The sequence below is a fragment of the Scyliorhinus canicula genome, chromosome 19 (genome assembly GCF_902713615.1).
Source record: "Scyliorhinus canicula chromosome 19, sScyCan1.1, whole genome shotgun sequence".
Classification (NCBI taxonomy): Eukaryota; Metazoa; Chordata; class Chondrichthyes; order Carcharhiniformes; family Scyliorhinidae; genus Scyliorhinus; species Scyliorhinus canicula.
In genome coordinates, this window is record NC_052164.1 from 29,785,476 (window position 1) to 29,901,547 (window position 116,072).

General features: G+C 44.4%; 2 protein-coding genes across 2 annotated transcripts; one reads left to right on the plus strand and one right to left on the minus strand.

Annotated features, from left to right (window-relative positions):
- Nucleotides 1–1,597: 1,597 nt before the first annotated feature.
- Nucleotides 1,598–45,850, plus strand: psmc5 (proteasome 26S subunit, ATPase 5). Its single transcript, XM_038778996.1, has 13 exons — nucleotides 1,598–1,747; nucleotides 19,274–19,358; nucleotides 20,708–20,779; nucleotides 21,784–21,853; nucleotides 23,235–23,332; nucleotides 33,258–33,314; nucleotides 35,333–35,563; nucleotides 40,331–40,457; nucleotides 42,233–42,423; nucleotides 42,850–42,948; nucleotides 43,660–43,770; nucleotides 44,284–44,370; nucleotides 45,689–45,850. The coding sequence occupies exons 2-13, from the start codon at nucleotides 19,353–19,355 to the stop codon at nucleotides 45,740–45,742; spliced, it is 1,203 nt and encodes a 400-aa protein (XP_038634924.1). The 5' UTR covers nucleotides 1,598–1,747; nucleotides 19,274–19,352; the 3' UTR covers nucleotides 45,743–45,850.
- Nucleotides 45,851–46,731: 881 nt separating this feature from the next.
- Nucleotides 46,732–98,590, minus strand: LOC119954531 (SWI/SNF-related matrix-associated actin-dependent regulator of chromatin subfamily D member 2-like). Its single transcript, XM_038779833.1, has 13 exons — nucleotides 97,886–98,590; nucleotides 91,612–91,796; nucleotides 88,516–88,558; nucleotides 84,676–84,798; nucleotides 82,395–82,514; nucleotides 79,821–79,916; nucleotides 78,098–78,199; nucleotides 76,744–76,905; nucleotides 73,316–73,413; nucleotides 72,229–72,364; nucleotides 57,295–57,417; nucleotides 53,930–54,031; nucleotides 46,732–52,363 (listed from the first exon to the last, which is right to left on the minus strand). The coding sequence occupies exons 1-13, from the start codon at nucleotides 98,054–98,056 to the stop codon at nucleotides 52,310–52,312; spliced, it is 1,515 nt and encodes a 504-aa protein (XP_038635761.1). The 5' UTR covers nucleotides 98,057–98,590; the 3' UTR covers nucleotides 46,732–52,309.
- Nucleotides 98,591–116,072: the final 17,482 nt, after the last annotated feature.

The window sequence follows — 116,072 nt, forward strand, 5'->3', positions numbered from 1 at the left end:
AGAATTGAAGTTTTTTTGGCGGATCCTGGGAAGCAAGGGAATTACCTATCGGGCATTCACAGTTCGCAGGCAGTTCCCCGGGCTCAGTATGTCGGGACTTCTGCACGGTCCCAAAGTGCATCCTTGGGGTAAGTCCGATCTCCATAGATTAGAAGAATTGGAGCAAATTTCAAGACCCTTCAGCCACTGCTGTTTCAAAAACAGCTTCTTCCCCGCTGTTGGCAGACTCCTAAAAAACTCTCTTATGGACTGACCTGATTAATACTATACTCCTGCATGCTTCACCCGATGCCGGTGTCTATGTATTTATTGTGTTGCCCTGTTATGTATTTTCTTTTTCTTTTCATGTACTAAATCGATTTGAGCTGCTTGCTGAAAAATACTTTTCACTGTACTGCTGTACACGTGACAATGCACATGTGACAATAAACAAATCCATTGCAATCCAATGGAATTCTGTGAACTTAGGGCCTTAGTCAATAAGTGTGTTCAAGGCTGAGAATTGGGGGTGATGGGGATGAGGTAGGAAAGGGGCTCTCAGTGAATGGCAGAGCAGATGCAATGGACTGAAGGCCTACTTCTGCTCTGATGTCATTTTGCTTCCAACCATCATGTCCCTACTTTTTGTAAAGTTAAACAGCTTCATTATATTGCCTTGTATTCGCAACTGGTGCAGTTGCCACTCATGTTTTCCAAGCACTACCTTTTAACTACTCCCAAACTAGGTAAGCCCCTGTTGTTGTTTGGGTGTACCCAGCAGCATATCACACTGAGTGGAAGTACTGGAGGTGCTCAGAGGATTTTTATGGAATGTAGGCACTCTGTCATTCACCCCATCAAGCCTAGGCTGACATTAAATTAATTTATAGCTGATCTGCAGTTTAACTCTATGTACCTGTCTTAGTTTCATAAACCTTTCCTAACAAAGGTCTATTAAAAAATCACAGTTTTAACTGGTGATGCAGACTTGCGTTAAGATGCATGCCATGGGAGAAGGTCTTGCTTTAACTCATACAGCTGGGCGACGGCCTCATTTTAAGACACAGGGCCGGAGGGACTACCTCGCTTTCAGATACAGGGATGGTCTCGCTTTAAGACCTTGGTCCTTAGGGATGACCTCACTTTAAGATGCAGTGCTGGAGCGACGACCTCGGTTTCAGATGCAGGGCTGTAGGGACGACCTGGCTTTAACACGCACGGCCCCTGAGACGGCCTCGCTTTAAGACGCATGGCCAGTGGGACGGCCTCGCTTTAAGACGCACGACCAGTAGGACGGCCTCGCTTTAAGACGCATGGCCCGGGAGATGGACTCGCTTTAAGACGCACGGCCAGTGGGACGGCCTCGCTTTAAGTCGCACGGCCAGTAGGATGGCCTCGCTTTAAGACGCACGACCAGTGGGACGGCCTCGCTTTAAGAGGCACGGCCAGTGGGACGGCCTCGCTTTAAGAGGCACGGCAAGTGGGACGGCCTCGCTTTAAGACGCACGGCCAGTGGGACAGCCTCGCTTTAAGACGCACGGCCAGTGGGACGGCCTCGCTTTAAGACGCATGGCCAGTGGGACGGCCTCGCTTTAAGACGCACGGCCAGTAGGACGGCCTCGCTTTAAGACGCACGGCCAGTGGGACGGCCTCGCTTTAAGACGCACGGCCCGGGAGACGGCCTCGCTTTAAGACGCACGGCCGGTGGGAGGGTCTCGCTTTAAGACGCACGGCCCGGGAACGGAGTTGGTGCCGGTACCGGGTTTGGGTGAGTTGTGTTTGATTCGGGCCCCAGGTCCTCCCGGGGAATAGGCTGCGATTGTTGGAGCGGCTCTGGGCCCAGCTGGCGATGGGAGACGGCCACCGGCTGGGCCTATGTCGTGGCCATGACTGGCACTCGGTGCCCGAGGCCTGAGGCCTGGCCTGGATTTGGCGACTCTCGGGTTTGTCTGCGGGGCTTGCGGGGAGCGGCTTTTCCTCTGGGTCGGGAGGCCTGAGGCATTGGTCACTCCGCCCGTCCATCCAGCCTCACATCAGGGAGACACGGGCCCACAGGTTGCCCGCTAAACACAGCTCAACACTTTCTATATTAAAACCACCGCTTGTTTTCAGGCCCACTTCCTAAGAAACCTGCAGGATTTGTATAAAGTGTTTCTCCTGTGCTCGCACATTACACATAGGAGAATGGGGATGAGAAACATATCAGCCGTGATTCAATGGAGGAGCAGACTCGATGGGCCGAATGGCCAACTTCTGCTTCTATATCTTATCGTCTAATAATAGTTCAACTTGTGGGACATCTCTTGCGAAATGTGTTTTCCAGAATCCCAGCCCTTCCTCTCTACCAGGAACTGGTTTAGCACAGGGCTAAATCGTTGGCTTTGAAAGCAGACCATTTAATTTTTCATTTACCAACCAGGACTGATTGCAGCCCTTGTCATCACTGTTCCCATTGTTGGTGAAAGCAAATTATTGTGGACACTGGAATCTGAAACAAAAACGGAACTTGCTGGGCAATCACAACTGGTCGGGCAGCATCTGTGGAGAGAGAAAGGAGCTAACGTTTCGAATGTGGATGACTCTGTCAAAGCCCCCATGTCCCCGTTGTTGACACTGGCGCAAGACCCCTGTGGGTCATTCATCAGTGGAAGAAAAAAGGTCCACGGATGGTGAATGATATTGTTCTGTTACCACATGTTGAGTTGAGGACCATTTTCAGGCTACAGTGAATAGTAATCCTGCATGTGTAGCCTGGGGGTCGATGATATTGTTCTGTTACCACATGTTGAGTTGAGGACTATTTTCAGACTAGTGAACAGTAATCCTGCACGTGTAGCCTGGGGGTCGGTCAGCCACCTCAGCTGAGGTTATTCATGAAGGCCCTGCCTTCTCAACCTTGCCTCACGCCTGAGGAGTAGTGATCCTCGGATTAAATCATAACCAGTCAACACTCCCTCTCTCAAAAAGGGGGAAAGCAGCCGATGGTCCTCTGGGACTGTGGTGACTTTCAGCATCATGTAACGTTTCAGTGCTCTGGTATAACTAGAAAAGTACTGCCTGCTCTTTTTGTTTATTCATGGGATGCAGTCAAGATCACCTTCATCCATTAAGCAGTTGCCAAAGTCCCAGATGACCATGGGATGCATTTACCTCTGAGGGGGAGAGCTGACAGGTGGTGATTTAACCTGAGGATCACCACACCTCAGGCGAGGAGCAAGGTTGAGAAGGTGGGCCTTCATGAATGACCTCAGCTGGTACAGGAATTGAACCGCGCTGTTGGCCTCACTTTGCACCGCGAATCAGCTGTCCATCCAACTAAGCTAAACCGCCCCCAAAGAAGTTGCATTGGCTGGAAATTGAACTTGGGCCTCCTGTGTGGCAGGCAAGAATTCTACCATTGAATCATCAATGCATCCATAACCACTAAGCTACTGTATGTACCTCTATGGTCACATGCAATCTTACTAATGTTGTACCTTCTAAACCACAGTGTGTATTTAACCCTTATAGGATGGAAAAATGACCACACAAGTTGCTTAATATAATACTTTATTATATACACAAAAGTTAATATTAGTCAATCACACACACATAAGCTGAACTCTAAACTAATACACTAGAAAGACCTTAAGTTAACTTCCAGGTGACTGGCAAGTACAGAGCAGATATGGCCTTATCTGTAATCCTGTAGTCTGGCAATGCTGGATATCTGTTGCTGGTCGTCTGTGCCTCTGCTCTGTTCCCTCTGTGGATGACCTGGATGGTCTTCTTCTTAGCTGGTGAAGTGTTCACCGCTGTTGGCTGTCGAAGCTGCAGCCGAGTGAGTGGTGGGCTGCGCAGCACCTTTTATTCTTTGCATCTTCGCGCGCGTTTGGACGGTCCCAGGTGAAGGTCCAATGGATCGATCAGGTCTTGATCACCCTGATCAATCTGAACCAATTGGGGCTGAGCACCTTGATGGCTGGGCGGGTCCTGTTTGGCCGTTAGTATCCGAGGCACGTAAGGAGAACAAGCGCAACTGAGTCTGCCACTTATTGCCAGTTTCTGCCTGGAGCCCATGGGATGACCTTTTAACGACCTTTTTCCTGTGTCAGTTTCTACATAAGTCTGAGCTGCAATTTTTTTTATATTTGCAGGCTGTAGCCTGTCTGTGCTCAGGCTTTCGCCAAATTTCCCATTGATCCCTGCGAGCGGCCATTTTAGGTGGCCACAAGAGCATGCTACTGAAGCTATATAATATAGATACTGGAAATCCTAAAATAAAAGCATTTAATTCCACAACTATTCAGCATTTTTGGAGAGAAGAGCGAAATTCAATACATTTTATTGTCCTTGTAGAAATCTGTTATGGGTACAATTGCTTAAGCATAATCAACGAAAAAGAAACAAGAATTACGTGGCAATATGAATGGCCTGACACTGGGAAGTTCCAAGAAACAAAGGCACCTTGGTGTGTTTGTCTATAGATCTCTGAAAGCAGAAGGGCAGGTTAATAGTATGGTGAAAAAGACATAGGACATGTTGCCTTTGTCTATCGAGGCCTAAATTACAAAAGCAGGGAGGTCATGTTGGAGTTGTATAGAAGTTTGGTGAGTCTGCAGCTGGAGTACTGTGGGCAATTCTGGTCGTCACATTATAGGAAGGGTGTGATTACACGGGAGGGGGTGCAGAGGCAATTCACCACAAGGTTGCCTGGGGTGGAACATTTAAATTATGACGATAGGTTGGATAGGCTTGGGTTGTTTTTGCTGGAGCAGAGAAGACTTGAGGGGCGACCAGATCGAGGTGTGCAAGATTATGAGGGGCATGGACAGGCTGGATAGGGAGCAACTGTTCCCCTTAGTTGAAGAGTCAGTTACGAGGGGGCTCAAGTTCAAGGTCAGGGATAGGAGGTTTGGGGGGATTTGAGGAAAAACCTTTTTACCTGGAGGGTGGTGATGGTCTGGAATGTACTGCCTGGGAGGGTGGTAAGGCAGGTTGCCTCGCATTCTTTATTGGATGAGCACTTGGCACGTCAGAACATGGGCTAAGTGCTGGCAAATGGGATTAGATAAGCAGGTCAGGTGTTTTTCCTGAGATAGCGCATACTCAATGGGCCGAAGGGCCTCTTTGCTGTATTATTCTGTGCTTCTGAATATAGCAATCCGTGTAACTACAGTGCAACACCGACATCACAGCCAAAGACAATAAAAAAGATGAAGATAGAAAAAGAGAGCCGTAGGTCTTCATGTTCTCTCCAGCACAGGTATATCTGAAAACTGATGATATGACTTTGTCCTCTAGACAGTCATCTGGGCCAGACATCTATGATATATTGAGGGGAATGGAGATGAAGCAAATATGGAGTTTTAGGAAGTTCTCCAATCCTGGATAGTCATAGTTCATCAGCAAATACTCAGCCACTCTTTTCTTTTTCATTTTTCAATATCCTGCTCTCTCTCCGTACCAAAACAAAACTCCAGACCAAGAAGATCACTTGCTTTTTGCTGGCCCGATCCGTCTCTGTACAGTGGTATTCCTGCCCAAATGCCCTCTTCTGAGTGACAATGGCTCCAACCCTATGATTTTCCTCTTGGGTTGCACACTCTCAGGTTTAGTACTCGCTGAAGAGTCGCTCAGGGAAAAGGATTATCAGGGAGATGAAATGAAATGAAAATCGCTTATTGTCACGAGTAGGCTTCAATGAAGTTACTGTGAAAAGCCCCTAGTCGCCACATTCCGGCGCCTGTCCGGGGAGGCTGGTACGAGATGGCTGATATATCCAACACCCCCGAGTTGTAGTTCATGCACCTAAGCCAAAGCGATCACTCCAACATGACTGACCATTGCCGGGCCATTATCCATTCGTACAGAACCTTCTTTCAAATTGCTCAAGTTCTTTGGTGTCTAAGCCATTAGATAATGACTCAGCATATAGCTGGGCAGGATGTAGCAACAGATGTTTTGTCATCTCACAGTTCACCCTTGTGAGTGTTTTATTGGTAACCGTTAATTTTCCAGAAGCAATAATTATTTTGGATGTTGTGGCACTAAATAGAGGCAGTGCTCCACTGCTTAATGTGAGATGGTCACTCGAGTGGGGAGATGAGTTTTGCATCCAACCAAATCTAAATCTATTCCAGTTAATTCCCAAATTATTGAAAATTTGATGGCTGGTTGATCGTGATCTCCCTTTTCACCGTTAGATTCCTGGTTCAGTTCTTACAGGCTAATAGAACTGGAAAAGCAAAATGGAAAATGTTTGTGGTGATCTCTGTCATCTTGTTCTCCAATTTTATGTTGCAACTTTTTCAATTCTTTGTGATATGCTTGTGGTAGCAATGCCAAGGAATCATGTATTGCCATCCAGTTTCAAACAAGCTATTGGGAAAGTTGGGCCCTTGTGATTTTCCAATTAAGTCCATAAAATAATTTACCAACTGCTTGAATCTACTTTGTATAAGTGAGGTTTTTGTTTTGCGTGGTAACTCAGACATTCTTAATGGCATGCGTTATTGTCGTGAGCGCCCTCCAAGCCTGTACCAGTCATAATACCAACCGTGGCCAAAACCCTCAGCACTTCCTTGTGCCGTATCCCTCTAAACCCATCCTATCCATGTATTTATCAAATTGCTTTTGAATTCCGTTAATGTATCTCCTTCCACAACCTCCCTTGGCAACTCGCCACCCTCTGCATAAAAAAACCTGCCTCGCACATCTCTTCTAAACTTTGCCCCACGGACCTTAAACCTAAGTCCCCTGGTGACTGACCCCTCCATCCTGGGAAAGAGTGCCTGCCCATCCACTGTATCCATGCCCCTCATAATCCTGTAGACTGTTAATCAGTTTTTACCTGTCACAGGAAAAAAAAGAGGGAAGTGAATATTCATCAATTCCCCTTCTCTTAAAAAACAATGGTGATTTGACTGGATTATTGCTAGTGGATTCGTGCTCCAGGCACTTTTCTCACAAGTAACGGTATTGATGGTCAAATTGCTCCAAAAAATAGTCGCAGTGCTTCCAAATTTGTCAGTGTTCACTTAGCTTTATTCTATTTAGTAATTCAGGAGATGTATTATCTATTTTTCATTTATTCTTATGGCTTTGTGGGGGAGCCCTCTGGCTTGGTCAACGGTCGTCCCTGGGTACCCTCCTGGTGTTTCCTTGGGTCTCTCCCCTACCCCCCCTCCCCCTGGCTCTGGTGGCTCCTATTGGTCCCCTCCCCTCCCCTCATTCCTTCCTTTCCGTTATTGGCTTCAAACAGGTCTTGGAATAGGCTGATGAATTGCCCGCACACTTTGTTGAAGCCATCGTGTGATCTTCTGACGGTGTATTTGATCTTCTCCAGATGGAGAAATTTTGGCAGGTTTGCCAGTCACTCTGCAGCTGTGGGTGATGCTGCTGATCGTCAGCAGAGCAGGATTCTCCGGCAGGCGATTAAAGAAGCAAATTTAGGGGCATCGGCCCTCTTCCCCATTTGAAGTTCTGGCTGGTCCAATACCCGAAGACTGCCACTCTCGGGCACGGCTCCACCCTCACCACCGCGACTGTGAAAATCGCCTCGAAGAAGTCTGTCCAGAATCCGACAAGCCCGGGGCCTCCCCAGAACATGTGGGTGTGGTTGGCCGGGCCTCCCTGGCACCGTTCACACTTGTCCTCCACCTCCAGGAAGAACCTGCTCATTCAGGTTCTGGTTAGGTGTGCTTTCTGTACCACTTTAAACTGCATGAGACTGATCCTTGCACAGGCAGATGTAGACTTGATCCTACCTAGTGCTTTGTTCCAGAGTCCCAATCCTACTTCCATCCCCAGTTCATCCTCCCACTTCTGTCTTGCTCCATCCAGTGGTGCACTCGCCCTTTCTAAAAGTTGGCAATATATGTCCCTGCAGTTCCCTTTTGCCACACTGTCTGCGTCCAGTAGCTCCTCCAACATTGTGTCTCTCGGGGCTCTGGGGTACCTCGTCGTCTCCTTGCTGAGAAAGGTTTTGTAAATGTTGGCGTTCCTGTTCGTTCGGTGGTTGCAGTCTCTCTGTCAGCTCTTCTAATGTTGCAAATCTGTCCCCTATGTAGTAGTCTCTAATTGCTCGTATCCCCCATCCTGTCTCCACCTCTTAAAGATGACTTCTAGCATGGCTGGTGGAAACCTATGGTTGCCATAGATGGGGGCCATGGTGGACACTTCTGATAAGCCGAAGTGTTGTCTCATCTGGTTCCAGGTTCTCAGTGTTGCTGCCACCATTGGGCTAATGTGTGTTTTGCTGGTGGGGGTGAGAGCGCTGTCGTGTCGAATGCTCGGACGGTCTGCACTCCTCCAACCTCTTATTTCGAAAAAGGTCTGGGGGTGAAGATCGGTACGGATCTAAACAGGAAGAGGAACCTTGGCAGTACGTTCATCGTGATTGTCTGCACCCTCTCTGCCAGGGAGAGCGAGAGTGTATCCCATCTCTGTAGGTCCTTTTAAACTTCCTCTGTTAGACTGGTCAGATTCCACTTGTGGATACGTGTCCAATCGTGGGCTATCTGGATCCCCAGGTAATGGAGTTTTTTTTGGGCTATTTTAAATGGTAGACCTTTCCAGCTCTGTCCCTCCCCCGTTCGGGTTCACCGGGAAAACCTCACTTGCCCAGATTGAGTTTGTAGCCCGAGAAGGCCCAAAACTCTTCCAGAAGCTTATTGATTTCCTTCAAGCCATTCTGCAGGTCCGAGATGTAGAGGAGCAGATTGTCCACATAGAGTGAAACTCTGTACTCTCTGCTTCCTCTTTGGATACCCTCCTACCTCCCGCGTCTCGCAGGGCGATAGCCAAGGGTTCAATTGCCAGGGTGAACAGGAACGGGGACCCCTGCCTGGTGCCTCTGTGCAACTGAAAATATTCAGGATTGGTTGTATTGGTCCGAACGCTCACCATGGGGGCATTGTACAGGAGTTTCATCCACGGGGTGAACCATGTCTCCAGCCCAAACCGCTCCAGTACATCTATGAGGTACTTCCATTCGGCTCTGATCGAAGGCCTTTTCTGCATCCAGACAGACGATCACCTCTGGTGCTCTCTCTCCGGATGGGGTCAGTATCACATTCAGCAGTCGTCTGATGTTTGCAGTTAGTTGTCTACCCCTGACAAAGCCTGTCTGGTCCTCTGCAACCACTTCCAGTATGCAGTTCGGCAATCTCTTGGCCAGGACTTTCATGAGTATTTTCGCATCTATGTTCAGTAGCGAAATGGGCCTATATGATCCGCATTCCGTTAGGTCTTTGTCTTTTTTGGCTATCAACGATATGGTGGCCTGTGTTAGCATTGGAGGCAGGGTGCCCCTTGCGAGTGAGTCTGCGATCGTCTCCCATTGGTGTGGGGCAAGAGCTGGTGCGAATTTCTCTATTAAGTCCACCGAAAACCCATCCGGTCCTGGCACCTTCCCCGCCTGCATGGAGTTGATACTCTCCATGACCTCACCCAGTTCTGTTGGTGCTTCCAGCTCCCTCCGTCTATCGTTCCACACGACTGGCGTGTCCAGTCCATCGAGGCACTGTTTCATCCCCAAGTCCCCGTTGGAGGGCTTAGAGGTGCACAGTCCCTGGTAGAAGGCCTCAAATGCTTGGGTGACCTTTTTTGGTTTGGCTACCAGTCTGCCTCTGCTATCCTTTCCCTTGTGGCTGCCTGCCTTCTCAGCTGGTGAGCCAACAGGTGGCTGGCTTTCTCTCCGTGTTCATAAAAGGTCCCCTATGTCTGACAAAGTTGGTGCACTGCCTACCTGCTGGATAGCAGGTTAAAAGTCCATTTGTAGCTTTTTCCACTCTGCCAGAAGCTCTGTGGTCGGGGCCTCGGAGTATCTTCTGTCGGCCTCCAGGATGGAGTTGATCAGTTGCTGCCTAGCTGCCCTTCCTTCCCTGTCTTTATGAGTCTTGTAAGCTCTCCTTTGATCACCGCCTTCAGTGCCTCCCAGAATGTGGAAGGTGAAACTTCCCCATTCTGGGTTGTTAGTATTGTACTCGCCCTGGCCTGCGATGTTTCCTGGCAACACCTTGTCGGGCAGGAGGTCCGCATCCAACCTCCATGTGGGGTGTTGGGCACGGTCCATCTCCAACCTCACATCCATGTATTGTGGAGTATGGTTGGAGACGGCTATCACAGTGGCGTGCAGAGGTCTGGTGATGCCCAGGGCAAATCTTGATTGTATGCCCCAAAGACTCCAGTATAAGGCCTAATGTACTGAGAAACATTATGAGAAAGGAAAACATTTTGAATATATAAACACAGATGAAACATGAAATAAACGCTTTATTCGATTTTAATATAAATCAATCAAATTTATTAAGTTCTTTTCCCCAAATGATACCTCCTTTCACAAAACACCTGAACTACTTCACTTTTTACATCAGCTGTGAGAAATTCTTTTTCAATGCTTATTAAAGCCAGGTTGGTCAGTCGCTCCTGTGACATAGAAGACCTCAGATATGTTTTTATTAATTTCAGTTTTGAAAATGACCTTTCACAGCTTGCGACTGGAAATGCGATTGTAAGCAGTAATCTGTATGAAACACACAGCGTCGGAAAGACATCCCTCCCATACTGCAGTAAAGACTCCAGAGCATCTTTAGGATCAGGGGGAACTCTATTCCCTCCAGCTCGAAGGAGCATCACAAAATCAATAATTTCGTCATATAACTGAATTGCAACCACATCATTGTCATAATAATTTGCAAAGTCTGAACATTCCTTTTTTAATTTCTCTCTTTCTTGTTCATCTTCAATCACTACTGAATTCAAGTTCAGAAGAAAAGAAAATCGGTCACTGAGTCTTTGAAGACGGACACTACGGTCTTCAATCTCAGTTTTTAATCTGTTCACAATCTCTACCATTACTCTATTCATTTCTTCTTGTGCCGTCAGTCCACTATCTCTTGCTGACTCTCCAGGCATTATTCTTCTTCTCCTTGTTCGTGCAATTGGTATTCCCCAATTTTCACAATATTCATTGGCTAAATCTATTGCATTGTGGATAATTTCGTCATTCTTCAAATTCAAGATATGAATAAGTCCTCTCAGATCACAAGAAGCTTCATGGAACCCCATTTTCGGATCCTGCAAACGTTTTGAGACTTTCTCCACTGATGATAAAACTGAGTACCAAAAATTTAATAAAGCTAGAAACCGGAACTGTTGAATAGAGTTCAGTAGATATCCTGCATCAGATTTAGTTTCCCTTGAAAATTCTCCTTCCAGCAGGTGTTGAAGGCTTGCAATAACGTTGTCACACTCTTCGTGGATTACTTGCACAGCATCATGGCTGGAACTCCATCTTGTGTCACACTGTCTTTTCACAGTCCGAGTGACAAATGATTTTAACACTTCCCAACGAGAAGTAGATGAAGAAAAAAAAGTAAAGAGTTTTTCTAGAATGCCAAAAAATGTAACAACAACAGATTGCACCTCACTTGCATGGACACAGGCCAAATTGAGGCTCTGGTTCTCGCAGTTCACAAACACAGCTTTTGGGTTAACTTCAAAAATTTTTTGTTGAACACCTCCTCTCACTCCAGCCATAACTGCTGCGTTATCCAATTTTTCCTGAATTTTATTTACCAGGCTGACTGCATCTTTCTTGTTGACTTGAAAAAATCCCAGAAATGTCTCCTTTATTTCTACTTTTCTGTTTTCATCAATATGAACGTAACGCAGAATTTCAGAAACCTGATCTTCATGGGCAATATCTGGAGTTGAATCCAGCATTATGCTAAAATATTTTGCGTCCTTAATTTCGGAAATTATATTTTTCTTGACAGTTTCACCAAGAAGATTATTTCGTTTTGAATTCTGTTGGACAAGTAGGTGACACTTTTTGGTTTCTCTTTCTCTCTCTGCAAGTGTTTTGCTAAGATGTCATCATATTTGGCCAAAAGTCTGATTGTGGCTAGAAAGTTTCCTGTATTTTCACTGACTGTCTCCCCTGGCTCTGATAACCCAGATATTCCTTCTCCTCGATGTCCACGATAGGCCAGATTCTGTTTTGCCAGAAAGGATATAACCTCGACAATCCGTTCAGTTATAGCTTTCCATCTTTTCTTTTCAGCAGACATTTGCTGTTGAAGTTCAGCATCTATCGTAGTTGAATGATGGAGTTGAACTACGAGGTTCAGGTATTCCCTCATGTGAGCTCTATGAGAAGGGCTTTTCTCATGGTCAGGTATTCTTGGATTTAATTTTCTCCAAGTGGAGAAACCGTCTTCCTTTCCAAAGTTTGACACAGACGACAAATGCTCCTTTGAAAACAAAAAGCAAACAAAACAGTAGCATGCTTTCCGATATGGAGAGTATAACAACCATTTTCTCTCCACAATTTCTCCGTTTGTGGAAACTTTATCAAACCACTGTTTGGAAAATGATCTCCCATCCTTCTCAGCAAATGGACCACTTTTATTCTGATATCTTTCAGGGCCATGTTGTAATATTGTCATCTTCAAATGATCTGGAATCGGTTTCTTCAAACAGCCAAAATCGTTTCTTTGCAAAAATATGCTAAAATCTTTATTTTCTTCACATGGATCATCATCCTGACAACGAGACTGAGGAGAGAGGGGGGCCCCTCTATGGGGGCCTCACGGTAGCATGGTGGTTAGCCCCTCTATGGGGGCCTCACGGTAGCATGGTGGTTAGCATCAATGCTTCACAGCTCCAGGGTCCCAGGTTCGATTCCCGGCTGGGTCACTGTCTGTGTGGAGTCTGCACGTCCTCCCCGTGTGCGCGTGGGTTTCCTCCGGGTGCTCCGGTTTCCTCCCACAGTCCAAAGATGTGCGGGTTAGGTGGATTGGTCATGCTAAATTGCCCGTAGTGTAAGGTTAATGGGGGGATTGTTGGGTTACGGGTATACGGGTTACGTGGGTTTAAGTGGGGTGATCATTGTTCGGCACAACATCGAGGGCCGAAGGGCCTGTTCTGTGCTGTACTGTTCTATGTTCTATGTTCTAGAGAGTATTATGTTCTGACCGAGCTGAATCCGTATCAGAAAAATCCTCTGCACCCACATCATCTTTTACTTCTCCAGGTTCTCCTACTTCTTCTTTACTTTTTATCCATGCATCTAATGCCCCTCTTTGATGGGACTCTTCTTCGACATTTTTTTTTCCTGTTCTGTGCTCCACTCGGTTGTACACGAAATACTCGTAACATTTCATTTTCTATCTCAAAAACCGTAAGACGCATGAGAAAATGGGAAGAAAATGGTAAACAATCGGTCAGTTGCAGACGGATAAAACATATTTAATTTCTTTGTTCCTTCGTATCAAATTATTTCACACTGATTCTCCACTGATAATTTTGTGCAATTTATATCATAGACTTGCAAATTAGTGGTATCTGTATTCGAATATTAGCTTTTTAAGGAATAAATGTCTCCTATTCCGAGATTAAATGCCATAGCAGTCCTCTGATCATCCAGGCTTCACTCTTACTACATCCCACGTAAATATTTCATTAAATATCACCAAAAAACCTATAAAAAACATAGTTGCACCCGTTCTAGAGCTATTCACTGACCTCTTTATCTTTGTCATCTCTAAGGTATAGGACGGCTGCCTGGTCCAGTTGACAGCTATAGAGAGGGTGCAGAGAAGAGTTTTAAAATGGATCAAAAGATAAAGAATATCAGTTCTGTGGATGGACTGGAGAAAAAGGGAATGTTGCCCCGGGAGAAGATTGAGAGATTTAATGGAGATGTGTTAAAACTTGTGAAGGGTCTGGACAGATTAGATAAGATGGGGCTATTCCCATTGGCAGAAGAGCCAAGAACCAAAGAACACAGGTTTCAATTGATCGGCAAGAGAAGCAATGGCAACATTCAGAAAAAAAGTGTTTGTGCAGCGAGTGGTTTGGATGTGGAATGCAGTGCCTGAGAGTGTGAAGGACGTAGGTTCAACTAAAGCTTTGAAAAGGGAGTTGGAGAAGTGCCTGAAGGGAATGAATTTTCCGTGTGGTGGGCAAGGTAGGAGTGAGGCAAAGTGAAGCGTTCTTCCAGGCTGCCAACATGGACATGGTGAGCAGCCTCACTGGGTGCAGCAGCCATTCTATAACACGATGTGGAGATGCCGGCGTTGGACTGAACACACTAAGAAGTCTTACAGCACCAGGTTATTCACCTGAGGAAGGAGCAGTGCTCCGAAAGCTAGTGTTTGAAACAAACCTGTTGGACTTTAACCTGGAGTTGTAAGATTCTTACTGTTCTATAACACAGAGTTGGGCAAGGCCAGGCCATTCGGGCCGTCAGCCCTGCACAGGCTCCTTCCACCTTCGCCTCATTCCCCCTTCTACTTGCTTCCGAATAACCTCCGCCAATTCCCCACGAGCTGGGCCTTGAGCCCAAAGCTGTGGGGCGGAAATCATAGCTTTTCAAGTATTATTTCGCAAAAAGCACTCGTTCGTTAAAAACGCACCCAGGGTGGCATTGCCGTTGATTCGGGAGAATTCGCGCCCTTTCTGTTCCCGCTCCAGCCGGCGAGTGGAAAGCCGCCTCTTCACCAGCGGCGACCGCGGTGCGCAGGCGCGATCCATTCTCTGATTGAATGCCCCCATCCAATGGATGCCCGGGGCCAACGCACCGTCGGCCCCTACCTCTGCACGCCACTGGGCTATCATGGTGTAGTCCGCTCTAATTATTTATTCTGGAGGCATCGATATCCCCACTGCAAAGAAGTCAATACAGGTATATAACTTGCGTACTGGTGAGAAGAACAAGAATTCATTCTCACCCGGGTGCAGGAACCGCCATGGGTCCACTGCCCCCATCTGCTCCATGATAATTCCAAGTTCCCTCGCCATGTCTGTCTTTTTCCCCGTTCTGGGGTTTGATCAGTCCGTCAATGGGCCCTGTACACAGTTATAATCCCGCTCTATGATCATTTGGTGTGTGTTGATGTCGGGGATTTCAATCATGGTCTTTATAAAATCCGTGTTGTTCCAACTAATGCATACACGTTTACCAGGACTACTGGTTCCCCATCCAGGACACCCCTGACCATGACGTCCCGTCCTCCTTCGTCTGTAACCGTCTTTGTCGCCGTCAACACTGTCTTCTTGCTGATAAAAATAGCTACCACCCTAGCTTTCGTCCCATAGCAGGAATGGTATGTGTGTCCTAATCCTTACCCACAGTCGGTCATTCTCCCTCAGGTGAGTCTCTTGATGGACGACTATGTTGGCTTTCAAACTTCTCAAATGGGTGAAGACTCTGGATCTTTTCACTGGGCCGGTAAGTCCCCTGACGTTCCAGGTGATGAGCCTGGTGGGGGGCTTTTGTTCCTCCCTTCCTGTGGAATCGGCCACACTTTCCTGGTGGACACCCCCCTGCCTCTTCTTGCTTGTGGCTGAGGTAAGTCTGTGTTTTCAGGCTAAATTCGTCTAAAGGTGCCTATTTAATTGTATTCTGGAAGAGAGCCACCTGATGTGAAACTGCTCAGCACATCCACGTCACCGGAAGTCTCGTCCCATTAGTTTTATCAGAACTGAAATTATTTTGCGCTGTATAAATGTTTGCAGCACCCCAAGCTCTATTGTATTTCTTTCATAATTTAAGAAGGCTCATTTGTTCCCTGTGATGCAAAGACTTGAGGCAAACCAATGACTGAACTCTAGATGGCAAATTGGTGGCTCAGTACATCTCCAACCTGCTACCTTGCCTGAGGGAAGAAGCTCAGTGTGCAGGGTAATAAACATTTCACCTGTCCTACTGCCGTTTTCTATTAATCAGGTTCTAATTGACAAAATGGAATCGTAATGGAGTGTAGAAGGAGGTCATTCGGAGTATGGAGATCTGTGTTGGCTCTTTCAAATAATTAATTCTAGTGGATTTTTCTATTTCAGATATTTATCCAATTATTCCCTGTTGAAGGCTACGATTGAATCTGTATCCATCACCCGATCAGGCAGTGCATTCCAAATTCTAACCAATTGTGTTTTTGAAAAAAAAAGTCACAATTCTATTTCTGGTTCTTACACAAGGTGTGATATCCTATGTGGAGGAATACCACCAAATATTGTGATCTAGATGTAACTGCAGTAAACAATGCCTTTGACTGATAAGACTTCACACCAGGTGTTATAGTAACAACTGGTGGTCTTCTCACTTTGCCCAAATTTGCTCTGCTTTAAATGCCCTGATGACATTTAGGGGACGTGGAAAGAAGAAACAATTTACTTGGCAGGTTCATCACGCATTGCTGTATCCATCTGGAGGCCTTTAGATGATAAATGATGGAGGGGCTAGTATTGACAAACTGGCCACTTTCATTTTAGCTTCAGGTCAATAGCAGGCGATGTCATGACATATATCCTGAAGCTTCATACAACATGAAGAGTTAATGATGTGCTGCGCTGCCTACCTGTGATATCACAAGTTATCTTTCAGTATGTGCTCAGATTATTTTCCCAGAATCCATCGAGCTGGGCTACACCACCGCGGTGGTGAGGTGACCATATCATTCAAAGAATAGAAACACTTATCAAGTAGTCAATGTATCCTTCAGGCTACCAGTTCTTCCCCCATCCACCAAGTGACTGAGGCAGATCTGTACAAACCATTGGAGTTGGTGGAATTGCTATCATAATTGGACTTGTGTTTTCTGGACCTCTGATGAGAGCAGTTGGCCAGATTACATTCTAGCACTGGGTGGAATTTTCCATTCTGCACAGAATGCTGGCTGAGGCTTTTCTTACCAGCTAATGCAGTACATTCTGCAGAGAAAAATCTGCAGGCGGGCCAATAGTGTCACGCTGGTGGGGAGGGGTCAGAGAAAGCTGGGAAAGGGTGCTTGATCTCCGATAGTAAACACAGGAATCTTCCCCACATGCACAAGGTGAAGCCCCCCCAAAGGGGAGTCACCTCCCCTCAATGGAGCCCCCCAGTGAGGCCCCCTGGCATTGCCAGATGGAACAGTGTCAGAGTGCTGCTCGGGCATATCCCTCTCTCTTGGGGACTCTACTTGTGCCTGGTTCTGTTTTAAAAAAAAAGCATTTGTAAACCTGGGGGTTCATTCCTAATGTTGGGGCGAGGGGGGGCTGCTATACAGCGGGGAAGCCCACAAATTATATGTAAATGTATTGAAATAAGGTTGCCGACCTTCCTGGGCTGGAACATCATTGTGTCGCAAGGTCAATCGGATTACGATATCTCGGCGGTAACATTCTCGTTTTCCGAGTCTTACAATATTTTGCGCCCATGTCACAGTTTGCGCTCGTGATGAATGTGGTCCCAAAATCACGGCAGTTTCCGTAAAAATAATGAAGGTGTAAAGCAGTGGAAATTGTTGTCATCTAGAGTTTGTCAGCATTAAAAAGTAGTCCTAGAACGTGTGCAGACACAGAATTGAGGAGGTTCCCTTGTGTTCTGGGGAGACTTGGTCAGTAACTAGAGCTTCCAGTAGGGGTCAGTAGTCTGCAGCTTCCTTGTTCCACAATAAGCATAGTTTAGTCTCTGCCAATGCCTAAACCTTCACATTTTTCAGAGTGAACTAAACTCAGTTCATTATAAACTACTTTTAATTATTAAGCAGCTGACCTGTTTTACTTTTCTTGAATGTAAAATGCGGCAGCAATCCTAAAATGTAAACACATTGTTAAGGGAGCCACTGGATCAGTAAATCCAACCATTCTGTACTAAACTGCTTTCCTGCAATTGGTAAATGTTCAGAGACATTCCCTTGATATCAAAGACTGTTTGAAGCTTGCTTTTTGGAAGGTAGTTGAAAGGAAACTTAACATTTCAAGTGCAATTTAAAGTAATTAACTTGACTTTTTTTCTGAACGTTTTGTTCACAGATCCTGATTTTTGTTGCAGGTTTGTAGGGGTTCTGAATGTGGTGGAACCGCACCAACAGCGAGAGACAGTTCAAGTGATATCAGTGTTCATGACTATATCTCTGCTGTTGAAATCCTCCCACTCTGAGTTGTATCTTTGTTTTTATTGTCCAGCCATTTGCATCATTTTATAATAGCAAAATGCAAAAGGTATCATTCTTCCTTTATCCAATGATGGTAGTATCCAAAACCGTGTTCAGTATTCCCCGTGTGGGTGCCCTTAATATTGCAGTGTTTCCAGCCAGAGCATCCAAAACAGTTTGGTTTATTGGGATAGGTAAACGACTCAACAAACAAAGCACGATTACCCCCATCCCCACCGCAATCCATTGGGCTGATAACCAACTGTGGCCCTCTTTGCAGTGATGTCTCACAATACATAGTTGATGAATGTTACTGAACAGCACGCAATAGTGTATGTGCGATTTTAATTTTTGCCAATTTTCTTTCCGCCTTTCCTGAAGATCCTCACTTTTACTGTAGTGTTTTATACAACAGGTGTTGGAAACCCTCCTATAGTGTGTGCAAATGACCAGTTTTCACACTTGAGAATAAATTGTGAGCATTGTCAGGCTGTTTAACTGTGGACTTATTACAACGAAGCCCAGCCATGTAATCCAGTGTTGACACATGTGTACTCGGCAGCGAGAGACATTAGATAATAGTGTGTTGTAGCTTGGCCTTTCTTTGCTGACCCTTTAGGTCAGATGTGCAGAGGCTACTCTCTCTGAAATTGCCTGACTCAACAGCTTTAGAATTGAATCTGTGACCTACTAGCCTATAGAAACTAGTTATTGCCTGGATGGTGCGATTGTTTACTGAATCATTGGGAGAATTCTGTGACAAATGTTACTTGGGAACAATATTAAATTCTGATTGATATAGTATTAGACTACGGAATGCAATACCTGGATTATTCTGGCTAGTTGCTAATCTTTCGCTTAACTGAACGTTTACTGATTTGAGGAATCTGAGACAAATATATTTATCGCTAGGTAGTGGTAACTGCCATGGTTGTTGCTCATATCTTCTACAACCCACGCTCTAAACTGGTGGGCTGCAGGATTACAACTGCAGTTTTAAAGGTGTTCTTCAGTGACCTGAACAGGGTTTCAGATGATTGAATTTGAAATTTGTAGGTTTATTTTTGCCCTTGATCAAATTATAATTATTGGGTGTCTATATCAAGTGTGATGTTGATTCAAGATATCTTGATGCCGATGTTTAATTTGGTGGACGCTGTATCTGTCTTTAGGTGGAATGAGCTAGTAGAGGGGGGGGGGGGAAATCCCATTCCTCCCATGACACACTTCGGTTTCCCTCTACATTCTTTTCTCTACAGATAAACAACATTTGCACAGTACCCACATATGAAGTTCTGTCTACAAATTAAAAACTGACCATGGATTTCAGGTTCTAAACTTGTGCCCAAACCATGATATCTGGTATCGTTTTCCTTTATAATCTGCAGGCATTCTCACTGGTTTTGACGGCTCTGCAGTTGCCCAGAACATTGTTTTACGGAATATCAAATATCAATTTCCAGCACCATGCGGGTAAGTTTGAGTGTCATAGTTTTTGTTTCATCAAATCCATCGCAGATGTAAATGCAGACTCTTGTGAACAGGTGTGGGGGTGGGTTCTTTCCTTTAAAATTGAGCTATTTTCACTGTTAGCCTGAACTGGTTTATATTTTTAAGATGAGATTTTTTTGCCTGGTTCTCCATTTCCCGCAATATGCTTTACAAAATGCTGGATTGGAATGAGTGGTGGAATAGTCATATACTTGAATATGCTGCAGTTGATTTTTTTTAGCCCAATTTCCTTTTAGTTATGCTGTTTTAATATTAACTTGGAAAATTAAGGGTGGCAGCAATTTTAACCTAGTTTGCTGAGTGGGAAACCTGCAGGATCAAGTGCAATGCCGTTTTTTTTTTTGTTTTATGTACCCTTCCCAATATTACTTGTTGATGTCAATGGAGAGTAAAATCGGTTGGTGTGTAAAACTGACATTGCACCCAATTCTGTTTCTTTCCTGACTGGACTCGGTAAAGATTGGTCCTTAGGACAGGGTGTAAAATCAGCACAACACCTGGCAAGCGAGGCTACAATTGCCCTTGAGGTGACAGTTACATTTTGTGGCCCTTACAAATTACTGCACAAGACTGAATTTGAAAGCATTCTGTAGTGAATTAAATGTTAGATTGTCAGAGATTTCTAACTATATGTATACCATATTGCAATTGATAGTGGGCAGGAATTGTAAGCTTTTTGTTTAATTGGAGGTACGTGTTCATAATTACCCCTGTACAAAGTTTTTAAATGTTGCAAGTGTGCAGATAAAATACCAAGTGTCGAACCCTGCTCTTTCCTATCCAGAACTGTTCAGAGTCTGGTTAAGCCCAGATTTGAAATTTGGAATAAGGTGCTTAACAATTGGGAGGAAAGTAGACACTAAAGTAGAAGGGCAAGGTCAGACGAGCCTGTCGATGCAATTCGAGGAATTGCCACTGGCCCGGATTTTCTGCCTGTGTTTGCAAGCAAAACTGAGGTTCTCTTTCTTTTCTGAATTTATGCTCTGTTAGTGCATTCTGGATAAATGTTTCCAATATTCATAAAACAACCGTGCAAGTGCATTGTACCATATCACATCTGCAGGAAGTCCCAAATGCTTTACAATTAGTGGGCTATCTTTTGAAGTACATCACTTGTACAGTGTTGTCCTGTAGGGTTGCTTTGTTTCAATTCTGTTAGCAAGTCATAAGCATGTAGTTTCTCTCAGTTGTAATGCATGGGTAGGTCAATTGGCCCCTCAGCACCACAGTCAGTAAGTTTTGGAACCTTCCTTTGTGTTGCCTTGTAATCACAGCAACTTTGACTAATTGTATGTGTGTTCTGATTTCAGATGGACATGGAAGAGGGAAAGGGAGGGACAGGCCTCCGCCAGTATTACCTGTCAAAAATTGAAGAACTGCAGGTGATATGCCATAGCAGAGTCAAACTTCTGGGAAGTTTTATGGAAGAAACAATTTTTTTAATTAATCGCTTATATGAAAGCAGTTAATCTGGATTTGTCACAACTAACTTTTTGTTTGAAATATTAAAGTGATAATTGTGCAATGGTTGAATCCATTACAATAATTTCATCTGTTTCCCGACGATGATCAGTAATTTATGATAAAACAGATGTCCTAACTCCAGGGATTGGGGTGGGGAGGAATGGTGTCTAGCAAAAAATAACTTGCATCAGTTAGTAAAATAAATGTTTATTTGACTGTACAATCATACAATCTGTAACATAGAAGTCCAGTATCGGTTGCCAGCCAGATTATTAAATCACTTTCCAAAATTTACCAACTAACTCACTATTACATAGAACATTACAGTGCAGAAGGAGGCCATTCGGTCCATCGAGTCTGCACCGACCCAATAACCCCATCTAACCTTTTTGGTCACTAAAGGCAATTTATCATGGCCAATCCACCTAACCTGCACGTCTTTGGACTGTGTGAGGAAACCGGAGCACCCGGAGGAAACCCACATAGACACGGGGAGAACGTGCAGACTCCTCCCAGACAGTGCCCCAGCAGGAAATCGAATCTGGGACCCTGGCGCTGTGAAGACACAGTGCTATCCACTTGTGTTGCCCTTCATACATTCCTACCGTTTACCTTTCAACACTGGTGTCTGTTTTATTGGTGCGGAGAATTGGTGAATAATAATAATAACCATTTATTGTCACAAGTGTGAAGTTACTGTGAAAAATAATTTCTGTAATAATAAAAACTTTGTCTAGATTTAACAATGTTCTTTTAATAGCCGTATAATTGAACTCTAAAATTCACAAGCAACCAAGTATTCCCTCTGTGTTCTCATCTGAATTGTTTATTAGCATCTAGTCTTTGAAATTGATACCATTCTGAACTAGTAATACTGTGCTTGAATGCCATCAGTTCTAATTAGTTTATTTCTTCCTGAAAGCTTATTGTTAATGATAAGAGTCAGAATCTCCGACGTCTGCAGGCTCAAAGAAATGAACTCAATGCCAAAGGTAATTAAAAATGTTACAGGACTGTATTCTTATGGTGTTGCTGTATTCCTCGTTTTGAGTTATCTGTGAATTGTAAACTACTGATTATTTGACTGTTAGAACTGCAAAGGGATTGGAAATGAATGCCCAGCATATGATAAAGGCCTGTCCATTATTGACCATTAACTGTGGTTCTAGTAGCCATTGTAACTGTAGAAATCGCACCTAGTGTCGGTAAAAAGTGAATGTGGATGTAATCCGTATGGCATCATTCATCGATTTGGCCTCTGTCCAATGAATTTGATGCCCTACCCCATCCACCCACCAGTTCCCTTCTACAATTTACGCCGGTAGTGGGCAACATGTGGCCCGCGAGCTGCATGCATCCGTCAGGGTTCTGAATGCAAGATGACGTTGCCCACTCGCAGGGTTGCCAGATTCTGCTGTTTCCATCTGTGCAGTTCTTTTCCGACTGGTATTATGAAAGTGATACGCACATAAAGCAAGGGTACGCAAAGTGAGGTGTGTGCAGATTTCACACAATATTGACTGAGAATTGGCAGGCCCTGCAAATTCCAAGCACTCCAGCACAGTGAGCAAAATGATCATACCTCAGGAGACCGTCTTGGTTGCGATACCGGATGGAAACCTCAGTGCTGCATTGCAAAGTCCTAATCCCTGGGTCCTAATCTAAGGAAGCTTGTGGGGGACAGATTGATATGGTATCGTAAGGTAAGCGTAAATATTTATTTTGTTTGAAACCATTTGAAGTTGATGACAGTTCTATTAATATATAAACTTTTAAGCATTTTCTGTAACTCATTATGAAATATTCGCATATACTAAATGTATTTAATCTTATTCATGGGGTCATGGCTAGTGCACAAGACTGATTTCAATCTTGTGGCCTACTGAGATGGAGAGCCATTCATGCTGCCCTCTTACTAGCTTAGGTTGCCCATCATTGATGTGCAGAGTCCTGTTGCACGAAAGTAATGCTCGTTGGGTTAGGCGTTTAGATACAACTGGTTAATTTACCTTGGATTTAGTTTCAGTTCAATAATTTCTATTTTAGCTGGAATACACTACACTCTGTGGTGAATAACCAACAAGGTCAATAGCGGAGTCTGTTATCTATTCAGCAAAGCTTTAATAGAAATTTAGCCTAAAGATTGAACTCCATTTATTTGGAAATGGTCCTGAAAATTATTTTCTCAGTGGCTCAGTTGGTGAGAAATTATGTGAGCTAATTGTGACCTCATGATGAGATTTATTTTATCTGTTTTTATTCTGTGAAAAGTATTTTTTGGTTGATCTGTGAGATGATTTCAGTCTCAGACATAATCTTGTATAATACCTAAACTCAAACTTGCATGAATGTAATTGTCAATGTTTCTTACAGTGCGCATGCTGCGGGAAGAACTACAGCTATTACAGGAACAGGGGTCTTACGTAGGAGAGGTGGTTAGAGCGATGGACAAGAAGAAAGTGCTTGTCAAGGTAATTTTGCAGTGTCTTATACTGGTGAAGGATTCACGCCTATGGAGTACTGAATGCAGAACTTAGTGTGAACTACAAAGATCTGGTGACTTGAAAGCTCAAAAGATTAATTTTTTTTCACTAAAGAAATAAATTGTGTAGTGTTTCTGGTGAATATTCTATTTCCGAAAAACTGATTTCTATAATTATATTTGATACAAAGGCCTGGTGATTAACTTGAAAACTCCCAGTTCTTGTTAGTCTAGCATGTGATGTTTCTAATGTTCAAAATAAAGGTTTAAGCTAAAAATTCAAAGATAAATGTGTCACAACATTACTAAATATATGCATTGCATTGTCTTGATACGCGATGCTCTCATTAAAGTTATTATTTCAAGGTCTCAGCTGCTCCTAAAGGCACAGGCGTGGACTTAATATGTTTGTCCTCAGCCAAGCCTGAGTGTAGTTTAGATTGTACAATTTGCACATGTGCGGTCTCCTCGGGAATATTATTCAGTATGCTCCACTGATGGAATATTCTTCTTTAGCTCCTGTCTAACTAGCTTTAGAAAAGCAAATGGGACTAATATCAAAGTTTTATTTGGATAAAATTTATATTTCCATTTTAAAAACAACAGGCTGTGTTTGTATGAGAATTAAATAGCAGTACATTGAAGCACGCCTGTTGTAACTTTCGTGTTTGTTAAACTGCAAAAAATGTATTGAACCGAGCAGCAAGATGAGGAGCTGAGAGAAAGCAGGATCCTTAGTATTCATTTCCTCCTAGAAAACAGCAATTGAATTTTGAAACCTCATTCATTGACAACATTTACGTGCGAGTGGGAAATTGTAATCTGTAACACCAATGTGTGAACTTGCATTTGTTGTATGATTTTAATACCTGACTTTGACTTTGTATAACATCTGTGTAGGTTAATTTGGGTGGTAATTTCCTATTTAGTGTTGCATTCTCTCGGACCCCAGAATTAAAACCTGTATAATTTCAGGGCTAGCTAGCATGAATTTATATGGTGCAATAGTGGCCAATGATGACTGCTCAAGGTTGCTTGTAGTTTCTATGACTAAGGCTTTGAACTATATGAATGGGTTTTGTTGAACAGCTTTCTTATTCAGATTGCTCACATCCATATTTGTCAGTGCCCTATCCTTGCTGACCACAGCGATTACTTTTTCTACAGCAATGTCTGATGGAAGCGAGTCATCATATGATTTTTCGTACAGATCAGCTTCCTGTAGTCTGTATTTTCTTTTTCACTGCACCTTGTGGTGGGGCTTGTGTGTGCTGGTTAGTGGAACATAATGTTCTTGGCACTGATGCAGAAGATGAGATTCCACATTTAACTGATCCTTCAGGCAGTTAGGATTATGGTAGTGGATTACAGGGCTGGTTTTTAATCAAATATTTAAGGTTTCAAAAAACAGGAATCTGGTAGAAGTTAATTGTGGGAATTTCTTTCTGTGCTGATTTAAAGTCTGCTTGCCCACCCTGCCTCAACTAATGTGAAATGTACAATCTTCCAGCCGTTCTTGAACTTGTTTTTTTTTAGCAGCTGCTTGCAGTATGTAGGGCATGCAATTGAGTGGGAATTATTAAAGGTTGATTTCCATATTAATAATTGATAGGTGTTTTAAATGGTATGCCTGCTCTAAGTGAATAAGTTTGTTGGAGCTGTAATGTGCTGCTTCATGGAGTGTGAGGTTGCTGGCTTGCAGTTGAGATGACCCCCCCCCCCCAGAGTGGTTCATTTATTTCATCCCACTGTCCAATAACAACTTGCCAGAAGCAGAGGTGAAACAGGCCATTAAGGATGGAGTGAGGGTAATGATCCAAATCTTGGTTAAAAAGGTACGTTTGTCTGCAGCCTTTTGAAGTTTTGGAAAGGATAGGAAAATATCCAGAATGGAGCTGTGTGAGACAGGTTGTGCGGACTGAACAAAATGGAGGGTAGGTAAGCAAAGGCCTTATTTTATTTTATTTGTATTTTTATTGTCACATATACTGAAGAACAGTGAAAAGTATTTTCTGCGGCCAAGGAAACGTACAAAATACGTACACAGTAGACATAGAATAGTAGATAGTTACAGTGAATGCGAAAAAGTACACCGTACATTGACAAATAAGTAATTGGTTACAGCACAGCATGGAACAAGGGCCAAACAAAGCAAATACGACATGAGCAAGAGCAGCATAGGGCGTCGTGAATAGTGCTTTATAGGGAACAGATCAGTCTGAGGGAGAGTCATTGAGTCGAGTAGCTGTGGGGAAGAAGCTGTTCCTAAGTCTGGATGTACGGGTCTTTAGACTTCTCTACTGCCTGATGGAAGGGCCTGGAAGAGGGCAAAGCCTGGGTGCGAGGGATCTCTGACAATGCTGTCTGCCGTCCTGAGGCAGCGGGAGGTGTAGACAGAATCCATGGAAAGTGGCAAGCTTGTGTGATGCATTGGGCTGGGTTCAACACACTCTGCAGTTTCTTGCGATCTTGGGCCGAGCAGTTGCCATACCAAGTTGTGATGCAGCTGGATAGGATACTCTCTATGGCACATCTGTAAATATTTGTGAGAGTCGATGCAAACAAATTTCTTGAGCTTCCGTTGGAAGTAGAGACGTTGTTGGGCTTTCTTGACTGTTGCATCAATATGAGAGAACGAGGACAGTCTGTTGGTGATGGTGACCCCCAGGAACTTAAAGCTATCGACTATCTCCACTTCGGAGCCATTGATGTAGACGGCGGCGTGTGTCATACTATGCTTCCTGAAGCCGATGATCAGTTCCTTGATTTTGCTGACATTTAGAGAGAGGTTGTTTTCGGTACACCATGCAACCAAATGATCTATCTCCCTTCTGTAGTGTGACTTGTCGTTGTTTGAGATACGACTCATCACAGTTGTATCATCCGTAAACATACAGATAGGGCTGGATTCTCCCCTACCCGGCGTGACGGAGGGTGCCGGCGTAGGGGAGTGGCGCCAACCACTCAGGGGTCGCGCCTCCCCAAAGGTGGGGAATTCTCCCCACCTTTGGGGGCCAGCCCCGCGCCGGAGCAGTTTGCACCAGAAGACTGGCGCAAACACCCGGCGCAGTCGGAAGCGGGGCTGGCCGAAAGGCTTTCGGCGGTCGGCGCATGCGCCGGCAGTGACGTCAGCGGCGCTGGCCGCTGACGTCACTGCCGGCGCATGCGCGATGCGGGGTTCTCCTCCGCGTCCGCCATGGCGGAGGCCGTGGCGGCGCGGAAGGAGAAAGAGTGCCCCCACGGCACTGCCCCGCGGAGTGAGCGGGGGGCCCCGATCGCGGGCCAGGCCTCCGTGGGGGCACCCCCCCGGGTCCGATCGCCCCCCGCCCCCCCAGGACCCCGGGGGCCTGCTCGCGCCGCTGAGCCCGCCGTTCCAGAGGTGGTTTAAACCTCGGCGGCGGGAGAAGGCCTCCCAGTGGCGGGACTTCGGCCCATCCGGGCCGGAGATTTGAGGTAAGTTTAAAAAAAATGAAATCCCGCCGGCGCCAGCTGTTTTCACAGGCTGCCGGCGGGATTTGCACAACGCCGGTTTATGACCGGCGGGAGAATTCAAAAACCTGCGGGAGCGGAAATAACGCCGCTTCCCGCCAATTCTCCGACCCTGCGTGGGGTCGGAGAATTTCGCCCATAGAATTGTAGTTAATCTTGCCACACAGTCGTGTGTGTGTAGAGAGTACAGTAGAGGACTGAGCACACCTCCTTGCGGGGCCCCGGTGTTGGACAGATTGCGGGTGAGGAAGTCAAGGATCTGTTGGTGAGGAAGTCAACGATCCAGCTGCACAGGAAGGGGTCAAGTCCAAGATTGCAGAGTTTGATTATTAGTTTTGTCGGGATAATCGTAGTGAAGGCGGAACTTTAGTCGATGGACAAGCAGTCTGATGTAAGTTTCTTTGTTGTCGAGATGTTCGAGTGTTAACTGTAGGGCCAAGCCGATAGCTTCTGCTGTGGACCGGTTGCGGCGATGGGTGAACTGCAATGGGTTGAGAACGTCTGGGAGGCCGACGATCCGTCTTATGACTAGCCGCTCGAAGCATTTTATGATAACCGATGTCAGGGCCACCGGTTGGTCGTCGTTGAGGCACGCTACCTTGTCTTCTTTGGTACTGGCATCATGGTGGTCTTCTTGAAGGAGGTGGGAACCTTGGAGCGGAGAAGTGAGGTGTTGAAGATGTCTGTGAATACACTCGCCAGCTAAGACTCTGATTTAGACGAGTAGGAGGCATTTACTTGCATGAAGGGCTGGAAGAATTTGTAGAAGTCTAGAGATTGGGGGGGAAGGGAAAGTCAGGGAATCAAGAGGTGAAGGAATCAGTGGGAAGCGTAGCTGCTTAGGATTACAAAAAATCACGAAAAGACAGAGCTCAGGAGAGGTTACGATAGTCCCCATCTCACAAAATATGACACAGTGTATGGAAAGGCTCAGTAAACCAAGGTCCACCACACTAAGAAAACAAAAAGGGACAGTCAATAGGGAATTAAAGGTGCTATATTTAAATGCCCGCAGTGTACGGAACAAGGTAGATGAGCTTGTGGCCCAGATTGTGACTGGCAGGTATGATGTGGTAGGCATCGCAGAGACGTGGTTGCAGGGGGTTCAGGACTGGCAGTTAAACATCCAGGGATTTACAACCTATCGAAAAGACAGAGAGGTGGGTAGAGGGGGCGGGGTTGCCTTGTTAATTAGAAATGAAATTAAATCAATACCACTAAACGACATAGGGTCAGACGATGTGGAGTCTGTGTGGGTAGAGTTGAGGAACCACAAAGGCAAAAAAACCATAATGGGAGTTATGTACAGGCCTCCTGACAGTGGTCAGGACCAGGGGCACAAAATGCACCACGAAATAGAAAGGGCATGTCAGAAAGGCAAGGTCACAGTGATCATGGGGGACTTCAATATGCAGGTTGACTGGGTAAATAATGTTGCCAGTGGACCCAAAGAAAGGGAATTAATTGAATGTTTACAGGATGGCTTTTTGGAACAGCTTGTGATGGAGCCCACGAGGGAACAGGCTATTCTGGACTTAGTGTTATGTAATGAGCCAGAATTGATAAAAGATCTTAAAGTAAGGGAACACTTGGGAAGCAGTGATCATAATATGGTAGAATTCAGTCTGCAATTTGAAAGAAGGAAGGTAGAATCAGATGTAAAGGTTTTACAGTTAAATAAAGGTAATTACAGGCGCATGAGGGAGGAACTGACGAAAATCGACTGGAAGCAGAGCCTAGTGGGAAAGACAGTAGAACAGCAATGGCAGGAGTTTCTGGGAGTAATTGAGGACACAGTGCAGAGGTTCATCCCAAAGAAAAGAAAGGTTATCAGAGGGAGGATTAGGCAGCCATGGCTGACAAAGGAAGTCAGGGAATGCATCAAGGCAAAAGAGAGAGCCTATAATGTGGCAAAGAGTAGTGGGAAGTCAGAAGATTGGGAAGGCTACAAAAACAAACAGAGGACAACAAAGAGAGAAATAAGGAAGGAGAGGATCAAATATGAAGGTAGGCTAGCCAGTAACATTAGGAATGATAGTAAAAGTTTCTTTAAATACATTAAAAACAAACGGGAGGCAAAAGTAGACATTGGGCCGCTCCAAAATGGCGCTGGTAATTTAGTGATGGGAGACAAGGAAATAGCTGAGGAACTTAATAAGTACTTTGCGTCAGTCTTCACAGTAGAAGACATGAGTAATATCCCAACAATTCAGGAAAGTCAGGGGGCAGAGTTGAATATGGTTGCCATCACAAAGGAGAAAGTGCTAGAGAAACTAAAAGGTCTGAAAATTGATAAATCTCCGGGCCCAGATGGGCTACATCCTAGAGTTCTAAAGGAGATAGCTGAAGAAATAGTGGAGGCGTTAGTTATGATCTTTCAAAAGTCACTGGAATCAGGGAAAGTCCCAGAGGATTGGAAAATCGCTGTTGTAACCCCCCTGTTCAAGAAGGGAACAAGAAAAAAGATGGAAAATTATAGGCCAATTAGCCTAACCTCGGTTGTTGGCAAAATTCTAGAATCCATCGTTAAGGATGAGATTTCTAAATTCTTGGAAGTGCAGGGTCGGATTAGGACAAGTCAGCATGGATTTAGTAAGGGGAGGTCGTGCCTGACAAACCTGTTAGAGTTCTTTGAAGAGATAACAAATAGGTTAGACCAAGGAGAGCCAATGGATGTTATCTATCTTGACTTCCAAAAGGCCTTTGACAAGGTGCCTCACGGGAGACTGCTGAGTAAAATAAGGGCCCATGGTATTCGAGGCAAGGTACTAACATGGATTGACGATTGGCTGTCAGACAGAAGGCAGAAAGTTGGGATAAAAGGTTCTTTTTCGGAATGGCAACCGGTGACAAGTGGTGTCCCGCAGGGTTCAGTGTTGGGGCCACAGCTGTTCTCTTTATATATTAACGATCTAGATGACGGGACTGGGGGCATTCTGGCCAAGTTTGCTGATGATACAAAGATAGGTGGAGGGGCAGGTAGTATTGAGGAGGTGGGGAGGCTGCAGAAAGATTTAGACAGTTTAGGAGAATGGTCCAAGAAGTGGCTGATGAAATTCAACGTGGGCAAGTGCGAGGTCTTGCACTTTGGGGAAAAAAGAATAGAGGCATGGACTATTTTCTAAACGGTGACAAAATTCATAATGCTAAAGTGCAAAGGGACTTGGGAGTCCTAGTCCAGGATTCTCTAAAGGTAAACTTGCAGGTTGAGTCCGTAATTAAGAAAGCAAATGTAATGTTGTCATTTATCTCAAGAGGCTTGGAATATAAAAGCAGGGATGTACTTCTGAGGCTTTATAAAGCACTAGTTAGGCCCCATTTAGAATACTGTGAGCAATTTTGGGCCCCACACCTCAGGAAGGACATACTGGCACTGGAGCGGGTCCAGCGGAGATTCACACGGATGATCCCAGGAATGGTAGGCCTAACATACGATGAACGTCTGAGGATCGTGGGATTATATTCATTGGAGTTTAGGAGGTTGAGGGGAGATCTAATAGAAACTTACAAGATAATGAATGGCTTGGATAGGATGGACGTAGGGAAGTTGTTTCCATTAGCAGGGGAGACTAGGACGTGGGGGCACAGCCTTAGATTAAAAGGGAGTCACTTTAGAACAAAGATGAGGAGAAATTTCTTCAGCCAGAGAGTGGTAGGTCTGTGGAATTCATTGCCACAGAGGGCGGTGGAGGCCGGGACGTTGAGTGTCTTTAAGACAGAAATTGATAAATTCTTGATTTCTCGAGGAATTAAGGGCTATGGGGAGAGAGCGGGTAAATGGAGTTGAAATCAACCATGATTGAATGGTGGAGTGGACTCGATGGGCCGAATGGCCTTACTTCCGCTCCTATGTCTTATGGTCTTAAGTAGGAAGGGCAAGAACATGGAAAGCATTGTATTCAAATTTATTGACTTTGCTGGACAGGGGAATGGAGAGTATGTAGCAGTTAACCAGGTCAAGTGTGAATGAAAGCAGGACTCAAAAAGGATAGAGCTGTCATAGTTCTGAAGAAGAGTCATACAGATTTGAAACTTTAACTCTGTTTCTCTCCTCACAGGTACCACCAGACCTGCTGAGTTTCTTCAGCATTTTCTGTTTTTATTACTGTTTTGGCCATGCCATATTTTACTTGAGTTGGAATTTAGGAGACTGTCAACTGGAACATTTAAGTTGAGAAGTGCAAAGAAATCCAATTGAACAGAATTGGGACAATGAGGAGAAAGCCAGTTGCTTAATTTGGTATACAGTTGAATAGTCATTGATTAGCATACCAGTATTGATGAACAGTGCAGTGCCATGATATGAATGGTCCTCTCTCCCCTCCAACCTGCTGAGTAACGTTTAGCTGAGCCACTATGAAGAGGGTGTAGGAGATTTGCCTCCGGGCCACTCTCTAGGTGAAGGAGATTTGCCTCTGGGCCACACTCTGGGTGAACGGGAGTTGCCCCCGGATCACTATCTGGGTTAAGGAGATTTGTCCCTGGATCTCTCTCTGGGTGAAGGAGATTTGCCTCTGGATCACTCTCTGGGTGAAGGAGATTTGCCTCTGGGTGAACGGGAGTTGCCCCCGGATCACTATCTGGGTTAAGGAGATTTGTCCCTGGATCTCTCTCTGGGTGAAGGAGATTTGCCTCTGGGCCACTCTCTGGGTGAAGGAGATTTGCCTCTGGATCACTCTCTGGGTGAAGGAGATTTGCCTCTGGATCACTCTCTGGGTGAAGGAGATTTGCCTCTGGATCACTCACTGGGTGAAGGATATTTGCCTCTGGGCCACTCTGGGTGAAGGAGATTTGCCTCTGGATCACTCTGGGTGTAGGAGATTTGCCTCTGGATCACTCTCTGGGTGAAGGAGATATGCCTTTGGTTCACTCTCTGGGTGAAGGAGATTTGCCTTTGGATCGCTCTCTGGGTGAAGGAGATATGCCTTTGGTTCAATCTCTGGGTGAAGGAGATTTGACTCTGGATCACTCTCTGGGTGAAGCAGATTTGCCTCTGGATCACTCTGGGTGAAGGAGATTTGCCTCTGGGCCACTCTCTGGGTGAAGGAGATATGCTTTTGGTTCAATCTCTGGGTGAAGGAGATTTGCCTCTGGATCACTCTCTGGGTGAAGGAGATTTGCCTCTGGATCTCTCTGGGTGAAGGAGATTTGCCTCTGGATCTCTCTGGATGAAGGAGATTTGCCACTGGATCTCTCTCTGGGTGAAGGAGATTTGCCACTGGATCACTCTCTGAGTGAAGGAGATTTGCCTCTGGGTGAAGCAGATTTGCCTCTGGATCACTGGGTGAAGGATATTTGCCTCTGGGCCACTCTCTGGGTGAAGGAGATATGCCTTTGGGTCAATCTCTGGGTGAAGGAGATTTGCCTCTGGATCACTCTCTGGGTGAAGGAGATTTGCCTCTGGATCTCTCTCTGGGTGAAGGAGATTTGTCCCTGGATCTCTCTCTGGGTGAAGATTTGCCACTGGATCTCTCTCTGGGTGAAGGAGATTTGCCACTGGATCTCTCTCTGGGTGAAGGAGATTTGCCTCTGGGTCACTCACTGGGTGAAGGAGATTTGCCTCTGGGCCACTCTCTGGGTGAAGCAGATTTACCTCTGGATCACTCACTGGGTGAAGGAGATTTGCCTCTGGATTGCTCTGGGTGAAGCAGATTTGTCCCTGGATCTCTCTCTGGGTGAAGATTTGCCACTGGATCTCTCTCTGGGTGAAGGAGATTTGCCACTGGATCTCTCTCTGGGTGAAGGAGATTTGTCTCTGGGTCACTCACTGGGTGAAGGAGATTTGCCTCTGGGCCACTCTCTGGGTGAAGCAGATTTACCTCTGGATCACTCACTGGGTGAAGGAGATGTGCCTCTGGATTGCTCTGGGTGAAGCAGATTTGCCTCTGGATCACTCACTGGGTGAAGGATATTTGCCTCTGGGCGACTCTGGGTGAAGGAGATTTCCCTTTGGATCACTCTCTGGGTGAAGGAGATTTGTCCCTGGATATCTCTCTGGTTGAAGGAGATTTGTCCCTGGATCTTTCTCTGGTTGAAGGAGATTTGCTTCTGGATCACTCTCTGGGTGAAGGAGATTTGCCTCTGGATCACTCTTTGGGTGAAGGTGATTTGCCTCTAGATCTCTCTCTGGGTGAAGGAGATTTGCCCCTGGATCTCTCTCTGGGTGAAGGAGATTTGCCCCTGGATCTCTCTCTCTCTGGGTGAAGGAGATTTGCCTCTCGATCACTGTACATGAGATAGTTTGTGGTGGGATTGATAAATTTCTGAGAGTTTGGAGAAACGCATGAAAATATTTGAGTTTACTTAGATTAAAAATAGTTATTAATTCTTTGCAAATCTTAATTTGCATTAAAATGATAGGGTTGTTAACTATTATTCTTCATAAAAATATACAGACCGTAATCTTGTATGTTTTCGTTTTGTAGGTTCATCCAGAGGGAAAATTTGTTGTGGATGTAGACAAGAACATTGACATTAATGATGTGAGTATGGTATTGCAACTACTGAATTTGAGTATATATATCCTACTGTTTAGTACTCGGCAGTTGTCATATTAAAAACCAACAATGTGGTATCATTGATTTAAAATATTCATTCTGTATTGACAACGGAGACTAACAAGTCCCATAAGATTAAAGTGCTATGTGTTAAAATCAAGTTATTTTTAATTCTACATAACTTTTAAGAAGTCATATTTAGAATTTTTTAGGTACCCTGCTGTCTGTAGCGGGTTCAAAGACCAGAAGCTCTGGATTGTCAGGACTTAACATCTTTAAATTTATTGAGGAAAGGAATGAGGAACACAATTTGGCTTTTAAATAATGCTGAGAGAAATGAATAATGTAGGTTAAGGCAGATTATTCTATTTTTATTTATTTGTTCCTGGGATGTGGGTATCGCTGGCCAGCTCTAATTGCCCTTGAGAAGGTGATGTTGAGCTGCCTCAGTGCTGTCAGGAAGGGAGTTTAACAGTAAGTTGACCAGAGACCATGAGTTTTAAATTAGCATGCTTTGAATGAGGCTACAAATCCAATTACCATCAAATAGGATATCAACAAAAAGGTAAATAACACTTTATTCAACTGAACAAATATCTGTTCTAAGAACTCAATTCAGGGTGAGCTTACCATGCCGCGGCTGTATTGTATCCCTGTGTGCTTCCACAAATTCCTCCTGTACAAATCATGCAACGATACCAATATGTAAACCAGTGAGTTAATGTTTTTGAAAAAAAATTGGACTCATTTCTTAGCTTCTGCTTTAGTCTCAGTGTTTGCTTAGTAGAGAGCTTTCCATTGAATGCATTTGTCATGAGTTGAATCTTGCGAATTGTGTGTTTAGTTAGGAGTTGGAGGTGCTGTTGTAGAGCATGTTTTTGATTGAATGTTTTAAGGTAGAGTTACATCCAAAATGCAGGAGAATACATCTGATCTGTGGAGAAGAGTGCTCTTTGGGTTTTGTTTTTTATTAAGCTCTTAGTCTTATCAAGTCCTTAAACTGGATTTAAGTCTGTTTTGAAAGTCTGGCATTCATTGGGCGGGAGGACCTTGTCCAAACTCGAAATGTTGCTAAAATCATACAGTTATATATTTTTATTGAAATGTCATTTTTATTGTAATGTTTCTGGTCATCAGTGTGAATGTTAGCCATTCTGCAGTATAACCAAACCTCTATGCAGCTCAACTTGAATGAATCCCTACCATATCACAATTTTCCATTTCTACTCAATATCACCTTCCCAACTTGTGACCTCTACTACATTGGAGGACAAAGGCACCAGATTCCTAAGACTGTCACCACCTGCAGGTTCCAGTCGAAGCCACTCGAGTACTATATTGCTGTGTGCTCACCGTTGTGGGCCAGCACTCTGGCATTCTCTCCCTTGCAGCACTGGGTGTACCACATGGACTACAGCAGTTCAAAAGTGTGTCTCACTACTACCTTCTCAAGGACAATTAGGGATGAGCAATAAATACTGACCCTGCCAATAATGGCCATATACTATGAAGCCGTATATAAAAATGCCTTGGCAAGGGCAGCACGGTGGCACAATGGTTTGCCTGCTGCCTCACAGCGCCGAGGTCCCAGGTTTGATCCCGGCTCTGGGTCACTGTCCGTGTGGAGTTTGCACATTCTCCCCGTGATTGCATGGGTTTTGCCCCCACAACCCAAAGATGTGCAGGGTAGGTGGATTGGTCACGTTAAATTGCCCCTTAATTCAAAAAAAAATGAATTGGGTATTCTAAATTTTTAAAAAAAGAAAATGTCTTTGTTGTTCTCGTCAATTGGCTGGATTATTTTCTTTAGTAATAGATTATACATGAGGGAGATTCAAGTTTGAGGCCAGCTGTCTTAATTAGTTTTCTGTAACCGTTTATTGTAAGCAGATTGGTTAACTGATATTTCCCCTCAGAGATTTTCCCCATCTCTTGATTTTTGAGGATCAGCTGTGTTTCGCTTTAGCTGTTGCCAATAACGCGGGTATTTTATGTGTTTAAAGGTGACTCCTAATTGCCGTGTAGCTTTGAGAAATGACAGCTACACGCTACATAAAATCCTGCCCAACAAAGTGGACCCTCTGGTGTCTCTAATGATGGTCGAGAAGGTTCCAGACTCTACTTATGAAATGATTGGTGGCTTGGACAAACAGATCAAAGAGATTAAGGAGGTTATTGAACTGCCTGTGAAGCATCCTGAACTGTTTGAAGCTCTCGGCATTGCACAACCAAAGGCAAGCGCATCTTTCTCTTTTTGCCTCCCCCTCTTTGCTTCCTGTTCCGAATTGAAATTAACCTTCAATCTGCTGATCGTTCTTTAACGTGTTTTTAAGATTTAGTACAGAATTTGTGCATGAAAATCAAAGATGACCTCATCCTGATGATCTGTGTGTATTTACGGTGGACAAATCTTAATCTTTGTAGCCCCAAATTAGTTTTTAATTTGTTACGGCCTTGACATTTTAACCTTCCAAGTGGCTAAAGATTAACCTGCAGTTAACAATTTACGAACTTGCCAGCACCTCAGCAATAGGCATCCAACTAATAACTGTGTCCTAATTTTCATATGTACAAATTTATTTAATTTGTCCCTCACTTCAGTTGAACCATAGATTGAGATTCTTTCTTTCTTCAGCATTAGAAGTGTCTTGGTGGGATTCAAGGAAAGAAACTGAGTCAATGTGGTCTCATTGTAGAGTGCATAGCAATAAATAGGATACTGCAAACCCAGAATATCACTTCAAAATAAGACATGAAAAGGTTTGAATTAGTGAGAATTTATTTTATAATTAAGAATCCTTAGAATTCCTACACTGCAGAAGGAGAGCATTCAGTCCATCGAGTCGGCACAAACACTCCGAAAGAGCACCCTACCTCGGCCCACTCCCCCGCCCTATCCAAGTATTGGTCGTGCATTGGTCATGACGAAACCGGAGCACCCGGAGGAAACCCATACAGATATGGGGAGAATGTGTAAACTCCACACAGTCACCCAAGGCTGGAATCGAACCTGGTCCCTGGCCCTGTGAGGCAGCAGTGCTAACCACTGTGCCGCCTATCACTTTACTCAGAATTATCACTTTACTTAGAATGGTAAATATTTGAAACATTCTGCTAAGTTGCACAGTAGAGGCAAAGGTTTACATTCAAAATTAAGTTAGATGTTTGAATACAAGTTAAAATGGAGTTAAAAAGTTAAAAATCCGTGCTGCCCCCCGAAACAAGTTTTGGGGGCAGCATGGTGGTTAGCATAAATGCTTCACAGCTCCAAGGTCCCAGGTTCGATTCCCGGCTGGGTCACTGTCTGTGTGGAGTCTGCACGTCCTCCCCGTGTGTGCGTGGGTTTCCTCCGGGTGCTCCGGTTTCCTCCCACAGTCCAAACATGTGCGGGTTAGGTGGATTGGCCATGATAAGTTCCCCGTAGTGTCCTAAAAAGTAAGGTTAAGGGGGGGGGGGGGGTGGTTGTTGGGTTACGGGTATAGGGTGGATACGTGGGTTTGAGTAGGGTGATCATTGCTCGGCACAACATCGAGGGCCGAAGGACCTGTTCTGTGCTGTACTGTTCTAATAGTAGAGGAGTGAGGCTCACTGGACTAAGACCTTTTCTTGTTCTTGACTTTTCTTGCATTCCTTGTATTATATACCTGTTCACTCTTCCCAAAAAACCCATACTGGTTTGATAAAAATTTAGTGAACACTGTAAAATTTTAAAATAAACATTAAATGCACTTAATTGTGTTAAAGTAGGGCCACTTTTAAGGTTTCATTAAAAAAAATTGAATATAACATCTATTTTAACATCTGGTAACCTGTTATAATGAACCTCTGTTCCATGTTGCTGTTCCAAAATCTTCCAGTTATATTAATGTAATAGATTTGGAATTGATAAGCTAGTGGTTAAATGTTCCCTCCTTTTATTTTCCTTTTCCCCTTGCCGCTATTGCTGTGTTGTTTGGATTTGCTTCTAATGCAAGTTAACGCTGAAGTGCCTGGCTCAGATGGGGTTTGCTCATGGATTCTGTCTTGATAGAAAGGCAGAGTGTGACGTCAATAGCTGCCAGCTGTAATCCTCAAAGAACATATTGAACAAAAACGTGTGTTTCAGCCAGGCAGCAGGGAATTTAAATGCTACACGATGAAGTCTTAACACCTATGCGCAATTGTAAAAACATTGTCAAAAATTGTACTAGTTCGGAGGATACCTCCAGCTGTAGATTCCAGGTTTCCAGCTGTAAAGGAGTTTGAATTCGGTAGTACCATTCTTATAATAGTAGATTATTTAAATGCGTTTTTTCAAATGTCCAACTAATCGCACTGCTCCAGTGCTGTGCGAATCAGACTGAATAGAATTCTATTGACAGTGCAATAAGCTATCTACTCGGGAGATTGCATGATTTAATTTCTGATTTTATTTTTGAAATTGGTATCCAATTAAGTTTTTAAAACAAATCTCTTGTATTGTGACTTCTGGATTTCCAGCACAGTGCAGCAGTGTTTGTTTACTGCCTTTGAGTGAAGAGTGTTATTATCTGCTCGACTTTCAACAAGCAGTAATCCTTTCCAGAAGGAGAAACTGTGGTGTCGAAAAAATTGCAGTACTTAGAAATTAACATTTTCCTCGTTTCATGTTTAAAACCTTTCAGAAGTAATTTCTGTCAGAAAGGTTTCTCTCTGCAGTTCAGACATTTTGATAAATTATAAAATGATGTTTATCAATTTTCTGGTTAAAAATCAGTATCTTGAAAGGTTAATGGCTGTAAATTTATTGACGAATTGAATATCTAAAATGAAATACCTTTTAACCTTTCACTTCCTCTCGTTGAGGTACATTTTTGAGTAATGAATTTTAGGGTCTTGAAACAGAAAATATTCACTCAAAATGTTCAGTCCTCTGCCCATCTCCATTTTCATCTCTGCCCCCCCCCCCCCACCTTTCGCAAATTATAGAATTCCAATTTTTAAATGTTATTTGCTTTTCCTGATTTCTATTTAGTTACTTGGTATAGGAAGGAGTTTAGATTGTAATTTCAGGGAAAAAGAACAGCTGGTGTAAAAGGTGCTGGCTGGCAACTGACCTGTGGTATATTCAAGTACTTGGTGTGCCTGATGTTTATTGAAATGTTCAGTTCTTGCGGCAGTCATGTCTAGCTTTTCACCTATTTCATTTCAAAAGATTTGAAAAGCTTTACTGGTGTGAATCTCCAGTATAGAGCATATTGAAAATCTTACATTCTAACAAGCTATCCTTTGGCTACACTCATCAAACTTCTCTTATGTACACATTTTGCAATGTATCATGTTTATTAGAGCTGAATAAATTGCTTTGAATGGGGACAGGGAGCCAAAAGCTACTTGCGTTTGAAAGTTGTCTCCAGAAGCAACACTCCTCTGCTAAAAATGTGCTACAAAATAGGCTATTGCCAAGCCAGAGATTGTGTTTTCAAGGCTAAATTACAGGCTTCTTTCTGGAATGCTATAGTAAGGAAAGTCTTGAAACTCTTGTGTTTTGCACATTTCTTCTATTCAAATATAAGTGATTTGGCTTCTTGGTCTGTTACTGTTTGTTTTTCTGGCACATTGCAGTGCATAATCACTTCCTGTCCATAAGGTTCATTTACAGGGCTTTAACAATACGTTGTTAACTTTGTAATAGATTTATCCTGAATCTCCTAGAATTTTGCGCAACTTTGGATCTAATTTCTCTCGCAAGTGAATGCATGTTAATCATAGAATTTACAGTGCAGAAGGAGGCCATTCGGCCCATCGAGTCTGCACCGGCTCTTGGAAAGAGCACCCTACCCAAGCCCACACCATCCTATCCCCATAACCCAGTAACCCTGCTCAACCAATGCTAAGGGCAATTTTGGACACTAAGGGCAATTTAGCACGGCCAATCCACCTAACCTGCACATCTTTGGACTGTGGGAGGAAACCGGAGCACCCAGAGGAAACCCACGCACACACGGGGAGAACGTGCAGACTCCGCACAGACAGTGACTCAGCTGGGAATCGAACCTGGGACCCCATGAGCTGTGAAGCAATTGTGCTAACCACTATGCTACCGTGCTGCCCTTGTTCTGTGAGCGATCTGCAGAAGGATGAGAACATCAAATGTTTTCTGCTTTTTGAATCAGCCATGAGAAATAATTCTGTTTATTTCAAAAAACTCTTGCTGTGGGGAAATCGTGGCTTCTTGGTGTTGAGGAGGAGGTTGACAGCGCAGAGGAGTTGAGAAGTTTTGATGTGGAGGATTCTTGGCTTATTACTCAATGCTCTGCAATGGAGCTCTTTTAATCTTGATAGTTGCAACAGATCAGCAATAAGTTGCATTTCTAATCCATTCTCAAGCAGTAAATCACCCTAAACGCCTTGAGATATTTTACTACATTAAAGGCAGTATATGAACACAAGTTGTTATTGCTGGTCAAAAAGGATCTACATTTTGGGCATCTTGGTAAATTATTAATTGACACGTTTGCTAGTTTTCTGATTTAAAAAAAAAACAGCAATAACTGAAAGGGTAACTGAAAAAATAATTGCACATCAGGCAAAATTAATATGCTTTAATCTTTCACTTTATGTGCATGAAAAGTGCTGGTTAACATTTAATCTTTTGGTACTTTCAAAGTGCTGGCAAGCTTTGTTCTATCTTGCACACTGTGCTCCAGGTGAACGGTATTGGTGGCCATGGCAATAAGCTTGTACTTCGTTCTGCTTTGATAGTTTGTTGGTGTAGGGTTACTTTTGGTTGGCCATGCACCTTTTTTTAAAAAAAAGGTGTAATTTAGTTTCTCGGTTACAAAAGGTTCTAGAAATTTGTATGTAGTGAAAATGTTCTTGTCTCTCCTTTTCAGACAGGCCACATCCTCTGTGTAACTGAGTTAACTGTTGTAGATTCTTTGGCTTCAACTGTAATTGGCAATGAATCTGTTGTAAAGTTTGTTCCCACAGGGTTTTACTGGTAGACATTCAATCTCATCTGTAAATTTGATACATTTTAGGGTGTGCTGCTGTATGGACCTCCAGGCACTGGGAAGACACTCCTAGCAAGAGCTGTGGCCCACCACACTGACTGCACCTTTATCCGTGTGTCTGGCTCTGAGCTTGTACAGAAATTCATTGGCGAAGGTATGTTTTTGGGAACTCTGTTTAATGTTTCTTCTGAAGGATGGCACCTTGTTGACAATGTAAGCACATTGCCAGCCTAGATTAAATGCACAAGTTGGATTGAATCTAGAACTTTATGACTTATGAATGTTTTGAACCTGGGCTAAGCAAATAAAATAATGTATTCACTATTTTTTTTTTTTTTATAAATTTAGATTAGCCAATTATTTTTTCCAATTAAGGGGCAATTTAGCGTGTCCAATCCACCTACTCTGCACATCTTTGGGTTGTGGGGGCGAAACCCACGCAGACACGGATGTATTCACTATTAACGTTTCTTGGGCAGCACAGTAGCATAGTGGTTAGCACAATTGCTTCACAGCTCCAGAGTCCCGGTTCGATTCCTGGCTTGGGTCACTGTCTGTGCGGAGTCTGCACCTTAGAAATTATAGAACAGTACAGCACAGAACAGGCCCTTCGGCCCTCGATGTTGTGCCGAGCAATGATCACCCTACTTAAACCCACGTAACCCGTATACCCGTAACCCAACAATCCCCCCATTAACCTTACACTACGGGCAATTTAGCATGGCCAATCCACCTAACCCGCACATCTTTGGACTGTGGGAGGAAACCGGAGCACCCGGAGGAAACCCACGCACACACGGGGAGGACGTGCAGACTCCACACAGACAGTGACCCAGCCGGGAATCGAACCTGGGACCCTGGAGCTGTGAAGCATTGATGCTAACCACCATGCTACCGTGAGGCCTTCTCCCCATGTGTGCGTGCGTTTCCTCCAGGTGCTCCAGTTTCCTCCCACAGTCCAAAGATGTGCAGGTTAGGTGGATTGACAGACTCAATGGGCCGAATAGTCTCCTTCTGCACTGTGAATTCTATGATTCCCACTTTCGCCCACCCCTGCAATCCTTCAGCCGATTGTCTTTTCCCGTAACAGCCTCCCCGAACAGGCGCCGGAATGTGGCGACTAGGGGCTTTTCACAGTAACTTCATTTAAAGCCTACTCGTGACAACAAGCGATTTTCATTTCATTTTCATTATATTGAGTTGATTATTTGTGCCTGTGTATTGTTCCAAGTGCATTGGCAGTCCTCTAGATTCTCATTCAATTGCTTGTTTTTCATGTGAGTCTTGACAGTGTCTTACCCTGACCTCATATTCAACAGTCACCTAATTGTATTCCAGCAGCAGGGACGTTGGATAAAAATCCAGGCTGCCTTGTAAACCACCACACTATGCAACCCCCCCCCCCCCCCCAATTTTAGGCCAGAGCATCGCGGCTTCTGTATCTTCTGAAAGCCTGGTTGAGATCTGGGGTTTTAGAACTGTTGGATAGTCTTTTGAGCTATTTTGGTTAAAATTTGGTACTGTGCTGTTCTGACATCCCAGTTCACTGCATTGTTGCAGTTACTTACTGAACCATAGTCATCTGATCAAAAAGATCAGTTGACAGACATCTGAGCCTTGACATAAGATCACGACTTTGAAGCACATTTTCGTTTAGAATAGTTGTGGATTGGGTGGGATGGCTTGATTTATTCTCCTCTTTCCCACATCCTGGAAATTGTGAAACATAACCTGTGCAGTTAACAGAAAACAACATCACTGAACAGTTAACAATTTTTATGTAACTAGCAATTTAGCAAACAATCTGTAGACTTGAGTATGCACGCATTTTTATAAACATTTGCCACCTTCACGAATACAAAAGTTTGTAATTCAGATTGATACACTGCAGAAATCTGCCTTTTTGTAAAACCCACCCTACTTTTGTAGGTGCTCGTATGGTGCGGGAGCTGTTTGTGATGGCCAGAGAGCATGCTCCGTCCATTATCTTCATGGATGAAATTGACTCGATTGGTTCTTCGCGATTGGAGGGTGGTTCTGGTGGTGACAGTGAAGTGCAGCGCACCATGTTGGAACTTCTCAACCAGCTTGATGGGTTTGAGGCCACTAAGAATATTAAGGTACAGTTTATATACACGAGCTAGCTATGTGCACTAAAACATGGTCATTCAATTGCTGGAAGGGAAGACACTGTTGGGAACCTTTTCTTGTAGGTGAACTTCTCTCCCCATGTCCCATTAAGGCTGGGAGAAAAATAATTAAATGTGAGAGTTTTGTTCATTGGAAGCTTTCATCTGCACATCAGGCCATGGTTGCTTATGTGGTGAAGTATGTCCCTTTGTGCATGCACTGGAGCCCGTGCCGCACTTGCATTTGCCTTAAAAATAGGCACAATCTCTGATTGATTGAACAGAGAGCCAAAGGAACAAATATGTGGTTGCTCTGAGGCCAGGGAGAAATGAAAATAATCTGTTCGTCCTGAACAAAATTTAAATTATATTGGCTCTGCACACCATTGACTCCTGCTATTTCCATGTTTGGCATAGGTGATTATGGCAACTAACAGAATTGATATCCTCGATCCTGCTTTGCTGCGACCAGGACGAATTGACAGGAAAATTGAATTCCCTCCTCCAAATGAAGAGGTGAGTTTGGAGTGGTATCATGCAAGTGGATGTCCACAACGGAGTTATTTTAAAAATAAAATGTTCTTCCTTGATGAAATTTAAACTTGCCTTGTACCATTCCCGTTTTAGACAAAAATAAACATTCTTTGAGAAGATATGTTTTTTACGTTTGCCAATAATTTAACATTCGTTTGTAGATGAAACACTGCATCTGTTTGGGCCTGCTCTATTAATTAATTGCAGATGATATCCTGGGACTACTTTTTTTCTGATTTGCATTGAGAAGGGTGGCAAAGTGAACACCATTAAGGTAAAATAGTGAATTCCCTGGCTATCTTTAGGAACCATAATTGATGTTAGGAATTTGGAATTATTTAAGAAAGTCTGATGTTGTTTCTTTATTGCTTCAACCATTTAAGTAACGGATGCTGCTCTTAAATATGGTTTTTCAAAGCGTTTTTTTTTAATGCTGCTACAAGATGAGTTATTAGCTGGCCCATGGCACTTTGACACAATGACTTGAAAAATTCCATGCGGCCTGTTTTGCTTAAAAGCCAAGTGTTCCCAGACTTAGCTTTGAGTGATTCAAATCCAACATAATAGACTGCTTCTCATAAAAGCCAATCCACTTCATCATGAACACATTTTAATAGTATCGACAAACTTGAACTGTTTTGCTTAGTGAGATTGTTGTTTTTGCTTCCTCGCCGACCCCTTCCCTTTTCTCAGGCTCGCCTTGACATTCTGAAGATTCATTCTCGCAAAATGAACTTAACACGTGGTATCAATCTGCGAAAGATTGCTGAGCTGATGCCAGGGGCATCGGGTGCAGAGGTTAAGGTGAGAGAGTGACCCAGGCATAAATCTGCTGTGTGCGTGATTGGAAAATGCACTACTGCAAAGCCCCTGACTTTTTTTCCTCTAAAATGTGGCTGTGTTGATGAAATCTTGTACACCATACACAGTAAAAGTCTTTCCTAACATTTGGATCTACTCCAACAAAGTAATAAAGTGGAAAAATATTGGAAATTTAGATACTTGCACTAGCATATTGAGCCAAATTGTTCAAAACAAAGTTGCAATTCCTTTTTTAATTGTAAATTTTTTCAGTAAGTTAGATTTGTTTTATTCTGAAAAAATAATTGCCCTAGGCAACTTGCTTCCTACTTGTTATTTTACCACTTGGTACACCTGACTGGACGGTAGATCAGCAATGCCTCTGTTAGAACTATGCTGTAGCTCATTAAACTTCCAGTGCAATATAAGGAGTACATGCATCATATTGACATTGGTGTGATTTACTGTCTGCAATATTAGTTGGGTCAGATTTTGAGATGTACCTTTATTTTGCAGGGAGTATGCACAGAAGCCGGCATGTACGCCTTAAGAGAAAGAAGAGTTCATGTCACACAAGAAGACTTTGAAATGGCAGTGGCTAAGGTGAGATACTGTAGACGTTGTACAAATCCTACCTGACTGAAAGTCATTTTACTTGATTAAAAGCAATAATGTTGCAAATTATTTCCCCAGATGAAATCTATAAACTTTTTATCACAAAACTATTTAATTTGAAACTGCTTCTTATGGCAAAGTACTGTGTACAGCAGAACCACTCCTTGCAGTACAATTTCTCCTATCCTCTCCTCATTTAAATAATGCTCTCATGTCTCTTCACTGTGCACTTCAAGGTCCTTAAGATTGTCGTGCATGAGTGTATCATAAAGGGACTGCTGCTTGTGTGTAGTGTTCGTTTCCTGCATAGCGCATTTTCAATTGGTGTGTTTTGTTGCATTCAAGTGACTATTTAAAATTGATAATCCTGTCACCAGTGATTCCCAAACAGAATAGTCCTACTTTATAAAAACCATATATTATGATTATTAGATCATCTTAACCTTTCCAGTTGAAAAATAATCCTAATAACGAGTCTGACCGCATAACTACTGTCATCCTGGTGTATCTATACTGCATGACTTTATATGTTTATCATGGTACATCTAAAACTACTTAACCAAAGTTAAACCAGTGCTTCGTACAAATGCTTTTTTGACTTTATTCTTGTACTCAACCCTATTTATAAACCCCTATGACTATATTTGCCTACATTATCAGGGAATTTGAACTTCTAGTCTCTTTCATCCATTACTACCGTTATCTTTCCATTGTATTAATTTCATCTCCTATTTTCCTACGTTTACATTGCAGCTTCTACTTGTCTGTCTTCCTTAAGTTCTTTACAGTCATTCTCTCTCTCTCTCACAAACAGAGGCTTATTTTCAGCCCTTCAGTCTGAGCCAAAACTCTCCACTTTCTGGCATTCAAGCAAATTTCTCTCCATGTGTTGTATTTTTAGGGAATAAGGACGGAGTGTTTACCTTTTTTTCATTCTAATTTCTACTGTGCAAGTGCCAGAAACAAAAGGTGTCCAGTATGATTCTATGCCTGGTGCTTTGCTGAAATACAGTAGCATTATATGTATGATCTTGTGGGTAGGACAGGAGGACTTTGATTGGTGATCTGTAACAGACTTTCCCATGCCTTGGTGAATACTACACGATTAATGAAATTGGCCCATGACCACAGTCATCATGTATTTTGTTTTCCAATAATAAAGTAATTGTTTAAGTCTGTTTTTAGAATCCATTAGTATCTGTGAGGACTAATTTGATAAAGGTTGCTTCGTTGATCACTTAAGTTAGGCCTGCTATTCATGGTGATTATCAACCCTGTTTACCAGCAAATCTTTCTTTAATTGCAGGTTATGCAGAAGGACAGTGAAAAGAACATGAGCATCAAGAAGCTTTGGAAGTAAATGCATGCAGTGAGGTTGTTGTAAGCAGGCTATTGGCAGATTTTACTGTTTGAAAATATCTAATCATTGTAAACTTTCCTGTTTAATAAATGTTCATGAAACATGAGACTTTAGTTATTAAATGTGTGAATGGTCATTGTCATACATAACGAGTTGCAGCAATCTTTCTTGAGTAGGTTAAATACTTGCCAGGAACTAGTGCATCTGGACTGGACCTGCCATTTTTCGGATTATTTTGGGGTTATAGGCTGGAAGTCAGTTTTTTCTCTTCCATTTTCCAAAATCTGCTGGTTATTGTGATAACTTTAATAAATCATTGAAAAACTGTTTTTCACCCATGAACTTTGCTCAACATTCGTCCAGCAAACTCATATTTTGCGCGTCAAATTATTCTCTCAAAATGGTTTACTTGGGCGAATGGCGGTGTTCATTCTGTCAAATGACTGCAGAACTGCCCAAGCTGAATGGAACAGTAAGGCTCTGGATACTTTGCATCCAATATAATTCTTAGTTGCATTTTTTTGTGCAACTAAGTTTGTTTGTTTTTTTAATTTAGAGTACCCAATTCATTTTTTCCAATTAAGGGGCAATTTAGCGTGGCCAATTCACCTAGCCTGCACATCTTTGGGTTGTGGGGGCGAAACCCACGCAAGCACGGGGAGAATGTGCAAACTCCACACGGACAGTGACCCAGAGCCGGGATCGAACCTGGGACCTCGGCGTTGTGAGGCAGCAGGGCTAACCCACTGCGCCACCGTGCTGCCCTTTGTGCAACTAAGTTAAAAATATTTGCGTAAAGCAGACTCTGCAGGAGTTGGACATCTTCCATCATAAGAAGCACTAGGACTTTTTGCTTGCTTTGGCAGGAGAATCTCTGCAGAAATTACTAATCATCTGTTTCACCCAATTCTGGTTGTCCGTCCCCCCCCCCCCCCACACACACACACACACACACAAAATGAGCAGTTTTGAAATAAATACAGTAGAGATCAGCTTTGTTTTGGTTTATTTTCAATTATTTGTAGCAAAAACCTCTACAAGGGGGCCTTGTACATGATTGTATATTGGCTCTGGTACAAATGTGGTCCCAAATGGAACAGAAGCACCAAATTACAATGTATATAAGAAATAATTTTTTTTTGCACTTGTCAAAGCAATGCCTACAAAATGGATCTGACACTATTCATGTTGAAAATTAATCCTGATGAGCTCCTATAAACTAGCTTTTTAAGCTTGCCGCCCACTAATGGCTTCAGAGTTCCCACGTAGCAAGACAGTGTTATGCTACTGCAGCACTGAAACTGCTGCATCATATAGTTGTAAAATTGAAACACGGCAGCCGTGGGTCATATTTCTGCTTTAGGGAAGCAAGAACCCTTTGGAATGGAAGATGGCTGAACCACCTTCAGTTACAAAGCTGTACAATTTTCCAAACAGTATCAAAATTAACTAAACGTTTGCAGCATAAAATGCAATCCTTGAACCAAATCACACTTCAGTCCAGTACCTAACTAATACAGGCGTTTTCTATAAATATCCACGTGTACCTTGGTCCTGAACACCACTGCATTGAATATAAAAGCATCAGAACATTTTAAAAATCTGTAAATATAAATGTGTGAAAGCATCACTTAATAGCTGTTATGCTATTGGCCGCATGCTATATACAACAGGAAGAATGTCTCTCATTTCAGTCATGTCATTTTCCAATCAGACATGGTCTTATACTTTTAGGAATCTGTGCCCAGGGCACATAGCATGGATCCCAGCATTTCCAAAGGCAATTGCATTTTAATTTTAACTCTGAACGTATTACTGGGAATGGAGCCACATGCTGTTTGTCTTATTGCTTATGATCTATTGGTTAGAAAACTGAACAATGTACGCTTACTTCACCGTCTTCAAATATTTAAATCCTGAACTAACGTACTCAAAAGTCAACTTGCATATGATGTGGAATCTGTGCTCTTATCCGCACTGTAGTATGCTTCCTATTCATTGGTTTAAAAAAAAAGCCTAACCCTGTATTTGTAAAGCTCTATTACCTTAGTAAGTCAATACTTGGGGTCTTTTTTTTTCAAAGGTAGTTTGAGCAAAAGAAAATGGTTTACATTTTCAACAATGGTCCTGCAGTGGCCCAATTCCAGTCAAGATGACATTCGCTAACCTGAATGGGTTTATGCAACTCGGAATGTGTGCCCAGATTCTCCATCCCAATAGAGTCAAACTATTTCCCGTGCTTTAAATGTGCATGTCCACATGTGCAAATGTCCATTTGCAACATTATATGTTGAAATGGGGAAGTTTCACTGATTGACATTTTCAGTGGAGAAGTTAATTGTCTTTGGAAATGCCAAACAGTTTTGCCTCTTGTGAAATAACATTTCCAGTGAGCCTGGCAGGATCACAAGGTAGGATTATCGGATTTGTGGAACCTAGTGTGCATCTAAGTGGAATCCTAAACAAATTTCAGTGTCTAATTCTGTATTTTCATTATCATGGAAGCCGGGCGATAGGGAAACTTGAATATTTTAACCTAATTAACACATTAAATTTTCTATTCTGTTGGCTGTTACGAAACTAAGATTTAATTTCCCATTTGGTCCCTGTTCGGTTATATTTGCTGGAGTTGAACTTGTATACAGAGGACGAGGGTGAGGGAAGGTTTAGAGTGGGGTGGAATGGACTCGGCGGCCGGTTAGGGACGAACACTCACTGCCTTGACTTGTACAAAAATGGTAATTTCGGTTGTCATTGGCTAAGGAAACCAATCCACAGATTGCTATCAGGACAGCAATCAGCAGGGGAGGGAAATTAAATTTTTTTTTTAAAAATCACGTAAGGTGCGATTTCTGGACTTACTCATGATCGAATTGTGCTGACCTGATTTTAATGCAACTACATCAGTAGCTTATTAACTAATAAAAGCAAACAGCATAATTCAGATCATGTACAAAACGAATATTTCCTGAGATGTGTACAATGCACCACAAACTGAAAATCCTACAAATAAAATGCCTCATGATGCACATTTGTATTTTATGGCATTTTGACAAAAAATGACGATGTAAGTCACATTAAGTGCCTGCTGACTAAACTAGATTAACTAGCATCCTGGCTGGACTGTATAATTTTATTATTGGTTTGCCAATAAGGATGTCCTTTCAGAGATGATATAGGACCTGAGACCAGTGAGGTATGATTATGCATTTTAATGACTTTGCTAGTCATTGATGGTACACTAAAATGAGACACATTCCCTCCTGGTGCAGATACTTTGATACTTTTATTGCCCAACCACCTAACTAATAATCACAATCTCACAAGCAATTTCTCGGCAATTCAAAACCCATTCTAAACTATTTCACACTCTCACAGCAATCATCATTGTAAACCATTAAAGCTTTGCAAACTCTAACTCAGATTTAACATTTAAATTTGCATTCAGCAGTTTTAATGAAAAATAACGCAACTTCTACCTGAAATATTCAACAGTCACGTACCTTTTAAAAACTTTATTTTCCTGAACTTTGAAAAGGTTTGTTTTATATTAAAAAAAAAGCGATTGTACAATGCTATAAGCAACTTTCTCTAAATATACTTAAGGAAATCAAATATTAATAAAATATCAAACTTTAAAAACCCCACAACGATGGAATTGGAACCCATCTGTATTTCTATTACGATTCTCTAATTATTTACTTAGATCCAGCTATTTGTGCGAATTTGCATTAATTTGTTTCAGGACCCGGATTTTGGAAAAGGTTTTGTTATTATAGTGAATGTTCCTATTATTGTGCATTAATGCTTTGGCTAGTGTACTTTAATTGCATTACCCACCATATGGCTCTAGATTTAACTGACTTTGATGATTATTCAGAAACATAAAACAGGACATGAATTTGAAATTGAGTTGCACAGTCCTAAAATTGAGTTAAATGTTTATTACAATTGGGTTGCTATAGAGCTTGCACTCCCAGTGACATTGATTGACAACATCAACTTTGTCCTCAAGAGCCTGTTTCAAATTTAAATTTACACTGGTGGATAGCAATATTAAAAATAAGCATTTCATTGGTTCACATTAAATGAAAAATTGAATCCCTATAAAAATAGGTTTGAACCAGCTAAGCACTTTTGAGGATATAGGCTGAGTGCATTTTTCATACCATCCCCCAACTCCACAAGTGCAATTTTGATTTCTAATATTCAATGTGGGTGTGTGTGTTTTGAAAGAAATCTTGCTCGCTTACTTGAAAAAAAAAATGGGATTCTCCCCACAGCAGTTGTCTTCATTCCCCTCACAGCAGTTATCTTCAAGATTGCTGAATGACTTGCCAGAAACATTAGCCAGTTATCTTTATGGTTACCTGACAGTGTATTTTTCATTTAAAGCCTAATCTATCCTCCATCTGGACTTCTCAAAAATGGTCTATCAAACAACAAATTGTTCATTTTGATTCCCACATTTGTCCATAAACAGAAAAGTGACTAAAAGCAACTTTCTTTTCCACGATAGCCATCTTAGCAACCATTTGGCAATCTCAAGAACCAGTGCTCTCTTGGGTTGGATGCAATGGCACAATTTTAGATTTTTACATGCAATATGAATGATGTTTTAACACTGACACAAGAGATCGGTTCACAGGATAAGGCAGATTATACAGATCTCTAGTCACTAATGTACTTTCCTGAAGGTGATGTAATCTGAAGTGTGTCACTGCAAGGGGACAATCTGGATAATGTCCAACTTTATCGTTAATGTGATGGAATACATATTGCTACAGAATTAGATCATTCAAGCAATGCACTAGTTATTTCCTTGGCCTCTTGCTATGATATTCAGTTCCAATTCCAGCTTGATGATCTATCTTTCAAACACTGAACAAATTAAAATTGAAGAACAGGAGAGGATTTGAGTTTTACAAAAGGTTACCAAGGCAGTGACATTGCTTGGCCATGATCAAATGCTCCCACAATAAACAGAAGATACGGAAAATATTTCTTCCACACTTAGCTGCACGCTTCCACGGCAAGATCAAACTTTGCAAGACCTTTGATGGGCAAACATTATCGGATAATTTTTGACAGGCTGGACATACAGTTTGTTTCCCCAGGCTTGAGAATTTAGAACAAGGGGGCACAAGAGGTTGATCATTTAGGACTGAGATTAAGCAAAATCTCATATTTAAGGCTGAGATAGACAGATTTTTGGTCTCAGGGAATCAAGGGAGGAAAGTGGAGTTGGAGCCCAAGATCGGCCATGGTTGTATTGAATGGCAGGGCAGGTTCGACAACCCATATGGTCTACTTCTATGGCTTCTCAAAGAGCCTCAAAATTACAACTTCGCTACTAATTTAAGAGTGCAAAATATGTTCTCCAACGCCAATAGTGCGATCAGCAGGTTCTAGACATAACTTGTTTTGTTTTAAGTGCTTACAAGAATAAAAATGGCTTCTCTCCATGTGAGACTGCAAACTATCTAATAATGGCCGCAATTTAGACACGCGTTGTTTCCGGCACCAACCACGCTGGGTCGATCATGGATCACCGATTCACTCCACCCTTGCGCAATCTAGATTTCGTTCTCACTGGCCGTGGGCACAATCAGCATATTTAAATACCCGATGCCACTTGCACCCGGGAATCGGCGGCTGTGCCTGTGAAATCTTGACCGGGCACCATTCAGCACTGGTTTCCACAAACGTGGACTAGGTGCGACGGTACCTCGGGAGGGTCTCGCAGGCCATGTCGGCGACAGGGCACGGTGGAATCCTGGCACTCCCACTGGCACTGCCTGGGTCTGGGGAAGCCTTGACTATTAGAGGATTAGGGGGGAGCAGAAAGCGAAGGAGTTCAGCTCACCAGTGCAGGAAATCATTAAAGTGTGGCCTCGGCGTGGAGAAACTAATTCCCTGAGGCCCAAAAAACTGGCAAAGTGCCGGTGAATAGCGAGGTGAATCTCGGAGCTGCAGCCGGAGAGAAACACCCCGCCAAACACACCCGAAAGCAAACTTTATGCCCGCTGAATCACGCCAATATTTTATAAGTGTAAGCCTCTGCTGTCCTGGGGGGGGGGGGGGGGGGGGGCATGGCCATTACGATCCTAAGGAAGTGATGAATTAATGACGTTATGAGGGTATTGGGCTAGTCTGTGGGCTTCTGACTTAGTCACTCGGTTGTGCAATCTTTTTCATTTCAACACAAAAAAAAGTGCAAATCTAATGGCAGATTTGGGCCGTGCCAGAGGCCTTTCAATCAAATTAAGTTGATAAGTTACCTAAGATCGCAGAGCAATGGCTTTTAAAAATATGATATGTCAAGACTGTATCTCCGCCTCTACTGCAGCAGGAGGGCAGGATGTTGCTGATAGATTATCAAATTTTATATTGTGTTTTTAAGTTGAGACTTTTATCAAAAATATTGCTAGAATGTCCCCAGCAAAGAATGATTTTCCTGCTTGTGATCTACAATCCCAACCAGGTGTGTTTCTCTGACATCGAAGAAGCAGTGCAAGTAACGTGAATGTCGAGCTCCAGTTCTTCGGAAGGGAGGCACAATTGTGTCTAAGTGATGCGGATTCCCAGTACTTGCTCCAGTTCTTGTCTGCGTTGCTGAACCTGTATGGAAGAATCAGAGATTTCTTCAAGTTCTGAATACTGTGGGCATGGTTTTATGTTGCATTGCATATGCTTTGCGCATTGTTAAAAGAATTGCCTCCGTCCCATCGCTTGCAAAATCAATGCGCTGAAAAAGTGTTAGGGGATCCATAAGTGAACATTTCCTACATTGTCTAAAACTTTCCGTTTGGGTTTTAAAATAACACTTCTCGTGAATACAGTGGAGGGGACCATTACATGAAACATTTTACACAGGAATGTAGCAGTTTTCTTTGTAATCTTCTTGTGCGAACTCACAAATAACCAGTTTGCACAAGCAGAATTAGGGTTCGGTGCTCAATCAGATATGTCCTGAGTTTAAAAACAAAATCCACTGTGATTCCGACACACACACAATATATTGCTAAGCTCCTAAATCTTTCCCCACCCCTTATGGATGTACTGGATTACAGCGAGAGCCTTCTAAACAGAGGCAACTTTCGAGAGAAGATAGTCAAAATTCCAAGCAGCCTTGGAGAACGAGTGAGAAATGAAAAAGGCAAAGTGATTACAGAAGATTGATGAGGGAGAAGGATTAAAGAGATTATGCAATGCAGCGGGTGTAGTTACCTTTCCAAAGTAACTACCTGCAATTGCGATGGAGATTATGGCTGACTGCTGTGATACAGAGGGTTTAGGACAGGGCTTATATTTTCACTTCTGCATGCACAATTCTGGCTCTTGGTTGTGCTGCCAATTAGAATGCTGAGCAAAGACCGGGCATGTCTCCAGAAAGAAACAAAAGGAGAGAAGAAATCTGGCCTTATGTCAACCCCTAGCCACTTGAAAAGCCATGTCTACTGTCAAGCAGCAAAACTAGAGAGAGCAGAAAAATAATTAAAAAGCAGCACATGGAAACAACAGACTATGCCCAGTCTTCTCTGCCCACTTGAAATGAAATGGGTTCTTGAACTGTAGCCTGAGGCTTGGCTACCTGGCCCTATGGAGTCCAAACAACTCATGCCCTATCTGCAGTGATATTTCATCACCAGTTCTGAATAAAGATCATGGGCTGGATTCTCCACCCTTCCGCCGCGCCACATTTCTCTTTCACCCCGCCGGTGGGATGCTCCGTTACGCCAGCCTGTCAATGGGGTTTCCCATTGTGGGATAGCCCCATGCCGTCTGGAAACCCCCGGGCTACCGTCAAAAGGGAGCATCCCGCCGGGGTAGAATCCAGTCCCCGAAATTTGAAAACTTTTAACTCCGTTTCGCTCTTCACGATGCTGCTCGACCTGTTGAGTATTTCTGGTTTTATGCCATTTCAGGTGTACAGCATCTTTCTCCTGTTTATTTCCTATTTTGCTGCAATACCTTATTTAAATTTTGTGCATCTGGAGTTTTGGAAGGTGTTCTGTAGCACTGTTGACTCAATGCTAAAATCGGAACACAACATCAGCAATTTGAGGCAGGCACAAAGTAACAGGAACATGAACTTCACCTCAAATGTTATTCACGAACCTTCACTGCCCAGTCCACAAAGACAAAAAAAAATAGAGACATCACTGTGAAAAATATTCCTCGCACCTTTGAGAAGATGAATCTTCCGACCCCTTCCTGTGTCCATGGCTCGTGGTAAAACTCAGCCCTTCTTTCCTCTTCTGGGTTTCCAATGATATCAGTCATAATCTGGATCCAATTCAAAGCAAAGAACTTCAGCATATCAAGCGTCCAAAGCAAACTATTACAATGTGACGGGGTTGCAGTTATACTCGAGAGAATAAACTTTACACAAGTGATATGTTTTCCAAAAGTAGGAAAGTCTTGCTGCACTCTTCAGGGCATTGATGAGATCGGATCTGGAATACAGTGCACAGTTTTAGCCACCTTACTTAAGGAGGGACATCCTTGCTTTGGAGGAAGTTCAGAGAAGGTTCACTGTCGGCTGATTCCTGGGATGTAGGAGTTATCTTATGAGGAAAGGTTGAGCAGGCTGGGCCTACACTCACTGGACTTTAGAAGATTGAGAAGTAATCTCATCGAAACACAGAAGCTTCTGAGGGGGCTTGGCAGGGTAGATTTCTCTTTGTGGGGGAGTTTAGAACTAGGCAGCATAGTTTAATAATATGGGGTTCTCCCATTTCAGCAGAGATGAGGAATTTGGTGTCTCAATGCACGTTGGTATTTAGAATTCTTTTTTCCAGTGAGCGTGGAGTTTGGGTCATTCAATATATTCAAGGCTGAGCTAAACAGATTCTGACTGATAGGGAGTCAAGGAGCAACGGAGGACAGACAGGAAAGTAGAGTTACAACCACATTAGAACAGCCATGGTCGAACCGACCGATGGAGCAGGCACGAGGGGCTGATTGGCCTACTCTTTCTCCTATTTCTTGCGTTATTCTGTATTTAAAACAGAGTTTCAAATGGAAGATTCCAACAATACAAAGTTCTGGTCCGACACATGGTTCCCCGAGCAGCGACAAAACCACGAACTGTCAGTCTACAGCTAGGGCTGTCTGCCTTTGTAGAATCATTCTAAATTCACTTCTGTGGATAGATTTCCAGAAGTGTTACAGCCATTACGATAATCCCACAGATAGGAATGTGAAACTACATGTTTCTCGATTTCCTCTTAATTTGGGGAAATACTGCATTTTAATACATGTTACAACCTGGTCATCTCAGTGGAAAAGAATTGGTATAAGGGCGAGTTATATCGCATGGAAAACTACGCATAGCTAACATTTGCGGGCTAGTTGGCCTGAAAGTTCCTCACCTGTGTACAGTGGCCCAGTAGTTGCACCTTGGTATATAATATTATAATAATCACTTATTGCAACAAGTAGGCTTCAATTAAGTTACTGTAAAAAGCCCCTAGTCGCCACATTCTGGTGCCTGTTCGGGGAGGCCGGTTCGGGAATTGAACCCACGCTACTGGCCTTGTTGTGCCTTACAAGCCAGCTGTTTAGCCCACTGTGCTAAACCAGCCCCCTATTGACCTATATATTGACCTATATAAAATGCCTAACGTACCATCTGTAATTTCACCCTCCATGATTTTAGCCGTGGTTTTTAAAATGAATGGGTTAATACCCCTGCTAAAACAGTGGCAAGGGAATGTCAGGCCAACATTTGCAGCATTCATATGCCAGGTTCCCTTCACATAATTGCAGAGCAAGTGTCTTTCGAAGTGCTTTCTATAAAAGATAATTAGGGTAATCCTATCCAGTACTTCCTTTCTCTTCTAACACTTTACACACTGAAGGCAGTGTGTAAAAAGCCCAAACAAGATGTCACTTGCGTACAATTGTAAATCAAGATCAGTCTGTGTTGCTGACCTACAAGTCACTGGTAACTATTCTGCGATTTGGGGACTAATTTTCAACTGGAGTGTCTTCTCAACTCCAAGAAACTGATTTCCTGCTCTGCTGATCTGTCAGTTTTAACTAACAGCACTGTGGCTGTACCTACACCATGGTTTAAGAAAGAAGCAATAAATGCTGGCCGAGCCTGTGACACCCACATCCCAGGAATTAATTTAAAAAACTATTTAAGAAGTAGTGCTAATACTGTCTGAATGGGTAAATTAGAAGCAACGCTCAAATTTCCTGACTTATTCCATTGGCAAAATTGATCACATAATCAGGTTAAATCCAATTCACAAACAAACCCTCATCCTAAATGGCATATTTAGTTCCGAAATTTTAGTTCACAACCAAAACGTATAGGAGATACTGTAACAAAGGAATATTTATATTCTTTTCTACTGGTGACTTGTTTATGCATTTTTAACCTGCTCAGGTTAAAGGTATGGGCTGCTGCAATTCTCTCCGGGTACAGTACTGAAGTGAATCAAAGCTCCAGGAACACCTTTGAAGTAGAACACTGGGGAAAGGTTCTGGATGAAAAGACTTTTAATTATACAGGTAAGAGAAAAGGCAGGCTAGTTAAACCAGACAATTTAAATCACAGTAAATTTATAATGGGTAATTATTTTAAATAATCTACGGGACATCTGAGAAGAAGGTGGGTGGCTTGTTCGAGACATTGATGTATTTGGAAAGGCTGAAGTGTTGTTGCTATACTTTGATTGTTCTCATAAGGTCTAACCCCAATATCCTTATCCGGCACTCGCACTTCAGGTGCAGCAAAGTTTAGAAGGACTGTTATGTATTTTGGGTGCGATTTAACAAAAAAGAGTCTCCTTTTGGCCACGAATAGCAGAGTGTTTCTCCGAGCCTGCAGCACCGAGAAAGACCCCGCTATCAAAACGGACTTTGCTTTTTTGGGGGTGCCTCTGCAAGGAATGCCCCGGCAAGGCCTCATTTACATGCAGCTCGTCAGTGCAGGAAGAGATCAGCGTGCCGCCATTTAAAATGGTAGCCCGAACTCTCGCCTCCCCCCACCATGGCGTCCTGACACTGCCAATGCCCCAACTTACTGATTAGTGGGCCTCAAGCCACCCACACCCCACAAGGGCCAAACGCCCCAGAGCCTGATCCCGGGCACATGCAGACTGGCACCTAGGCACTTACAGGGTGCCAGAATACAGTGCCAGTGTGCCTAGGTGGCATCAGGGGGGGGGGGGGGGGTTCCAAGGTACCATTTCACCCAGAGCCTGACCACCCAGGGGTCTCCAATTGCTTCCCCCTCCCCCACCCAAGTGCCATTATGCCTGGTCCACATTTGTGGAAACACGTGCTAAATAGCACCACGGCAAGGTATCCCAGGTGCAGGCGTTCGATCCCGGGCATTGGGATTCTCCGGCAGACATATTCAATAGAGCCTAACTGCACACTTGAATATGCCAATCTAGGTGTACTTTCGGTTACCTGTCTGGGAACCAAACAGCAAATCCTTGTACTTCCATTTAACTCCTGGCCCTACCCTTTGTGTTCAGGAGATCTGAAAAAGACACAACCTGAGGCATTGAATTATTCTTGCATTTTACCTTGTAGTCTCGGCACTGTGACTTCATCCAGTCCTGGATGAACTCCTGAGGGTGGTTGCTGAAGCTCAGCATGAAGTCACGTTGGATCTTCAACTGGTTGATAGATTCAATTGTGTCATGAATCTAGAAAATAATACATCCGCTTATTATTTGCTCAAAACACTTGCAGAACCTTCACAGGCATCATCAGAACATTCGATCAAATGCTAGCAAAACAGAATGTGTGTGTATGTGTTTTTGCGTGCAAGTCTGCATTTCCTTTTTAATTTTAGAGTACCCAATTATTTTTTTTCCCAATCAAGCGGCAATTTTAACGTGGCCAATCCACCTACTGCACATCTTTGGGTTGTGGGGGTGAGACCCATGCAGACATGGGAAGAATGTGCAAACTCCATACAGGCAGTGACCGTGGCCAGGGTTGAACCCGGGTCCTCAGCACAGTAGGTAGCAGTGCTAACCACTGGGCCACTGTGCCACCTCTGCACGTCAGCATTTGAAATATGTTTTTTTTTTCTATAAAGTAAGGAGGAAGGAGTAGAAACATGGAAGGAGAAAAAGCCTTTGTCCAGCAGACAGACAATATACAATCCATAATCCACATTTCAGTCACCTTGGCCAACTGTCTTTCAATGGCGGCATTTCTATGATCCTAACAAGGTATAAAGTAGTGCTCCTTAGAATATCTGATTAACCCGTGTTTACATTTGACCCTTGGATTCCAATCCTTTTTCTGAAGAGTGATTTGTGCAACTCTTTTTTTAAACAATGAATTGTCACAGTGCTAACTGTTGGAAATTTATTCCACATGTTTCAACGAAAATAATTCTTCTGGCGTCACTACATACGAACACAGGAATTAGGAGGAGTAGGCCATTCAGCTCCTTCAACTTGCTCTGCCATTCAATAAAATCATATCTGATCTATCTACATCCATTACCCATAAGGGAGGCAGTGGCGTACTGGTATTGTCACTGGCCTAGTCATCCAGACACCCAGGGTAATGCTCTGGGTACCCTGGTTCGCATCCCGCCACGTTGTTGAAAAAAAACATCTGTTTCATTAATGTCCTTTAGGTGGTCTGGCCTACATGTGACTCAGCTCGAGGGCAATTTGGGATGGGCAACAAATGCTGGCCTTGCCTGCGATGCTCACATCCCATGAAAGAATAAAGAAAAAAAATATTAGATTCCCTTGTTCGTCAAGGATTTAGCTACCTACACTGTAAAAATATTCAATGACCCTGCCTCCATTGCTCTCCAGAGGGAAGAGACACCTGACCCTGGGAGAGAAAGAATTCTCTTCATCCCCCGTCTTAAATGGGAGTACCCCGCTTAGTCGCCCAAGTTCAAGTCTCACAAGGGGGAACATCCTTTCTGCATCCACTCAGTCAAGCCACCTCAGGATCCAATACGCTTCAATAAGATCATCGCTCATTCTTTTAAACTCCAGTAGATAGCGGCACATTCTGTCCAACCTTTCCTCGTGAGATAACCCTTGATCCCAGGAGTCGGTCTTTCTTGGACTAACCACTTTTACCCAGTTTTGAGATTAACTTTAGGCTTTACAGTCTTGCGTTAGGTATAACTGTAAACGGAACCATTCTAAAGTAAATAATCAGAAATAACTCACAATGATAGCCAAGCGATTAAAATAGCGGTCTTGCACCAAACTTTACGACTCATGTTTTGATTTGACTTATGATTGTCACATGTAGTAGTATACAGTGAGAAGTATTGTTCCTTGCATGCTGTACAAACAATGCATACCATACATAGGGAGGGAAGGAGAGACTGCAGAATATAATGTTAAAACAGTTAGAATGAAGTTTCAGAAGCTTAGAATGAGAGTAAAAGATAGAATCAGAGGGTATGCTGGGCACAGCTTGCAAGAAGTTGCCTCGCTCCGGCGCCATCTTGGGTCAGTTTTCAAATTGTAGACTGTACAGCACAACAAATTAGAGATATAAAGAATTTCACAGATGAGAGGCCTTGAGACCCAATGAAGTTCATTACTATGGTATACAAACTCTTATATTATCGGATGTTAAAGGGCTCTGATACTTCTATCTTGATCATGTTGCTGGGTAGATTTTAAACGTTCATCATTCCTGAATTCAAGAATGTCTTCCTGACGTTTGCTTTAATTTATTTTTTTTAATAACCAATTTCCATTTATTTCCTCTGATCTGACTGATCTTGAAATCATATTCTGGGCTTAGCTGATCTACACTGTTTGATATACTTATCATTCTGAGTCCTGTCTTTCAACCCTGTAAAACCTAAGCTCCTCTAATCTTTCCACAAAGCTCATCTGCTTTACACTTGGAATCAGTCACGTTGCTCTTTTCGCAACCATTACAACGTACGTACGCCTTATTTATGGGGAGGCCGTGGTGTAGTGGTATTGTCCAGAAACCGAGGGTAATGATGCTCTGAGGACATGGGTTCGAATCCCACCATGGCAGATGGTGAAATCTGAATTCAATAAATATCTGGACTTAAATGTCTAAATGCCATGAAACGATTGTCGTAAAACCTCACCTGTTTCACTTCTGTCGCCCTTACCTGCTCTGGCCTACATGTGATTCCAGACTCACAGTGATGTGATTGGCTCTTTACTGCCCCCCCTCTGAAATTGCCTAGCTAGTCACTCAGTTCAAGGGCAATTTTGGCCAGCCCTCTGCATCTCTCATGAGGAGGATGGATAATCCCGGCCATTGTTGCAAATTGGATCACTTTACCTCGTCTGGAAGTTTTGAAGTAGATAGGTAGGCCTCATGTTATCTGTTACACCTGAAGAAGCTGTTTTTGGTGGTCACACACAATCTGATTGCTGAATGAGTAGAACACCATCCTGTTGATGAATGCTGCTGGTTGGTCTGAGAGTGCACTGACTGGTGACATGGGTGCAGTTGATCACACTCTGCGCACATGGAAAGCCAGGCATCATCGTGGTCTGCCTCTCCCCCGTTGTCTCGCCTTGGGCTGCGATTCATTTGTGGTGCCTCTGAAGCACCGAGTTCAGCCTTATTGCGCACTCTTTCCATGTGTCAGAGGTTTAACAGGACTGGGTATATGATGCCCCTTTTTACATCCCTCCAAAATGGTGACAGGCCGACCTGGTTGTGTGCTGCCACTTTAAGAAGTACCCCTCTACTCCGCTCGTGGGTGCGGCCACTTTAAGTGCCCTCTGCTTCTCAAATTAGAGCTTCCTCGGAGAGGTCCCTCCCCTCACCCTGTTCGAGACCTCAAGTCAGCCTCTTCCACCTCGATCCTTTTCTGCCTGGATACAAGCTCTGCAATGGAGACCACCATAATGTAGGTCTGTTCCACACGTCCAGCAGGTCTGTCACGTTGCTAAAAGCAAAACGATGAGCTCTCACTGGGCATCTTTCAGCATGCACAGGAGCCCCATAGGAATTGCTCTAAATTGCTCAGCCACCACTAAAAAATAGCCTTAGGTGGTTCATCAATGAGCCGGATTATCTCTGACTTAATTGGGGTAGGTGTTCCTGGCGGTGGCAGACTGACCTGCAGCCTCTAGTCGGGCCTGCTCCAGCGGACTCCATTAAATTCCACGCTGTATCAGTCTCAGTTGCAAGGAGACATGGTAGCACAGTGGGTAGCACTGTTGCTTCACAGCTCCAGGGTCCCATGTTCGATTTCCGGCTTGGGTCACTGTCTGTGAGGAATCTGCATGTTCTCTCTGTGTCTGCGTGGGTTTCCTCCGGGTGCTCCCGTTTCCTCGCACAAGTTCCGAAAGATGTGTTCGGTAATTTAGACATTCTGAATTTTCCCTCTGTGTACCCGAACAGGCGCCGGAATGTGGCGACTAGGGGCTTTTCACAGTAACTTCATTGCAGTGTTAATGTAAGCCTACTTTGACAATAAAGATTCTTAAAAAAAGAACAGATGGCATAGAGATCGCTACAATTCCGTGAAGAATTTACACTGTGACCATTAATGCGAAGTAAAATTTATTAAGGTTTTTGAACCAGCACTGGATTCGGAAGGGTCCGCAGTCTGCACTAGAACTGGCAGCCCAACCTTTCATTGTTGACACGGATGGATCTTCTGTCACTTGCTCTTTCTATTATAGATTATTCTGCCTCGCACAGCAAGCTCAGCATGGTCTGAGGTAATCAGGCCCAGTGTGATTCTGTGAGCTCATGGCTTCTATAATCCCTTGACATGAAAGCATGCCAGATCTCCTCAACCAAACAAAAAAAAAATAAACCGAGCTCAGCTCTTCCATCTTCGCATAGATACCCTTACATACCGATGTTCATATTCATTTTTTTATAAACACTGACTTGATAATTTATTAGGCAGCGGGAAAAAAGATCAAAGCCAGAGAAATGGCTAATGATAAATCAACAGGAGTACAAGAATGTGATGTCGGAAATAGCCAGGCTGCAATACTTCAGTTTCACAACGCTATGCCTTTTGGGCACTTACAGTCCAGTTCTCGGTGAATCCACTGGAAGGAATTCAGGAGTAATTCAGTAATGCCACTCACAATAAAAAGACCATTAGAGATGGCTGGCTTGGGTAATGCAAGATCCTACGGGCACATCTACATACACTCTTTCCTTCTCCATTTTTCCACAAAATGAGAAGGCGACCTGCACTCTGTTTAGTCAATCATTTAATAAAGTATCTTTACTATCTTCCTAAAAGAATATTGCTGACTCACTCACCGTAACAAGAAGAGAATACCGAAGGGCTGTGACTGTTTCCAGAAGGGCAAATTCTAATGGACAGGGAAGGTACTATTGGCAGAGCCAAAGAAGGCAAAGATCAGATAGAGGCTGGATTTCTTTCTGCCTTCTTCATAGCACTCCAGAAACTAAATGCAAGAATCTGTTGCAATCCAGTTCTTAATTCCTTCCATTCAATCATAATACTGGTTCTCATCATTAATCTGAATTACACTAGAAAGATTAACTAAACTGGACCAATCCCCCACTTAACTATCTCCATGAAAACTAATTTAATTCTACTGGCATTCCTTCATCAATTCCATTAGACCTCTGTAAACGTTCAACACATCAATATCTAATTATAAGTAACGTGCTCAAAATTAGCATAAGGTGACACATGCCTTGTTTTCCTGAATTGCGCAAACTAAGTTTGATTCCACACAATGGGCGCGATTCTCCCAAAACGGGAGAAATCGTAAGGCTGGCGTCAAACCCGGGCGGGTTTGACGCCAGCGCGCCCCTTCCCGACCGGGAACAGATTCTGGTCCCCGGTCGGGTCTAGCAGCCCGACGCCGTAAGCTCCGGCATCACGGGCTTAACGAATTTCGTTAAGCCCGCTTGCCGGGGTTAGCGCCGGCTGACGCGTCATATGACGTCAGCCGCGCATGCGCGGATTGGAAGACTCCAACCCGCGCATGCGCGGATGACGTCATCGCGTATTTGCGCGAAACCCGCGCATGCGCGGGCCGGGATGCCCCTCAGCCGCCCCGCGAATGGATACTGCGGGGCGGCGGAAGGAGAAATAGTGCGGGGGCATCGGGCCCGCTGCCCGCGATCGGTGCCCACCGTGGTACTGCCGTGCCAATCGGTGCCATGGTTATAAAAAGTGAGTTGTTCCCGCCGTTTTTACGAACGGCCAGACCAGGTGTGTTTGCCGTTCGTAAAAACAGCGTAAAGGGCTGGGACTTCGGCCCATCTATCAGCCGTAAAAAAACGGCGGCAGCGATTCGTGTCGGGAGTTGGGCGGGGGGGAGGGGGGAGAATAGCGGGAGGGCGGGAAAAATGTCGGGAAGGCCCTCCCGCTATTCTCCGACCCGTCGTGGGGGGCGGAGAATCGCGCCCAATGCATCTCAATGCACGACTAACCCTGGTAACAGCAGGAAAACATTGATGAAATATTTTCAGTGCTAAAACTTTTTGCTTTTCACCTTTGACAATGGACATCCATTTATTGAATACCTCTTCCTGTACAACTGCACATATATACACATTAAATTTAATCTGCAATTTCTTAACCCACCTAATGAATTTGCCCAACTCACTTTTGGTGGCTGCAGTCTCTCCCTGCACTGTACATTATTTGTATCACTGAGTGTTATATTTAAAATGTTCTCACTACAATTTATAAATTCTGTAAATAGAAGACTCGCCGGGTTTCGGGGAAATGTTATGGGTCATTAGCCCCAGACAGTCATCACCTTTTCACGCCCGGTTCCCTTGGAACTCACTGCAGTGACCACTTGAGGCATCCGTGAGCAGTGAGCGCTGCAGAGGCGTGAGACAACGCGAGAGTGCCCCTTTCAAAGGGGTTGATCACTCGTTTATTTACCACCATTGGTTCTCAAAGAGAACATTACCTTCGAAAGATTAAGATGCAGAGCCCTTATCAAACGGATTTTGAAAATCCAAGGGAGCTCTAGACACCAGCTATTCTTTACCCATAATAACTGTTACCTACATAAAGAATTCCAGGAATTTTGTGAGACATGACCTAGTAGTACTTCTAACTTTATGCTGGCAGCTCCTTATGGAACTCTTTAGAGAAACAATGACCGTAACCTATTAAACTCACTCAAACATTTCTGCCCTACCAATGTTTTCAAAGAGTTTATATTTCTTAGACATTCTGAGGTACATCTTATTGGTTACAGATATCATATTGGCATTTAAACCCCTTGAACCTTTTCACAGTGTGTGCTTCACTGATCTAAGCTTGCATTTACAGATGTGTTTGACTGGATCTGGAATTTGTTCACCTCCGTCTGTGAAAGATTTCTTCAGCATGTCTGATCCTCACAATATTCCTGCCTATTTGCCCCTTGGATGACCTCTGAAGGTCTGCTCCACTAGCTTGTGCTCGGTCTTTCAGCTCAAATCACCCAAACATCAACCAGGTCAGTGGTAAAGATTGAAGAATTTCAAGCATACCATGTCCAGTGCAAATCGAGCCGCAGCGATTTTTTTGCGCTTGTTTACAAAACCTTGTGCTGGAATCTGCTCCATGCGATCGCACCCGCACCTCCCACGAGAGGGTCAGTATTTCTGCTAATTGCACCCACTTGAGGGCCTTCACAGAGCCTCTTAAAATTAAACTTCTTCTTTTGAGCACAAGGACACAAAAACACCTTTAAAAACTTCCGAATATCATAGATATCCTAGAATTTACAGTGCAGGAGGAGGCCATTCGGCCCATCGAGTCTGCACCGGCTCTTGGAAAGAGCACCCTACCCAAGGTCAACACCTCCACCGTATCCCCATAACCCAGTAACCCCACCCAACACTAAGGGCAATTTTGGACACTAAGGGCAATTTATCATGGCCAATCCACCTAACCTGCACATCTTTGGACTGTGGGAGGAAACCGGAGCACCCGGAGGAAACCCACGCACACACGGGGAGGATGTGCAGACTCGACACAGACAGTGACCCAAGCCGGAATTGAACCTGGGACCCTGGAGCTGTGACGCAATTGTGCTATCCACAAGGCTACCGTGCGTTTATAATTAATTGATTACGATAGTGGCTGCCCTATACCAATGCAACTATTAACTTCACTGCAGTGTTAATGCAAGCCTGCTTGTGACAGAAATAAATATTATTACGAAATAGAAAAAACCCAGAAAATGCCGGAGAAACGCAGCAGGTTTGGCAGCATCTGTGGAGAAAGAAACAGAGTTAATGTTTCGAGTCGTGTGGCTCGTCTCACAGGTCTGAAGAGGGATAGAAATTATATAGTTGAAGAGGTGGGTGGAGGATGTAGGTAGACAGAGATAGGTCGGAGCAAAGGAGAGATTGACAAAGGTGTCATGGACAGAAGACAAAGGGAGGGTTATCATTAAGGGCTGAAGAGTGTTAACAGTGGCAAAAGATAAGGTCGTTATAGAATCATAGAATTTTACAGTACAGAAGGAGACCATTCGGCCCATCATGTCTGCACTGCCTCCCTAAAGAGCTATGCAGCTCGTCCCATTTCTCAGCCCTATCTCCGTAGCCCCCTAAATTCACCATTTTCAAATATCCAGATCTCTTTTGAAACCTTCTATGGAATCCGCCTCCACCATTCTCCCAGGCAGCGCATTCCAAACCTCAACAACTCTCCGAGTAAAGAGGTTTCCCCTCATCTCACTCCTAGCTCTCTTTCTGACCATCTTGAAATTGTAACCCCTAGTCATTGACTTACCAACCTAGTGGAAGCTGAATATCCTTCTTTACCCTGTCAAAATTTTAACAACTCACTAAGGTCATCTCTTAATCTTCCCTGGTTCAAGGTAAAAAAGCCAAATTTCTCCAATTTTTCCTTGTATCTAAAATTTCCCATTCCTGATATCATTCCAGCAAATCTCTTCTGAACTCTCTTAAGGGCTTTAACATCCTTTCTTAAATAAGGTGCCCAGAACTGAACACAACATTCCAAATGTGGTCATAGAATTTATAGTGCAAGAGGCCATTTGGCCCATCAAGTCTGCACCGGCCCACGGAAAGAGCACCCTGCCCAAGCCCACACCTCCACTCGATCCCCATAACCCAGTAACCCCACCTAACCTTTTTGGACATTTAAGGGTAATTTAGCATGGCCAATATACCCAACTGCACATCTTTAGGCTGTGGGTGGAAATCGGAGCACCTGGAGGAAACCCACGCAGAGACAGGGGGAACATGCAGACTCCGCGCACAGTGAACCAATCCCGGAATCGAACCTGGAACCCTGGAGCTGTGAAGCAACGGAGCTAACCACTGTGCTACCGCGCCGCCCCACAGAGACGGGTCTTGACCAAAGGAGGAAATGTGAGTCACCAGCATGCATGGACAAGTGGTGGGGCTTCCCCCTGAATTTTACGTGCCACAGCCAATTAAGTGGCTCCTCTCCTAGTTAGGACAGCAGCCCCATCTCGGGAACTGCTGGGCAACCCAGAGGAATCGCAGACAATGGTTTCAAATGTAATGTTGACCAGTATAAAACATTTGGAAATATTAATACACATAAGCAGGTTATCCAAATAAGTAATAAAGGGTCTTTGAGAAATTAATTTCCTGAAAGGGGCTGTGCCATATGCTGAGTTAATCAGCAAGACCGATCATAATTACTTATCTACTATAACAAATCGCTAATTACCAGAGGCTGGTGGGACTTAACTGGATTCTACTGGAAACTCTTGCAACTACAAGGGCTTGTGGCATCTATTCCATCAATATGATATTATTGTACATAACTGGCAATAATCTATGAGAGATAATACAAGTATTAATGTTTTATTCCAAAATAATGATATTGACTGCAATGACATCTCGAGAGTCCCAATTATTGGCAGGTGATTTTTCCGCTGCATTTGAAAGAATTTAATTTGTGTGGTGCTCCAAACCTGCCAGCAATTTCCTTAGATTATGCAAAGTTTAATTCCTCTATTTTTCCATTATGATTTATTGTGTTATCTAGCAATGTGCTGCACTTAATATTGACCGATTGGTGTGGGTGAGGGTGTCACATGTCGAAGAGATCCGTGGGTTTGTAATCTCCAAACCACTCATTGAAAAGCAGTGATTATTTATCATGCAGTTCAGTTAAAGGCATTTAATAAGGTTGTTTGGCTTGTTTTACTAGAGTTGGCCATCAAACTGCAGGAGAGAATACCAACCCTAATACAACATTATCCCACATGAATAAAATCTCAGGCCACGGTGGCCTAGTGGTTAGCACAACTGCCTCACGGCACTGAGGTCCCAGGTTCGATCCCGGCTCTGGGTCACTGTCCGTGTGGAGTTTGCACATTCTCCCCGTGTCTGCGTGGGTTTCGCCCCCACAACCCAAAAATGTGCAGACTAGGTGGATTGGCTACACTAAATTGCCCCTTAATTGGAAAAAATAATTGGGTAAACTAAATTTTAAAAAAAAATGAATAAAATCTCAAGGCAATCTCACTGCCACTACCACCCATATGTTTTGGGCTTCATTTTTTGCTATGAAGACAATTTTTGGCTTCCACCTCTCAGATTATCCCCATGGGTGCTGGTCCCGGAATGTTTCAACGCTCCGCGATATCTTGTTTAAAATTCGCAGCACACTCTGGTAACAAATAGATAACTTTTCAGATTATGCCAACTGCTGCTTATACCACATATCTTCAAGGGATATTTCCCATTTTCTGAAGAGTCCTTTAGGGCTGTGGCTCAGTTAGTAGCACACTCACCACCCACCCGCCTCACGCTGTTCTGGGTTCAAGTTCCACTCCATGACTTGAGCTTATAAATCAAGGCTGACGCTCAAGTGTAGGACTGAAGGAAGGCTGCATTGTCGGAGATACCGCCCTTTGATTGAGATGGAATCAATCTAGTGAACCTCCTCTAAACTGCCTCTAATGCAACTACATGCTCCTCGAATAAGGGGACCAGAATTGTACACAGGGTGCGGTCTCACCAATGCCTTGTACAGTTGCAGCAACACGTCTCTGCTCTTGCATTTTATCCCTTTCGCTAAAAAGGCTAAAAATCCATTGGCTTTCCTTATTACCTTCTATACTTGTATACTGGTTTTCTGACATTCATGGATGAGGATACTCAGATCCCTCTGCCCCATCACAGCTCTGGAATTTTCACCATTTAGATAATATGTTTTTTTTTAATTTTCCTGCCAAAATGGACAATTTCACATATTCCCACATTATACTCCATTTGCCAGATCTTTTCCCACTCACTTAACCTATCTATGATCCTTTGTAGTCTTCTCATGTCTTCATCACAACTTACTTTCCTACTTTGTGTCATCAGCATATTTAGTTGCCGTACCTTTGGTCCCTTCATCTGAAACATTTTTATAAATTGTAAAAGGTCTGTAAAATTGCACTGATCTCTGTGGCACACCATTTGTTACATTTTGCCAACCAGAAAAAGACCCATTTGTGCCTACTCTTTCATAGAATCCCTATAGTGTAGAAGGAGGCCATTCTTCCCATGGAGTCTGCACCGACCCTCCGAAAGAGCACTCCACCTAGGCCCAACCCCTGCCCCATCCCCGCAACCCTATAAACTAACCTACACATCTCTGGACACTATGAGGCAATTTAGCACGGTCAATCCACCTAACCTGCACACCTTTGGACCGTGGGAGGAAACCGGAGCACCTGTAGGAAACCCACACAGACACGGAGAGAATGTGCAAACACTACACAGACAGTCGCCTAAGTGTTGGAATCAATCCTGGGTCTCTGGCGCTGTGAGGCAGCAGTGCTAACCACTGTGCCACCTGTTTCCTGTTAGCTAGCAAATCTTTTATTCATATCAATTTATTCTTTGCAATAACCTTTGATGTGGCATTTTATCAAATGAATTCTGAAAACCCAAGTACAGCACATCCACTGGTTCCCCTCTATCCATAGCACGTAACTTCTTCAATGAACTCCAATAAATTGGTTAAACATGATTTTCCTTTCACAAAACCATGTTGCGTCTGCCTGATTACCTAGAATATTTCCAAGTGCCCTGCTATAATGTCACATATCAGTCAATCAAGAAAAACAAACTGTCTGGTCATTTTCACATTCCTGTTTGTGGAGTTTGCTGTGCACTAATTGAGCATCACATTTCTTATATTACAACAGTGACTACACTTCACAAAGTACTTATTTGGCTGCAAAGTGCTTTGAGACAACTGGGGTGCGATTTAACCAAATAGGAACTATGTCCCATAGCGAGCGTGTTTAACCGCGTGTTGCCCAGCGCTCGCAATGTCGAGAAACACAATGCTATCTAATGTGAACGGTTAGATACGGGAACACAGCAGAGAACGTGCGACCGAGGTCGCATTTAGTCCAGTTTCCTGCACTGAGGAGCCCCACTCACCGAAACCCCCCAGTACAGGAGGAGATCGGGACGCCACTAATTGTCTCGCTCTAATATGCAGATTTGCCAAAACGTGATCCCGCCCACCCTGGGTGGGCTTCACAAGCGACATCACGCGAGATCGCATTAGATCTCATGAGGAGCCGGGTAAATCCTGGGAGTGGAGTCTCCAGTCATTTACCGGCCACATTGTGCCGTGGCGGCTGCTTCTTGGGCGCACCGTGGCGGGTAGATCGCATTCTTGGTGTTTGGAGAGGGTGCAGAGGAGGTTTACCAGGATGTTGCCTGATCTGGAGGATGTTAGCTATGCGGAGAGGCTGAATAGACTCGGACTGTTTTCATTAGATTATGAGGGGCATGAATAGAGTGGATGGGCAGGCACTCTTTCCCAGGGTGGAGGGGTCAGTCGCCGAGGGCATAGGTTTAAGGTCCATGGGGCAAAATTTAGAAGAGATGTGTGAGGCAGTTTTTTTTTTTTAAACATAGAGGGTGGTGAGTGCCTGGAACGCATTGCCAGGGAAGGTTGTGGAAGCAGATACATTAACGGCGTTCAAAAGGCATCTTTGCAATAACACATACATGGATAGGATGGGTATAGAGGGATATGGCACAAAGAAGTGCTGAGGGTTTTGGCCAAGGTTGGTATCATGACTGGTACAGACTTGGAGGGCCAAAGGACCTGTTCCTGTGCTGTATTGTTCTTGAAGCGTCTTATAGGAAGAGAGAGAGGTAGAAAGGTGACACAGGACATTGATAACTCAGCTGCGTCACTTGTCTCTTCCTTGGTCACCCTTTAGACCAATTGACAAACTGTTCGACAAGGGTATCAAGTTAAGATGGGGGAATGTTTCAGTGGGTATAGTTGGTTTTAAACTCTCTTGTGTACCATGACAGAATTAAATTACATATACGAAGTTACTAGACAGAAATTATTATTTTTGTCATCACAACATCTCCCTTCCAGCTGCCAACGTTTAGATTAAGGGCCTGAAATCCAATGAAAGTCAAGGGCAGATTTGAGCTTCTTCACAAGAATAGGCTTTAGCCTATACTTCCTCAGGAAACTAAGGAAATTCAGCATGTCCACATTGACTCTTACCAATTTTTACAGATGCATCATACAAATCATCCTATCTGGCTGCATCAAAGCCTGATCTGGCAACTGCTCGGCCCAAGACTGCAAGAAACTACAGAATCGTAAACACAGCCCAGTCCATCACGCAAAACCACCTCCCATCCATGGACTCTGTCTACACCTCCTGCTGCCTTGGGAAAGCGGGCAGTATAATCAAAGACCCCTCCCACCCGGGTTATTCTCTCTTCTAACCTCTTCCATTGGGCAGGAGGTACAAAAGTCTGAGAACGTGCACCAACAGATTCAAAAACAGCTTCTTGCCCACTTTAACCAGACTCCTGAATGGCCCTCTTCTGGACTGAACTGATCTCTGCACGCATCTCCTCTACTGAGCAGCACTACACTCCGTATGCTTCACCCAATGTCTATGTATTTCCATTGTGTATTTATCATATGTCCTATGTTTATTGATGTGTGGAATGATCTGTCTGAACTGTACGAAGAACAATACTTTTCACTGTACCTCAGTACACGTGACAATAAATAAAATTCATATCCAGCCACTGAGTAGAGGTAACTCTGGACTCGGGGAGTTATTTTGTTGCAAAGATGAAAGCAAGTACTGACCAGCTGCTGTCCTAATAAGACAGGCCAGTTTGAAAGTTTTTCTTGCAATTTTCGGGCTAATTGATGATTACTATGATTTGAACTTGCCTGGAGGTGCTAAATCAGACACCAGTTCCAGGCACCTCCTAAAGTTGTGGAGAGTATTGGCCAGCACACAACAGCACCTTTAGGGTCAGTCAGGGACAGGATTCACGGATTCTGGGACCTGGCGTTGGAGATCATGATGGCGGATGTCCAGGGATTGGGGGGGGGGGGGGGGGGGGGGGTCCATGTAGCTTTCTAGCCCGTCTGCAGAAGCTGACTGTCCCTGACTGTCCTCATGCCCTGTTCCAAAGTACAAAGGACCCCAATAAGATTTCCATGACCAAGCACTTCCCTTCCAATTATTCCTATAGGTGAGGTAAAGTAGCCCAGCACTCACTTTCTTCAGAATGAGGTCATCAGAGATTTTCCAGACTAAATGTGGATAGGCTGCTGATGAAGTCTTGGCAAACTTGTCCTCTTCAAAGCTCCACAGCAAATGAGCAATAACATTTGTTTGTGACTTTAAGCAACATGCTGCGAAACCCTCAGAAACAACTGTTTAACCATTTGCTGCTGGGAGGCAACCGTGCTTGGCCCAAAGTGTCACACTGCCTATTTAGTGACCAGTAATAGGCAATTTATTGTCAACGAGGCCATTAACTATCCTCCGGCCAGCTGTTCCTAGTGCACAAGTGTCATGTGAGAGTACCTTTAGGAAATGGGTGTTTATTACTGCAGTGATGTCAGAGAGGGGGTGGAGCTCGGCAGTCTGTCAGCTTTTTACTTTTGTTTTAGGCTGTTTGCTGCAGGGTGTGTTTTAGATTCATTTTCAGTTTTGGAGCTGAAGCCAGACCAAGCAGGTGTACTGCTGTTCTCTCTGCCATCAAAAGACTGCTTGATCATCTGGTGAATTCAGAATTATAAATGTTCTTAGTAGTGAATGTAAACCTAATGTGCTTCTGGTAAAAGGTGTTTTAAGTCTTGCGGATGTTAAAAGGAAAGCTTCAAGAATTACTTAGTGTTGTATTCTTTTGGGGGTGTATTTGAATTAATGGTTGCTAAGATGTTCAATGTATGTTTTAAAAAGGTTAATTTGAGTTCATAGAATAAACATTGTTTTGCTTTAAAAAATACTTTTCCATTTCTGCTGTACCACATCTGTAGAGTGGCCGTGTGCGCCCCATACCACAATCTATTAAAAGTTGTGGGTCAGGTGAACTCCATGATACACTTTGGGGTTCTCTAAACCCTGGCCCACAACACAAGCGTCTTTACCAAAATGGCGCCCTGCATTAAATATGGTCTAAACTGGTGCTGCACTTCAAGATCCCATCTTTGTAACAAAAAAAACAAAAAAAAGGAATTCATATATGTTAACTTTATACTTGCTTACCTTAATATCCAGCACTGCGATTTCTTGCTGGTTGGTTGTTGAGAGGAGGAAATTATTCATCTGACTCTTCAAAGGATCGTCAACCTCTACATCAATGTCATAACAAGCAGTTTTCTTTTGATCGTTAGGATCGACACTGTAGTCAACCAACAATGAGAGCTTTGTTACCGTATCTGCTTGCTATTACTGAACTCAAGTCACTAGCACAGATTCTATATTATTGCATCCTGCCATGTAGCTTACATAAACCCAGATGCTAAAACCCACTCTTCCTCACTGTACCATCTCAAATATCCAGTCTCTATAATATATCCAATTATTAATGGAGATTCCATTACTGTACCGTTACTAACGGACTCTTATTGCACCCAATTATATACAACTCTATACTGCAACACAAAGTCACTAGTACTGGCCATAAATGAATGCTTTTCCAGTTTGTGATACAAGAACCTTTTCATTGAATTTCTACTTGTAAATCACTCCCATTCCAGGATAAACTACTACTTGCATGGAGCCAAATCAGTTGCCTGATATGACTGTGCACAATTCATTGGAGTAGCTGTATCATTTTTATGGAGAACTGTCCGTATCAAGGCCTAATTAGTTGAGAAATACTTTTCAGTTTCAGCAAGCTGAAAAACTCACTAACAATTCCCGTCACCGTCACATTTATCCCAACCCCTCAGCATCCTGCGCCATTCAATTAAATCTTTCCAGCCTCCTTTGACTGTTTGGCACATCTATCACTCTTTTATGGACTCTCTGATGATTAAATCCCTCTGTCTGTGACCCTTCACTGAATCACTGTTTCCTTATCACCTTTGCAGGTGCCACTGATCCTTGCCGTGTGTAGCAGCTCTGATTGGCTGTCAGCAAATAGCTCTTCCTCAATACTGAATAAATACACTTTTATATCAGACTAATGATCGATGAGAATGAAGTTAAAAACAAAACCGTCACGTATGGTGACCTTTAAATTGTCCAGCATGGCTCTAAATATTTAACTAAATCACTAATTAAGCAAATATATGGCAACCCCCCCCCCTTACTGCGTGAGTCAGAATACCGAGACCCCTTCTCTTACCTAATCATGTGGTTGATAATGATGGGATCTGGGTGCTGCAGGAGGCCAGCCAACTTTATTGGAATTTCAGAGAATTTCATTCGCATGCAGTTAAAGATCTAAGAAAATAGATTCACTATTAGGAGAGACAGCAAAAGGAAACTGTAACTGTGGGCTGGGTTATACGCTGCGGGCGGGCTCCCCGCAGTTCAGCGTAAATGCGGGGGTGAGCTCGCCTCTTGCTCAGCTGGCTCACCCAGCCATAATTATTGGGCGATGGCCCTTTAATTAGCATGAGGCGGGACTTCCGCCCTTTTCCAGGAGGATGCCCCACCACTTAGAGCAGCCAGCCAATTGGAAGCCAGCAGGTCTGCATACCTACAGTGCCAAACAGGAGCACTGGCCACTGCTGGTACTGCAGGTAGGCCAAGGAGGCGGCATTCAGTGATGTTTACAGATTTTCTTTCCTTCGTAGCAGGTTTAGTCACAGGATGCAGCATTACCCATCTCTGTCTCTAAAATGCACTGTAACAAAACCAAAACTTTAAACTAAGGGCTCCTCCTGGATCTGCCACATACTCCATTAATGAAATTATTTAAACGAGAATCATACCCCGAGACCAACGAGCCAGGGCCTCAACTCTGAGTACTTTTAAAACAAATGAATTGGTAATCCCTTAAAAAGACACTGTAACAAAAAGAGAAAACTTTAAGATGTGGGCTAAAGGGATGATCCTATAAAACAGAGATCAGGAAGAACTTCTTCAGCCAGAGGGTGGTGAATCTGTGGAACTCTTTGCCGAAGAATGCTGTGGAGGCCAATTCACGGAGTGTCTTTAAGACAGAGATAGATAGGTTCTTGATTAATAAGGTGATCAGGGGTTATGGGGAGAAGGCAGGAGAATGGGGGATGAGAAAAATATCTGACATGATTGAACTCGATGGGCCGAGTGGCCTAATTTTGATCCTATGACTTATGGCCTTATTAAGGAAACTTCCAACAATCAAATTAGAATGTTGTTTCCGGGGTTAATGATGGACTCCAGCCCCTGCAGTACCCAACGGTCACGGAAGGCTTCTAGCATACCAGTGAAAACCACGTGCACCCTCTCCAGGGCCACCCTGCTGCAATATATCCCGTGGGAAAGTCTGGCCAAACAATAGACTCGGACATTCTGGTACATCCTGCCCCTTGCTGGCACCTGGCTGATAGGTTACTACAGGGGGCGGGGTCTCTGATTGGAACCCTGCCACCCATTAAATCAGAGCAGCAGTGGGATAGGGCCCGTAACTGGATATTAATTCCCTACATTAGGGCCTCCATTAGTCCACCATGGGTGACCCACTTGCTGTCTCCACTGCTGCAATCGTGGCAGGATGTGCACACCAAAGAACGGCATGGGCTGCCCAGATTAATGGGTTCACCCGCCTGTTTTCCCACCTGCAGGTGACCCATAAAATTCAGCCTTGCATGTACTCACATGTTCTCAGCTTCATTGACAGCTACTGAGGTATTGGTATTTATTGGGATTCCATAACGAAGGGTTCAAATTGAGTCTCGTATTGAAACTGTATTTAAGCAGTTAGATTTCATACGGACGGATCCAATTATCTGTAAAATATGACTTCCAAAATAACCTAATGCAGCATTAAATACTCACTGAATTAGTACTAGTTGGATTTGCACAAAAACATCTGGAACAGAATGGACAATCCGACATTTGGACAAAGACGACGGGCGGGATTCTCCAATCCCGCTGCAGAGTGTCCATGCCGTCGTAAACGCGTTGCATATTACGGCGGTGTGAACGGGCCGCTCCCACGGCTAATTCTGGAGTGGTTTACGCCGCTCCAGCTGCAGATCCCGGCGCGAACTGTGTGCCGCGGGATCCGCGCATGCGCAGTTGCACCAGCGAGGATATGCGCAGTGGTGCCGGCGTCAACGCGCACATGTGCAGTGGCCTCCTTCAATGCGCCAGCCCCGACGCAACATGGCGCAGGAATACAGGGACCAGCGCGTAGGAAAGGAGGACCCCAGCCACAGAGGCCGGCCCGCCGATCAGTGGGCCCCGATCGCGGGCCAGGCCACAGCAGTGCCCCCCCGGCGTCAGACCCCCCCCCCCCCCCCCCCCCCCCAACACTGCCACCCGATCCTTACACGCCAAGGTCCCGCCGGCCCGGAGCAGGTTAGAATGGCGCCAGCAGGACTCGACTCTTTTCTTACAGCCGCTCGGCCCATCCGGGCCGGTGAATCGGCGGGCCGGCCGTGTCGAGCGGCCCGCGACCGACGCCGTGCCAACCACGCCAGCGGAGAATCGCGTGCCGGCGTCGGGGTGGCGTGGCCCGTTCGCGGGGATTCTCCGGCCCTGCCCAGGGAGAATCCCGCCCCACAATTTCAGCCTGTTGTGCAGGTAATAACAGATGGAGACTGAGTAGAAGGGTTATGTCAACCTGGTTCATGCAAGGTATCCAAAGGGGCCTAGGTTAAGTTGCATGCACTCCGACTATTGTTGATGTAAAACCCTCAGAAAAGTGTGAAAGGAGAAATACATTTTTTTTTTTTTTTTAAACGGAGCTGCAGCTTCACTGAGAAAAACTATCTGAGATACTTTATTATTTAGCGATGCCTTTATCTTGAACCATAATACCTGCAGGAATGTCCAAGCATTTGGCTTTGTGAACCAAATGGCATGTTTGGTGGGAATTGGCAGAGGGGGGATGTATATAGCATTTAAATTCATTAATCTGCATATGCCTCAAGAAGCTGGTGCTCACAAACCTTGCTGTTTCATCCATCAGTGGCACAGTCTTTTCCAAACCTCCAGGCTCACAAAGCAGAATAGGACTGATCGCCTTAACTTTGTTGGCCAGACTGTTAAGAGCTCAAGATTTCATAGAATTATACAGGTGCCTGTCCTAACTCTTTAAAAGAAATTTGAAATTAGACCCACGTCGCTGCCCTTTCTAATCGGCCCTGCAATTATTCCCTCCCCACGATCTTAATGTGACAGGTTGGCCCACACTTGCTTTAGAAGAAGAAGGATTGGACTTTTAGCATATATACACAGGAACAGATGTATTCTGTTACTTTAACAATAACTTGAGAAAAACTAATGATTGTGTCAATGCAATGGAATATTCGGAGCTTCTGACCTCTTTTGTTTTTGCATTTCCTTCACGTTCCAGGTGGTTTTATATGGTGTGTTGACTGCTCCCCAAAAGCCCTTCCAAGCTCCTGTCCACGTCACCCTGAGTTGCCAACTCTAAGATTTGAAACTGTAATTTTTAATTTTCTTTCCCTCTCAAGGACATTGCCTTGCGCTCTCATCCGCTCTCCTGGATGTTGAGATGTGGAACTCACGGCATCAGCCTTCTGCTTCTGCTTGTACGTTTCCCTTCTGCTTGTACGTTACAAATAAGACCTCTGGTTCCCCTTTAGTGTTTCTTACCTGCTTGAAGTAGCGATTGCAGTTGATGTACTCCTTTTCGTGATAGTCCTGCAGTTTGTTTTTCTTGATGTACAACCACAGCGCCTGCATGATATTCGCCCGAGTCTGAGTGTGGACACCCAGCAAACGGGCCAACCTGGCGTCCAGCTTATACTGTGGGGGCTGAAGTGGAAGATCAGCTTACTTGTGATCACGGTCTGCACATTTTACTCAATTTCATACAGTTTTATCATTCGTACTTCCTGTCTGTTGTGGCAGGAATAATCAGATGAAATAAAACAGCCACCACATTGACAAGGCTGTCACTGTAAACCCAGAACAATGAAATCCCCTTGCCAGCAAACAGAATATATGTTCCACACAATAGCAGCCGAGGTGGGTGAACGACAAGTGTAACATGATCTGATGGTTCTATTCACTGCCTGGAATGTTGTTCATATAGTAAGCGATGCAATTGGATTTCCTTAATTATCCTGCAACCTTGTAACCCAACGGTATTTTTCTCATACTCCACAGCAAAGTGACAAAGCTAGTACTCGACCTTTGTTTCCTGGTTTTTAGAACCAATTCTATAGCAACAGTACTCCACTCTGCAGCTCTCCCACAGTTATGGAGTGAACTGTTTATTATAGTTGCGAACAATGGCAATTTCTGGCTTATTACACATTAGGGAATTTACGATGCTTTCCATTCGACACCAGTACAGGTACTTGCTGTTAATGAGTTGCCAATCACATTGCTAAGGTTTGGTAATGTCATTGTTAAAGTTAGGAGAAACAATGGCAGGTATTAATTGGGCGGAATTTTCCCAAAATTTGTCACTGTGTCAGGTCCAGGCTGAAAAACATTTTTTCTGGTTAAATAAGGTATGGCGGTTACATTACTAGATTTATAAATCGAGACCGTTGTGAGCTCAAACTCTATCACACTGAGAATCTGAACTCAATTTTAATAATCAAGAAATAAAAAAACTGGTAGAAGTTTAAAGTGACCACATGAAACTGCTGGATTGCTAAAGTCCAACTGGCTCATTCTGGAAAGGAAAATTGCTGCCCTTACGCAGTCGAGACTATATGTGACGCTGGTACCTCTTAACTGTTCTCTAAAATGATGTTGCAGGTTACTCAATTCTATCAAACCACTGCCAAGTATGAAGCGATGGGCTGTAGTGGTTGAAGAAAAGACCCACAACCACCTTCTCAGAACATATAGGGAGGGACGGCCTAGTCAGCAATGCCCACATCCCAAAAATAATTACGCAAGGAACCAGAGGCATTAATTAGCACACGCAGCCTAAAGCAGCTCTCACTTCTATTTCATTGTTAACAGTTCCGGTGAATTAAGAAGTTCCTACCTGGTGGTCCAGCATCAATAGCAGGGTACATTTCACATTCATGTCTCCTGGCCTCTTCACCTGAAAGCCATCTGTCTCCTGGGTACTGGGCATTCTATGCCACTGTAATCCACATCAGAATGATACACCAGTTACAAGTCAAGTAGCAAAATGGCAGTCATGCCAAAGAATATCAGCTCTACCATTTCTTTTCTGTAACTATTTAACCTACGTGGACAGTGACCATCTCTACAAGACTCTGTTACTGTCCCCTGTGGGACATGCACCAATGCAGTCTTTGATTTTCTTGCAGCCAGTCTAATTAATGCAGTCAGTGGCTGAACAGGAATTTACACAAAATGGAATGAACTGTATTTGATAATAATAATCTTTATTATTGTCACAAGTAGGCTAACATTAATACTGCAGTGAAGTTACTGCGAAAATCCCCTAGTCGCCACATTCCGGCACCCGTTCGGGTACACAGAGGGAGAATTCAGAATGTCCAAATTACCTAACAGCATGTCTTTTGAGACTTGTGGGAAGAAACCAGGGCACCCGGAGGAAACCCAAGCGGACACGGGGAGACCGTGCAGACTCTGCACAGACAGTGACCCAAGCCGGCAATCGAACACGGGTCCTGGCGCTGTAAAGTCACAGTGTTAACCACTGTGCTACCGTGCCAGCCATGTTACTTGATAATATTTTTCCCTCTGTCTATCTACGCTGAGACCCGTGTCTACACAGTCCAAATCCTTCCACTGAGCAAATCTAAACTAACCGTACTGAAAACTGCAGAGTTGCTGCTATAATCCCATTTACAGTTTGGAATACAATGCAGATCGACAAACATTAACAAAGGGAATACTTTGCACAGCCTGGGGCTACCAGCCCTTTTGTGCAGTATTCATTTTGCTAAGGAACACTTGATTCCTCGGAGTGAAAAAAAACTGGGACTTGGTCTGAGAAACACAGTTTTTCTCACCTCCAACAATCGGAACAGATGGGAGTCACTAACATACACGTAGTAGCAGCTGTCAAAGATATTTACACTTTACACAGAGATCAGATTAGCTTTTTTTGAAAATAAATTTAGAGTACGCAATTAATTTTTTTCCAATTAAGGGGCAATTTAGCATGGCCAATCCACCTAGCCTGCACATCTTTGGGTTGTGGGGACGAAACCCACGCAAACACGGGGAGAATGTGCAAACTCCACACGGACAGTGACCCAGAGCCGGGATCGAACCTGGGACCTCGGCGCCGTGAGGCTGCAGGGCTACCGATTGGGCAACCGTGCTGCCCTCAGATTAGCTTTTTAACCAAGGAAAACAAGTGGGGTGAAAGCCAACAAACAAGGGACTTTGCGAATTATGTCACAATGATTGATTTTTAAGACCTGTATATGGAAAATATACAGATCAGTGAATGAGAGAGGAGTAGCGAAGGGTAACTGTCGCATTATGTATGCCCTTTGCTGTACAACCCGTTTTTCTGGTGGTATAGAGATCATATTTCCTATGTTTTTGTGTTGACTGTTGTGATACATCACTCTGCATGTTATGTGTTTAATCTGGTTGTTAAAGCAATAACTTTGCAGTGGCTTAGTTCTACACAAATATTGCAGTTTTCTTTGACAGTGAAAATTTCCTGATTGACCATGCAGAAGGTAGGAGTGTGGCGAGGGAGGGGAGCATCATGGCCTTGTTATTTAACTCGATCATTGTCGAGCAGCCAATCTTACCTCCACCAAGTGATTGTCAGGTCCGTACAGGTCTTTGTCCAATTCAATAACCAAACTCTTGAAGAAGGATGAGAATTTCCTTTTTACTTTTCCAGGCTTTGAAAACAGAAAGGATACAGTCAGCGTGTTACGGTTCCCGGGTGAAAAATTTACTTTTCGCTCCTGCTTATAGATGGGCATATTGCCAAAGCAAGTTGTGACTTGCTATTAAACCCCAGCCAAACCTGCTCAGCAAACCTGCTGCTGGAGGGTTTTGGGTGGCTCCATCGTTCATTTTCTTTGTCTTGCTTAGACTGTGCTGCATGGTCTGCCAGCATAACCGAGATAAAGAATTCTCTGCATCAGATATCTTGGTTGTAATTACCGTACAGCTTTGCACCATTGGTAGGTATATTGTTGCTCCACCATGATATCTCTATTGTGAGAATTTATAACTGTACAAAATATAGAAGATACAGTGCAGACGGAGGCCATTCAAGGTTTAGAAGACAGAGAGGTGACTTTATTGAGACATACAAGATTCTGAGGGGACTTGATACCAGAAGGGTGTTTTCCCTTGTCGGGAAGACAGTAACTAGGGTCAGTTAAAGAATAAGAGGTTTCCCTTTTAAGACAGAGATGGAAGAGATATTTTAAGAGGACATATTAGTCGGTGTTATATATTGTAACCAATGCATCTTACAGAATCAGAAACGATACACTTCAGCCCATCAAGTCTCCACCGACACATGAAAAACACCAGACCTACCTACCTAATCCAATTTGCCAGCACCCGGCCCATAGCCTTATGATGTACCAAGTGCTATCGCGGTACTTTTTAAAGGCTGTGGAATGTGTCACATGATTACATTTGTTACCTGATCGGAGGCATTTGGGGGTTTTTCCCCTCTCTTCCATCTTAGACTGCGCGCAAGCAAAACCTCTGTAATGAAGTCTGACGAACTGGTTAAGTAACCTTCGGTGTGGCAGCCTTTTGATCCTTTGGCTCTACGGTGAAGTAAAAGCAAAACCCCTTAACCCATAACAGTCTGTGGAATGGATCTTCCCCAGGGAGCAGTGGAGGCTGGGCCATGAAGTTATTCAGGGCAGTTAGATAAATGTTTGATAGTCAAAGGAGTCAAGGATTATGTGGGGCAGAAAGGAAAGTGAAGTTGAGATTTAGCCAGAACAACAGTGATCCTATGGAATGGTGGAGACGGCTCAAAATGCCAGATGACCTACTCCTGCTCTGAAGTCCTAGTCCGAAGTTGCTATGTTTGTTTGGTGCAGCCGGGTTTTGGAAGCCCATTAAAAGCGTGCTACCTTTGAGACTTCATGAAGAAAATGGAAAACATGTTGAGGGGTCTGGAACATTCTGAAAATCTCTTTGAATATTCCGATTAAGTGATGTATTGTAATGTAGATATACATTTAATGTGGTGATTCATCATCGAACATCCTTTAGATGTAAGTTGACCCTTACATTAAGTAGCCTTACACATTTATTCACATGCATTTTTGATAGAGAAAATGCCATTATGCAACGAGTCCTGTCAGCCTGTACTGTCCTCTTTTCTACTGTGATTTTAATCGTCCCGGTTTTGTCACTTGAAAAAAAATCTACACTTGAATTGCGACTATCCATCTTTCCCCTTACATTGATTGGCAGACATTCGGCTTTGAAACTGAAGTAAGCAGCTTCTGTTCTTTCCTTCTCAGAGGGACATCCAATGTTTGGACAGCTGCAGCCATTATCAATGTTTGACTGAGTTTAAAGAGCTGATGGGTATCAGCAAACTAAATGTTCCATTCATCTGAGAATAAATGACAGTTTCAAGATGTTCTAATAACAGCTTGTCCCTTTGGCATGGTTTCTAGTTTGTTGACACAAGCTAAGGATTACACGCATTGCAAGTTTTTTTTACATGGTAGAACACATTGTTATGATCAATGATATGGAGGCTTTATTAGCTGAGAGGTTGTAGAATGTAAAGTATTTTCCACTGATATTGCATGGAATCTAAGAACTGTGCGTACATGGTACATACTAAGTGGGTATGGCTATGGAGGACACAGAGGGAGGTGGTGCATAGAGGTGCCATTGGCTGATTTGTGGGAGTATGAAGGATACATGGGGAGATAGAGGATACTTCGGAGATCTGAAGAGCCATCGGACATAGAGGGCTGGGTGAGGGTTATGGGGCCTGTAGACACTGTTGGGAGCTGGAATAGCGTGTTTAAAGCTGATTCTGAGGTGGGCCTTCTAACCAGCCCACCTCCTCACCCACGTCCCTCATCCACTGCAGCGCGGCTCGCAAAAAGCATCGCGAGTCTGACCCTCCATATGAGAAGACAAAAATGATGCGTGAAGTCACACAAAGGCTGTGTGTGCGTGTGAACCAACCAGTGCACAGGTCGAGTTTCCCTGAGCCCAGAGGAAGATTCGGCCCTTGGTATTTATAAAAGCAAGCACACTGGCACATCAGTGTGACTGCACTTGTGTTGCCAAAACTAAAACAATCTTCAACATTAGTATATTTAAGATCATCGTATATTACCAAGTACCAGGTACAGGACAGTCTAAATCCCACCTACATCATCAAGTAGCTTTCCTTCCACCCGAAGCTCCCACGATGCAACAGTTTCTCCCTCATCGCCCTCAGGCTTGGCTGGACTGTAGGTGTTGGAGATGTAGATCCTTAGTTTCCGCTTTTGCTGAAATTAAGAAAACAAGAGTGTCTCAGAAACTTTCCAGTGTGGGGCATCTGCAAATAATATGAGGCCATCTGTTAATCTTCCAAGCAGTGTGTATTCTTTGTGAGATCAAACATTTTCAGGTTGATGACCGTTTACCAGAACTGGAAAGAGTCTGAGGTGTAACAGGTTTTAAACCAACACAGGGACAGACAAAGAGAGGAGGAAATAATAAAGGGGAAGGTCCGTGGATCTCCAGACAGAGAGATTCAATTACAAAAGTGGTGATGATGGCAAGGGAATGGTAATGAGGCAAGGAACAAAAGCTGTATCTAAGAGGAGTTGTGTGTGGGAATAGCAGAATCATTACCAGTAGCCGCTAACTGGAAAAAAGAGGCAAAGCTGTTTGATATATTATTGAGACTGAAAGGTTGTGAAGTACACAATCAAGAAGTGAGGTGCTGTTCCTCAAGTTTACATTGTTCAATGTCCCAAAATGCACTGTGAATCCGACCCTGGGTCGAGAACAAAGGGGTGGAAAATTAAAATGACGTGAGATCGGAAGCTCAAGGTCATGCTCCAGACTGAACAAAGGTGGTACATAGTCACCCAATCTGTATATGCTCTTCCCTATGCAGAGTAGGCCACATTGTGAACAGTGAACAGAGTGTATTCAATTGAAAGGAGTACAAGTGAATCATGGTTTCAGCGGGAAGGTGTGTTTGGGCCCGTGGAGAATGGGAAGGGAGGAGGTAAAAGGGCTGAGGTAACATCTCCCGTGCTTGGAAGGGCAGCTGTAGTGGGAAGGGCAGCTGGTACTGGGGGTAAGGAGTGGGCCAGTGTGTCATGGGGGAAATGGTCCTTTCATAATGCTGAAAAGAGAGGGGAAAATGTGTTTGGTGGTGGCATCACACTGGCAGTGGGGGAAATAGTGGTGGTGGGAGTGATCAGTTGAATGAGAGGCCAATGGAATAGAAGGTGAAGACAAGGAGAATCAGGTCATAGTTCTAGGAGAGATGGGAATGGGATGAGAGCCAAAGTGTAGGATATGGGACTGACACAGCAGAGGGAACTGTCAAACAGCGGAGCGGATGCTACAGTTGGGGAAAAGGAAGATATATTGGAAGTGCTGGTATGGAACGTGGCATCGATAGAATCTATAGAATCTCTACAGTGCAAAAGCAGGCCATTCAGCCCACCAAGCCTCCAAAAGAGCATCCCACCCAGGCCCACCCCCTCGCCCTATCCCAGAAACCCCACATAACCTGCAAATCTTTAGACACCAAGGGGAAATTTAGCATGGTCAATCGCCCAACCTGTACATCTTCTGACTGTGGGAGGAAACCGGAGCACCCGGAGGAAACCCACGCAGACACGGGTAGAGCGTGCAAACACCACACAGTCAGCCAAGGTCGGAATCGCACCCAGGTCAACGTGACAGAGTAACTGTAAGAATGGAATAGAGTATGCCAGGAAGTGGGTGGGAGAAAGTATAGTCAAGGTGTCAACGGGAATCAGTTGACTTATAATGGATATTGGCCAATTCAAACTATGAAAGCCCAACTCAAACTATGCACCCTCATCCTCGAATCAGGAACATTAGACAGCCTGCTGTCATTCAGTGTCTTCCGGTCATGACAACAGGATGATTTTGGCCAAATACCTGTTCATTGCTGCATGAGACCATTTCTACAACCTGCTTTTCCTCCAACTGAGATGGAACACTGCACACCGTGTATTCAGCAGATATTTAAATAACGGACAAAGCAAGAGGGTGCGGTGGAACTCAAAGGTAACCAAATCCAGTAGAAGGGAGCCCAGCTTTGAACCCTCAATTCATGGTTGGCAAAAAGAAATACCTCCCTCCTCAACCAGAGGCACAAAGTTGCCACATTGATGAATTTTGATTATTGGAAACCTCTTAATCTGGCAGGAAGTTTAAACACCAGTGGAATAGCTAATATAAAAGATAACTTTTGTTAATGTTTTGATTTTTGGCCTTTTGTTTTGTGACTTATTTTGTTCAACACTGTTGAATAATTGTGAGGTATTGTTGATGCACAATCAATGAGCATGACATGCAGGGTTGTGGGGCAGGAATGTCACTTTGGAGACCACTAATTAAAACGATAGTTTATGATCCCAAAAACATAACAGAATTGAGTTGTTGGAGGAACTGTACCATTAAGGGTTTCTTCATAGACTCTTGAATCTCCAGCCGTTTCCTCATGATAGTCTGATCCAGTTTCCGTTCGAAGGCTAAGAGGTCCATGTAAGCTTGGGATTCGGGAACAAGTTCTCGGATCTGAAAAGTAAAAGCTAACAACATAACAATGCTGTTTTGGACTTGGAAAAAAGAGCAACTGTACAAGAATCAGTTTCCTTCCAATATTGTCCGTGAGACGTTTGATATTACAGTTGTTTTCCGCCGTGCTGTCACTGAAGACAGTAAGGTGTAATAGTGAACATGAAATACATTCACTTGAAATTTCAAGATCATCCAGGGATACATTTAGAGACCTCATCCTCTTAAACTTTAACATGGCAATATTTTGAACTATATACCAGAAGGAAATACCGATACTCCAGGGGTACAAACATATTATTACTTGAAATGTCGATAGCGTTTTAGATTTTTAAATAGAAGCATAGCATACAAGGCAATGTCGAGGACAGTTAGTTTGCTGTGTACAGTTTGCTATGCTCCATTGTAGACAGGACAATACAGAGCTTACAGTCTAAGTTCCCCATGATGCCACCACAGATGAGATCTTACTCTTGAGACAAAACTGAGACACTGGAGACTATTTGCACTGAAGAAGTCTTACACCAGGTTAAAATCCAAGAGGTTTATTTGGAATCACTAGCCTTCGGAGCGTGGCTCCTTCATCAAGACCCATGGCAGTGAAGAAGGTGAGCAATAGATTCAATAACAATTAAAAAAATTATCAAGTATTTTGACAGGGTAAAAGAGGATAGACTCAATCCTGCCGTTCATGAATCGGTATCGAAAATCTTCTAATGCAGAGGGGTTTTGAGCGAAGGCCAACTACAAATAAAACAAAACGATTGTGGTTATAAGACTGCTGCCACAGAGCTGACTTCACAACCACGATGGGGGACATTTTATATTGCTTGCCAGATTTCATGAGCATAATCGGCAACCAAACCAAATTTCCATAAAATTCGGAAAAATACCCGACAGCTGGCAATGGAGCCACTACAGTAACCAGCGGTTAGCGTTACTGCCACTATGGTGCAGTGTGTCAGAAACAACCTTGTGGTTTACTGGCCAAGCACGTGACACAGAAACCCTTTTTTGTTCACATATTCATTCATGAGATGTGGGTGTTGCTGGCTAAAGCCGCATTTATTGCACATTTCTAATTGCCCTCGAGAAAGGGGTGGTGAGCTGCCTTCTTGAACTGCTGCAATATATATGTGTTGTAGGAACAGCCACAGTGCTTTTGGTAGAGTTCCAGGATTTGGACCCAGTGGCAGTAAGGGAACAGCGACACTGTTCCAAGTCAGGGTGTTGTATGGCTTGGAGGGGAACCTGCAGCTGGTGGTGTTCCCATGTATCTGGTCTTCTTGTCCTTCTAGGTGGCACGTGGTCACAGGTTTGGGAAGTGAGATCGCAGGAGCCTATATGAGTTACTGCAGTGCACCTTGTACATACGGCTACCACAGTGCATCAGTAGTGGAATGTGTGAATGTTTATTGTGGATGGGGTGTCAATCAAGAACCCTGCCTTGTCTTGGGTGATGTTAAGTTTCCTGGCTTATGCTTTGTAGACGGTGGACAGGCTTTGGGAGTCAGGAGGTAAGCTACTCCCTGAAGGATCCCTAGCCTTTGACCTGCTCTTATAGCCAAAATATTTATGTGGTTAGTCCAGTTCAGTTTCTGCCCAATGGTAGCCGCCAGAATATTGATAATAGGGGATTCAGCAATGGTAATGCCATTGAATATCATGGGCAGATTGTTGGATTTTCTCTTGTTGGCGGTGGTCATTGCTGGGCACGAATGTTACTTGCTACTTATTAACCCAAGCCTGGATAATGTCCAGGTCTAACTGCACATGGACTGCTTTAATATCGGAGGAATCGCGAATCATGCTGAGCGTTGTGCTATCGTCAGCGATCATCTCCACTTCTGACCTTACGATGGAGGGAAAATCATTGGTGAAGCAGTTTGGGCCGAGGACACTACCCTGAGGAACACCTGTAGCAATGTCCCGGGACTGAGCTGATTGACCTCCAGCAACCACAATCCTTTGTGAGAGTTTTACCCCGGATTGCCATTGACTCCAGTATTGCTAGAGCTCCTTAATGCCACACTTGATGCTGCCTTCATGTTAAGGGAAGTCGCTTCTCGAGTTCAGCTCTTTTGTCCATATTTGAAGCATACTGACTGGCCCTGGCAGACCCCAAACTGAGCACCAGTGAGTAGGTTATTGCTGACTAAGGACAGTTTGATAGCACTGTTGATGACCCTTTCCATCACTTTACGGATGATCGAGCTTGGACTGATGGGGCAGTAATTGGCCGGGCTGGATTTGTCCTGCTTTTTGTGGATAGGACGTACCTGGGCAATTTTCCACATTGCCAGGTTGATGCCAGTGTAGTACTGGAACAGTATGGCTAGAGGTGCGACAAGTTCTGAAACACAAGTCTTCAGTACTATTTCTAGAATATTGTCAGCGCCCATAACCTTCACAGTATACCCTGCCTCCAGCCGTTTCTTGGTGTCACGTGAAGTGAATCAAATTGGCTGAATTTGTAATGCTGGGATCTCAGGAGGGCGAGTTGGGTCATCCACTCGCCAATTCTGGCTGAAGATGGCTTTAAATACTTCAGCCTTGTCTTTTGCACTGACGTGCTTGGCTTCCCCATCATTGAGCTTGGAGATATTTGTACAGCCTCCTCCAATTAATTGTTTAATTGGTCACCACCGTTCACAACTATAGGGGCCTCACGGTAGCATGGTGGTTAGCATCAATGCTTCACAGCTCCAGGGTCCCAGGTTCGATTCCCGGCTGGGTCACTGTCTGTGTGGAGTCTGCACGTCCTCCCCGTGTGTGCGTGGGTTTCCTCCGGGTGCTCCGGTTTCCTCCCACAGTCCAAAGATGTGCGGGTTAGGTGGATTGGCCATGCTAAATTGCCCGTAGGGTAAGGTTAATGGGGGGATTGTTGGGTTACGGGTATACGGGTTACGTGGGTTTAAGTAGGGTGATCATTGCTCGGCACAACATCGAGGGCCGAAGGGCCTGTTCTGTGCTGTACTGTTCTATTCTATTCTATATGTGGCAGGATTGCAGAGGTCAGATATAATTTGGTGGTTGTAGAATTGTTTAGCTCTGTGTGTCACTTGCTGTTTCAGTGGTCTGGTATGCAAGTGGTCCTGTGTTGTAGCTTAACCAGCTATGTCTGATATAGTTCCTGACATGCCCTTCTGCACTCTTTATTGAACCAGGTTGATCCCCTGGCTTGGTGGTAATGGTAGAGTGGCGAATATGCCAGGACATAAGGTTACAGATTGTGGTTGAGTGAAATTCTATTGCTGCTGATGGCCCATAGTGCCACATGAATGCCAGTTTTGAGTTGCTAGATCTGTTTGAAAACTATCTCAACTAACACTGAAATCTATCTCAATTAACACAATGGTAGTGCCACACAACACGATGGAGGGTATTGTCAATGTGGAGACAGGACTGTGTCTCCACAAGAATTTGGGGTGGTCACTCTTACCAATACTGTCATGGACAGATGCATCTGCAACTGGTAGATTTGTGAGGATGAGGTAAAGTAGCTTTATCCCTCGTAATGATTTCCTCACCGCCTGCTGAAGACCTCGTCTAGCAGCTGTGTCTCATGTCACCTCTGTAAACTGAAGTGGGGAGCACAGAAAATATCCTTCTGGAGAGTCTGTTGCTATTTGGTGACCTCACGTCCCTGCATCTGACATTCAAGACAATGTTGCAGAAGTACTTCTCAAAAAAATGGCAGCAGTATTCAATACTTGCCCTTTGTGGTAGAATTTTGTCAGCCATCCTCCGTCTCTTGACCCTGCCAGGCACCAAAGGGACACCATTAGGTAACAATTACAGATTGAAGATTACACATTTAAATTCCTCTACATTAACTGATTATACAAACTCGCGGTCGCTATACTGACTCAGCTGCATTTTTATTTTATATTATTATCGTGGATTTCTGTGTGCAAAATCAAGAACATCTTTACAGGGGCAAGGCATGGTTTGCCCACTTTTTTTTAATCAGCCGTACAGTAATGATTATGTTACTCTTTGCTCCAGCAAGCAACTGCATGGTAAGGGAGATGTCAGACTTCCTTAACTTCACCCACTGGAAACTTTGGCTGTGGAGGATGTAACCCTCTTCATGCTCTTCCTCAGGAGAGATTGCTGCCACATGCCGACACATTGGCAAGGCATGTTGTCAGTAATGGCTGACCAGGAATTTCTTCCACACCACCTGCCAGGAGCATATTGGAAGGATTAGCAGATTGATTGTCAACATGCTTGGCCACGTCATGCACTGGTGGTCAAGGACTGAGACTCAAACCTGGAACTTCTGGCTCAGAGGCAGGGACACTATCCTCTGAGAGTACAAGGCTTCCTGCTTCTGGGAACTATGCAATGGTAAACAGTCCGAGCTCTGGTAGAACAGTATTCCACCCATCCACTACTCCTGGCAGGATGGGTGGACAGGAGTGGACAATCAAATGTCCTGAATGTTAATGGGGTGTTTGGTACCGGAGAGTAGTCCAATCCTGTTCCTCCACATGACAGCCGGAGTTTACAACAGGTGTCACTGGATAGTGAGCAGGAACAGGATTTGTTTCCCCCCCCCCCCGAATCCCAAGGTGGATAGCATTTCACAGCACAGCAGGCCAATCAGCCCATCACGCGTGTGCCTACTCTCTAAGATCAGCACCTAGCTGAGAACTGCAACGTGGGCCTCTCAAGCTCTCCCTTCTCTTTCACTTTTAAAAGAAATAATTTTCCAATTAAGGGGCAATTTAGCATGGCCAATCCACCTACCCTGTACATCTTTTGATTGTAGGGGCGAGACCCACGCAGACACAGGGAGAATGTGCAAATTCCACATGGACGGTGACCCGGGGCCAGGATCAAACCCGGGTCCTCGTCAACTTGAGGCAGCAGTGCCAACCCCTGCTCCACCGTGCCGCCAGACTTTGACATTTCTAACCAGGGTACAATTTGATCTTTTCCCTCTTAGCGTGGGTGAAAATAGCAATCAGAAGAACCGTACCTTTTTTTTTTAAAAAACAGATTGTTTTTTCAAAATAATTAATAATTTTACATCATGCACAGCGACTAACTTAAACAAAGCTGTTGACTTGCTGACCTCCCATTGATTATGGAGCTACATTCAACTCACTCTACATCCTAGACACGATTGCGAAAATCCACACTTTAACTGACCGGCACACTAAAGGATTCAGTTATTTAAACACTGTGGAGTGTCCATTCAGACTGTAGCGTAATACCATTCGATTGGGTTCAATCCAATGGTGAAATGTAAATATATAGTTTGGCACTAAATAAAGATAATAATGCTGGAACCTATTACAATGGAAAGGGTTTTCCTGGATCATGCTGATTAAATTTAGAGATCAACGTTCAAATTTTAGGCTACTGCTCTCACCAAAAGGCGCGGTCGTAAACTGATTGCCATTTGATTAGCTTGTCCATGATCCTCCAAATATTAGAATTAGCATGTTCGGGTCCGGCTCCAAATGCAGAAGCTCAAGCAGCAAAGCTATCTGCCCTTCCGTGATAATTAACAGTATTAACAAAATGGCACGGTCCTCAGGTGGAAGGAGACCCAGGATTTCAGCCTGGCTGATGCTTCCCAATGCATGGGTTTGTAGGAGCTGGTGACAACTCCACAGGAAACCTGCCAGATTTATTTTTTAATTCCTTCATTGTTTGTGGGTGGCCCTGGCTGGGCCAGCTTTGTTGCCCTAATTGCTTTTTAACCGAGTGGCTTTTTCAGGGTAGTTAAGAGACCACATGTTGACTCACAGTCAACCTGGTCACATGTAGACCAAGGCCAGGTAAGAACGGCAGATTTCCTTTCCTAAAGGACATCAGTGGACCAAATGTTTTGGTTTTTTTTTAAAAAGCGACAATGGTTTCAAGTTTCAGACTTTTAAGTCCAGATTTTTATTGAATTCAAATTTCCCCATCTGTCATGGTGGGATTTGAACCTGGGTCCCCCAAAGCATTGCCCTGGGTCTCTGGATTACTAGTCCAGTGATAACACCACTACCTCCCCTATGATTTACTAAGTATGGCCACTGGGAGGACCCATTTTCTTTTCTCCCCCAGTGATCAGATTTAGCAATTCCGGGGAGTTTAAATCCGGGCTTCCATCACTGTTAACACACCATTGTGGCCACGTTCCAGCTAACCTACTGCTCAACCTCCTTTCAGCAGCGAGAAACAAGATGTTGAGCTATCTACATGTCCAGAGGGAAGAGTGAGGCAATTGTTTTTCCAAAGTGGTCTTGCAGAAGGGATGTGGCCTACAGTTATACTACACTAAAAGGAAATTAATGTAACTCACTACTTTACTTCTAGATTTGGCGACAAACTTCTAACATACTTTATTACTTCTCTTGCCACTTTTCTGTCAGTTTTGTGCTCTCCTCCCTTATAAAACGGACTCCCCGCTGGGGCAATGTTCCAGTGATGCTGATTGCTCGGCCAGTACCATTTCCAGGTGCTAATAATGCTACCCATTTACATACTCTGATGTCATCAGGAATGGAAACCTTGGGTCAATTTCCTCCTCCAACACCCAGAGGTGCTGAGACCAACTGCAGCCCGCTACCCCTGCCAATTCGGAGTATCCGTCAGACCGGCATAGACGTGGCAACGAAGCTGGAACCTTCTTGGTCTGTATGACTCCTGCATGCATTGGATAATTGTGGACACATTGGGGATTGTACATTATAGCCTACATTATAATTTTAAAGCATCCCATTAACTTTGTTGTCCTCTCTGAATTGAGTGAATAAATGCTTTGCTTTGCTGTACGCAGTAGCATGGCCCTCCTTTCCAGTTTCTTACCCTCTCCCGCGATTCTGCATCTGTGGAGGCTGCTGCTGTGGAAGCAGGCGTTTACGAAACGGGTCCATCATTGGCTGCGGAATACCTGGTCTCATGGAAGGGCTCCCCATGTAGGACGCGCCAGAGGGCATGCCCATCTGCATGCCTGGAATTCCCATGCGAGCTCCAGGTGGCATCCCTGGACGCTGGGGCAAAGGGGAAACCAAGAATAACATAAGTAACATAGTCACAAACAGGCAATATACTTATTCTAGTAGGTGACATCTTTGCAGAAGCACCAGGCAGAAGTGAAAGTGGAAGAAAGAATTGTGGCTCTTTTCATCCATGTCCTTCCTGACCAACCAACTCAGCTTTATACCTTTGCGTAGGATACTTTACATTCAGTTCCACAAATTACTGTTATTGTCAGAGCCAAATGTTAAACTATCCTATCAAACTCTGCAAGTATTGCAGTCTCGATGGGCCGAATGGCCTCCTTCTGCGTTGTAAATTCTATGATTAATGGGAGATTGCGAGTAGAGAATCATATAGCCATAGAGTGGTTACAATGCAGAAGGAGGCCATTCGGTCTGTCGTGTCTGTATCAGCTCTCTGTGAGAGCAGCTTAACTAGTGCCATTCCCCGCCTTTTTCCCATAGCACAGCGAATGCTTAAATAATCACCCAATCTCCTTTTGAAGGCCATAATTAGATCTACCTCCACATTCTCAGACAGTGCATTCCAGATGCTAACCACTCGCTGCCGAAAACATTTTTCCTCATGTCGCCGTCACTTCTTTTGCTCATCACCTTACATCACTCTCAATCCTTCCACAGATAGGAACAGTTTCTCGCTGCCTACTCTGTCGAGGTCCCTCATGGAATTTCTTCCACATGTGGGTAAGGTCGGACAAGTCTCGAGTTTAGGTGCACGCTGTTTATTTAACAATGTCCCATTGATACCTTTTTGAGGTTCAAATTTATGGCCACGTGAAATCACAGTCCTGTGTCAATTAAATCATCATGGGAGGGAAAATGCATAACTCCTTAGTGCCCTCCAAGCGAAAAGTCTAAAAACATCTCTGTTTACATCCCCAATATAGATATGCGAGACACTCCCTATATCTCAGACATGGTCTTGTGATATGGTTCTCTGTACCTCCCCACTGCAATGCACTATCCAATCCTAATCTACAATTCAGGTCCAATGGGAAAAATTGCCTAAGGTCTTAGCAGGGCCCACATGCCATGGCCCTTTGACCGTTCAGTATTCTCCATCTACCTGCTGTTAACATGATTTTCCATTAAGCCATAATTAGCATGTGAGACATTGCTGATGGTATACTGGCTCATCAAATGTCCCCGCAGTTCTTACAATTCAGGTCATGGAGCTCGCCCATGTCACTGTAATTAAATTTTTACATATCCCTATATCCCACAATTCAAATTTCCTATGTTCTCTGATAATTTGGATCTGATGCTTGTTTTGTGACACGGGTAGAATTTTCTGGCCGTTCACGTTGGCGGGATCGTACGGTCCCACCAACGGCGCACCCCACCGACGGGTGCATTCAACGGGAAACCCTGTTGACAGTGGCAGGACCATAAGATTCCGATGCCAGACAGTGGCGAGCCACCTTCCACCGCTGCAGAACAAGCCGCAGAGGGGAGGAAAATGCCGCCCTCTAATTCGGCTCATATTTTCAAGATTTTCCTATAATTTAGATTTCTTATCAAAGTCACGGCCCCCATTATTCAGTTTTCAATCTTCCTTGAACTTCTATAACTCAAATCTCACATCTGACTGAAACCTTTTAACATTAACACAGAAGCAAAATATTTCAGATGTTGGCAATCGGAAAAAAAAATAGAAAATGCTGGAAATACTACATGGGTTAACGTTTCAGGTCGCTGCAGAATTGGAAATGTTACAAATGTAACCAGAGCTTAAGCAAGTACAGAGGTAGGGAAAATGGGGAGGGGAGGAAAAAACAAGAGACATAGGGTAAAGAGTGGAAGGCAGTAGAGGTTAAATAACAGACTGGATGATGGAGCAAGGAGGTAATTGGACAAGATGGATCTCGAGGAATTGTAAGTGGGAAAAACAGAATAATTATCAACTGCTGTTGAAAAAAATCTGCCAACTTCCATACTATAATGTATGATGTTGTCTTTTTTCCTCATCCAGACATTCCCTCCTCTGTGGGGATCGTCCTCATCGCCACCTGTCCCATTTCCCACACTTTTGCTCTCACCCCTGTCCCAGCGTTCAAAAACTGCGGGGTTTACCACTTTTTCTGGCAACTTTATAAATCATTCCTTTTGATCTAATGCAATTCTGAACTTATTTTGTTAGCCAATGTTGAATCACCTTTCCTTTGGTATTTTGTGCCCGAGATAAAGTGTAATTGTTGTAGACTATGTAATACTTCTGTAAATACTAGCCATTGTCTGGATACCATCAAACCTTTAGTGTATTTTCCTAATCCAACAAAGCCAACTTGCCCCTCATACCTCAGGGCTTTGTTTCCTCAGATACAAGACTCTAGTTTCAGGATAAATATATCACTTTCAAATTTAATGTAAAATTCTGATGTATTATGCTCACTATTTCCTTTTTAGCAAGGTAATTAGGTAGCCTTTTCTTATTACATAATACTAAATCTATAGTATCCATTCCCTAGTTGGTTCTTCAACACAGTGGTCCAGAAACACATCTCGTACACACTCCAGGAATTCATCCTGCACAACATTAGAGCTATTTAGGTTTACCTAGTCTATACGCAAATTGAAGGGGCCCAATATTACTGTATTTCCCATGTTACATTTCTGACTTCCTAATTTATACTGTGCCCAACTTTGGCATTATAGTCTGTTGGCCTGTAAATAACTCCCACCACCAATTTATGCTGCCACTTGCTGTTTCTTAGTACCATCCAAATTGATTCTACATTTTGATCCTTCGATCCAAGATCCTCTTTCATTAATGTACTGACTGCAATCATAGCTTACAATGCTACCCCCTTTTCCATTTTGCCTATCCTTCCTAAATTATGAATATCTTTGAATATTTAGTTCCCAGTCTTGGTCACCCTATACCCAAACCTTTGAATTGTCATTTATGTCATACCCATTTACCTCTATTTGTGCTGTCAAATCATCTACCTCATTGCAAAAGCTGCATGCATTCAGAGTACCCTTTTGTCTTAACATTGTTGCATATTCTGATCCTATTTGATGCCTGTCTTCACTTTGTCTGCCTTATAATTTTTCTTACTACTTTTCTACTCCTTGTTACTAGTTTTGTTTCCCTCCAATCTGAGCACCCTCTCGGGTTCCCATCCCTGCCAACCTAGTTTAAACCCTCCCCAACAGCATTAGCTAATCTCTCCACAAGGATGTTATTCCCAGTTCAGCTAACGTTCAATCCGTTCATCTTGTACAGGTCTCAACTGCACCAGCATCGGTCCCAATGCTTCAGAATTCTGATGTCCTCCATCACACTATAATTTTCCAGCCACGTATTCAATCGCTCAATTCTCCTATTCCTATGTTTACTAGCATGCGGCACTTGGAGTAACCCAGAGATTATGGCTTTTGAGGTCCTGCCTTTTGATTTCCTTCCTAACTCCTTAAAGTCTGCTTTCAGAATCTCATCCCTCTTCCTACCTATACCTGGTAGTAACGTGGGCCACGATCTCAGAGTGTCCCACAACCGCTCTGTGACATCCTTGATCCTGGCATCAGAAAGGCAACATACCATCTTGGCATTACGTCTACTGCCGCAGAAATGCCTTTTTGTCACAGCTCTAACCTTTTCCAGTTCTGACAAAATGTCATCGACCTGAAATGTTAACTCTGTTTCTCAGTCAAAGGTTGCTACCAGGCCTGCTGAGCACTTCTGGTATCTTGTGTTTTTCTTTTGTGGCTTTTTATTTCAGGACTCCTAACTTTTTAAAAAGGAAGCAAACTTAAAAGCTTGGACATCAGTTTCAGTCCTGTTTCAGTTGGTAAATTACCAGCCTATAGTATAACATGAAATTACAAAGCATTTTGAGTTATATGAGTTAATCAGGGCCAGTAAGCATGAATTTATAAATGATGATCGTGCTTGAGTAACTTTATAGAATTCTTTGAAGATAGGTGAATAAAATAGGGCTATATGTTTTATGAAAAAAAAACTTGATATGAAATTAGCTTAATGATGAGGGGAATGGCAAATGGAACAAAACAAAATATGCTAACATGTACAGAGAGAAAGCAGGAAGAATAGGGATGGCTAAAGACAGGGTTCTCAGACTGAAGAGAGGTGGGGAGTTATAATCCACACAAATCTGTTTTGGTGCTGCTCTTATTGAGAAATACATAAACAAACTGGATTTAGGTTTTCCTATAATACAGATCCTCTACATCCCCACATCCCTATAATTCAGAACTCCTCTACCCCTGTCCCTATAATTCAGTTCCCTTATATCCTCCTATCCCTATTATTCAGATCCCATACATTCCCTGTCCGTAAGATTCAGATCCTCAATATCCCTCATCCCTATGAGTCAGATCCTCGATAACCCCTCTCCCTACCATTTAGATCTCAATAGGGGATCTGAATCATAGGGACAGGGGGGATATAGGGGATCTGAATCATAGGGACAGGGGGGATATAGGGGATCTGAATCATAGGGATGGGGGGATATAGGGGATCTGAATCTTAGGGACAGAGGGATACAGGGGATCTGTGATTAGTCCCTATGATTCAGATCCCCTATATCCCCCCTGTCCCTATGACTCAGTTCCCTTGTATCCCCCGTCCCTAAAATTCAAATCCCCTATATCCCCCCATCCCTATGATTCAGATCCCCTATATTCCCTGCCCCTATGATTCAGATCCCCAATATCCCACTGTCCCTATGACTCAGATCCCCTGTATCCCCCTGTCCCTACGATTCAGATCCCCAATATCCCACTGTCCCTGACTCAGATCCCCTGTATCCCTCTGTCCCTAAGATTCAGATCCCCTATATCCCCCCATCCCTATGATTCAGATCCCCTATATCCCCCCTGTCCCTATGATTCAGATCCCCTATATCCCCCCTGTCCCTATGATTCAGATCCCCTATATTCCCTGCCCCTACGATTCAGATCCCCAATATCCCACAGTCCCTAAGATTCAGATCCCCTATATCCCCCCTGTCCCCATGATTCAGATCCCCTATATCCCCCCCTGCCCCAATGATTCAGATCCCCTATATCCCCCCTGTCTCTATGATTCAGATCCCCTATATCCCCCCTGTCCCTATGATTCAGATCCCTATATCCCCCCTGTCCCTATGATTCAGATCCCCTATATCCCCCCTGTCCCTATGATTCAGATCCCCTATATCCCCCCTGTCCCTATGATTCAGATCCCCTATATCCCCCCTGTCCCTATGATTCAGATCCCCTATATCCCCCCTGTCCCTATGATTCAGATCCCCTCTATTCTGTCTGGTTCCAGGCTCCTGTCCACCCTGACGCTCCTCTCCCAGTGTCCCGATAATGAGAGGCATGTGATGGCGCTCATGTGCCTCTCCTCAGTTGCAGTATTGACCACGTGGGAGAGGCTGGTTGTGGCTTTTCGCGGAGACCCTGGTGCGGGTGGGAGGTCGTTGGGCCCCGGGGGGGGGTTAGAGGTGACCGCTGTTGGAGCTGGAGCCCCGGGGAGGGTCCGAGTCTCCGCGACCTCCGGCTTCAAGCCGCTTTCTGGATGCGACACCCAATGCGGAAGTAGAGCGAGAAACGGGAACAAAAAAAAACATTCAGCAGGAAGGATCGCGCTTTTAGGCCGAGCCTTTCCGTTCATTTCAACCCTGTGGGGGGGCTGCCCTGCCCTGGCGTCAGTTTAGAAGCTCCTCTCCTTCCTCAAGAGGGGCAGAGCTGCAGTAAAAAAAAATAAACACTTTAGAAAACAAACAAATCTTTCCAGCTGTACCATGTCTCTTGCACGTGTCTAAACCAAATATGAACCCCCAACCCTCAAAAAAAAAGCTGCATAACACACAAGACCAATCATTTCCGTGAAGCCAGCGGGTGATATATTTAATTAAAGAGGCACAATTAGATTGCAAAGAATAAAACACGATTACATGTTTGCCCCAGCTAGATTTCAAAATAGGGACTGCGTCCCTTTCGGCTCTGGAAGGGTCAGTTCCAGTGGTTTCGATGCAAATAAATAAGTAAGTAAAAAGCAGAAGTTGGAAAGTTTTGCTGTCCTGGTTTTTTTATTGGGGATGGGTGGAGGTTATGGTTTGGATACTCACGCTATAAGCGCCGCCGGGACCCATCGTCCGGAAGACTGGAGATTGCTGCTGCAAGTTCAGGGGCATCCTGACCGCTTGTCCTGGCATCGGATTCATGGGGTTGACCCCCAAGGCAGCATTCATAGGACTCCCTGGATTCATGGGGTATCCTCCGCCGACTCTTGTCGCCATTTTCTCCAAAGTAAGCACATTTACATATGTGTTTGTTTTTTAAAAAAACACCCCAAAAGGTTAATCTCACTTTGCCTCCAATTAACTCTCCCCCCCAGCAAAGATGCCGGTGGCTCAGCTGTCACTTGTGCGCAAATTCACTGCTCCGGCTTGATGGCCACAAACAGAAGCCTCCAGGACTCAGGGAGGCGGATCTGCTTTAGCTCCACAAGTAATTCCTGCCGGCTACATTAACGCTTTAAAACACACACACAACATTTAACATCAGGCACAGAGGTGGCAATGTTTGGTGTCATCATTACCCATGAATCTGCTGGAGAGCAGTAAGTCCCCCCTTCTGCTGGCACTGACACATCCTCTAAAGTGCCTCAAAACCAACAAGCGCCTGCAAAAGATAAAGATCAGCGTGTTTTTGCCAGCCACTCTTGTTTGCGAAGCGCTGCGCCTCCCGCCCACTTCTGTGGCTTTTGGCAGATGGGTGGGGACTGCACAAGCAGGTTAAGCAGGGAAGGAACTCACGCCCTCTGTCTACACTGAGCAGCAGGAGCACTCTACCCAGGCAGCCCTGAGTGCTGTGCTGGAGCATTGAACACAAAGCCTCTCCGCCAGGTAAAGTGCAGTCAGCAGGAAGCTCTTGTCAGTGTCAGACTTAAAAACCCCCTGCCTGGGAAACCTGACCAAAAAACCCAACGCTATTTTCAGCAAGCGGTATTGTGCACATATATCCAGAATATCTTTAGCGTCTCACTGGACCCCGCGATGTGTTTACCTAAAGGGAGGACACTTCGTAAGTACAGCTCCGCCCAAAAACTATCACCCCCGCACAAAAAAAAACACAGAAAAATGTTGGATAAACTCAGCAGGTCTGATAGCATCTGTGGAGGGAGAAGCAGAGTTAAGGTTCGGAGTCCAAAGAGAGTCATAAAGTCTACAGCACAGAAAAGGCCATTCGGCCCCTCACATCTGCGCCAGTCAAAAGCAATCACCTAAGTATTATAATCCCGGTTACCAGCACTTGGCCTTGTATGCCTTGGTATCGCAAGTGCACATCTGAATACTTCTTAAATGTTATGGGGGTCTCTGCCTCCACCACCCTTTCAGGCAGCGAGTTCCAGGTCCCCACCACCCTCTGGGTGAAAAAGCTTTTTCTCACATCACCTCTAAACCACTTGCCCCTGACCTTAAATTTATGCCCACTGGCCATTGATCCCTCCACCAAAGGGAAAAGTTTCTTCCTTTCTATCTATGCCTTATACATCTCAATCGTGTCCACCCTCAGCCTTCAAAGTCATACTGACTGAAAACGTTAACTCTGTTTATCTCTCTCCACAGAGGTTGCCAGATCTGCTGAGTTTATCCAGCATTTTGTGTTTTTATTTCAGATTTCCAGCATCTGCAGTATTTTATTTTCATGTGTCTACACATGGTGACCAGAGAAATTGCTACCCCAGAACCATTAACAGAAGTTCTTAGAAATATTCCCTGAAAACCAGAAAAATCTAACACGGAAGAGGAAAGAACTGACATTTATAAAGCATCTTTCACAATTTTAGGATGTTTGAAAGTGCTTTACTGCCAATGAAGTACTTTGGAATTGCAGTCACTCCTTTATTATAGGAATCATCACAGCCAATTTGTGTATAAGACCATAAGAAATAGGAACAGAAGTAGGCCATTCAGCCCTTTGAGCCTGCCCCGCCATTTAATTTTTTCATAGAATTTACAGTGCAGGAGGCCATTCGGCCCATCGAGTCTGCACCAGCTCTTGGAAAGAGCACCCTACCCAAGCCCACACCTCCACCCTATCCCCATAACCCAGTACCCCACCCAACATTAAGGGCAATTTTGGACACTAAGGACGATTTATCATGGCCAATCCACCTAACCTGCACATCTTTGGACTGTGGGAGGAAACCGGAGCACCTGGAGGAAACCCACGCACACACGGGGAGAACGTGCAGACTCCGCACAGACAGTGACCCAAGCCGGGAATCAAACCTGGGACCCTGGAGCTGTGAAGCAATTGTGCTAACCACAATGCTACCGTGCTGCCCAATATGATCATGGCTGATCTAAAACTCACTAAATCCACTTTCCTGCCATATCTCTGTAACCCTTAACTCCCCAACTGATTAAAAACCCTTTATTCTGCAACTAAGACCTCTGGTCCTACATTCTCCCATGAATGGAACTATCTTCCCAACATTTACCCTTAATAATCTTATATGTTTCAATTATATCACCTCTCATTCTTCTGAACTCCAAGGAGTGCAGACTGAACCTGTTTAATCTTTCCTCAATAATAATCTTTATTATTGTCACAAGTAAGCTTCCATTAACACTGCAATGAAGTTACTGTGAAAAGCTCCAAGTTGCCACACTCCGGCGCCTGTTTAGGTACACGGAGGGAGAATTCAGAATGTCCAAATTACCAAACATCACATCTTGTCGGGACTTGTGGGAGGAAACCGGAGCTCCTGGATATGGCCCTACAAACAGCAGTGAAAGAAATGACTACTGTTTCTAGTGTTGTTGGTTGCGGGATTTATGTTCATAGATCATCATAGATGGATCATAGGATCACAGAATTTACAGTGCAGAAGGAGGCCATTCGACCCATCAAGTCTGCACCAGCCCTTCAAAAGAGCACCCTACTTACGCCCACTCCTCTACCCTATCCCCCTAACTGTTTGGACATTAAGGGGCAATTTAGTATGGCCAATCCACCTAACCTGCACATCTTTGGACTGTGGGAGGAAACCGGAGCACCTGAAGGAAACCCATGCAGACACGGGGAGAAAGTGCAAACTCCACACAGACAGCTACCCAAGGCCAGAATTGAACCTGGGTCCCTGGAGCTTTGAGGCAGCAGTGCTAACCACTGCGCCACCGTGCCGCATTCAGCGTATTGACAGCACAGTGTTAGCCAAATCACTCCAGCTGACACTTCAGTGCAGTGCTGTGGGAATGATGTACTGTCAGCGGTACTTTTTCAGATGAGACTCTGTCTCTGTCAGCTCTCCCAGGTAGGTGTAAAAGATCCCCAGGCACTGTCTTGAAGAAGACCAAGGGGAGATCTGCCTCCTGGCCTGGGCAGCATTTGCAGTTGCACATGATGTGCTCAAATCCCTGAAGTGGGACTTGAATCCACAACCTTCTGATTCAGAGGTTAGTGTGTTACCACGGAGTGCCCACTGACACGCATAATTCAATGGTAGTGCATAGCAGCTCCCTGCCTTGAAGCAAAGCAAATTTAACACATGTGTCAGTGGTCAAGTTTCACTCATTGTTAATGAGACTTATACTCAACGTTAGTTTAAAACGGTAACCTACAAAATCAACATGTTGAAATGGGTGACAGTATATCCCATTCTATTTAATCCAAAGCTCACCTTCAGCATGATATCCTTAACATTTACAGTACTGCACAGTTAGTAAGAACTTTCAAACTGCACGCTGCCTGGATGTCAGGCCAATCTAACATATTTCAAAGTACCAGGGTGCATCAGGTAAAACTCTTCTGTCTGTTTGCAGGCAAATTTAACATCGTGAGTGGTTAGCAGAAGCTCCTAACTTCCATTACACTCGCAATAATATTGCATGGTTACACAGGCAAAATCATTCCCCTGAAGACCTTGCAGACCTAATGTGCAATGCTAATAGAAACTCAGACAGTACGCAGGTATGGGTTGGCCTACGGCACAGCAGATCATAAAATACTTACGGCTGCGGAGGCAATTTAATTTGTCTGTCTAGAAAAAGTCTAAAGTCCTTCCAGTGCAGCATCTAATTGTTTCTTAAATGATTCCGGGGTTTTTCCATCCATTAATCTGCCTGCACACATTGCCTGAGGAAAATCTGATATGTCATAAAATTACCTTTTACTAGTTTGAGTCTGTAAATCGTGAAGAGTGTAATGGAATAAGGGGTTTACTCGTTCCATTCCCTTAACAATCAAACATCTGCAAAGCCACTTTTAAGTTGTCTCCTTCCAAGGCTGAAAGGCCCAAGTTTATCCAATATTTCCTCATATTTCATATACCTAACACCAGGCTTAGCCTTGTGGTTCTTCTGTACACCCCCGCCAGCACCTATCCAAAGATATGCAGGTTAGGTGGATTGACCATGCTAAATTGCCCATAAATGTCCAAAGATTAGGTGGGGTTACGGGGATAGGGCAGGGGATTGGGCCTAGGTAGGATACGCTTTCAGAGAATCGGTGCAGCCTCAATGGGCCGAATGGCCTCCATCTGCACTGTAGGGATTCTATGATTGTCTTCATTGGTTTCTTGGCAGCTGCAACTGAATGTAGTTTTCAACGTGAGGTCCGAAGGTCCGAACAAATCACTATGCAATTAAATCACAACATCGTCTGACCTACATTTGACATTTTTGGCCATGTACTTTTAGCAATGTATTGGCTTTGTTCATTATTCCACAGTCTTGGCCATGCTGACAATGACATTTGCTGAGATTCTGAAACCTCTTTCAGCTTCACCTTTACCTTTGTCAACACCATACATGAAATAAATGCAGTGCCACTTTTGCCTCCCGACGTGCAGCTCTGTACACACGCCTGCATTGAATCTGCCACTCACTATTCTGCCCAATGTCATATTTTGTTCTGTACCTCACCAGCGCATGCAGACTGCGCCCTCTGCCTGTGAACCGGAAAAATGTACAAACACATCCACAGTACAACTTTAATTTCTAGATGTCTCTGGAATAGAAAGCAAATCCCAAGACAGTTTTGCATCGGTGTTTTTTTAAAAAATGCATGCAGAGCTAAGGAAGGAGATATTAGAAGGGGTGACTAGAAGCTTGATTGAAAATATTTTCTAGGTTTTAAGAAATGTATTAAGGGAGGAGAGAAGGCGGAGAATGAAGGGATGGAATTCCAGAGTGCTGGGTGCAAGTGACTAATGGCATAGCCGCCAGTGGTGGGGCCAAGCAGAGGAAGACATGCAAGAGGGTGGAAGTGAGGGTATAAGTGGGTCGATGCAGACTTGATGGGCTGAATGGCCTCCTTCTGCACTGTATGTTCTATGTTCTAAGAGGCCAGAGTCATTGTTTTGGGGAGAAATGTGGGGCTGGAGGGAGGTTCTGACAATTCCTTTTCAAGCTTACATCATTGAGGATGAGGAATCCTGCTGTAAAATCTTAATGTATCTATTTATTTGTTTTTATTAGTTAGAACCTGCGTGTTGGACCAACTCTTGCAATTTAATTTAAATCGGTATTTCAGATATATCTTTTCCATTCCCTTAACTACCTTACATATTTCCGTAATATCACTACTCAGGAATCCCTTGTCTCATCTGAAGATCCCAAGTTTTTCCAAATTTCTTCCGGGACTGGATTGGAATGAAAATTAAATAACTTCCCGAATTATAAAATAATTTCTAATCAGATTAACCTGATTTTTTCCGTAATCACAATTTTTTTTTCGTTTCCAATTTTTTTCAATTAAGGGCAATTTAGCGTGGCCAAACCACCTACCCTATACATCTTTAAGTTGTGGGAGTGACGCAGACATGGGGAGAATGTGCAGACTCTATACGGACAGTGACCCGGGGCCGGGATCAAACCACTGCGCCACTGTGTGCCCCTGTAATCACAATTTAAATTTTTTTTCTAAAATCTCTCTTTTTTTGTGTAATAAAATTTCGGGGTGTGCACTTTACAATGACAAAGAAAATAGGGAGTTGAGATGTCTTTTCATTTATGCAGAGGGTTGTTACGATCTGAAATTCACCGGCTGAAAAGGTGGTCCGAGTAGATTCAGTAGTAACTTTCCACAGAAATTGGAGATAAAGTTAAAAAGAAAAGGTTTGTGCAACAATGGGAAAGAGCAGGGAGGTGGATTAATTGTCCAGCTATTTCAGAGGCAGAATGGGCTTCTGTGTTGTATGGTTCTCTGGCTTGTTAACTTTTAATGTGTCTCACAGACAGCAATAAAATAAATGCTCATCAATTTCTTGAGTGATGTTAATATTGGACAGGACACCACCAGGACTCGTCTGCAGTTCTCCAAATAGTGATCTTTTACATTCACCTGAGAGAACAGGTGGGACCTTGCTGTTAATGGCGTGTTTGGAGGTCATCTGACCTGACTGCCTGCCCCTCTTCCGTGTCTATGTTCGCGACTGGGTGTCCCGAAAGAGGGAGCATGCAGTATCCATCGCCAAGATTGAAGACTTCTGTGGGCGCTGGGCAGCAGAGGGGCTGCTTCATCACTCCTGCAGCAACATTTTACTTTGATTATATTGAGGTTCCATTGAGATTAGTTTTTTTGTTACAGTGCCGCTGTAAGGGTTATTTTCTAGTTTCTTTCCATTGGTTAATTTGCTAATTTGTTCATTTGTCTTCCTCAAAAGACTAGTGACTGTACGGCCAACGCCATCCATAGCCTCAAAACTGTGGTGCACTGCCCCAACAGCATCCATGGTGTCAAAGAAGCTCAAGCGTGTGAGGAACTCCTGTTTGAACAGACCCCCGTTCAGACAGAATTTCACATTGGCGCCATGCCCCGAGACCTCCCTCGGGAGATGGAGCCCCACAATTTGAGCCGTCTCGTTGAAATTCTCTCCCTGCCTTTTCGGTCGGCACAGAGGGGTTTCCTGTATGGGCTGCTGTGCACACCCTTTTCCTCCTTAACGTCATCTGCCATCCAAACACACCTTGATGTACTCTTTTTACCATCTGCTGGCGGTGGAAGTCTCCATTAGGAGGCTGTCTATATGGGAGTACTCCTTTCTGGAGTGAAAGGCGCAGGGCGCACCCCACCATCTGCCCCTCTCCCTCTGCTATTTTTGTGGTTAAGTGTCCCTGGAGAGGGGGCACATGGTTTCCACTGGCACAATTGAGGCCTTCCATGACTGGTGGCACCATGGGGGCTGGGGAGCCTCATTGGCCCCAAAATAAAATTTTTGTTAAGTTTCCTTCAAGGTTAAAACGCGCGATACTCCGCTGCCCACGCCGCTTGGGAGAATAGCGGGAGGGCCTCCCAACAATTTTTGCGCCCTCCCACTATTCTCCCCCCCCCCCCTCGCCCGACCCACGTCCCGAATCGCCGCTCGCCGTTTTTTACGCCGAGCGGCGATTCTCCACGGCCGATGGGCCAAGCGGCCGGGCCTTTACGCCCATTTTTTCACGGCAGCAAACACACCTGCTCGCTGCCGTCGTAAAAACGGGCGCTGGATGCCCGTTTGGGGCATCCAAAGTCCCGTTTGGGGAGGGAGCACCACCGTTGTGCTCGGGAGGGGACAGGCCCGCGATCGGTGCCCACCGATCATCGGGCCTGCGTCCAAAAGGGACGCACTATTTCCCCTCCGCCGCCCGACAAGATCAAGCCGCCACATCTTGTCGGGCGGCGGTGGAGAAATGCGGAACCGCGCATGCGCTGGTTCCATCAATGGCGTGATGACATCACCCGCGCATGCGCGGGTTGGAGCCGGCTCCAACCTGCGCATGTGCGGCTGACGTCATACAGACGCCATCTGCGCGTCATCTTGGCGCGCGGCCTTAACGACGTGATTCCCGGGGTCCCGCTCCTAGCCCCGATGGGGGGGGGGGGGGGAGAATTGGGTCCCGGGAACGGGCGTGAAGGCTGCCGTGAAACACGGCCAGTCTCACAGCAGCCTTTATGACTCTCCGCGTTTGCGGAGAATCTCGCCCTTTGTCTTTTGTTACAGTTTCCCTTTAAAGTGCTATCCCCCTAATTTGTTAATTTCACCAATTATTAATTTGACCTTCTTGCTCATTTGTTGTACTCAAAAGAGATAAATCACTTGGTTGCACGGTGTACCGAAAACAACCTCTCTCGAAATGTCGGAAAGACCAAGGAACTGATCATCGACTTCAGGAAGCATAGCACGACACATACTCCCATCTGCATCAATGGCTCCGAAGTGGAGATGGTCGATAGCTTTAAGTTCCTGGGGGTCACTATCACCAACAGTCTGTTCTGGGCCACTCACGTTGATGCAACAGTCAAGAAAGTCCAACAACATCTTTACTTCCTACAAAAACTAAAGAAATTTGACATGTCTGCATCGACTCTCACAAACTTCTACAGATGTGCCATAGAGAGCTTCCTATCTGGCTGCATTACAGACTGGTATGGCAACTGCTTGGCCCAAGATCGCAAGAAATTGCAGAGTGTGGTGAACTCAGCCCAACGCATCACACAAGCTTGCCACCCCCACATTGATTCTGTTTACACCTCCCGCTGCCTCGGGAAGGCAGACAGCATTATCAGAGACCCCTCCCACCCAGGCATTGCCTTCTTCCAGACCCTTCCATCAGGCAGAAGGTACAGAAGTCTGAAGACCCGCACATCCAGACATAGGAACAGCTTCTTCCCCACAGCTACAAGACTCCTCAACGACTCCCCTTCGGACTGATCTGTTCCCTGTAAGAACACTATTCATGATGCACTATGCTGCTCTTGTTCATGTATTTGCTTTGTTTGGTCCCTTGTCCCGCACTGTAACCAATCACTGTTTGTCGATGTACCATTTGTCAATGTTCTCTGTTGATTAATCTCTTTGTCTACTGCAGTGTTCTTCAAACATTTTTTCCAGGGACACATTTTTACCAACCGGCCAACCTTCGGGACCCAACCCGGCAGACCTTCGTGACCCACGCCGGTTGACCTTCACAACCCACGCCGGCCGACCTGCGCGACCCATCATTTTCCCTTATCTTGTTTGCTACTGACAAAAATGGAGGAAATGGTTTTGGGTCCCTTTGGCCCTCGTACACACTCCTCCAATGTAACCTGTTGGATGAAGGTGAAGCCTTCTGGTGTCGGAAAGTATGGAGTCTCCAACTGTCCAAAGTTCTGAATTTTCTTCCTGTAAAATTTTATCAAATAAAGCCCCCCCCCCCCCCCCCCCCCCGAACATATAAAAAAAAATAAAATGAGTAAAATAAATGAAAAAAAATGAATAAAACCCCCCCCGAACTTGTAAAAAAAATAAAATGAATAAAATAAATGAAAAGAAATAAAAATTAAATGAATAAAATAAATTAATAAATGAATAAAAACCACGACAGAACTTGTTAAACAAAATGCTGCAACCGTTTAAAAAAAATAGCGGCCGCACTGCGCATGTGTGCCCGATTATCGGCGCGCATGCGCAATGCGGCCAAATTTTTTTAACATGTTCTTGGCCGTTTGCAGCCGGCATTGTGAAAAGCTGGCTGCTGCGCGGGGATTTGCACGATCGGGAGCGCCGTGGACAACGGCTCCGTGACCCTCCCAACACCCGCCCGCGACACACGTGCGGGTCGCGCCCCCGACTTTGAAGAACACTGGTCTACTATGTACGTACTGTGTACATTCCCTCGGCCGTAGAAAAATACTTTTCACTGTACTTCGGTACATGTGATAATAAATCAAATCAAATCAAACCAAATCATCAAAAGAGTATATAAGAGAGACTGCACGACCAACACCATCCATTATCTCAAAACCTCGGTGCTCGGCCCTGATGACACTAGTGATGTTGAGGTGTGGAGGGGTTTCTTGTATGGGCTGCTGCACATCCTTCACCTCTTCGCCATCGCCAACCACCCAGACACGCCACGGCATTCCAACCTGCCATGGCAGGAGGGTCCCAGTGGAGGGCTTTCTACACGAGCGTCCTCCCGTTTTCCATCAGGGACCTGACCCAGGAGGTATTGATGCAGTAGTACGTACAACCATAGAAACAGGCTGCCTGCGTTTTCTTCAGCCATGTGGAGGCCTTGTTCCATGCATACATAGATTGTAATAGGTTGTGCCCTGTTTTTAGTTTTGAAAGAGTTACTCTTCAAGTTTTGGCTGACTTTCAGGCCCATCCTCATGGGGCTGAATTCTCCGCTTTCGGGGATCTCCATTTTGCTGGCAGCCTGGGGGTTTCCCGAAGGTGTGAGGCTACCCCACATTGGGGAACCTCATTGGCCAGCCGGTGAAACGGAGAATCCCAACCATGATCTTTGACCACCTGGTGTGGGGGGAGGGGGGGGGGAGGCGGGGGCGTGGTGGGGGAGTGTGTGAGAAGGGAGGAGGAGGACCTCCTTTTAAATCTGCTCTTGGACCTGGTCAAGCTGATCATTTTTAAAAAAAATAATTTTTATTGAAATTTTTACAAAATATAAACATCTTAACTCTATTAACAAACAACTGCGGTAACACCCCAAGAACAATACCCCCCCCCCCCCCCAACTTCAAGAGCAACTTCAAACAAAAGGAAAAAGAAAAAAAAACAAAAGAACACCCAAACAACAAAAGGGAAAGAGATAGCACCCGCCACATCCCCCAGACCCATGAACACAGTTCTTCCTCCCCCCAAACCAGACCCCCCCCCTCCCTCCCTTCTCCCCCCCCCCCCCCCCCCCCCCCCCCGGGTTGCTGCTGCTGTCGGCCTATTTCCCTACCGTTCCGCCAGGAAGTCCAGGAAAGGCTGCCACCGCCTGAAAAACACTTGTACTGATCCCCTCAGGACAAATTTCACCCTCTCCAATTTAATGAACCCCGCCATATCAGAGATCCAGGACTCCACGCTTCGGGGCCTTGCATCCTTCCACTGGAGCAAGATCCTCCGCCGGGCTACTAGGGACGCAAAGGCCAGAACACCAGCCTCTATCGCCTCCTGCACTCCCGGCTCCACTGCCACCCCAAAAATTGTGAGTCCCCAGCCTGGCTCGACCCTGGATCCCACCACCCTCGACACCGTCCTTGCTACTCCCTTCCAAAACTCCCCCAACGCTGGGCACGCCCAAAACATATGGGCGTGGTTCGCTGGGCTCCCCGAGCACCTAGCACACCTGTCCTCGCCCCCGAAAAACCTACTCATCCTCGACCCAGTCATGTAGGCCCTATGCAGCACCATGAACTGTATGAGGCTTAGCCTCGCACAGGAAGAGGAGGAATTCACTCTCTCCAGGGCATCCTCACCCAGCTCCTCTTCCCATTTACCCTTCAGTTCCTCCACCGAGACCTCGTCTACCTCCTGCATTACCCGGTATATATCCGAAATCCTCCCTCCTCCAACCCACATCCCCGAGAGCACCCTGTCCCGTACCCCACGTGGGGGCAACAAGGGGAACCCCTCCATCTTCCGCCTGGCAAATGCCCTAACCTGCATGTACCGAAACATGTTCCCCGGGGGGAGCCCAAACTTCCCCTCTAACTCCCCCAAGCTCGCGAACCTCCCCTCCACAAACAGGTCCCTCAACCTCCTAACCCCTGCCCTGTGCCAGCCCAGAAATCCGCCATCAATGCTCCCTGGAACAAACCGATGGTTCCCCCATATCGGGGGCCTCCATCGAGCCCCCCATTTCTCCCATCAAGCTGATCATTAACAGGTCCATGCAGCGGGCGGTCACATCTGAACCAACTCTCAGCCCCTCTTCTGCAGCTATGTTCACAACCAGGTAACCTTGGAGCGGGTGCACATGATGCACACTGCCACACTTGAGGCTATCTGAAACCAGTGGGAACTGCAGGGGCTGGAGTACTCCTTTCTACTAATTGATGAAATTAACAAATTAAGGGGATAGCACCTTAAAGGGGGACTATAACAAAAGGCGAAAACCTTGAAGGAAACTTAACAAAAATGTTATTTTGGGGCCAGTGATGCTCCCCAGCCCCCATGGTGCCACCAGTCATGGAAGGCCTCAATTGTGCCAGTGGACACCATGGGACACCAAGGGACACTTAACCACAAAAATAGCAGAGGAAGAGGGGTAGATGGTGGGGTGCGCCCTGCACCCTCAACTCCAGAAAGGAGTACTCCAGGCCCTGCAGTACTCAAAACCACATTTTAATTTGATTTAATAAGTTAAGATTTGTCCTTTGTTACAGTGTCCCTTTAAGGGGGCTGTCTCTTTAATTTATTAATTTACCCACATATTTGTTGTTCGACCTCAGAAGAATACATAGAGAGACTGATGGGACTGTTTGGTTGGTAAGAATAATAATACTACTCTTTATCTTTAGACTGAGGGATAATTGCTGCATTCTGTCAACAAAACTAATTATAAAGTAAAGAATTTTCATCTGGTTTCATACTTTGCCATCTGGCTTGAGATCTCACTATCACTTGATTTGATCTCTCATCCGAAAGATGGTACCTTCAACAGTGCTGCACTGCCTCAGTATCACAATGATGTGCCAGTCTACATTATGGGCACAATTCCTGGGAGTGGGTCTTGAGCCCATGGCTTTGAGAGGGTAAAGAGTGCCACCATTGAACCCAGGCTGACACAATGCTTTGTTGCAGTGTCAGAACAAGAATGTAAACTCTTGGCTGCAAAGTGTTTTGAGAGATCCTGAGGCCATTAGATATGTTATATAAATGCAAGTTCTTTCTTCTTTTGCTTTAATATGAGAGGTTGCTTCAGGCAGTTGTGGGCGAGATACAGATTAGACATCGAGAGGCTAGGAAAGCTACAGAGAGACAGGGGAATCGAAGCCCATGGCTGACTGTGAATTTCATTGGAGTGAACAGAGAACCTTGGCAACGAGCCATCAGGCGGACAGCAAGGAAATGCAAGTAAATATATGTCTTGTCTTCAAGTGGTGTTCTGGAGAGGAGTGGAGGGAAAACGCCTTGGGGCTATTTTTGTGTACAACCGAAAATAAAGAAAACAATCCAATTGTGTGCGATTCACAGGAAAAGCTGGTGTGGAATCGCTTATCAGATCAGGGAAACTTGCAGGGCTTTTGGGGAAAGGGCAGGGAATGAGGCTAAATGTTGATCTTTCAGAGAGCTGGCCAGGCACGGTGGGTAGAATGGCCTCTCCGAGTGATGCACCATTCTGTGGTTTTATTGGATCAAGAGAAACAGAAGAACTGAAAATTAGCTGTATTGATGACAGGAGACTTAGCCAGTGAGCAGATAGAAAATGCAATGCGAGAGCTCCTGACAACAGTACACTCCACAGTATTGTGGTATCAACAATAATTTATATTTGCACAGCATCTATGACATGATAAACATCCCAAAGCACTTCACAGGAGCATTCTAAAACAAAATTAGACACTGACCCACGTACAGCAATACAGATAGTTAAAAAGCTTGGTCAAGTAAGTATTTTTTAAAGAGCATATTAAGCATAAGATAAGAAGTAGGAGGAAGAATAGACAATATGGCGTCTCAAGCCCACTCTGCATTCCACACAATCGTGGCTGATCTCCTGCCTGAACCCTACTTTTCCCTCTTCTCTCCATATCCCTTGATTCTCTGAGAGATTATAGGCGGTAATTAATGGAGATAATGGGGGATTGCAACCATCAGCTGGAGAGGCAGTGAGAGCCCCGCTTCACCTCTGTAAGGGAGAGCTTGCTGAATTAAATACCGTTCAGACACTCAAGAGGCTAGTGGCAGGCCTTCCTCTGGAGAATGGGCACCGGGGCAGGGAGGGGTTGGGGCGGACGGGTGGGTGGAGGGGGGATTTGCTACCCAATCAGAAGTTGACAACTCTGTTGAACAGCAGCGCCACTGGTTTAGCTCACTCAGCTAAATGGCTGGCTTACCAAGCAGGCCAGCAGCACGGTTCGATTCCCGTACCAGCCTCCCCGGACAGGCGCCGGAATGTGGCGACTAGGGGCTTTTCACAGTAACTTCATTGAAGCCTACTCGTGACAATAAGCGATTTTCATTTTTTTTTCATTTCACTGTGAAGACATTGGCTGCCCGCGGTATATCGCCCACCTGAGACTTAGGATCATGAATGGAACCGGGCACCCCTCATCCATCCTGCTAACCTATTACCTCAAGCTTCAAGAGTCCGTATCTTGCATATTAACGTTTGGTCCCAGCTGATTGAAAGTTCCCAAATGTAACACTGCTATTCGAGAAAGGAGGGATAGAGAAAATAGGACACTACAGTCCAGTTAGCCTCATGTCAGTCATGGAGAAAATTGAGCATTAGCACATTTGGGAAAACCATACCCAGTGCATCTATTATCTCTGCAGCGGCTCCTTAAGAAACGCAGGATGTAGGCCACAAGGTCCCGGGGATTTGATGGCTTTTAGTCCCTTATATTCTTTTGTCTCTTCAGATATTAATTAGTTTAAATTCCTCACTACTCTAATGTGTCAGCCTAGATTATGTGCCTAAGTCTCGAGAGTGGTCTTGAGCTCACAACCTTGATAGAGTGAAGAGTATTACCACTAATCCAAGGTTGACCAAATGCTTTGCTGTATTGCCAGAGTAATAATGTAAATCAGAAATGGAGGCCATGGAAAACATTTCTAAATACAAGTTCTTTCTTCTCTTTCTTTACAGGAAGACAGAGAGGTTGAGAGTTGGAGAAGTCTAGGGAGGGATTCCAGCATCCATTACCCAGCATGCATCTAGAAATGTCTTGTTCCCCCAAAAGACAATCCAACAATGCCTGTGAACGGCAATGAAAATCTTTTATTTTCTCGGAAATGTTTAGATTTAATCAGCTCTGACTTAGTTTTACCTGGACATTGAGGGACATGCAATTTCACAGTTTTTGCAGACAGTGTCTGTGGTATTCTGCTGCAGTGTCTTATCATTTCCGTTCCATCAAAAATTGTCAAGCTAGTTCAGTGGGTAAATGCTCTGCGTGATGTGATAGCGAAGGAAAGGTTTCAATTCGATTTATGTTCTGTGCTGAGTTAAATAATCTCAATTGCGGCAGTAACAGTTGTTAGATTTCGGTGTAGGTGGGATTTGCACTCCCCATATATAAATGGAAAGGTGCATTTTAGTGGTCATCTAGTCAGCTGAGTCTATGAGGGCCCTCCATAGTTTAATACGTTGCCGTTAAGGTTCAAACATGAAGAATGAAGGGAATGCATTTGAGCAGGATGATCGGGGTGGTGAAGGATGTAACAAGGACAATTAAAGCAGGGAGGCTCTGTATAATTATTCAGGGTCGGGTAATAAACCGGACCCTGGAATCTCTGTAAATTAACTCATACCTCACATCTCTTTCTGTAAGGTGTTGAGATGGTTCTCCTTTTTCTGCTTCCTTGCCTTCACCCAGGTTTTCTTCATTCAAGGAGGATGCTGCCATGCCTCCTCCAAATGTAGACTTCTCCGTATGAGGTTATACAGGATGTAGTTACCCTAATGATGCAGAATCTCCTTATGGGGCATACTGGAGGAAGCCCTCCCTTGAATCTCAGAACAGTCCTTTAGAGTGCTCAATATAATCGTGGTGGTCCCATGTCTTTGATTGTACCTGTGTTGCTTAGACATGCCAAATTTGCAAAAAGGTTTTTAGGGGATTAGTGTCATAAAAAAAAACCCAAAGCAATTGAGATACATTGAAGCCTGAAAAGTGTGGCAACAATAAATTTGCTTAAAGCTGAAAGGCTTCTCGGGAAGCTGAACAGATGGTCATAGAGTTTTACAGAACAGAAGGAGGCCCTTCTGTCCATTGTGTCTGTGCTGGCCATCAAGCACCTGCTCATTCTAACCCCATTTTCCATTGGTTTGTAGCTTTGTATTCTATGGCGTTTCAAGTACTCACCTAAATGCTTCTTAAAAGCGAGGGTTCCTGCCTCCACCATCCTTTCAAACAGTGAGTTCCAGATTCGCACTGGGTGAAACGTTTTTCCTCAAATCCCCTCTATATCTGCCCCTTACCTTAAATCCATGCCTGCTGGTTATTGACCCCTGAAGTAAGGTTAACTCAGTTGACTGGATGGCTGATTTGTGATGTGGAGCGATGCCAACAGCGTCAGTTTAATTCCCACACTGGCTTTCTCAACCTTGCCCCTCGCCTGTAATATGGTGCCCCTCAAGTTAAATCACCACCAGTCAAAGGGGAGAGCAGCCTACGGTCCTCTATGACTGAGGTGACATTTACGTTAGTTTGAGCACCGAGTTTGGCTTCACTGTCCGGTCAGCTTTTCTTGACGTAACAAAGAATTTTAATTCCCTCTTTCAAAATAATTGTAAGCTCATAGCAGCCCTTTGCAACCTTGCCAGGAATGAGCAACACAGGCATAATCAAAGTCATGGGACCGCTGGAATTATAATGAAGCACACCATATGACTGTTCAAACAGATTTCTGGGCAGGTTTAAAGATCTCTCATACTGCCTAAGGGTGAATGGCATCCTGCACACCACATCAACAGCAAGGCCTGCGTTTGGAGGAGTCAAAGCAGCATTCTCATTGGGCAACATTCAGTTTCGGCTGGCTGATAAGTAATAAGTAACCTTTGAACCACACAAAATGCCAGGCAAAACCACCCTCAAGAAGTAAGAATCTAATCATCTCTCTTTGACAGTCAATGACTTTAACAACACTGAATCCCTCACCATCAATATGGCCAGACATTTAACTGGAGCATAACTATTATGGCACAAGAGCTGGTCAGAGGCTGGGAGTGCTGCAGCGAGTAACTCACCTCCTGACTACACAAAGCTTGTCTACCATCTATAAAGCAAATGGCAGGTTGAGAAAGCGGGGCCTTCATGAATAACCTCAGTCATGCTGAGGTCACACGCTTGAGTGATTGGAATGCACTTACCTCTCTTTGATGTGGGTGATGTTTATAAACATTGGGATTTCACCCCTTAGAGTCACTCATCCATGAAGGGAGATGAATGAATCAAAGGTGCAGATGGTTTGTGAAACCTGTTAATCACATCCCATTACTAGAAAGTTATGAATGGTTTGCAGCAAATGGATCTGCAGGGTGAAAACACAGGTCACAGCTGTTCCCCTTTGAGGAATGGACACATGGAGCTTCCAGGAAAGTGTTACAGTTGTAATTTATTTCACTGCTCCCATCTGGACATCTCTCTTGCTTCCAAACAGTGATCTCTTTTCTGGGGAGGGTATTGAGGGGTCTCTTTAATCAGGGGGCCCTTTGGGGGAATCCCTTTAGTTAGGGAGTTTGTGGGGGTCCCTTTAGTCAGGGGTACCTGTGGGGGGTGTCTCTATTGGGGTGGTGACCGACCACGGGACCTTGCTATTGGGCTGCCCGCGGAGACCCTGCTGACATATATGCTGGCTGCCACACTTAACAATTGAATTGACTTTTGATTTCTCTGACCGAGCAGGTTGCCAACCTTCCAGGATTGGCCTGGAGTCTCCATGAATTAAAGATCAATCTCCAGGACGCTACAGCGTGAGACCCCTGAGACAAATCATTGGGATATTAATTTTTTTTTTGTCATTTTCTATGAATATTTCTCTTTAGCAGAAATGCAATTTAGCAGAAAAGCATCATGCAATTAGATAGAGCCACTTTGCTCTCCAATTGGTGTAGGAAAGCTGTGAGTTACAAGGATAGATTTGTTGGCCGACTAAAGGCAGGTGTGTTGAAACAAATCATGTGATGTGATCTCCAGGAATACATTTACTTGCAGTTGGCAACCCTATATCTAGGCCAGCCCTTAGCAATTGTCCTCTTTTGTGAACTTACACATGTTGCTACTCAAACTTTTCAGGGGTTCACTGGGATTCTGTAAATTATACTTCATTGCCAGTGTATTTCAAAGGCTACCCTGCACTGGCACAGATACTGGCACATTACAATATACCTGTTTGGCCAAAGTGCCACTCCACAGAAAAAAGTAAAAGGGAGGGGGGGGGGGGGGGGTCACTTGAATTGATTTCAAGAGGCATAGGATTAGTACATTCATGAATTAGAAAGCAAAGTAGCATGGTGGCACGGTTAGCACTTCAGCCTCACTGCTCCAGAGGCCCAGGTTCAATTCCAGCCTTGGGTGATTGTCTGTGTGGAGTTTGCACTTTCTCCCCGTCTTCTGTGTGGGTTTCCTCCGGGTGCTCCGGTTTCCTCCCACAATCCAAAGATGTGCAGGCGAGGTGGAGTGGCCATGATAAATTGCCCCTTAGTGTCCAAATGATTACTGGGTTACGGGAATAGGTTGGAAGCATGGGCTTAAGTAGGGTGCTCTTTCCAAGGACTGTGTAGACTCGATGGGCTGAATGGCCTCCTTCTGCACTGTAAATTCTATGATTCTAAGATCCACCGGGTAAAAATGTGGGAACTCTGTCCAAACCCTCTG

Excerpts from the sequence above, each read along its gene's own strand:
- psmc5 (XM_038778996.1), top strand. Across the intron at positions 23,333-33,257 it reads AGAAGAAAGTGCTTGTCAAG|GTTCATCCAGAGGGAAAATT; the intron begins GTAATTTTGCAG and ends TTCGTTTTGTAG. Across the intron at positions 43,771-44,283 it reads CATCGGGTGCAGAGGTTAAG|GGAGTATGCACAGAAGCCGG; the intron begins GTGAGAGAGTGA and ends TTTATTTTGCAG.
- LOC119954531 (XM_038779833.1), bottom strand. The coding sequence starts at position 98,056 with ATGGCGACAAGAGTCGGCGGAGGATACCCCATGAATCCAGGGAGTCCT. Across the intron at positions 91,797-97,885 it reads GTCCCGGCGGCGCTTATAGC|CGTCCAGGGATGCCACCTGG; the intron begins GTGAGTATCCAA and ends CCTTTGCCCCAG. Across the intron at positions 79,917-82,394 it reads AAGGAAAGCTACTTGATGAT|CCTGGAAAAGTAAAAAGGAA; the intron begins GTAGGTGGGATT and ends CTGTTTTCAAAG.